Raw genomic sequence first — 144,179 nt, forward strand, 5'->3', positions numbered from 1 at the left:
TATGTGTGGTTCTAATTTCTGTTTTTTCTTTTTTTTTTTTTTTTTTTTTTTTTTTTTTTTTTTTTTTTTTTTTTTATGTTTATTTATTTTTGAGACAGAGAGAGACAGAGCATGAACAGGGGAGGGTCAGAGAGAGAGGGAGACACAGAATTTGAAACAGGCTCCAGGCTCTGAGCTGTCAGCACAGAGCCTGACGCGGGGCTCGAACTCACAGACCGTGAGATCATGACCTGAGCCGAAGTCGGACGCTTAACCGACTGAGCCACCCAGGCGCCCCTAATTTCTGTTTTTTCTAAATACTTTGTATTTTTATGGTACCATAATAGAATGTGTATTAGATGTCAGATGGTGGAGTGGTTTTTGTTTAAACTTCTATTACTTTTTTATTTGTACTGATAACAGAGAATGTGACCTATAATATTTTTGCTATCTGGAATTTATTGACATTATCTTTTTTCTTCCTACATATTTAACTATTTGTGTGTGTGTATATATACATATATATATATATATATATATATATGTATATATACACATACATGTACATGTCCACATGTGTGTGTGTATTCCATGGATACATGTAAACTAGTATTCTTAAACAAATACAATTGTTAATTCAACCTTTCTATATACATTAGTCAAATACATAATTCTTTCCTAATTCTAGATTTCTTTCTTAACTCTACAGTATCTTCCTCATTGGTATATACATACATTTAGGTCTCTACCAGCCTTAGAGACTTTTTTCAATGCTGCTACTCCTTCGAGGTAGTTCTGGCTCTCACCTGCACTGCACTGATAAGTGTTTAGAAGAGTCAGGTACTGTATCCAAAATCTATAAAGAACTTATCCAACTCAATACCCAAAAAACAAAATAAGTGAAGAAATGGGCAAAAGACATGAACAGACACTTTTCCAAAGAAGACATCCAGACGGCTAACAGGCACATGAAAAGATGCTCAACATCACTCATAATCAGGAAAATACAAATCAAAACCACAATGAGATACCACCTCACACCCATCAGAATGGCTAAAATTAACAACTCAGGCAACGACAGATGTTGGCGACGATGCAGAGAAAGGGGAACGCTTTTGTACTATTGGTGGGAATGCAAACTAGTGTAGCCACTCTGAAGAACAGTATGGAGGTTCCTCAAAAAGCTAGAAATAGAACTACCCTATGATCCAGCAATTGCACTACTAGGTATTTATCCAAAGCATATAAAGTGCTAATTTGAAGGGGCACATGCACCCCAATATTTATAGCAGCACTATCACCAATAGCCAAATAATGGATTGAGCCTAAATATACATTGACTGATGAATGGATAAAGAAGATGTGGTATACACACACACACACACACACACACACACACACACACACACAATGGAATATTACTCAACAGTCAAAAAGAATGAAATCTTGCTATTTGCAGCAACATGGATAGAAGTAGAATGTATCATGCTAAGCAAAGTAAGTCAGAGAAAGACAAATATCATATGATTTCATTCTTATGTGGAACTTAAGATACAAAATAGATGAACATAGGGAAAAGACTATAAAAATGGAGAGGGAGGCAAAATAAGAGACTCTGAAATCCAGAGAACAAACTGAGGGTTGCTGGAGGGGAGGTGAGTGGGGGATGGGCTAGATGGGTGATGGGCATTAAGGAGGGCACTTGTTGGGTTGAGCACAGGGTGTTATATGTAAGTGATGAATCACTAAATTCTACTCCTGAAACCATTATTAAGCTGTATATTGATTAACTTGGATTTAAGTAAAATAAAAATAAAATAAAACTATGTCAATAAAAAAATAAATTGAGAAGAGGTTAAATAAAGTACAGATCAGAATAACCAGATAAAATTTGAATTAAAAAAAGGAATCAAGGGGCGCCTGAGTGGCTCAGTCGGTTGGGCGTCTGACTTCAGCTCAGGTCATGATCTCACAGTCCGTGAGTTCAAGCCCCGCGTCGGGCTCTGTGCTGACAGCTCAGAGCCTGGAGCCTGCTTTGGATTCTGTGTCTCCCTCTCTCTCTGCCCCTCCCCTGCTCATGCTCTATCTCTCTCTGTCTCAAAAATAAGTAAACATTAAAAAATTTTTTTTAAAATAAAAAAATTAAAAAAGGAGTCAGGTACTCTTACCAACTCCAGTACCTCACTACTCACTCCTTTTCTTTCTTTTTTTTCTTACAATTTTTTTAAATGTTTTATTTTATTTTTGAGAGACAGAGTGAGACAGCATAAGTGGGGGAGGAGCAGAGAGAGAGGGAGACACAGAATCCAAAGCAGGTTCCAGGCTCCGAGCTGTCAGCACAGAGCCCGACGCGGGGCTCGAACCCACAAACTGTGAAATCCTGACCTGAGCCGAAGTCGGACGCGTAACCGACTGAGCCACCCAGGCGTCCCACCCCTCTTTTCTTTCTTAAAATGCAAACTGTTAAACCTTCTTGGAGGACACACCCTGAGGAAGGTGTAGAGGTGTGAGCAGATGAGATCTCTGATGTTGAAGAGCTTGTGCTGGATTTGAATTTCGAAACTCTCATCAAGATTCTCTGACTTGGCTCGGTAGAAGTCAGCGTCATCCCGAGGCTGGTTGGGAAGAGTGGAGAACAAAGGCAGAGTAATGGCTTCTCAGACCAGAGCTTCTATTACATCTTCCCTTCTTTTGCCTTTACCAGCAAAGAAAGAGTGGGAGGGGGGAACCTGGCACTTTGAGCATCTCTGGTGTTGAGCATGCCAGAGTGGAGAGCAAGATCAGTCTCCATGAAGCTGGAAGGTGGATACCACAGAAAGCTTTTTCTAGTGACCCAGAGAAGGAGAAAAAGAAGCTTGGCCGATTATTTGTAGCTGTCAGGTCCTCTATCCAAGGTGGGGGGTGCTGTGTCCTCTCCGCCTACTTATGGAGACATTGCTACCCTTTTTTATGGACTCTCAATCCCCTGCCTTGGCAGACAATTCTTATCTGTGTTACAGATAAAATTTTTCTGGGCACTACCTCACCCTTTCTCAGCCCCAGCTGACACCTTACAACCATGTGAAAGATCCAGAGCCAGAACCACCTCGCTCAGCCACTCCTGGATTCCTGATCCCCAGGAAGGGTGAGAGATAATACTTGATTTTGGGGGAAGCTTCTAAGTTTGGGGGCAATGTGTTACACAGCAATAGGTAACCGTTATAGTGCACAAGAGCTTTACAAAGATGTGCAATGAGGGTTAAAAGAAAGAGGGGTCATGTCCCCATGGGAGGATAGTAAAAGCCTCCAAAGGAGGGGCATGGCATTTGGAACTGGTCTTGTAGAGAACTGAGCATGTATGTGCATATGGAGGAGAGAGAAGAAACATTTCAGGAGAAAGGACAAGGAGATAGAAAAGTGAAGGTCATGTTCAGGGCAAGAGACAGTCTCCACGATCTGCAATCTATGGTGCAAATAAGGACTAGTGGGCGATGAGGCAGGTAAGGTGGGCTGACACAGTGAAACACCTGTGTGGATCCTTTTTCTTGCCTAAACCACTAAGGGTGATCATTTGCCCCTCGCACCTCTTCTCTTTCTTTATGGAATTCCTTGGTGATCTCATTCACACCTAAGTTTTAACCAGTTTCTACCTGGTTTGCCTTAAAATCTAGCCCAGACCTAACCTGAATGATTCAGTCTCTCACCTCCAAATGCTTGCTGATCTTTTCCACCTGGATATGCCACCAGTATCCCAAATAGTTTTGGCTCCTAAATTCATCTTCCCCTCCAGCCATCCTCCGTAACTGACCACCTTAAACCTCAAGAATGGCACTGCTACTGGTTGTTTTCCCAGAGACCACTAAGTGGGGAAAGTTGTGGGAATCCAAAGGAGAAGTCTCTTGTGGAGCATTTCCAAGGATGCAATTTAATGCCATTGAATGGAAGTCTGTGGGACAATGTAGAGGAAGCAAGGTCTGTATCGCTACCCTTAGAGTTATCCATCCCCTTGCCCCAACACGTGTGCTACACTTGCCTGTTACCGTCTGTGGATGACTATTTGAGATCCCGTCACAAGCAGCCATTTTCCATTGATTCTAACCCTGAATGCAGCTGCGTGCATCATATTCTGCACTTGGCGAGATGAGGTTCTTGGGAAGGATAGTCCCTTGGGCCGAAGACCTTGTCATGCCATTGGTATTTTTCTGCAGTTCGTCATTGGATCTCATCACCTCTGCCTCCCCTTCCCTCTCCAGAGGTTCTCAGCCTCGCTGCAGGTTAGAATCTCTGGGTAGCTTTCAGGAACTCCCTCACCTAGTCCGCACTGAAGACCGATTAAGTCAGAATATCTGGGGCTGGGGCCTAGACATCTTATTGTTTGGAAGTTTATCCTGTGCCTCTGATGTGTAGTCTGGTGGTACTGGTGGATGAGAAACAGCATTGCCTGGGGATCTGATGCTGACCTAGCCTTTAATTCCTGGGAAAATCATTCACACTTTCTGAGAATCAATTTGCAATTCTATAGAAGGTGATAATATTTGCCTAGCAGGATTATTGAAGGGGCAAATGAAATAGTGGTGTGAAAAGCCATGGTAACTGTAAAGAACTAGGTACTATTATTACGATTGTCACACTCCTGCTGCTCCCAGTCTGATTCCAGCCCTGATCACCTTCACAGGCACTAGGACTCTCTAGCTGTGTCCGTTGCCTCCAGGATCTCTGCCTCCAATTCCTCCTGCACACCAGGGTCACATCAGCTTTTCTAAATTCCGCTCGTGCTCAAAGACTATCCTACTTTCCATTTCCCATCAAACCGATACATCCTCACGTTGAAACCCAAATTACTTTTGTAACCTTATCTTCTATTTCCTAAATATGGTTCATCTGCATCCAGATGTCTAGCCAGCCAACAAATGTCTTGAGTTTCTGCCATATGACAGTACTGAGCTACAGCTCTGGGGTAATGCAAAGATGAACAGAGGTAAGTGAACCAAGAAGGTGACCATCCAGAAGCTCATATAAATGCTTCGTGTTAGTTAAATATAATTTCGGAAGAGCAGAGAATGCCTGAAATTCAATAAAAACAAAAACCAAACCACCTAATTCAAAAATGGGCGAAGGACTTGAACAGACACTTCTCCAACAAAGAAGACATACAAATGGCTAATAAGCACATGAAAAGATGTTCAACATCACTAATCATTAGAGAAATACAAATCAAAATTACAGTGAGATACTGCTTCACAACCACTGGACTGGCCACTGTAAAAAAGAGACACAGAAATATGTGTTGGCAAGGATGTGGAAAAATTGGACCCCTTGTGCACTATCGGTGGGAATGTAAAATGGTGCAACTACTGTGAAAAACACTATGGGTATTTCTCAAAAAATTAAAAAATAGGATTTCCAGATGATATAGCATTGCACTTCTAGGTATATATCAAAAGAATTGAAAGCAGGCACTTGACAGATACTTGAACACCCACATTTATAACAGCATTATTCACAATAGGAAAAAAGTGAAAACAACCCAAATGTCTATTTGATGAGTGGACAAATTAATGGTGGTATATCCATACAATGGAATATTACTGAGCCTCAAAAAGGGAGGAAACTGATACACGCTACAACGTGGATGAACCTTGAAGACATCAGACTCAGTGAAATAAGACTCAAAAGGACAAATGTTGTGTGATTCCACTTATATGAGGTACTGGAGAAATCATTTTCATAGAGACAGAAAGTAGATGGCCGTTGTCAGGGGCTGGGAGGAGGGGGGATGGGGAATTATTGTTTAATGGATACAGAGTTTCAGTTTGGGATGATGAAAAGTTCAGGAAATGGATAGTGGGGATGGTTGCACAACAGTGTGAATGTACTTAATGCCAATGTAACCATACATTTAAAAATGGCTACCATGGTAAATTTTATGTTATGTACATTTTATCACAATAAGAAAAAAATGCTGTTTCTCTCTGTTAGGCCTTTGAAACTCTGTGTGGCAGTCCATCTGACATAGTTTCTCATATAAAGACTGCTCTCCCAGCGGAAAATCAAAGCATACTTGTGGAAGTGGCATATTGGGACGATTTTGGTTATAGGTAGCAGAAAACAATGCAAAGTGTCTCCTACAATAGGAGGATTATTACCTCTTGGGATGATAAATATGGAGGGAGAACACTGCTAGGATTGCTTAGCATGCAGACAAAGTGATGTCATCAGCCTTGTCCTTTACCCTCCTCTCACCTTTAGAATGTTCTCCAGGAAGCTCCCCTTGTTACAAGACAGTTGCCCCATCCTGACATCTTATGCAGAACAGGTAACATCCAGCAGCAAAAGAAAAAAGGGAACTACTTCTCCCTCCCAGAGTGCAGAACTCTTTCCTAGAAGCCTTCCGGCCAACTTCCTCTTGTGACTCATTACCCAGGACTGTGTCACGTACTCATCCCTAAACCAATTCCTGGCAAAAGAAAGGGCACTACCATGAGTGACCACGTGACTAGGCAGGATTGCCGAAGTCATGTGGGGTAGGGTGGATGCTGGTTATGCTACATGGAAAGAGAGCAAAGCAGAGTAACAGGTCACAGGCCACCACTGAATCTTGCGAGAAGTATGATCCTGGGCAACTTACATAAATATCTCTGAATCTCACTTTCCACAACTGAGGGTAACAATACCTACCCCAGCTGGGTGGATGGGAGGAGTTAGTTAGGTGATGTTTGCAAAGTACCTAACAGAGTGATTATACACATTATTGTATTAAACATACTTCATTACTCACACAGTAAGTGCTTCATAAATGGTAGCCATCATTACGGTTCTTCTTCTCCCAAACAGGTAAATGAGCATTTGCTTGGCTATCGTTTTTATTTATTCAGTTTTTAAAGAAGTAGTTTTTTAAGTTTATTTATTTATTTTGAGAGAGAGAGAGAGAGTAGGGAGAGTAGGAGCAGGGAGGTGTAGAGAGGGAGGGGAGAGAGAGAATCCCAAGCAGGTTCTGCGCTGTAAGCACTGAGCCCGATGCGGGGCTCAAACTTATGAACTGAGAGATCATGATCTGAGTGGAAATCAAGAGTCGGATGCTTATCCGACTGAGCCATCGGGCGCCCCTGCTTGGTTATCTTTTCTAGCTTACGCAGTGTCGGTAAGTACTCAGGAAATAAATGGCACCTGGATATCCCACCATGGGTGTGGATCAATTCTACGTGAACAGGAGTCCTAAGGTACATTAGTTTGCTAGGGCTGCGGTAAGAAAGTGCCACAAACTAGGTGGATTAAACAACAGAAATTTGTCATCTCAGTTCTGGAGGCTAGAAGGCTGAGATCAAGGTCTTGACAGGGTTGGTTCCTTCGAAGAGCTGTGAAGAAGGGATCTGTTCCAGGCCTCTCTCCTTGGCTTATAGACGGCCATCTCCTGCCTGTTTTCACATCATCTTTCTTCTTACGTGTCTGTGTCCAAATTTCCCCTTCTTACACGGACACTGGTCATACTGGATTAGGGTCCACTTTAATACTTTCTTTTAACTTACGACCTCTACGAAGACCCTTCTCCAAATATAGTCATGTTCTGGGGGTACTGGAGCTTAAGACTTCATACAAACTTTTTTTAAATGTTGATTTATTTTTGAGAGAAAGAGAGAGAGCGTGTGTGTGGACGTGTACAAGCGGGGGAGAGGCAGAGACAGAAGGGGACAGAAGATCCGAAGCAGGTTCCATGCTGACAGCAGAAAGCCCGATGCGGGGCTCGAACTCATGAACAATGAGATCATGATCTGAGCCGAAGTCAGACATTTAATTGACTGAGTCACCTGGTGCCCCAAGAGTTCAACATACAGATTTTGAGAGGACACATTTCAACCCATAACATAGGGTAAGTATAGCTATTAGAAAGTCCGTATGCCTGAAGCCCAGAGTGAGAAATCTCAGGTCACGTCATAATTCTTTATCCCACCATACCCACCTCCCTCCCCAGTATGATTTGGAAATAACCCTAAATCCCACTTTGGCTGAGCTGGAGTAGCTAGGTTATAACAGATATGTGAAGAAACAACTTCGGGAAAATCCCCTGAGAGCTGATACAGGAAGCTAGGAAGCATGACTCTGGAAGGGAAAATAGAAACTCCTGATTGGTCATCAAAACGAACATTTATGAAGCACTGATCATGTGCAGGCATGAGCCCTCTATTCTGTATGATGCTGGGGTGTGTGTGTGTGTGAGCGGATGAAAGGAATAAACAAGAGTTCTAGTCTTTAAGGATATGTTGTTGTGCACATGGCAGCTTGCTATGATGTAAGGCAGAGTGCACTAAGTTCGAAATAAAAGAACAATGATACGCCACAAGAATTCACAGAAAGTAAAAATGAATCTGGTTGGAGAAATTTGAGTGAGCTTTGAAGGGACAGAAGGTGGGCACCTGGGTGGCTCATTTGCTTAGCGTCTGACTCTTGATTTCAGCTCAGGTCATGATCTCACAGTTTGTGGGTTCAAGCCCCACGTTGGGCTCCATGCTGACTCTCTCCCTCTCTCTCTGCCCCTCCGCCACTCTCAAAATAAGTAAATAAACTGAAGGGACAGAAGATCATGGTGAGAGACAAAGATGTAGACAGCCTTGTAAACTTGAAAGCACCAAACCTTTGGGGATTGACAATTATAAATGGTCACGTAGCTGCATAAGGTTCAAACAAAGGGTGAGGGTGAGGAGAGGGAAGAACAGATCCACTTGAAATCTGGGGATGATTTGGGGCCCTGAAGTGCTATGAGCCACTGTGTCAGGCTTAGAAGCCACTTGCTGACGGAGGGCTACAACAGGAGCAGCTTGGAAGAGGCTGAGATGCATTTCAGCCAAATGCAGTGGAATTGCCTGGAGACTGTGGTCCACGGCAGAAATCTTGGTGCAGATAGTCAGGGGAAGTGCTTTGGGTTTGGTAGACCTGGGTCAAGTTTGCATTCACCATTTACCGGTCCTATCTTATTGGGCAAGGTATGTCAGTGGTGTAGGCATCAGTCTCCTTGTCTGTAAAGTGGGGGTGATCATACTACTTCTACGTCATACTTGGGAGGATGAAATACTGTAGGTTATGGTCAGCAACATTATCTGGTACACAGGCCCAGTTACTGTTCACCAACAAAAAGCAAGTTATCCTTTACTGATTTTGGACTTGATGGTTCTCTCGCCCTGTAGCAGAATAATTTGGGTTCTTTAGAACAGCCAAATATGAGAACGTGCCAAACCGCTGTGGACAACGGTGAAGCAGAAAGGTTGGGAATGGAGTGGAGGGTGCTTGACTCCATCTCCCTTCCCAGTGCACTCCACCCACCGGGAGGGAGAGAATCAAGAGGAAAGACATTAAAGCAAAAAGAGTAGAAAGCATATAGAGAATAGCCTATTCAGCATTGCGCTATCCTGGCCCCTTACAGGGGTCTGACCTCTAGGTGATGCAGACCAGAGGTTGACATCTCTACTCCTGACCACTAGAGGGTGCCCTGATTTGACCCTTGGGATCCAGAAGGGCCTAAAACAGATGTTTGCTTCCTTCGTGTTGGAGAGATTGCAGCTCAGAATGACTGTGGCTCAGAGGGGAGACAGTGGGGAGAAGGGGCGGGTGAAGCCGGGTCTGGACCTGGGTCGGGTAAAGGGGTGCCAGGTCAGCATGAGTAAGATGCAGGCTAGGAATGGAGTATGGAAGGATGCATTGCCGAAGGACTGGAGCCAGCTTCGTGGACCAGTAGGGCAAAGTGGTAGATGCAGCCTTGGGTCTGAACAATGGTGGTGGAACCTCCTTGTTGTTGTTTTCCTTTTCTCCTGTCTCAGAGCTGCACCACTGTGCCATCCGGCAGCTGGATCAGCAGGTTAGCCGAGGGGAGATCAGTGGGTTCCAGGAACCTGACAGCCGATGGAAAGGAAAGATAGGGAGGACAGTGATTGATGGGCATGGGTGAACAAATGGATGAAAAGAGAATAGGACAGATGATGGACGGGAGGGACAGTGGGTAAGAAAGGAGCTGCATAGTCCAAATCTTCCCTGGCCGATCGGATGTGGTCCCTCCAGCCCATTAGGCAGTGAGAACAGTGTCTCATGTTGATGGTACAGTATAAGGAATTCAGTTTATAATGATTTCCCTCTACTGAGAGCAGACATTAGCAACTGACCGGTGGATATGAGGATCTTGCTCAACCCCAAACTGTACAAATGTGATGAGAACACAGCAGACACCTGCTGTTGAGGGGGGTGCCTAGAGGACTTTGGTATCATAGTCTAAGGCTGACATTCAGCCAGGACGCACCAAATGGCTATATTGTTTATGGTCATCGTCCAAACAAATTGGTGGATGCCTAGGCCTACAGCTGGCTAAACATGTTGACTGTTACCCCGACTATGCTCACATAACTCTAGACAGCTGCTCTATAATGTCTGCTGTACCTATCAAAGATGAGGCTAAAAAACAATGAGTTGTCTTTGTTCAATCCATCACCACTTTTAGAAAAGCGATCTAGATGTAGTTCCTTGAAGGTCCTATGGGGTTTCCAGAGTACTTCAGTATTTTGTTCCCGAGAGGTTTCATTGTCCTTAGATCCAGAGTACCTGGCTGTAAGTAGGTAAGAGATTTAACAATGTATCCAATAGAGTACCTTTCTCACTTGGTATACCTTATCAGAAGAATTAGTCTGTCGGAATTGGCTTCAGTAGGGCCCCCAAATAAAAACCAGTTTTGAAATGTGCACCCTTTTTAGCAATCGTTATCGGTAAACTTTATCTAGACTATCTATCGTTTAAGACAACTTTTTTAGACTTTTAAAAAGATTATATATGCCCCTAAAGTGGCAAATATCCCATAAGGGAAAAGTAAATTTGCAAATTGAGTGAGAAAAACTCACTCTTCTTCCCTTACTTTCACACAGACCACTGTATTTCTGAGACTTCCGGTCACCAAAGGGATGGGGTTTTTTTTCCCCCGCAAGCAATTCTCCATGACACCAGCTGGGTGTCCTACAATTCAACTCCATTCTCACACTGGAGATAGAGCCAGATCCCACAGGTCGAAGGTTCAGTCCTACAAGCCTGCTGCCCTGTCTCCCAATTGCAATTCCACGTGGTCACCTGAACACCTGACCACCGGTGGGCCATAAAGCAGGCGTTTATGGCCCATCACTTCCTCCTCAGTTTCAATTAATTTGTTAGAGTGGCTCACAGAACTCCGGGAAACAGTTTACTTACTGTTTATCAGTTTATCATAAAAGGATATGATAAAGGATACCGATGACCATCCAAATAGAAGAGATGTGAAGCAGAAGGTAGGTGGGAAGGCGCTGGGAGTTTCCATGCCTTCTCTGGGTGCTCCTCTCCCCCGCCCCCCACCCCCGACTTCTTCATACTCCCCAACCTAGGAGCTTTCCAAACTCTGCTTTGGGGACTTTCATGGACACTTCATCACATAGACCTACTCAATAGTTAAATCCATTTCCAGCTTCTCTCCCCTCCCTGGAGAAGGGGATGTGGGGCTGAAAATTCCAAGCTTCTCCTCATGGCTTGGACTTTTGGGTGACCAGCACTCAGCCAGGAGCCCACCAAAAGTCACTGCATTAGAACAAAAGACATTCCTATCACCCTGGGAATCCTCAGGGGTTTAGGAACTCAGCATCAGCAACTGGGGGCAAAGGCCAAATATTAGAACAAAAGATGCTCCTGGTGCCTTTATCACTTAGAAAATTACAAGGGTTTCAGGAGCTCTGTGCCAGGAACCGGGGGCAGAGACCAAAAATACAGTTTCTGCTATTTCACCCAAATCATTTGGTTTAATTATCCATCAGGACGGATGATAATGTGTTTGGTTAAATATGGCTCCTTCGCTCATCACTGACAGCATGTGAAAGCTGGCTGACTGCGGGGTGCTTCTTCGATGTTTCCAAACAACTCTACTGAGGTATAATATACATACCATGAAATCCACTTGGTTTAACATTTTTTTTTAATGTTTATTTATTTTTGGCAGAGAGAGACAGAGACAGAATGCGAGCAGGGGAGAGGCAGAGAGAGAGGGAGACACGGAATCTGAAGCAGGCTCCACGCTGTCAGTGCAGAGCCTGACGTGGGGCTCGAACCCGTGAGCTGTGAGATCATGACCTGAGCCAAAGTCGGACGCTTAACCAACTGAGCCACCCAGGGGCCCCTGAATCCACTTGTTTTTAAGTGTGCAACTATTACCGTGATTCGGTTTCAAGATGCAGTTTTGACATGTAAAACTCATACGTGTTAGACAACTCACCTTCACTGTTGGGCTGGATTAAGATCTTTCGGGGTTGTAAGCATCCAGCAGGGTTTGCTTGTTCCTTGTCCTGATTCCCCTCTTTCTTTCTCTTCTCCTCCCCCTGCTTCCCTCCTTCTCTTCTGTCCTCTTCATGTGTTAGGTGCTCCGGGTAGAAGGTGAAAGATAATCCCTGCCCTCAAGGAACAGTAAGACAGTCACAAAATCCATGAAAAGACATCATCACATTCTTCTGTGGAAGCATCATCCCCCATAGAAGGGGTGTCTTTGGGGTTGTGGGGTCACGTTTGTCTCAGCCCCACCCCACCTTCTCAGAGACTTAAGGGCTCAGGCCAACAAACACTTGTTGGGTACCTGTGCTCAATGCTGCGGGTATAAGGATGAATAAAAGCTCATCCCTGTCAGGATTTAAACAGCTTTAGTTCAACCTCAGGTGACTAAGCATCAGTCAGTGTTACCAGTCTGACTGACCTTGTGACCCAGTCCTGGTCTCCCGACCTTTGCCCGTGGGAAGTACAGACGCATCTCTTGGGCGCTGTCTGAGAAGGGCTCACTGCCTGCCCTGCTCCCTCACTTCCTGCAGTGAGCTCCTCGAAGGGCCCTCCCTGGCCCCTGAACTAAAATTTCAGATTTCTTCCCACGCAGAGACTTCATCACCCCCTCTCCTGCTCCTCCCTTTGCCTTTTCACCCTCCAACGTGCAATTCATTTTACTGATTTGTTAGGCTGTATATTCTCTGCTTTCTCTGTTTGAGCGTGTGTCCTGTGAGGGCAGCGATTCGGGTCTGTTTTCTTCTCTCTCCCGATCCTAGTCTGTACTCAAAGAATATCTGTCCAATGAACTCATGAATATCTGATCTTTATGTTGTTCCTCAGGACCAGCGCCCATCCTGATGGGTGTCTCCGTCTGGCATGTGAGGCCAGAAGCTTTGACCACGCTGCCCGCCAGCTTGCAGCTCCGAACCCTGCCCGGCCGTGGCCGCCTTGCTCCTGGACCGGCCTCACTGAACACTCCGCTCAGACGTGTCGCTGCCTGTTCCTCCCCTGACTCAAACGGTTGCTGCCTTCCCCGGGGGGCTGCCCCCGACTAGTCTTAGAACTGGCCTATCCCAGTCTGCCCCAGTTAATTAACCTTCTCTACGTGACAGCTTCACAAGACTGGACAGAAGGCAGAACACCCATGATGTCGTGTGAATTAAAATGCCAGCCAGCGGGAATGAATGAGTAAGAATGCAAGTGACCCCACACCACGCCGAATGCGCGAATCCTCCCAAGGGGTTGTTTTGAAAGCAGCTGAAAGAAGAGTTTAAATATTTTGGAATAATTACTGGTCCCTGAAATTAGCTTCTTAAAAGTAGGCTTTAAAAACCCTCGTGTATAATCATAATATTTATAGGCTAAACTTTCCCGGTAAAATATTTGGGTGTGATAACTTACCATCCTATTCCAAGCTCCTGGTCACCATCAGAGATTTCAACACTCTCGTTAGCATCTCATTGAAAAAAAACCTTTTTTTTTTTTTCTTCTGCCCTGAAATTGAGGCCGAAAATAAAGACTCCTAAAGTCTGCTTCAAGAATACCTGAGGCTTTTAAAGCCCCCATCTAGTTTTCACTCCTGCCAGGTGCAGCGAGGAACTTCAGGGAATGAAGGGAAAAGGGGTAGGAGCCAAGTGAACGCTTTAGTTAGGAGAGAACTGACAGCCATCGAGCTATAAACCTGTCCCTGGGTGACTGATTTCTGTATGTGCTTAGTGACAACACATTTGGAAAGACCATTAACAGGTTTTACTCGTGGAACAAGGAGGGTCGATTGAGTACACTTTGAATTTTAGTAGGTCATACAGGGCCCCCTCGTTGGTTCACAGGGTTTCCTTTCTTTGGGAGAAGCACTTCAATGAGCTTTTGGCAAAGGTTAGAATGGGAGTTCTTTCTTTGTGGACAAGACAGTAGGACAGAAAGACAGCTCCACTCCAGCAGGAGTGGAAAGGCTGCATATGCTCTGTTGATGGATTCAGTAAAGCCCTGGTGCTGAAGATCCGGGCAGGATGGTCAAGGCTCATCTTTACCAGAGTCATAGAATAGAGTTTTGGATCTTCATTCTGCATAGAAATCCTTTAAAAAGAGCACGGATACCCTCCTCTACGGGAGACTCCCCCTCCTTCATTCCCCAATTTTGCAGTCACAACAAGAGGCAAGAGACCAGGTCTTTACATTTCCTTGGAGGAAGTAGTCATTCTAAGCAGGGTTTCAAGGTGGAGAATAAGGTGGGCCTCGGTGGGTCGCACCTGCCATATAACCCTCAGGACTTGCACCTGCCTCTTTCCTACTCCCCGACCCCTCCCAGGGAGCGAGGCAGTGGGGTGTGTGTGTGGGGGGGTGGGGCGGGGTATCTGTTCCGGCGTCTCCGGACGCGTCCTCCACTCCACAAAAGCAGGACCGCTCCCTGCTTGGATTACGTGAACTTTTAGGGGCAGCCCAAAAGTATCTGAGGTGACGCGGATTCCAGTCCCTCGGTCGCCAGCCGCACATTTGTCCCCGCCAGCCTCTGCCCCCACCTCGGCTCCGCTCTGGAGCCGGCCGAACGCGGCCTCTTCACACCTGATCGTCGCCCAGGTCCCCCCCTTGCGCGAGGGGAAAGACAACGCCGAGGTCCCGGCCGAGGTTGGGCACTTGGGGCGTGGCCAAGGGAGCGCGCGAGCCAGCGTGGGCAGCTCCGCGCTCGGGGTGTCGGTGTGGCAGGCCGGACTGACAGACGCAAGTCCCCGACCCGCCGCCGCGGGGGCGTGGAGGGGGGGAGGTGTCGGAGGAGGTGGAGCCGCCGGGGAGGGGCGGTGCCGCGGGGAGCGGAGCCCGGCCTCCCGCCCCCACCCCCTTCGGTGCCTGGGTCTGGGCGGTGACACAAAAAGCTCCCGCTCGGAGCCGAGCGCCTGGCGGCGGTGTCCGACCGGGAGCGCCGAGGGCGGCGGGCAGGTGGGGCGCCTCCCGCAGGGTCGAGCCGGGGGCAGGGGCTGCGGGCGCCGACGCCGCGCCCCCCGCGCCCGCCCCTCAGCCTGCCGCTGCGCGCGTCTGGCGGAGCGGGTGGCGGGCGCGCCGGGACCACCCCGCGATGCTACCGCTACCGCTACCGCTACCGCCGCCGCCGCCTCTGTAGGGAGCGCCCGAGCCCGCTGCGGAGAGAGGTCGGTGACTTTCGGTTTGTTTCTCTGCCCTGGCCCTCCCGGGTCGGGGGCGGCGAGAGGGGCGCGAAGGGCTGGATGTCTTCGCCCCCACGGCGGCCGCGCCCGGAGCCAGGGAAGCGGGGAAGGGGAGCCGCCGCCTGGTGTGTCGGGGGGCGCCTTTTGCACAGTGGATGGGGGGAGTCGGGCCGCAGGGGTCCCGGGAAGGGGAGCGCGGGCCACAGCGGGGCGGCCCCCGGGCGCCGGGGACGGGGTCCCTGGAGTTGCGTGTCTCCGGAGCGCTGGCGGAGTTGGGCTGGCGGCTGGGGCGGGGGAGCGGCGCTGTCGGCGGCTCCTCCGAGTCCTCGGATGCCCCCTGGAGCTCCGGTCCGAAGGAGCGCGTCTCGTGCCCGCGCCGCGCGCGCCCCTGAGGGTGCACGTGCGCGCGCGCCCCAGCGGCGCCCCCACCCCGCACGCGCCCCGGGATGGTCCCCTAGCGAGCCCCTGGTCGAGCGCGTTTCCCGCCCCCCAGAAGTTGCCCTCGCGCGCCACTCCGCCGCCCCGGAGCCCCTCTCGGGAGGAGAGGGAGCAGTGGCGGGCCAGATGTTGGGGGGTCTTTTGTGCGGACCCACGTGCCTGGGGCGCCTGCTCCTGGAACGGCAGCGGCAGGACAAAGCAGGCTGGACGCGTGGGACGCTGCACGCGAGGCTGCCGTCCCCGAGCCCGCCTAGGGTGGGGGTGGGGCGGGGGGAGCGCTGCACGGTTTTGGAAAGAGTAGAGAAATCGGCTGAACAGAGTGACAGTGACTTGATGAGGTGGCGGACAGGGGCGAAAGAAAGGATGCTTGTGAATGCAGCGCCGCTGTGTGTGTGTGTGTGTGTGTGTGCGTCTGGGCGGGTGACCGGGCGCCCCGCATTCCCATATAACCTGGTTTACTAGTATATTTTGCTAGTGTGTGTTTGCCCCAAGATGTTATTCTACGCCTTCTCGTCTTTCTTTCCTTTTGAGGGGTTACGGTTGCTGGTAGAAGCTGTGCCACCGGGGAACTTAGGGGTGGGGGAGACTGCAGCGGAGTGGGGGGAGGGAGGTATTTATCCTGTAGAGACAATTAGGGAGCGTTACGCCCCCTCCGCGGCTGGCGGGCGTTCCACGCCTCCGCCGCCTTCCTCCACCTCCCGGTGCACCCACTCCACCGCCGCTGGCCGGGGAGGGTGCTCGGATTTCTTTCTCTGCTGCGCGTATCTAACCCTTACTGCATGTATTTCACTGCAGGCTGAACAAAGCTCAGGCTCAATTGTGCTTCCTGCTTGTCAGCCTCTTGCCTCCCAAACGCGTACCGTTTCCACTTGATGTCATCATGCAGAAGGGGGTGAAAGGGACTCGGTGACAGATGCAGGTAACCCCCAGTAGTCTGGGTAGCCGCCTGGGTGTCTCTGGGTCATTTGGGCCAGCAGTGTTTGCACGGGGCTGTTTGGGTGGTTTCTGCATCCATTCCTTTGCTGTCTGTGTCGAGGAGCCTGGGGGCTGCTGAAACTCCTGGGTCTGAGAAGGAAATGGCAAATGACTTGAAACCTTCCTTTTGAAAAAGTCATTGAGGGCAGGGTGCGTTTGGGGTCGAATAAATTCCACCGGGTTTCTACTGATGGGAATTTTGATAGAATCAATACATAGACAGTTGTGTCTGAATGTGGGGTTTGGATATATGCCTGCTTTCTTATCTGTAGTGATACATTTTGGCTCCAGTCTGGTAATGGATATCGCTTGTTGAAAAGGTATGGCTGGAAGGCCGGTTATAAATTTGACCAGTGCTCAATTAGGGCATTGGTCAGATGTAGTAACCTTCTTACGAAATAATGTCTCTCCTCCAAGCCTTCATTGTAATAGTGTTTGCAATATCAGGAGGGACATGCCAGCAGTAAGTTAACTGGGAGGTGGAAGGGAGGGCAGTTGGGGGAGCAGAAAGAGAACAGAGAGCCGGGAGCGTTAGTTAAGTTTCCATTTACATAGCCATGAACCATTAGGCTCTCGGTCTGCATTTTATCTTTAGGTCGTTGGTGCTTTTCCAAAAACTCTGGCCGGTACCTTTCTTTCCAAGGATAGTTCTGCTTCGATGTCGAGCTAACGAAATCTGGGGTTATCTCGATAGAGCTCCATGAAAAGGTAACCTTCAGACATACCAGGACACCTTGGCACTGGCATTGTCTCCTAGAGGGCAGAGTCCTGGCATCCTGCACGAGGAGCAGAGAATAAGAATGGTGATGGGGGTGGACTCAAGGTTTATCTTGCTGGGAGAAGCGATTGCGGAGGGCCACGGGCTCCTGGTGCTCTGTCTTCTTGCACTGCAGCCACAGCAGTGCCGTGGCTATGGCAGCCTCTCTCGTCACCATTTCCGCCCCCAAACCCACAGAAAGATAAAATTGAAAAACTTGAAACATGTGTCATTCACCTCTAGGGTAGTTGTGTTTTGAAAGGGGACTTTGAAAAAACAGGAGTGGCACTGGCATTGATCCCTATACTCAGAGCATCCAGGAATCCCTGGGAGAGGTGAGAGAGTTATCTGGTCTCAGCTAGAACAAAGGCCACCGCTTTGGGAAGATCAGATTTGTAATGGTGTTAGGATAGAGGTACTTTGACAAGTAATTTTAATGTCAGCAATAATGCAGGGTGTGTGCTGTGTTCCAGCAAGAGGAAAAGCCACGTGATGGGATAATAGGGAGTGTTAATAATGCAATAGAAACAAAGGGTGTGGTTTTTTTTTTTAATAGAAAAAATAAATACCTCACACACAAAATTCCCCATGGGAAGACCAGTTGCCTGCACATGTAAATGCACGTCCAAGAACAAAGATAGCCATAGTGCAGTGTTAGGTTTCCTGTGGTTTTAAACTGTGTGCGGTAATAAATCATAATAAAGTGTTGTATTGATGCTTATTTTGGTTTTTCTTTTTGTAGGTGGAGGCTCCCCGCCCCCAGATGTCTGCAGTAGTGTTTAGCTGTAGGCTGGGGGAGCCCTAGAAGGTTGTCAGACCAACCTTTGCGTCCAGTGCCCGAGTCCTTTCTACAATGTTCATTTAATTCATTCAGCAGATGTTTATCAAGCACCTGATAGATCATAGACTGTGAAAGATGCCAAGGGGTGGGGGCGTGGGGTGACTGGAGACATAAAAATGAACCACCTTCAGGGAGCTTCTCAGAGACCTGATTCTGATTAAATTCAAAGGAAGCTAGAGAGAGAGGAACAAAGGGTGGTATTGGACTGCTGAGGGAGGACTGTTGAGGGACTATGATCATTGAATGCCTCTTTCATTGGGGAGATCACTACTTCATAAGTGACCGGACCTGTTGTCCGAAGGTGACCTTGTCTTCAGCTCTTCAGCTAAATTCCATGTGAATGTTTAGATTTCACCATTGTTGAAAGGTCATTCTGTTTCATTCTTTATTCCCTCAGAGTTGCTTGAACCTGTCTATCCTGTCTGCACCCTCTCCTTTTCAAAGAATTACTTGGATTTTGAAACAAACCCTGCTTTTTTGTATTATCTGATTTAGCAAACAGTTGGTGGGAGCGGGGAGGCACTTTTGCAGGTTCTGTCTTTTATAAACAGAGACGTATTGGCAATGTAGGTTAGGTTATGTTGCAGTAAGAAATCACCTCCAAATCTCTGGTTAAATACAGATTTCTTTCTCTCCCATACGATGTGTCCTGCGTGGTCAGCAGGTGGGCCTTGCTCGTCATAGTCCCTCTAGGACCCAAAGTGATGGAGGTGTGACCCTGAGTGTGTGTGTGTGAGGTCCCTGCAGTGTGGGAAAGGAAACTCTGGAGGATCTTGCTGTCTGTATTCACGACACCCACGTCACCCACAAGTGACTTATGTTGCTTTGGCCACAACTAGTCCTATGATGCCATTTGAACCCCAATTCAATATTTCTCGCCCTGCAGAAGGGACAGCTGGATATAGGTGAGCCTCTCTCATGACCTCCGCAGGTGGTGTGGCCTAGATGAGGTTATGAAGTGTGTTCCCGTGGGGCTAGCTCATGCTTTGTAGACATTGGGTGTTTACGAGTGCCAGTGCGATGAATGAATAATAAATATCTTAAGGAATTTGGTCCTGCCCCACCATGGTATTTACTGATATGTTGGTGTTATATATACTAATGTGATTGTCCATTGATCATCAAATAAAAAATTACAGTGTTCTCTCTTGTTGCCTGTTTTGAGTAGTTGTTTATTCTGAAGCGATAGGCAAGGAGGTAGTTCCAGGGCTAGTTCTAGGAGGTTCTGTGTTTAGCATTATGTAATAGAGAGCTGTTACTTACAGACTTTCTCTCCCTCACCATCTGCCTCTTGTCTAAGACTTCCTGAGTTTGTCTGGAACAGCCTGGGGTAGAGAAGGAGTGGTCGTGGGCCTAATAAGGGCCACAGCTAAGATTTCGAGGGGGCAGGCATGTGTGTAGGGTGGCCTTGGGTCACCCCCTTGTTACTCTGATGTTTAGAAAAGGCACTTTGGATATGTGCTGTTTTCTGGTCACGGGACCGCCAGAACACTGGGTTGGTGTTCTGGCACATTCGTGCTTCCATCAGCCACCACGTTGACAACGTGGTCAACGAAGGTGGTCAGTTTTAAAGCCTTCCTCACCACGCTGTCCCTCAAAATGGTTGGGTGCTGAGGGGTAGGCATTGCAAAGGGCTGTGGATTAAGCAGTTGGTGGCTGGTAGAGAGAGTTTGCTGTAGGACGCGCCGGTTCCTTAAATACCTTTGTTGGTGTTGTGATAAATGCATGCATGGATTAGAATTTTTAGGATGTGATAAGTACCTGCGGCATAAGCGTGGAATTTAACAAAATAGTATTGCTTCTGGCTCAGTAATCACCTTGCTGAAGTCATTTCTATAAAGACAGCTCTCCCCAGACAGGCGATACGGTAAAATGCCTGCTGGCCCCTGAGTCACAGAGGCTAGAGGACATCAGTGTTAGCCTCAGAATGCAGAGGTTACCCTCTGCTTCCCTGGGGTGACAAACTATTGCATCCAAACGGAGGGAAAGTGGGAAATGAGTGGCGGAGAAACCAGCAGGGAGAACCAAATATAGCCCATCCGGGACCTCCAGGAGCCGAGTCAGGGTGCGTGGGGGCTGGGCTGAGGGCGAGGCGCAGACCTAGCAGGAGGGGAAATGAGGCCCTGAGAGGCTAGGCTCGAAATATATTTGGGAAGCTCCAAAACACACGTCTGTATTTTGTTTGGCCTCTTGAGCACCCGCCGCTGTAATTGCACGACGAGGGCGGCCGTCCAGGTGGAGGACACTTGCGGGGTGGAGGTGGCTCCTAGCGCTCCCGTCCCGAAGGTGTGGTGGACAAAGCAAAAGGGAGGAAGGCATTGGTCTTCCTGCTCCCCCACCCCTGGCTTGGTGAGCCACGAGGTGTTCCAAGGAGCCTGCCTTCGAGGTTGAAATCTCCTTCGGATAAAATAAGTCCTTGTTTGATGTTTAAGGATTTTTTTTTTTTTTTTTTTTTCTGGATGACCTACTGTCATCGTTAAGACGTAAGGCCAGCAGTGTGTGCGACTTGTTTCTCCTTTGGGTGGTCGTCGAGGCCTGTGGTTTTTCTGGCCCAGACCCTGTATGGCTGCTGAGGCTTGGAGTGCATTTTTTGCAGAATCGTGGGGTGGGGTCGGGGGGGTCTCCTTGTGATCTACTGGGAGCCGAGAGCATGAGTAGGACAGGATGCCTTCTTTGCCACTGGATTTATTAATTCCTGCGTACCTAACACTCACTGCAAACATCTCGCATGATAAAAGTTATTCTGACATCACACAGGCTTCCTGGGCTATCAGACCGCTTGCGGGGAAGGTATTGATCAAATGCAGACGAGCCTCTGGTGGAGGCAAAGTCAAGATGAGGTGGAATCTTGGAGGGCCGTGCTCTGTCCTGGTGTTTTCTGATTCACCTTCCATTTATAAATCCAGATAACCACACTTAATACACTCCTCCCTGAGGTTCTATCAGCATTGATGAGGTTTTGGCAAAAGCTTGGACAGATAAGTGTGAAAATAGGGAGTATTCTTATTAATATTGAAGTTCTGCTGATTAACAGATGAACTTCTGTCCCCACCGCCATATCCCAGATGGGGACCTCATTTCTCTGGACTGTAAGAGTGGGTACCCTTACCTCCTGGCTTTCCACCCCAATCCATATTACAAAATGCTGATACTCTCAGGACAGTAGGCCGTTTGAATTATTCATTCCCTTGCTTAAAGGGAATGGCTTTCAGTGGCTTCTGCTTTTTGGGGACGAAGTTCTATTTTTTTAGTCTTCCCTTTAAAGTTTTCCCCACCTAGACCCCAGACTTCATGCCCATCCCTGACTTTGGCTCTGCCTGACTTGAAAATGCCACATTAGCTGGATGGTTAACACACTATTCCCCCCCAAATGCTTTGCACAGCCTGTTTTAAAATTCTGGAATATTCCATAGCCTGCAATGTCCTCTCCCTATACTCTGTCATTGAAGGTGTGACTGGCTCTTAACTCTTCTAAAAAATTTAAGTCTGTCTCCTTAGCCCATCGCAATCCTTCACCTCTTCCAGGTTCTCTGACAAAATTGCCTACATCTCTCATTTCATTCAACATTCATTCATTCGTTCCACAAAGGGCACTTATCATAGATTGTCTTGTATTATCACCTGAGATTGAGGTGTCTTTTTCTTTCTGTTTAATTGCAAGGAACAGAAACCCACTCAAGCTACTTCACATAAAGGGAGATACACTGAAAAGATGTCCCAGGATGGGAATGGGACTTTTCCAGTCTCTGCTCAGCTGGGGGGAAGGGTGAGGGATTTGGCTTCCTCCAGGGGGACCTTCGAGCTGGTGGATGTAGGGACTGAAACCAGCAAGATCTTTCTCTTGCAGGCTCCTTAGAGATGAACACTGGATGAGGTTTGAACCTATTTTGTATTCCCTACCATGTGCGTACAGCATAAGGGCTCAATAAATACTCAGTCATTGATGAATCTTTGACAGCACAGAAATGATCTCGACCCACTGCGATAAAGGAATTATGGATGTTTTTGGTCATAGACCTACGGGAAGTTAAGAAGAAGAAAACTTCTTTTTAAGAGCTTCCCCTACTTGCATTAATAATGATTAAATATCGAATCAAATTAGAGTTGCCAGGCTGCATTATACATTTCAGTGGTTGGGAAGTGAACATTCTCACTGACGGTCATCATTCTAAGAAAATGAATTGTTATTGGTAGTCTGTTTTTCGATTTTAGTTTGTGTGCTTCTTCCAAAACAACAAAACAAACAAAAATGTCTTCTCCTTTGTGACATATAGCAAGCCGTGTTAGAACTTTACATCCCATAATCTCCAGGCCACCCCACAATCTCAAGAAATAGGCTGTGCTGTTTGGGTTGGACCTTAGTGGGTGACAGTTGTCCACAACTGGCTACCATATCTCCCTTTGTAATTAGCTTTTAGCCATAAATGCCTTCGTGATGGACCTCTGGTTTGCCTCGCCTCTTTTGATTTTGGAATACTCATTCACATGATAGAAACTTTTGTTTAACACTTGGAATGCTTGATCATTATGGATAGCGTTATTATGAAAGAGGAAATGTGTTCAGCTGCTTGAAGAAAATGGCCAGGAATACATTGACGTGAAAATAATGTTCTCCGTTTGAGGGGTAATGAATGGAGCAGAGATAAATGTCTCACAAACAAAGTGTTTGGTGTGATATTCTCTTCCAGTTGTGTTGCTCTAGGTTAGGGTTTGTAAACTGCTTCCTTGCAGGTTAAAAGGGGTTGGAGAAAAACGTGGATAGATCTCTGTACCTTGTCTAGAGAATTTGTCCCTTTGTTGCCTGAGACATAAGGATTATGGTTATTTTAAGCGAATAATAGCTAATTCAACCATACAGGTAGAGAGCCATCCTTATCTGGGGCAAGAACTTGTCCATCCAGTCCTACTTCATCAGGCTAACATGTAAGAAACCGAAGATAGGGATCCATCTATTCACCTCTGGTGATGGGTAAAATGGCATTTGAAACACTGAGAATCAGTGACTTAAATTTTTTTTTTTTAAGGTTTATTCATTTCTCAGAGACAGAGAGACAGAGCGTGAGTGGGGGAGGGGCAGAGAGAGAGAGGGAGACACAGAATCTGAAACAGGCTCTAGGCTCTGAGCTGTCAGCACAGAGCCCAATACGGGGCTCGAACTCATGGACCTCGAGTTCACGACCTGAGCTGAAGTCAGACACTTAACTGACTGAGCCACCCAGGGCACCTGGGCATGAGGATCGGTGACTAAACTCCATGTTAGATATAAAATTGTGTATATTAATTTTATTCAAATACTCAGTGCCTGCCATTTGCTGGGCACAGTTCTGTACAATTCTAAGTAAAATCCTTGCCTTTCCTTAGCTTAATGTACAAACTTGTAATTAATTTGGTTTTCTGCCTTTTATTTTTTGTAATGGTAAAGCTAACAGGGGACAGAATAAACCAAATACATCTGATACTCTTCTCTCTCAATTCTTGATCCCTTACCATCCATACCCACCTTACTTGATCCTAATTTAGTTAAGTGATTAAAAACATTGAATTTTTGAAGCAAGATGGATTTGGGTTCAAGTGTTGGCTGTGCTGTAATGACTTTGAGTAAATAAGGTCTGACTGGGCCTTGGTTTCTTCATCTGGAAAATGGAGGGACAGTCAATCTCATTGACTTATTTAAGAGTAAGTCAGATCATTTACATAAGGTGCTTAGCGTGTTGCCCTGTGCATTGTAAACACTACATAATGGCGGCTATTATTAATGTCTGTTTTATTTAGCATCTACCATCCACCAGTCTTGGTGTTCAGTTCTGGAAATCTCAGGATGAATAGTTGCGCTCTGAACTGAAGAAGCTCGTTAACCAGCCAAGAGGATAACCACATCTAAGTAACTACGGCCTTTGGCATTTTTATGAGGATTTGCTTTGTATGTCATGTCATTGGAGTCTTGTCATTGGAGAGTCTCTGTAAAGCTTTGCTTAAATGATGTGGGGTTTAAACGGATAGGCCTTCTCAGTGGAAGCTGGAGGAAGCAGGGAGGCTGTGAGACCACCTGCAGGGAACTCAGGCTTTCCGTAAAGAGCACCAGACACCCTTCCTGTGGTCTCGCTCCTCCCAGGCAAAGCAAGGGTCTGGTTTCCTAGGGTCTGGTTTCCTGGGATGTAGGATGCCACAGTGACTCAGCTTGGCCAGGACTAAGAGGATGCCCAGGTTGAGGGACTTTCTGTTTTAAGACCAGAACAGTTCCAGGAAACCTAGGATGAGTTAATCACCCTACTTAGGGGTCCTGTCCTGGTTCTGTGACTGTCTTAGCATCCTGAAGCAGGCTTTGGGGACACTTCACATGGTTACAGATGCAGCCATCCTCAGAAAGGAGGTAGGAGAGAACAGGACAGGATAAGACTGCAGAAGGCCAGCGTGGCTTTGTCAGTCGTTTTATTTATGGATCTTTTTTTGGAATGGGATCTTTATTATTATTATTGCCATCTTTATTAAAGAAGAGATCTCTTTAGCACAGGCAGGAAGGAAAACTGGACTATACAACATAAAGGTAAAGTTAATGGGATCTTTTAAAAATGCTCCACAAACCACGGTATTTGCTGTGCCTGGTAGGGTTGGTGCACAGGGCTTGGGGCACCGTTGACATTCAATAAATACTTGTTGAGGGACTGGTGGAGTTTCATCTTTGAGAGCTGGGTTCCAATTCAGGGCTGGGTTGCTGATCTTTTTTTTTTTTTTTATTTTTTTTTTTATTTATTTTTGGGACAGAGAGAGACAGAGCATGAACGGGGGAGGGGCAGAGAGAGAGGGAGACACAGAATCGGAAACAGGCTCCAGGCTCCGAGCCATCAGCCCAGAGCCTGACGCGGGGCTCGAACTCACGGACCGCGAGATCGTGACCTGGCTGAAGTCGGACGCTTAACCGACTGCGCCACCCAGGCGCCCCTGGGTTGCTGATCTTTGTAGGATTTCAGTCTGGGCCCTTTGACAGCTGATTTGAAAATGCATACACCTAGATCTGCTCTGGGTTCCTTTGTTGTGCTGATAACTCGTGTTTTTATGTATGAGCTTATGTTCTTCTTGCCTGTTTTTTTTTTTTTTTTTTTCTTCTTGGTGGAACCATGTGACGCTAGCTGATGAGTTGCCGTGTCTTTTTGTTTGCAGCTAAGGATGCTTCTGGAATGCGCACATGTTGTGAACATAACAGGAGTGTGATAGGAGTGCTTGTGTGCACAGTGCCCAGTGCTACCCTCCCAGAGTTGAGGGAGAGATTTCCCGAGGAGTCTGTTCACTCCAGCGGCGGAGGGGAGGGGAGGGGAGGGGGGATGTGGGGGAGGTTGGGGGGGTGGGGTTGGGGGGCGGGAAGGGAACTGGGCCACTCTACTGAGTGGAGATAGCTGGAGCCTGGGCTCCAATTTGCCGACATTCCCTCTTCCTGAATCTCCATTACTAACACATGGGATTGATGGCAACCGATAAGGCCCTTGGATAAGCCACAGATTGTTCTAGTCTTTAGCTGATGCCTCCAGTGATAACCCTTTGTGTTCTGTTTCTTTTTGGGAAGTGTAACTATTTATCTGGGGATGTTAGGACTTGCAGCAAATTGCCAGAAACAGTAATTAGCTTGGTAGGTCTGCAAAAACCCCATGCACATAGCACCTGAGGGCAATTGCTAGACATTGACACCTCAGATTCCTGTGTAATCACTTCGTGCACTGAGAAATCGTATTCATTTATGTTCCTGATAAGCTAGATTTCTTCCTGGGCTATTGCTTCACCTGAGAAAAAGGTAAATGGTTTGTCTATGGAAGGGGAAACTCACAGGCAAGCAGAATTCATTTTCTAAATTGCCTTTATTTCTACACACGGATGCTAAATATTAGTTGAGAGAGTTAGTGTTTCTTTGCAGAATCACCCACTTCCTTTTTTTTTTTTTTCTTCCAACAGTGGAGTCAGAGCTATCAAAAACAAATCGTTCACACATCTTGAGTTATGTCAAAATAATAATACACAAGGTATTTGAGAATTGCATCTTACCTCAGTCATTCATTCCTACAAGGAGGTCTTTGATTTGCCAGGAAAAAAAATGCCTTCACCAAGGAGTTAAAAAGAATATGTTAGATTTTACCCCCAGATTTATTACATCTTATTTGTGGAACCTGTCCGTGGAGAGCGCCAAACCCTGTCTTTAAGTTGCTCCTTAAAATAACACCCTCAGGAATCAAGGCTAGTCTGGAATGGAAATTGAAAAACGGATGCTGTCCAGACAGTTTAGAATTCCTTGTAAATTAGGAAGGCAGTGGTAATCAATTTGGAAGCGTAAATGTGATTCGGCCTCGGTTCTCTGGTTGCCTTGGCTTTCATTTTGCTCCTTGTCCTTGACTCATGGCAAAGGGCATCGCCATTAGATTCTGTTGCTACTCTTTCTAAAGGTGAATGGGCTTCACATGGATGTCCACTTAGAACAGCCTAGAAGTGGGTTGTTTTCGCTGCAGGAGGAAGCAGTTCTGCACGGGCTGATGTTCCTCTGGTTCTGGAGTTCACTTCCCTCGGTTTAACTTCTCCTTTGAGATTCTGACTTGTAGAGAAACAAATCTCTTCCTTTTATGAGGCTTTTTAGTGCTAGGTGACTGGTGTCGCTCGATATAATCTATAGTACTTAACAGCTAAATACACTTTGTTTTCCCAGAGCTGATCACAGCGAAAATGAGAAAAGGAGAGAGAGGGACAACAGTTTGAGGGAGGAAAGGCGAGTTAAAGTGAATAACGGGGTAAATAATTGTATAGGAGCGTGGTATTTTCTAAACTCAATTTTAGCTTCAAAGTCAAGAACAACTGTTGTTTACATGGTGCTATTGGCTTCGTAATTAAAAGCATCTTGCCCAAAGCAAATTGACGTTGTTATTAATAATGCATGTTCTACGAAATGACATGGACGTTTATCAGATGCTTCCCTTCCCAGACTGTGTGGGATTCCACAGTGTGTGGATTGACAACTGAAAGAAAGTTGGGGGGCGGGGGATGGAGGAGATACCTATAGAGCAGAGGTGACAGATAATGTTTATCATAGGCTCCAGGCACAGCCCTAACTGCTTTAAGCATGCTCTCTGAGAGGCGGTAGATCCTGGAAAGTTAGGTGTCTTGCCCAAGGTCACCTGGTGAGTTTATGTCAGACCCGAGTTAGGCATTTGTGTGCTCTGTGCTCTGATCCACAGCCTGGGAGCCGCATTCACAGTCGAGATTTGGGATTGAAAAAAAAAAAAAGCGTTAATGCTTTTTTAAAAAATGAGTTTGGTGTAATATAATTTAAAAAGAGATCTGACTGCTGTGCTGTTCTGTCTCTGGGAACCAAGATGGATGATTTGGGTTCACATCTGCCTCAATCAGTTTGATGTTGACTTTGAGGCCGCATGGTTTGGAGAGTCGGTGATGGGATCTGTTGGGAAATTTGCAGTGAGATTTCCGACTGTTATCTGAGCTTTGCCCTGTGCTAACAAGTTTCTATGTAGTTTGGTGGTGTGAATTGTTTCTTGAAGGGCCACTTGACTGAGAGCCAGTGCGTGTAGCTGGGAGCTTAAGACTTTCATGAATATGCTACTAAAAACATCGTTTGAACAAAAAAGCATTTCTTTTTTTTTTTAAAGGTATTTATTTATTTATTTTTAATTTATTTATTTTTGAGACAGGGAGAGACAGAGCATGAACAGGGGAGGGTCAGAGAGAGGGAGACACAGAATCTGAAACAGGCTCCAGGCTCTGAGCTGTCAGCACAGAGCCCGACGCGGGGCTCAAACTCACGGACCGAGAGATCATGACCTGAGCCGAAGTCAGCCGCTTAACCGATTGAGCCACCCAGGCGCCCCCCAAAAAAGCATTTCTTACAACCCCTTCTCCCCTGGTTACTGTTCTGCCCAACACCAAAAGGGGAATAGATCATCTCCTTTCATATCGCCATTCCTTTGTTCATATAGTTTCCTTGTCCTGGAGTGCCTTATCTGCCTGTCCCCCCACTGCCCCTTCCCACTAAACACCATGTCTGGATGGAAAGCTTTAAGTATATGCTTGCTTCAAGACTTCCTACTCATTCCGCCGCCTTACGGATTCTCCTCCAGCTATCTCAGGAAGAAGCAAGAATTAGTTTTCCTTCTATTTGTTCTTCGTTTTTATTTTGTTTTATTTTAGAGAGAGAGGGGGGAGAGAACCTTAAGCAGCCTCCCTGCCCAGCACAGAGCCCCACACGGGGCTCGATCCCATGACCCTGGGATCATGGCCTGAGCTGAAAATCAAGAGTCGGACACAACCGACTGAGCCACCCAGGCGCCCACCCCCCCGTTTGTTCTTTGTAATCCCACTTACCTCTGTGTGTGATAATTTTGTACGTGGTTACCTCCCTGCTCCACTGAGAATTCTCAGACTGCAGGGACCTTGTCTCGTTCAGGAGTCTGGATGAATGGACGAAAGGATGAACAAGTGAATGAACAAACTTGATATGTGGATATGCTGGGCTGGATTAGAGTGTATCTCCGTGAAAAATGGTGGTAGACCTGAGCATTGACATGTCATTTGATTTTGGTGACTGGTTAGAGGCTTAGCAGAATCTCGACAGTATTGATATTTGGGACTGGGTAATTATTTGTTGTGGGGAAACTGACCTGTGCACTGTGGGGTGTTTAGTGGCATCCCTGGGCCCTACCCACTAGATGCCAATTGCCTCGTTGTAACAATCAAAGATGATTCCAGACATTTGCGATCTTTCTGGTCTTCATGCCAGCTGCAGGGAGAGTGGGGGAGAACCGTGAGGCCCCAGGGTATGATGGAGCCACGAGATCGAAGAAGCCTGGGTCCTGAATGACTGAGTAGAGTAGAACCTCCCTTAGCAAGCTGCACTGGAATGCAGTGTGAAGAAGTGATGAAACCATTTATTGCATTAGGCCAGTGAGATTTGGGGGTGCTTTATTCAGGCAGGCAGTCCACCCTGCCTAACCTTCCCTGACATTTGGATGAAGAGACCTTGTTGGAGCGCCCATGCCCATATTCCAGGTAGTAAGTAAAAACAGACGTTCCAGCCATGGAAAAAGGGACAGGTATTTTTGTTTGTTCTTGTATAGCGTCAGTCTTAGTGCTCTTAAGTCTTTTAAAATTTCTGTATTTTGTCAGAAAATGAGATAATGATAAATGTGACTTTGTTATTTCCACCACTCTGGTAATTCTGACCTGTGAATGTTGAGCTATAAATAACTTTAGTAGAAAGTAATAAAACATCAAATGTCCTAGCAGGTTTCACTTCACTGTATATGTGTGTCTGGAATGCAAGCTCAAGTTGAGATATTTGTGGCAATTTATGTCTAACGCATTGTAACATTTTGGGGGGAAAAAATGACAGATGTTGATACCCTACAGCCACAGCTGTTCCCCACACCATGAATTAATAAGTCTCTGTATGACGCGATGGGCTTTGAAACGGACTCATATACGCTTAGTCCAGCCGAATGCTGTAGATTAGTGCCCAAAAGCTTGCTTATCAGACAGAATTCAGTGCATAGTTTTCTATTTCTTTTGCAGCAATTAATTGTATCTGTGGTTGTGTCTACACAGAGCCACTGACCAAAATGCGTGAGTCAAACGGTTTCGTTTGGCATCCGTCTGGAGGACAACAGCGGGGTTGTTTGTGGGAGACAACGGCTGTTTGTGGGTGAGCCCCGCGGTGGCTGAGGGCTTTGTGTTTGGTTCAGTGGTCGAGGTGCCTGCTCTGTTTGCACGGCATCCCCTCTGTGGTACAAAGAGCCACCCCTGCTGAATTTCACCCTACCTGTCAGTCGGTCAGAGAATTCCTGTCGGGAAGTAGGGTAAATGTGGATTGACGATTTTAAGATAGTAGAGGCCCCCTTTCGAGTTAGAGATCCTCTTAGGCGTCTTAACTACCAAATAGCAGACTCTTGTGTTTTTTCCCCCATAGAGAACGCCTTCCAGTAATAAGACTAACTTACATGGATGACACTGATTATATGCCAGGCTCTGAGTGTTTTGTATGAGGTGTGTGCATAATTCTCGCTGCAGTCTGAAAGGGAAGGTACTTTTAATATCTCCATTTGAATTTGTCAACAAGAAACTGAGGCTCCGTGACTTGCCCAAGGTCACAAAGTGAGTAAATGCCGGAGCGTGGATTAGGACTCAGCCGCAGATGGCTCCAGAGTTTGTGCCGTCGGCCACTGCGGTGTGCTGCCTCAGATTCTTCATTCTGTTCGGGAGACTCCCTTTCTCTGAGCTGTTCCGTATTTTCATGAATCCAGCAAACATCTGTATATGATGCTTACGAAGAGTTAGTGATATGACTGCTTTATTTTTGCATTGTTTGAGCATAATTTCCCAATTGAGCTGTCAACCGATACTCTTGGGTCTTCTATAACTCTTGGCACAATGCTTCCTTGTAAGAAGGGTACGAACGTAGCACGTTGGCTTGATTATTTTCACACAGAGATGCTCCTTTTGGAGGTCACCTCTGTCGGGGTAAGAACACATGTACACAGGGGACTCACGTGCCAGGTGGTACTGGATGAAGTGATACTGGGACTTGGAGGGGAGAGATTACTCTGGCCAAAGGATTTAACGTAGCTTCGTGCAAGGTGATGCTCTTGAAGTGCAGGTAGTAATCCAGACGTGCGGGTGGTAGAATGACATTCCAGCAGCAGCAAGGTGACAGGGGAGCGTGGATGTTGTCTCCCGGACACCAAGTAATGCTTTATGACTACAGCGTGGAGGATGTGAGCCGGATTGGTCGGAAAAGGATTGGAATAGCTGGTGGGAAGGTGGGGGGAGGGGGGACTTTGGGACTTGTTTGGTTGGAAGTCATTGATGGTTTGGGGGCTGGGGATCACGCGGGTTTGAAGCTGTGCTTTTGGAAGCTTCATCTGGCAGCGGTCAGTGTGGATTGGAAAAGAAAGCTGGGGAGACCAGCTGGGGTCCAGAAAAGACGTAGTGAACACCTGCACCCCAGGAAGAGGGCCACAGGAACAGAAAGGATGCATGAATGTGAGAGATATGTCAGAGACAAATTTAGTGGAATTTTGGAGACCGGTTCAATGAGAGGTGGGAGGTGAATGGGTTTTCAAGTCTGGGGTACTGGGTGAGTAACAGTAGCAACTGTAAAATTACATGGAAAAGACCAGATTTGGAGGAGATCAAGAGTTCTCTTTGGAAATGGCATTTGGAAGAGAGGTCAGAGTTGTACCTTTGAGAATAATCCACATCCAGATGGCCGTTGTGAGTCTGAGGTCGAACCGTGTTGCCAAGTGGGAGAGAGAGCCTCTGCGAGCTGGCTGTGAAGGATCGTAGGTCGAAAGGGAGGTGGGAACAAAGAAAACACATTTGTTTTCTGGAGCAGAGGATATTTGCATGTATTGAGAACTAAGAGTGACTTCATGTCATAGTGTAGCTTAACTTATATGTATTATTCCCGAATTGATTGTGATTTCTCCTAGACTTAAGATATTTGAGCTATTTGACGTGCATGTAAATAGCGCATGAAGAGTGGTCCACATCGGGCCCTGCCTGGAATACTGGGAATTCGGTTGATCGATGCTCGGCTCGTCTGAACCGGCTAACTCACCTGCCCCTGGGCAAGCGCAGGCTGCCTTCCTCTCGTTGCCTCCTTGAGGATGCTTGCCTTCTCTTTTTTCCTCTGTCCTTCTGTTCAAATCCTGACTCTTCCTTTGATACCCTGTTCAAATCCCATTTCTGAATCCCTGATGATCGCTACCGAAAATGACCGTCGCTGCTTCCCTACATCTTGCAGACCTAGCGTAGGTCCCGGGGGCGGCCAGCTGCTGACGATAGATGTGGGTTCTGGGAGGGCTGTGCCTACCTCGCGCATCTCTGCATCTCAGGGACCTGGCTTATTTTTTCCCACCATGTTGTCACAACATGGTGTTGTTGTCATATAAACTGTTGTCATATAAACTGTTAACCTTCTGTCTCTCACTGGCTCTTCATCTCCTTAGAGACTGCAGTGATCTAACGCTTTCTTACATCTCCCCCACTATTTTGGATATGGTATCTTAATGCTACTAGTTGCTTAAGGGCTGGATCATTGGGAAGTTTTCTTTTGTCTTTGGGGTCCTGTATCTTGGTAGTTGAGTCTTGTATTGGCAATTGGAAGTATGATATGTCGGTTACCACCCCTGGCTTAGCTTGTATTCTACTCAGAAGATACATTGACTGTCTTGATTGATTCTTCTCTCTCTGGTCAGTTAACGCGCTGTGAAACTAAACAGCAAGGGGATCGTACGGGGGTGAATGGCCCTGTAGTGTGGCCTTCGGTTTCATGGAAGAAGTTGAGGGTAGATTTTCAGGAACCAAAATATACTTGGAGCCTAAATGGGTAGGACAGTAGTAGAGGCCTGAAATTAGTTTTTCTATTTCTAAAATTAAATTAATCAGACGAAATTCATTTAGCATACATAGTGTGTGGAGTGCTCACAAATATACAGAGTAAAGCTTCGTGTTTAGATAGATGAGGAAAATCTTTTGGGGACAGGAGAGGCTTTCCTTTTCCTTTTTTTTTTTTTGTCAGACACCTAACCGACTGAGCCACCCAGGTACCCCTCTTTTGTTTTTTAATGTTTATTTTTGAGAGAGAAACAGAGAGACAGAGCACGAGCGGGGAGGGGCAGAGAGAGAGGGAGACACAGAATCCGATGCAGGCTCCATGCTCCGAGCTGTCAGCACAGAGCCTGACGCGGGGCTTGAACCATGAGATCATGATCTGAGCCAAAGTCAGCCGCTTAGCCGACTGAGCCACCTAGGGGGCGCCTCCTTTTCCTTTTGTGGAGTTTGTTTACTAGTATGATCTCTGCCCCATCAGTCTCAAAAACTCTAGTATTCAGTGCCGATTAGTTCGAATCTGCTGCCCCGCGCTCTGCTCTAGCTGGTTCCGTGGTCTCAGAAAATGAGTCTGCTTTCTTTGGGTTATGGAGAAGGAAGGAACTTTATAGACTGTGTCAGGTAGACTCATGTGCATAAGTGGTGGTTGAATAATCAGTTTAGTACATTGGCTGAAAAAGAAGCAAATGGCAGTGGCATTTGGAGATGACATACGAAGATGGCAACATTTTGGTAAAAGTTTATTTTGGTTTTTTAAATGTTTGTTTATTTTTGAGAGAGAGAGAGAGAGAGAGAGCATGCACCACGAGCGGGGGGAGGGGCAGAGAGAAAGGGAGACAGAAGACCTGAAGTGGGCTCCGAGCGGAGAGCCCAACGTAGGGCTCAAACTCAGCAACTGTGAGATCATGACCCCCGCTGAAGTCTGACGCTTAATGGACTGAGCCACCCAACTGCCCCTATTTTATTGTTTTTAAGTAGGCTCTGTGCCCAACGTGGGGCTCGAACTCTCGCCCTCAAGATCCAAGTCTCACGCTCCACCCACTGAGCCAGCCAGGTGCCCCTGGAGTGAAATTTTAAACAGTGAATATCTTTGAATTGACGTTTTAAGTTAAAGAAGTAACTGCTAACTTTGCTTGGCGGTAACTATGTCCAGAGCATTTTGCAAAGCTCTGTGTGAGTTATCCAAGCTAATTATCACGATAATTTAGGAGCAGGCTCTGTGTTTAGCCTCATTTTTTGGATGAGCAAACTGAGACACGGGGAGGTTTGGTAGCTTGGTCAAGATTACGCTGCCGAGTGGCAAAAGCAGCTTGCAAACCCTGAGTGTGATTGGTGACAGCACTGGTAACTGAGAGCGTCACAATACGGTGGTCTTTCCAGACTTTGCCTTAGTAGTTATGGAAAAGTACCAATAAAAAGAAACAGCGGCTATTACGAAGAAAATATACTAACAATAAGCGTCTTTAGAGTGATGATTTGCTGGCTACGAAGATGAACGTGATATTAAAGATGAAATACGAAAACTTTCAGGGTTTTAATTTCGGTCACTCTGTGCTGTAGTCATAATAGAGTTGTAATTAATTATCTTATTGTGGCTATTTTATTTCCACACCAGAAATTCATCTGGAAATTATAGTGCAACAAATAGCTGCTGAAATCATGATGGTAGTAATTATATCCATGACATAATTGTGGAAATATAGAATAATGAGGTTATTTTGAGGGAAGTCCGCGTCAGTAGAATAGTGAATGCTTTTCAAATGCAGAGCAAGCCAGAAAGGAAAGGGGCCTAATTATGGATTTGTAATAATATAATGGAAATAGGTGAGTTTTCAGGAATATTTTGGAGACTAAAAATTACCCTGCTCGGAGTTAATGTGGAACTTTTAACCAGATATTATCAAGGTCATTAGTAATATTTTTGGCTCTGGCAGGTTTTTTTTCTTTTTTTCAATAAGCGTTGTTAATCTCTAGACTATTGTTTTATGAAGCCTCCCGTTTCTAACATTAGAAGTAACTTATATCCCCAGGTTTGCTGTCTTCCCTGCTGCAGGATCCCTTTACGGAGTTTCCCCGTAGGAGGTTTTATCTTCCGCTGAGAACACCTCCAGATGTCAGGAACTTACAGCGTCCCAAGTAAATTGTTCCACTTTATAGTCAGGAAAAGCTGAGCCCAAATGAGGTAAGTTGGTAGCCCAAGGTCTGCCCTTCAGAGCTAGGCCTTGAGTTAGCCCTGACGGAATGTGCCACGCTGTTCAACCCTGGTCACGCTCCAGGAATCATTCTGTGTCTACCCCAGCTGCCCAGCTTTTTCTTCTGATAGTACACTATCAGCAAACCATAGGACCCTTTCAGTGGGATCTTACCCCATGGGCCTGCAGGGTGTCTTTGGTTTTACCATTAGAGATTCACTCCTTGTGGTGTGGTGAAAAGAGCTTGGGGATTGTGGTCTCTTGGTAGACTGAGGGCTGTATCCCTGCTCTGCTAGTTCATCAGCCTTGTGATCCTGAGCAAGTCCTTCGTGTCCTCATTTAAGATGAGACCGGTTAGTACTTACTTCAGAAGGTCATGGTAAAGATCATGGTTAACGATGATAAGTGATGTGCATGGAGCCCTTGCAAGGTGCCAGGTGCTGTTTTAAGTATTATATATATGTTCACTTACTTACTTCTCAGAACAGCAGTCTGAGGTAGGAATCAGAGGCAGTCCCAGAGAAAGTAAATGGTATGTCTGAGGGCTGAAGCTGGTATGAAGACAGTTCGTTATAAATTAGTTCCTTTTTCTTTTCCTTTTGGGTTTTGTGTCCATGGATCCTTTGCTAAAATGTGAGCGCCCTCGTGAAGGATGACACAGTCACCTAATCACTTGGATCAAGCGTTTGCCAGCCCCATGGGGACGCAGGTGCAGAGAGGGAGTGGGCAGGTATGATGGGGGTGGGGTAGTGGGAGGAGAGAGAGCACCAACACCAGGGCTGGATGGGCGGACACGGGGAGACCTTGAGACACTCCGTTGTACCTGGACCAATTGGCCTTGGATGAAGCTGGCCCCTTGCTTTGGCTTCACTTTTCTTTTTCTTGGATCTGAAGAGGTCAGGTCTCCAAACACGCCGGCAGGAAAATAGGACTTTGGTCCTCTTTCTTGCTTGGTTAACCTTACAAGAACTCCTCTCCTTTCCACATCCTTAAAAAAAAGGGAGGGGGGGGGGAGAGAAAGAAGAGTGACGTCCTGGAGTAAAACCTAAAGGGAGTGGGGATGGGTCGTCATTGGCTGAGACACAGGCCCCGGCCCGGACTCAGGAGCAGTGCAGATGGTGGGGCCGTGAAGTCTCTCCTGAAACGGGGGAGCAAGCCAGCGGTGCAGAGCCTACGGGCGAGGGGACAGACCCGGAAACACGGAAGGAACACTCCGCACTTTCTCTGTTGGGTAGAAGAAAATCAGAGCAGGTGAGGCCACTTAGTTGAAAAGAGCTGTGTGGGAGACAAGGAGACAGAACACATGACATGAAGTGTTTTTTTAAAATCCGTCCTTGAGTGTATTTGCGACAATAAATCCCATCCTCAGACTCTGATCAGTAAAGGCTGTTTCTCTTTGCAGTGTGTAGGCCAGTGTCAGGGCCCAAATGACATTTGGCCACCGAAGGGTTCCTGTGTGCTCTCAACTCCACCCCCCACTCTAGCCTCTTTATAATCCTGAAAGCAGGAGATTAGTGTCAAACGTGGGTCCAGTAAAACAGTATTTCCTTACTTCCAAATTATTTCTTTCCAAGAGAGAGCAAGGTTTAGGAGCAGTGGAGAGAGACCATATGACAAGATATGTGGTGAGGCCCAACTTGGGTTGATAGACTTGCCCATCTTTTTTTCCCCATGGATTAAATTCAGCTCAGTGTACAAGCCTCTATCAGAAAATACAGATGCTTGGGGCACCTGGGTGACTCAGTCGGGTAAGCGTCCGACTTCGCCTCAGCTCATGATCCCACTGTTCGTGGGTTCAAGTCCCATGTCAGGCTCTGTGCTAACAGCTCGGAGCCTGGAGCCTGCTTTGGATTCTAGGTCTTACTCTCTCTCTGCCCTCCCTCCTCCCTCGGCCCTCCCCCCCCAACTCATGCTCTGTCTCTCTCTGTCTCTCAAAGGTGAATAAATGTTAAAAAATAATAATAAAAGAAAATGTAGGTGCTTATAGTGAGTCCTGGTTACACTGTCACTGTTGTGATGGTGGCCTGTTCAAGACACATGCTTATAAGCTTTCTTATTTCGTCTTTATATCATTGTTGTGTGTATAGTTAGCAGTTGAAATTTGAGGCTAGAAATTTCCCATGTCTGTGGATTTTACACATTAGGATTTTGTGGTAATTGAAATAGTGAAGACAGGGGTTTCCTTTAGTGCATCATCCTTACAAAGAAATGGCGGGCTTAAGATGTTCACGGAACAAACAAGCTTACCTGCAAGGTGTTAGAAGATTCTAAAAATGCTTTCTAAGAATTTCAAATCTTATGAAAGACCTATATTTAAATTTTCAAAAAAGTGTCTATGTTTGAGAGAGAGAGAAACCAAGCACAAGCGAGGGAAGGGCGGAGATAGAGGGAGACACAGAATCTGAAGCAGGCTCCCCGCTGTCAGTGCAGAGCCCGACGCGGGGCTGGAACTCCTGGACCGCGAGATCATGAGCAGAGCTGAAGTTGGACAGTTAACTGACTCAGCCACCCCGGTGCCCCAAGACCTGTATTTTCATAAACAATGAATACTTTTAGTTCTTCTGTTTACTCACTAACATGGGAACTCTAAGAACCTCAAGTATAGGCAACGCTTTACCTGCTTTAAGTCATGTGTGAAGCCTCCTGTATGCCATTGACCTTCTCAGGCAGCTGCTTTTGTAATGCCTGCTCCTGACTCCCCTCTACACTTTCCTGCTCTGCCTCTTTCCTCCGTGTAAGCACAGGGCATGCTACCGATTTGCACTTTTTGTCCATTTAGTGGACAACTTTGACGTTACTTCTAAAACCTGCACTTATCCTTGCGATCCGAAATGGCTTCTGTGGAGGCTCCGGGCAGCAAGTGCCCCGCAGGGTCAGCTAACAGTGATCAGGCTGCAACCTCCCGCCATCCTGCATTCTCTGAGCTGACCCTGGGCAGGTGTGGCTGCCCTGGAGACCTTGAATAAGCTGGGAGGAAAAGGGAAACGTTGGAAACTATTTAAGAAAGATATCCTCTGATTTCACTCACATGCGGAATTTGAGAAACACAACAGATGAACATAGGGGAAGGGGAAGGAAAAATAAGATAAAAACGGAGAGGGAGGCAAAATAAGAGACTCTGAAATCCAGAGAACAAACTGAGGGTTGCTGGAGGGGAGGCGGGTGGGGGGATGGGCTAAGCTAAGTGGGTGATGGGCATTAAGGAGGGCACTTGTTGGAATGAGCACTGGGTGTCATATGTGAGAGATGAATCACTGGGCTCTACTCCTGAAACCATTATTATGCTGTATGTTAACTAACTTGGATTTAAGTTAAAAAAAAAAAATGCTTGTCCCTGGGAGAAACACCTCTGAACATAGTGTTATAAGCCTATAGTGACCCTTGAAGCTGACCTCCCTGGTCAGCAGGTTCTGAAGGGCGGTGCTGGATACAAGGAAAATGGGGGGGAGGTTGGAAAAACCCAGCTCCGTCCATTACTGTGAGTCTCCTTGGAAGGTTTCGTGAAGGAGGCTGGGGCATCCAAATCACATCCCCGTGCCCCACCCCATGGGGCTCATTAAGTTCTAAGAAGGTGAGCAAAACTGATTTAATATAGAGCCTGTTTCAGCTAGCAGAGTAGTTTTAGGTTAATTCTGCTTAGTGGCGGAGTTGTGTTTTTATGTGCGTTTTAAGTATTTTCCCAGTACCGTGGGGTTCTTCAGAGAATTTACGTGCATTGTGCATTCGTACCCGTTTTATGGGATTTAGGAGCATTATTTTATATTTTAAATTATTACCGTGAGTTATGGTTGTTACGTTTGCTTCTCACGCTGCGTTGCTGCTGGTATCGGGGTTTATTTGGTGCCGATTTCCTAGTCAGGAATGGATGCCCGCCTAGTAAGCCTGGTACCGTGGGCAGACCAGCCTGGTTTACATCCCTTCACCCTGCGGCAGGGGCCACAGAAGAGCTTCGGGGAGTGGGTGCCCTCCCTCCTTAAAAATTAAAACGGAACTTCTTCACCTGTCTCTTTGCTCCCCCTCCCGCTGCTAGGAAACAACCATAAAAAGCAGTCTGAGTTGTGGATCCGGTTGTCAAGTCCTTGCTTTGGTGATGCCTGGGTGACTCTTGAGTTCCCATTCTGAAGATTCTCTCTTGCTGATTTTAAATCCCAAGCAGGCTTGTTGCATGAAGCCTCAAGCCGGTGAGCAGACAGATAGGTGAGCTCTCCTTCATGTGGTTGCAGTGTTTGAATGCTTAATTGCTAAAGTATTCCCTGACGGAGCGTTTCACAAGTTCACATAAGTCTGCCATCCCCTCATCTTCACTTTTAAGCGACTGAACGGAGGAGTCATTTGGGGACAAGCTCCTGAGCCCCTGTTGTTTGTTTCTGGGTTTTGCTTTTTTTTTTTTTTTAAATGTCCCTGATGATTTGCCGTAACACATTCGTGAGTTCCAGAGGTTACAGACCATCTCCCCATGGCCTTGCTGAGCTGTGGGAACACAGGAGCCGGTCGTGGGAAAGCCGGAGCTGGGGCTGGAGAAGGTCACACGCTCGAAGGGCGTCCCTGGTGTCAGTAGGAAGTCGTGAACGGTCAACTGAAGGAAAGAACATGGCACTCCAGGTGCATAAAGGTGGGGAGAAGAGACCCCCACCCCCACCCCACCACCCCAGCGGGGACGTGGAGGCTGTCGTAGGAGGAGAGGTAGAGGGAGAGCATGTGGATGGAGGGAGGTGGATGGAGAAGAGTTTGTCAGATGAGGCTGGAAATGTAACTAAATCACCAAAGGACCCATGGAGCCTGGCGGCTATGTGGGCCCTCCCCCTTGGTCATCAGCAGTGAGTGGGGATTCAAAGCAGTGGCCTGATCAGACGGTTCAAAGCGTGGGAAATTAGGCAGAAAGTGTGGGTGTGAATCCCAGCTCTGCCGGTTACTTGCGCTGTGACTTGGGCAGGTGTTTTGAACATCCTTGTCACCATCTCTTGCTCTGCAACACTGGGACGATGAGGACACCTTCCCCAAGTCCTCTCAAGGATAGAGGAGTCACCATATGTAAATCCCGGGCATGGAGTGGCACCCCTGAGGGCTGGTGGGGATCTGACTTGCCACTTAGGGGCAGCACACAGGACGGTTGGAGTGCGGCAGAGCCGGGGGCTGGGGGGACCTGGTTTGCAGGGATTTTTGTGGCCATCTGGAATCAAATCCCAGATATGTGCCCTGTGGGAGCCCTGAGTTCCTTTGGAGGCGGTGTGTGTGGTCAGGAATATCTTTGCCTGCTTCTCCTCTCTAGGCTGGGTTGTGAACCCAGGCAGTGGTTACGGGAACAGACCTGAGAGAAATTTCAGGAGGCAGAGTAACCTGGGCTTGATGAAACTTCAGAAGCATTATATTATCTTGTCTTTTGGACAGCATGGTTACTCCAGTGCCCGATTGTTCTAACGGGGAGATATGTAATTGGATCTTAGCTGGCTAGGCTTCCTTGCAAACTAAAAGAAAATTGCCATTTTTAGAGTTGCATGCGGGTTTCTTTGGGGAAATGTGGACAGATATCATGGGGATATTTGCCTTTAATTTAAAATGAGTTTCCTTGGAAATCCATCGGATTATATGTCTAAACTCTAATGTCGAGAAAACTCTTTTCCGAGGCACAAAAGTATTAGTCCATTATGAACCTCTCTGAGGCAATAGAGACTCTAAGTACTAAATTCCACAACGGAATGGAGGCTGCTAGCAGGCGATTATTGAGGACTTGGGTTTAGGCAGTTTGCAAAACAATTCAGCAAAGTATATAAAGGCAACGGGGGGAAATAGTATTGCTTTTTTTGTGCTGCCAACCAGGTTTGTCACATGGATTAGTAATTTAGATAGGAACAGCCATGAATCACTGCTTAGAGTTTCGCATTTAATTTTATCCTGGAAGCGATTTCCTTTCAAATTCTCAAGCTGTAGTTATCATTAATGAATTAAACATTATGAAACCCAGAGAGCCACTAATTCATTTTGAAATAAGTAGACATTTAAATCTGAAAAAGAAACCTTAAATTTTGTTCAGTGGTGTTTAATATTTTCAAGCCGACAGCATGTGGAATGGTATCTCACGGACGTGTTTTCCCAGAGAGGCTGGTACTGGGGGTACGTGTGCCTGACATCTCGGTGCAGGTCTGGGGCATGAAAGAAGAAATCAGGTTTTCCCCATGGCCATTGACTGGGTGTTTTCCAGAGGGGAGAGATTTAAATATTTGGAAAAGGAAGCTGATTAGAGTCAGAGCTCCCCACCCAACCAAGGTCCTTATCTCCAGTGCTTTCCTGCTTAACCCTTTCAATCCTGTCCCTTCGTGGGACACCTGCCGTCTCTCTGCGTCACTGCCTTCTTCTGCCTTACCAAGTGCTGCTTTGGGATAGGGCTCGCGCAGTCATCGAGGTCGTTGGACACAGTCTGTGGGAGCTCTGGCCTCTCAAACACTCAAGACCAGCTTCGGGAAGGCACGTCCTCGTGCAGGTGACGGCTGGGCAGGGGCTGGGTGGTTACACGGCAGCGCTTGAAGATTTTAGAGCACACGATGAGATAGCACACAAAAGCCAGACTCCTTACATTTCAAGCCTGGAAAACATGGTCAGTTTCTTCCCTTCAAAGACTTTAATGTAAAGAGCTGGCCAGAGAATTGGCAGATTGTGTCTACGGTAATGTTATGCGAACGTTGTTATGTTCAAAAAAGGGTAAAGGGGCTACGTGTCAAGGCCAGCAAATTTGATTTGGACATAGAAGGTGTCTAAACTTTTGTTTAACTTGTCTTCCCCCCACCTCCCCAAACAAGATTCACCCCCATCTTACCTCTTTTGAAAGCCTTTTGCTGTGTCAGCTGAAGTTATTTTTGGAATGGTCATCTGTGGCAGCCTATGGTCTGGTCTGAGCCTCAGTTTCCTTGTCTGTAAAAGGGGATGATAATACCTGCCCTCCTCTCTATTACGCAAATGGGCATAATGGTTAAATGAGATCATAGATATGAAAACACTTGTCTAGTACCTTCTTAAGGATATGAGGCAGAGAGGTGCCACAAGGCTCAGGCTGGAGGAGGCAGGACTTCCTCCTCTATTCCCTCCCCTACTTAGGGCCTTCCCCTACTTCGTCTCCCTTCTTAGGGGAAGCAAGGTTCCTCTGAGGGACTCAGGACCTTGTCTTTCTTCCTCCAGTTCAATCAGGTGGGTGGCCCTGGTGCGAAGGATGCCCCTGAGCACAAACCTGTATTTCCTCTTTCCTATTTGGTGCTGCTTCCAAATCGAGGGGTTTTTGTGATTCCTTGGTTGTTCATTTCCACCTCATATTAATTTCCTAGGACTGCTGTGACAAAGTACAAGGAACTGAGTGGCTTAAAACAACAGTAATTTTTTGTCTGACAGCTCTGGAGGCTGGGAGTCTGAATTCAAGGTGAGAGCCGGGCAACGCTCCCCTGAAACCTATAGGGGAGGACGACGCCTTGCCTTTTCCAGCTCCTGATGTTGCTGGCAACCCTTGGCTCGTAGATGCATCTCATCTCATGCCTGTGTCATCACAGGACCCTCTTTCCTCAGGTGTCTCTTCTCCTCTTGCCGAGCACACCAGTGGTGTTGGATTCAAGGCCCTCTCATCAACATGACCTCATCTTACCGAATGACATGTGCAGCAGCCCTAATTCCCAGCAAGGCCACATTCTGAGGTACGAGGGGCTGGGGCTCGAACATACCTTCTTTTGAGACTCCCTTCAACACCCCCTACATGCGCACACACACGCACACACACACACATACACACACACACGTGGATTGCTACTCATGCACACCACAGCTTCAAGTCCCTTTCCAGAGGGTAGCACGTGCCACCCTGGACAGGAAGGCAGCTCCCCCAGCTCTTTCCAGAACCGGTAGCTGTGACATGTCTCTAGAGACTGTGTTGCAGGGCCTCTGAGAACATGGTCGGTGAGGCCTCTGCTGCACATCGGAAGAAACTCAAGAGTTTGAATTAGTACCAAACAGCCCTCTCATGCTCTGTTGCCAATTTCACTTAAGTCAACTAAGCCTGAAACCAAGAAGCTTCGATGGTACCGGTGGGAAGTACCAAAGTCCTTCCAATTTTATTGGAGACAGTTGGTTTTATCAGAAGTACTGAGTTGGGAATTTGAGCAAATGTGTGCTCTGTCCCCTTCTGTGCAGTGGAACAAGTATGCGGTGGCCTCAGAGTCCAGCAGGCAGGTGACGGGCTCGCCAGGGAGCCCCAGCGCATGTCCATAATAGGGGGCTGGCCCACCTGAGCCAGAAAGGACATCCTCTGCCCTCCTGCACTGGGTAATCAACACAACTCGGTGTGTAAGAAACCTGGTTTCCCCAGAGAGAGTTCATACTGTAAGACGAAGCCAGGAGACTCTGGGTTAGTTTTCATTTTGCCCCCATCTCGCCAACTGAACTTAGTCACGGTTCTTATTAGAATGGGATCCTAGGTTCCTCATCTCTGTGTGAAAATAGTGAAATTTGCTGCATCATGATGTCTGCAGGGCAATTAATAGGTTGCTGTATGCGAGCTGCTGGCAGACCTCAAGTAAATAGTGAGGGGCTGGTGATGAGGACAGCCTTTCACTCGCTCTGCGTCCACCGGTAAATAGGCTAAAACGGAGGCATTTAAAGAAGAACGTGGTCTGAAATGCAGAGGGCTGGTCGAAGAGCTGCCGGTCTTGTCCTTGGGGCCCAGCCAGGCCCGGAAGGAGTGCAGTGGACTTGCCCCGTGGGAGCCCTGGGAGGAAGTCCCCCTGTCAGATACGATGGAGAGGCCGCGGGAAGGTCGGGGACTCGGCGGCGGCCCTTCGGGATAATGGGTTGCAATAGGAAGCTGAAGGAGGCAGAATCGGGGAGTATTGCCAGAGGTGGCGGTATCTCAGGGACAGAGTCCCAGTCTTAAGAGTACAGGCTTGAAGGAAGGGTAGTGGATCCAGGTGCTTGGGGGAGGGAGGGGCAGCCAGGGGTCCCGTGAGCTTCAGATCTGGAAGCCTAAGAAATCAAGAACGCGAGTGGAGGTAGAGGAGCCCGGGCAGGATGTCATAGCCAAGTCGGCATTCCGGCGGGACTCGGGTGGGGTCCCAGAGGATGGCACCAGAGTTACCTAGGCGTCTCCACTAAGGTTGGGGTTGATCCTAGAAACTGGAGTAGGTGGGAGGGATTCATTCGTGACACAAGAGGCCTGGGGCAGCTTGACTCCAAGTTGAGACAGACCACATGTGGGACAGAGCCATCACCCTAGCCTGCTTCACTCGTTTCAATAGACTTTGTAGACTTAGAGATCCTAAAAATAAAGCTCAACTCACACCCACCACCTGAGCATAGACTAGGGCTGTTTTTCCTGCTGCTGTTGTTTTAGTTATCTGATGACTTAAAGTAACAGGGCAAATGCATTATTTTGGGAAATGCTATTAAAAAAAATTTTTTTTAAGTTTTTTTCCTTTTTTTTTATAAAATTTTTTTAAATGTTTATTTATTTTTGAGAGAGAGAGAGAGAGAGAGAGAGCAGGGGAAGGGCAGAGAGAGAAAGAGACACAGAATCCGAAGCAGGCTCCAGGCTCTGAGCTGTCAGCACAGAGCCCGATGTGGGGCTCCAGCCCATGAACTGTGAGATCATGACCTTAGCTGAAGTCACACGCTTAACCGACTGAGCCACCCAGGCGCCCCAAGTTTTTTTTTTTCTTTTGTGTGTGTGTGTGTGTGTGTGTGTGTGTGTGTGTGTATGTGTGTGAGAGAGAGAGAGAGAGAGAGAGAGAGAGAGAGAGCGCGTGAGCAGGAGAGGGGCAGAGAGAAGGAGAGAGAGAATTCCAAGCAGGCTACACATTGAGAGTACAGAGCCTGATGCGGGGTTTGAACTCACAAACTATGAGATCATGACCTGAGCCAAAATCAAGAGTTGGACGCTTAACCAACTGAACCACTCAGGCGCCCTGGAAAACACTGTTGAACCTAGATGTTTATACGCTTCCATGACAAATTTACCTTAAGTGACTATTGATTAACAGGGCTGGGACTGCGAGGTGTTTTGTGATAGAGTGCTGTCCAAAAATAGAATGAAGAAAGGCAAACAGCCCTGTCTTTGGCTGGCCAGGGCCTGGAAGACGTGGAAGTAATGTGGAATTATGTGCTACTTTTCTGCTTTGTACAAGCAGAACATGGCCATGAACCATGAGGCCTGGGCATTTTAAAGAAATCCATGTACCTACAGTGGAATATTAGTCATAAAAAAAAGAATGAAATCTTGCCATTGGGGACAACGTGGACGGATCTAGAAGGTATTTTAGGCTAGGTGAAACAAGTCAGACAAAGGCAAATGGCCTATGTCACATATATGTGGAATCTAAAAAACAAAACAAACAAGCAAAAACAGAAATAGACCCCTGAAAACAGAACAAACTGTGGTTGCCAGAGGGGGAGGGGGGCGGGAGAGGGGACAAAACAGGTGAAGGGAATTAAAAGATACAAACTTCCAGTTATAAAACAAGTCACGGGGATGAAAAGTCCAGCGTGGGGAATAATAACGTTGCATGGTGAGGACACCTATCGTGATGGGCAATGAGTGATGTGTAGGGTCGTCGAGTCACTATGTTATAGACCTGAAACCAGTATAACATTGTATGTCAATTACACTCCACTCATAAAAATGTAAAAAAGGTAATGGTAGGTTACGAGGAGAATTGCAGTAATAGCAACAGACAATGAGGAGCATTCTCTTGCCTGTCTCTGCTTGTAGGCAAAACCCTGTTGATGCAGGTGTTGAAAATTTACTTCATTTTTCCAGGACTCAACCCAGAGTCTTCTGAGGCCCTAAAGGTTCAAAAGCAAGGCCCAGATGGAATGTACGACAGCTTTTGATGCAAAAATTATTTTAGTGTCACCATGAAAACAAAATCACGTGGACAGTGCTTCGTGTCCTGAGGGAGGCATAGAAATAAGGAGGTGGGTGGTCGGGAGTTGGGTGCCTCGCCTTTGGATGAATCATTTAATTTCCTTAGAGTCTCAGTTTTCCCATCTGCAAAATAGGGGAAATTGTACACTTTCTCCCTTTTACGATATTGGGTCATGGACACAACACTGGAAACTGATATGTTATACAACTGGTAAGTAGGGGTTATCAGCACAAAGGTAAAAAGTCAGCTTCTCCCCCTTTTATGCCCATTCCCCTGCATCTTATTTAAATTATATTCACTCCAGAGTTTTGATTGAAAAATGCTTGTTTTCCTGTGTTTTACTACTTAATTAATCTAAAATGTTGCCCTGAGTAATGGCACTATATCTAGACGAGGGCTGTTCAAAGAGGAGAAATTGTGCAGAAGGATGTTTGTAAATAATGCTTAGGTGACACGATTGTGATAATTATGGCTTTTTGAAGATGAGTTTTATAGCAAGTCTTCAATTTTCCTGTCACTTGTTTTCTGGGCTCTCCCACTTAAGCAGGCACATTTGTTTCATGGAACTAGCTCTTCGGGGACCTGAATCCTGGGAGAACTCAGCAGCTCTGTGAATCCACTTTTCATTTTCTGTGGCTAATTTTGCAGACTTTCAAGAGGATGCAGGTTGCTTTACTGTCCCCTTTCCCCAGCCCAGGTAAGGACAGAAGGAAGAAGGTGTAGCAAATTCCTAACCACTCAGTCTCCAGCTCATAATGAATAGCCATCCCTGCCTCAGAGTGACCTTGAACGCTATCCCGGGCCCCCGGTGGCCAGAAGGGGCCCTAGTGATGATGCTCCGATGATGCTTTGGGTGGAATCCCCAGCTCAAGGTTGACCCCTCTCCCTATTCTCGCACATCCCTTCTCTGTCTCTTGGGACGTTCTGAGCCCTGGAGGCGTCCTGAAAATGAGGACCCTCCTGCAGGGTTGTTGTATGAGCACCCTCAGGAGTCTTTGAAATAAACTCTCGGGACCCCCAGGCTTTGTAGCTTTCTCAGGAGAGGGACCCAATTTTCTATTTCACCATGTTGTTCTCCAGCTTTTTGTTGTTCAGGGTCTTGACCATCAGTGTCATGTCTTTAGTTTATTTACCAACTCAGTTGGAATCTAATTCCAGATAGAAGTCAGCCAGTAAACTTTGTTAATGGCTCTTTTTGGAAGCTTCTAGAGTCACCATTGGAGGAGCCCTTGGAGGTCATCTTGTCCAGCCCTCTCACCTTAACCAGTGAGAACCCTGAGGCCCAGAGGAGTTGAGTGGCTGGTCCAGGTGAATTAATGGCGGAACCAGAACGCAAACCCAGGGCTCTTTAACCACCTGGATGTAGGGAAACATGGATGTAGGGAAACATGGAGTAAAGAATACTTAGCAGGTGTGTTCTCTTTTAGTTTAGCCAGCTTATACCTGAGTCACATGGATTAGAACATCCTCATTTTATTACAAGTTTATGGTTGACTCCTGGTAAACCAGAACTCCCATGTAAAGCTACCTTGTTGAAAAGCTTTAAAAATGCATTGGTGTACTTTTCTGAATTAGTGGCCCAAAGTGACTCCTAGTTGTCAGGGAATCTTGCTGCCCCTAGGAATCATTCCAAAATATTGGTTATAACTGTATAAAATGATAGCTTCAGAGCCTGGATTTGGCATGAATAAAAGCCACGAAATCTATTTCAGTATTCCTCCTGTCTCCCACCACATTAGCTTATTTAAAATATACTATTCTGGTTGTTTGAATTATTCCACATGATCTTTAAAGCCCTGTTTGTTGTTATGTTATAGTTTTGGGTATGGAGTCGATGAGTTATCTTAGTTCAGGTAAATCATGTGACTTGCTCGCATTATACCAGTTGCCTTCTGATGCAGTAGTGATTTTTTTTTCCTGACCTACCATTTTCACATCAGATTGAACACAGACTCAGGCAAGGTATAAGCTTGGCAGTGAGATTTGCTTGGCTTGTTTACTTTCTGCCATTGTTAAAGTGGCTATGATTCAGCACCAGGTTCTTCTCTCCCTGATGTGCTTGGGAGGAGGGGTATGTGTAACCCCAAGGCATCAGTGAAAGTGTGACCATCATATGAGAACGTCCTTTGTGTAGAAAAGCCTTACCCACTGCTTCCTGATGACTCTAGCTAAAATAATACCACCTTCCAGAAAAACCACTGAGATTCTAAATACATACCACGTCCTCAGTTAAGAAGACAGAAAGTAATTCTGAATAGCATGCAGGATATAGGGGCATCATGCTGGTTTCAAGCGTGCAGGCTATGGACATCACTTATAAATTTTTCTCGAGATGGGTGTTATATATGTATATGTCTTAGCAAGTTCAGATTGTTTTGGTTTCTTCAAACTGAGAGCTCACTTTTTCTCTGCATGTACTTTCTTGCGCAGCTAACTCTGCGATAGTTATGACATCATAGTCTGTATAATGGATTACTGCCCCAGTGGGCTTGCTGGTTCTCCCGGCCGTAGGGAAGGGGTCTGGCTTGAAGCGTGTTTACCAGTGGTAGTGCATGGAAGTTTCCACTTGGCATGTACTGGCTGAGGAACTGAGATAATGACTGAGGCTGAGTGAAAACACTTCTTGTTAGCAGTGTGGTGAGAGCTTGGAAAGGAAAGTAATATTGCAAACATCACCTTCGTGTGGGGAAGCAACACTTGCGGCAGAGGGAAAGTGGGACTTAGAAATATGAGATCAGATTTAAATTCAGCCCGGTCCCAGACATGAGACCTGGTTAAGTCATGCAGCTCTGAGTCTGAGTTTTAACTGAAAAATAAGGATGGTGGGCAGGGGCGACGGGCAGGATGGTAGTCGTGACATTTGCCTTATTCTGGGGCAGGCTGAATAATGGCCCCCCCAAGATATCCTTGTCCTGATCCCCCGAACCTGTGCATGTTCCCTTACATGGCAAAAGGGACTTTGTAGAAGTGATTAGGGATCTGGAAATGGAGAGGTTATCCTGGATTATCTGTGTGGGTCTAAAGTAATCGCAAGGGTCCTTCCTGAGAAGATGGAGGCAGCGAAGGAGCCATGCATGGGTCGAACAATGCAGGTGGCCTCTAGAGGCTGAAAAAAGCAAGGAACAGATTCTCCCCTCAGGGCCTTCAGAAGGAACCAGCCATGCCCACACCTTGACTTTGGGTTAGGGAGGCTCTTTTGAGTCTGGCCTCAGAAGAGGCCCCTCTGGCCTCCAGAACCGTAAGAATAAATTCATGTTGTCTTAAGCCACTAAGGTTGGGATAACTTGTTATAGCAGCAAGAGAAAACTAATACCTCCTAGTGCTTATAACGATTACAGGTGACTTTGTATTTCTATATCTGTAAATCTCTTTCTTATATTTGTAAGTGCTGCATGGATTTGAGTACTTTTAAAATGCATTTTTATATTCATCTGAATTTCCAGATTAAAGTGGTATGGAGATGTCAGGAAGACCAGGAGACCAATTTCAATTATGCAGCGAAAGATTGTGTCTGAAAATTTAAACTCGTGTTATCAGCTAATTACTAATTGTGAAGTTGTTCATGGTCATTACCATCTGTGAGTCACTTAGTTGAGCAGACAGGTGTGCCCCTTGCTTTCTATACCTGTGGGTCTCAACCTTGGATGTTCGGTGGAGTCACTGGGAGGGCTTTTAAAAGTCCCAGCGTCCAGACCTCACTCCAGGACAATTAAATCAGCATCTCCACAGGTGGAACTTGAGCATTGGTGTTTTTTAAATCTCTCCAAGTGATTGTAGTGTTCAGCCAAGAATGAGACCCACTGCAGAGGTATGTGCCTGCTAAGTAAGATTTTAAATCAGTTTTCTGAAGTCTGACGACCTAGATGTTCTTCTGAGTTTTGGGGAAAATGCTGTGCTGGGAACTCTGTGTTATATCTTTCAATGATATTAACATAATCGGTTTATGAGCTGTGGTATAATTCTGGCAAGAAATACAAAAGTCTAGTTAGCCAACAGCTCCTGAGATGTTCAGCAGATTGGTGTGCCTACAATTTCAATAAGCAAATACTTTTCTCCTTGTATTGCCCAAAGGCTTTTAAAAGCAAAAGTGAGGGAGAGAGAAGGATGTTGAGACCTTCTCCGTAAATGGTTGATCTCCTTGAGAATTGATAAGAATTGTATTTATTCACGTTATATGTCCTTACATTTCCAGTCTGGAGGAGAAAATAATCATTTTTGAAATTTCTTCCTTTGGAACCACTGGTGGCAGAAGCTGTGGTCTTTGAAAGTTGCCTTCCTGTGTTCCTGGGCGCTTTGAGCTGTGACGTGTCGCTGAGGGCATCTCTGGGCTGCCTGTCACTAAGATGGCCCTTGTCTTTGACAGCAGGTGATGTTACCTGCATCTCGTATGTCACAGGGAGGGTATTATAGATAAAATTGTTTTTATAAATCACAAGGTGCTATGCGAATGTTGCGATTGTATTTTCAGTGGGAATTCTGGGTTGAAGTTAGAAAGCTGATAGAAAGACTGTAACATAAACTTATATTCATGTATAAGAACAGATAGAGGTCCTTATTTTCTAGTGTTCTAAGGTAGTGACCGAGGAGATGCACTGGGTCTTGCACCTGTAGATGGCATGTGACTTTTGAAACATTTTTTTTTAAGAGAGAGAGAGAGAGCGTGAGTAGGGTAAAGGGGCAGAGAGAGAGAGAGAGAGAGAAAGAGAGAGAGAAACTGTTAAGCAGACTCCATGCTCAGTGTGGAGCCCAGCCCAGGACTTGATCCCACAACCCTGGGATCATGACCTGAGCTGAAATCAAGAGTCGGACGCTCAACCAGCTGAGCCACCCAGGTGCCCCAGCATGTGATTTTTTTTTTTTTTTTTTTTTTTTTTTTTAGTGGTCATTTAGCTAGTTGGGTTTAATTTTCTTTGCTATAAATGAAAACGTTAATGATGTTTTGGGTGTCCAGATAGTAGGGCCGTACTACAGTGTATCTGGTACTGTTTAAATCTTGGCTCTGAAAGTTACTGGCTGGGGGATGCTCAGGAAACTATTTAACTTCTCTGTACCTGAGTTTCTGCATCCTTAAAATGGGTGAGTGAGATACCCTCTCCTAGGACCGTTGTAAGGATTAAGTGAGGCCCCTAGAAAACTCGGTACCATTTCTGGATGTGTCCCATAGATCTGTTCTCTTACCTCCTCACTCAAATGTGGGACAATTCCGGAACCTAGGTAAGTGTGTTTTCCACCTTTCTTTCTTCCCTCCATCCCTCCCTTCAGTAAATGTTTATTGGATACCTGCTACTCATAGGAACTACACTGTGGCTACAATGTTAATGTGAGGTAGATGCTGTGTTCCAGAACTTTAATGGTTTAAAAGTTTGATTTAAGATATTGATACAAAGTGGTGCTGGGGCGGACCGGCTGAGCAAAGCCTGTCTGTTTCTGTGAGATCAGAAATGTAAGACTACTGTGGTTTATCTGTACCAACCAGAGTAAGATTGTAAGATGTTTTTTATAATTGTGGATATCAGTAGATGGCCTTGGGGACCAAATACAGGAAGGTCGTAGGCATGTTGCTGATGCACTGAGTGGTTGCCTGGGAAATGGACATGGTCTCTGATCTGATTTGCCAGATAATCAGTCATTTATCAAAGCAAACATTGTGACAAGGCATTTTTTGTGTGCTTGGCACTGTGCCAGCTCTCCGGGCCCGGGGAGGGGTGGGGGGGTGGGGAGGGCTGGTCCCTGCCCGGTGGAGCTTCCTGAGTATCAGAAGACTTTACAGTTGAGGGCTGGGGTACTTCATAGTGTGAATGCTGGGTAGAAGCTTCAGGAAGCTTTCACCAGATCCCTGAGCTCTAAGTGTGTGGGGTATTTTATCGTTCATGAAACTGTTTATTTTTTTAACCTGTATTTTGGGTACCATTCATTCACAAACAGATTTACTTTGTTGTCATGAATTATATTTTTTTCATATAGTCCAAAATGAAATCCTCTTGCCCCCAAATTTCCCGTAGTATACCTTTCTTGTACCCTAATCAAGTCTATATAGCTTGACCCAGCTCTTCAGTAACTTGGGTTTTATTTTCTATGAGAGCTATTAATCAAGTTTGGTGGAGATCATAATATCCATTTGTGTTATTTTCACCTCTGCTTATCAAGACTTAAAAAAAAGAGAGAGAATTATTTTAAGGTCATAGAATAATTCTGGAGAATGCTCAAAGAAATTTTGCATTTTCACCAATTCTACTTAGAACCACCTATGAAAAATGATAGGATTATAATGATGATAATGATTACATTGGCTTTCAAGTGGTTATTCTATTCCAAATAATATCCTGAGGGCTTTGCACACACATTCTCATTTTATCCCCCAGCAACTGTGTGAGCCCAGGCTTTCCTAGTGTCCACGTTTACAGATGACGCACACAAGGGCACAACAAGGTTGGATAAATTGTCCAAGTTCAAATGGTTCGCCATTGACGGTCTCCCACTTGACTCCAGATGCGTCTGACAGATGTGCTTTCTACACTACTGTGTTCTTGCTTTGGGCAAAATGCGCATGAGGTGGTTGGGGAAGCAGAGCCTGTAGAAAAGACAGGAAGGACATATTAAGTAATTCACTTCCATATATCCCTGACAGCTTTGGATGAAGGGTCATTGTATTTAAAGAGATACAGACAGCTGAGAAATTGAGTATCGCCTCAGGCCACAAAGTAAATCATTGCTAGAACTTAATCCAGAAGCCAGGTGCTTTTCAAACTCGTTCCGTGAAGGCTCAGTGGACGCGACTGCACAATCTCCATCAATTCAAATGAGTTGAAGAAGGAGGGATCCATTTTGTTACAGGTAACCTGAAGTCAGAGGTTTAAGAATTTTTAATTTGGATGAAATTCTAAAACTATGCGGGCTTTGGCACCTGTTTGGGCAGACTGGGCAGATTGGGCAATGCCAGTTTGGGCACATTACCTCAACTGAGCAGTGAATACTTCCTTTGTGTGGCTGTTGGGAGGAAGCGGGGCTCGTGGCACCTGGAACTTTGTCGGTATTCTCTATAATCGCTCACTGATTGGTCACTCGTGATGCATTTGAAATAACTTCAGGGAGAGTTGGGTTCTCAAAACTCTAATCATGGGCCTAGGGAAGTTCTTCAGGGTCAACTTGAAGGTAGCAGAAATGGAGACTTTCTAAAAAATTCTCTGGCCATACCACACAGCAATTGCATCTCGGTTTTTGCGTGTTGGGTACCGAAGACCATTTGCTTTGGAAAGGGCACTTCGTGCGTAGGTTGTGAGCTGTTAACCGCCCCCCTCCTTCCAATGTTCCACCCAGGGCATCATTTCCGTGACACAGACTTGGCTCCTAACAGCTAACAGTGAGGAGAAACAAGGAAAACTCTCGGCCCTTATCCAGGCTCCTTGTTCCATGCCCTTCCTGGATTGGTCAAGACTCCAGGACCTCCACTGGGGGTGTGCCAGACATTCTCTGTTCATCCCTCCAGATCAGTCTCCCATCTTCCCAGACCTTCTTGGGCTGTGCCAAGGGAAGCCAGCCTTCCTTGCCCTCTGGCTTCAGGTTGGGTTTGACTACTGGCAGGAGATAATAGGACAGAGAAGAGAGAAGTCGGAGCCCTCCTCTGCTTTCCCACACCCTTGCTCCCTCCCTGCCTGAGCCCCCATTCCCTCTCTCTATTAGCTCCTGCTGGAAAGAGCCCCTTTCCATGTTCCAGAACACCAAACTTTTACTTATTGTGGTGACAGTTCCGTTCTCTTGCCCTTCAGCTCTGGGGTTGATAGGGGCCTTCTAGTGTTGCTAATCCCTGGGGGCCTTGAGAGGACCCTCACCCCTGCCCGGACCTGCATATAGTCCCTTCCTTAACTCTCTTCAGATACTTCCCAGGAAGCTATAGCTGTGTCCAGCTTAAGTCATGGACAGACTGGATCGCTATGTGTTACCAGCATATGGGGTGCCTGGGTGGCTCGAGTCGGTTGAGCGTCCGACTCCAGCTCGGGTCATTATCTCACGGTTTGTGAGTTCGAGCCCCACATCAGGCTCACTGCTGTCAGTCTGTCAGCATGGAGTCTGCTTCGGATCCTCTGTCCCCCTCTCTCTGCCCCTCCCCCGCTGGTGCTCTCCCCAAAATAAATAAATATTTTTAAAAATGGTAAACATATGGGGTGCCTGGGTGGCTCAGTTGGTTAAGCACCCGACTTCGGCTCAGGTCATCATCTCACAGTCCGTGGGTTCGAGCCCGCGTCGGGCTCTGGGCTGACAGCTCAGAGCCTGGAGCCTGCTTCCGATTCTGTGTCTCCCTCTCTCTCTGCCCCTTCCCCACTCGGGTTCTGTCTCTCTCTGTCTCTCAAAACTAAATAAACATTAAAAAAATTTTTTTTAAATGGTGAACATGTGAGTGTCGCTTGTTGTTTTCTTACTGACTTCCAGTTTAATTAGAGGAAGGTGATGGTAGAGGAGGGGTATTAATTTATTTATTTTTTTAATTTTTACTATATCTGACACGTGCACTTCTCTTTTAGGATATGGAATCGTTCACACGTGTGGTATGATTTTAGTGGTCAGAAGAATTATGGGAGCCTGACATCTCTTGCAAAAATATTGAGAAACCTAGAAAACTTCGGTCATGGTGGGACAGAGAGAGAGAGGACAGAGTCAGTAAGAGCCTTCCTGGCCCCCGTGGCGCTTTACTTGGCTGGCGTGATAGCAACCCCTGATGTGATAGAGCAGTTTTTCAGTGGAGCATCCATCCAGTATGTGCTGGACACAGTTCTAGAGGCTTGGGATGCGGCACCGAATACAACACACGTAGAGCCCATGTTCTGGGGACTCAGTGGGGTGACGCCGAATAAAATAGTTGAGTGACACACGGTGTTCGAAGATGATGTGTCCAGAGAAGGATCACCGAAGGAAGAAGAGAGGGGATGTTGGGAGGCACTGCAATTTTTAAAAAGGCAGTCAAAGAAGACCTTCTTAAGGACGTCACCTTGAAGGAGGTGAGGAGGAAAACCCATCAGTCAGTATCTGAGAGCAGAGATGGCAGGCAGCAGGGAGAGCAGGCCTGGAGCAGAGGGAGCCAGGGGTCCACAAGGGGAGGCCCCGAGATGTGACAGTGATGTCACGGGGCCCTGTGGGTCATTGGAAGTACTTTGGTTTTACTTCTCACGGCACATGTGGCTATCCTAGGGCTTGAGGGAGGAGTCCCTTGCTCTGACTTTTGTCTTACTGTACCCTGGATGCAGTACCCAGAGTAGACTGTAGGGGGCAGAGGAGGGGTGCGGGGAGCCAGACCACCATCTTGCCAATGCTCCTGGCAAGCAAGAGTGCTGGTGGCCTGGACCAGGATGCAGCAGGGGAGTAGGGAAAAGTGGTCCGATCCCAGACATTTGTAGAGTGAAGCCGATGGGGTAGGTGGAATATGAGGCATGTGAACGAGAGGAGACTGGATGGGGCTGAGGGTTTTCACCTGCACTGCTACAAGGATAGAGTTGCCAGGAAGTGAGATGGGGAGGACTGTGGGGACAGCAGGTCTGGGGCTGTGTTGAGGGGAGACCAGAATTCCATGCTGGACATGCTCACTTTGGGAAGTTTATGAGGAACCCCAGTGGTGATCTCAGATGTGTGACTGTTGTCAATGTTTGAATGGTAATTTTAATTTTCAAATTATATTACCCTTGGCAGCTGGCTTTCTCTGAGGTGTGTTTTAAGAAACAGAAATGTGTAGGAGTGCCTGGGTGGCTCCGTTGGTTGTGTCCCACCTTGGCTCAGGTCATGATCTCGCTGTTTGTGAGTTCAAACCCCACATGGGGCTTTGTGCTGACAGCTCTGAGCCTGGAGCCTGCTTCAGATTCTGTGTCTGTGTCTCTCTCTGCCCCTCCCCTGCTCTCTCTCTCTCTCAAAAATAAACTTAAAAAAAATATTTTTTGAAGAAATGTTTATACCATGGCTGTAGTGATTTTGAGAGTAAGCCTCAAGGCAGACTATGCAATGCCTATATTTTCCATTGATGCAAAGCCATCTTTGCATAGTTAACAGATTCAAGGACACTTGTGGGAATTCATCCTGAGCCAAGAGACTTTTGGCACTGTTTTACCAGCTCCTACTATAACTACACCAAACCTTTTTTAGAGCACAGCTGCCTTCTATGGCATTATGCAATGAGGGTTTCTAGTCAGCCACAAAAACAGACCTCATGCAAATGGAAATAGCACATTTAGCAAGGTTCCTGTTTGCTCGTGTGTTAAAACTCTCCTGCCCTTTTAGATACATTTTTCCTTTAAAGATAATTCTGCTACCTCTTTCTTGTGCTTTTCTCTCCATTTCTTCCTTCCGATGTATTCCTGAAAGTTCTATTTTCTTGTTGGTAATGTCACATTTGCTCCCAAAGGGAAGTTAGGCGGCAAGTAGGGGAGAGGATAGCAGTGTTTATCGAGCAGCTGGCTGCTGGACTGGATGCCTTACCAATTACCCGTTTCATCCTCAAAACAATACTTTGAGCGAGGTGTGATTCTTCTTGCTTAACGGATGAGGAAACTGAAACTCAGCGAGGTTAAATGATTTGCCTAAGGCCGTGTAGCTAATTAGTGACGAGCTGAGATTCCCATTAGTGGATTTCCAAGGTCCAGGGACTCTGCTGTGCCCAAAATTCTGTCTTCGGGCACCTTAGTGCTTTTAGATGTTAGTGCATTGCCTCATCTGGACTTACCGATGCCGAAGAGGGGAGCAGCACTAGTATTTCTGTGCCCGATGCCTCTTTCATCAACGCTTCCACACGCTTCCACCATGTTCAGTGGTGGTAGGCGGGGCGGCAGGATCTCAGGGCTTACAGTTGAGCAAACAGTAAGGAAACGCACGGGTGAAAAGCAACAAGAGGAAGGAGCAGGTGCATCACAAGTGTGCCTTGGTCTGTTTGGGACCACTTCTACCTCGCCCTTCAGCCTCTAAGCTGAAGAATAGTCCAGCCGGGGAGGTGGGGAAGAAGGCTCTGGACAGCAGGCGCAGCAAGAACAAACAGAGGCAGGGCCGAGCCTGGGTAGTTGAGCTAGAGGCACAGGTGTAGTGGGGAGGGAAGAGAAGTGGTCTAGGGGAGACAGAAGTTGTCTGCTCTGTAGTACTGAACGACCGTTGTGTCTTTGACTTTTTATTTCGTGATCCCATGGCTGCTCTTCAAGTTCGTCTTTTGGGGATATTTTTTAAAGGTTAGGAAAAAGGGGCGCCTGGGTGGCTCAGCCGGTTAGGCGTCCGACTTCAGCTCGGGTCATGATCTCCTAGTTCGTGAGTTCGAGCCCCGCGTCGGGCTCTGTGCTGACAGCTCGGAGCCTGGCGCCTGCTTCGGATTCTGTGCCTCCTTCTTTCTCTGCCCCTCCCCCACTTGTGCTCTGTCTCTATCAAAAATGAATAAATGCCAAAAAAAATTTTTTTAAAGGTTAGGAAAAAGACCAGAAGAAGCGTGAGCGCGGTTGGGTGAGGGTGCACGGCTGCTTTTGAGCGGGCTTATGCTGAGGCTCATCACATGCAAGTATGACTACTGGGAGGACAGTTTTAACTGGGAGGAATGCAAGATGGGCTGCCTCTGCTTCGGGCAGCTAGTGTCCCAGAGTGAGGAGTGTGAGTGTTTTGGGGGTACTCACATAAACCTGGCGGTGTCTTAAAGGACGCATGTGCCTCCCCATGGAAGAGGAAATGATAAAAAAAAAAAACAAGACAAAACTACGTTGTAAGGGAAGAAATCTTTTTGACTATAAACTTCACCCTTCAGCACGTACATGGATGAAAGGTTGATGTTTTCTAGCACAAAGCTTCCAGATGGCTTGGTCGGCACGCGCTGTATGCCCAGCTGGCGTGGCCCCGGCATGTGGAGCTGGTGAGAGGTCTGGCACTCCAGGCCATCTTCGTTGTTTAACTAGATTCTATCTGAGATCCCTAGCATTTCTCTTCTTAGCACGGTCAAAACTGTCGCCTCTACAAGTGAATAAGAAAATCATCTTAACCCAACCTCCCTACTGTTATAGAAATCTTACAGTATCACCCGTATTTTTTTGCCCTTGGATCCACTTACGGATCCCCAGATCCCTTGGATCCACTTATGGATCCACTTCTCCCCCGGAGAAGCAGGGAGAATAAAGTGAATGAAATAGCCTGTTTGTTACGTGCCATCTACAAATTGCTCATCACCAAGGTGAGTAGGTGAGTGAATGCGCTTTTGCAAGGCCACTGTGAATATCTAAGGGTCATCAGAGCTTTTAAAAACTAAGATAAAATGCATTTTGCTCATTCCCTTAAGAAATCAAGTCTCACTGTATCTTATTACTCTCGTTGGAGATACAAGTTTAAAGTACCTGTGACCTACAGACTCATGTTATTATTACTTTCATTCTCTCATAACCTCTAGAGTTACTGTGTAGGCACAAGATGAATCACTTGTGATTGGACAATCTCTGCTAGCGATTTAGGAAAAAAAAAAAAATCTGACCTCCAGGTAAAAATGCCGCCGTGAATGCCCTACAGTCCCAAACACATTCCTCAAACATACAACAATAACCAACACACGAGAAACCCCAGAGCCACTGTGTTGGCTTATTCCACCAGATCGAGATGATGAATGTCCTTTGCCATCGTAGGAGGTGGGCGGCAAGGTATTGATTTTATGATTGCCAGTGTTCTGTTACTTATAACTCTTTTCCGATTAGTTGCGTGAGATTTGATAAAAGGCGCTTGCTCATGAATTTGACTTGTACCTCCATACAAAATGCTAAGCATCATTTGTGCTTTGTAGAGTTTGCCCTTTGTGCTGTTTAGACACCTAGATGCTGTAGGTTTTTAAACAATAGCTGGCAATCCTAAAGAAGTTAATGTCTAATTTGGTGAGGCTCACCTTGGGAAACCGGTGCAAATGGCTAGAAACACATCGTGGGCTTAAGTCATTTCTAGCTAGAGCTGGCTCTTTCTCTTAGGGTGTGCAATAGCTGAAAAGTTTTCTCAGTCACTCCAAAACGGTCGTTGAGGGGTTGCCTGGGTGGCTAAGTCGATTGAACGTCCAACTCTTGATTTGGGCCCAGGTCATGATCTCATGGTTCGTGGGATTGAGCCCTGTGTTGGGTTCTGTGCTGGTGTGCAGAGCCTGCCTGGAATTCTCTTTCTCCCTCTCTCTGCCTCTCCCCCATTCATGCTTTCACTTTCTCTCTCTTTCAAAAAAAAAAAAAAAAAGTGGTTGTTGAGGTATCGCTGATATACACCCAACATAGGTCATGCTAAAATCCCTCCGACAGAGCAGGTCGGCAGCTGGCTGGCCAGGTGTGAACTCCAGAATGCAGTACACTTGGGAGGAAAACCCGTCGAAACCACTTCCATTCTGTGGAGTCAGGTGGTTGTGGTTGAAGGGGCTTGCCTGAAACAGTCAGGAAACAGGAAGCGACCCGGGCATCTCACCCAGGAAGGCGCTCGGTAGTCAAGCGTTTGCTCTTTTGCCATGAAGGACGGGATAGGCCGGGCAAGAGGCTTGTGTGGGTCCTAATTTTTGCAAAAACAAGTCTCTGTGGAGACAAAGCCCTTGTGACTGTTGGCCTGAGTCTGACAGCTGCCAGGCTTGTTAAAATGACAGCAGGATTCAGAAGAGAAACGGGCCTCTTGGAACACGGGAGAATGTGTTCTGCTTTTATGTCTGGCGTGCGGTCAGCTGTCAATTAATAGAACTGCTCTGTGAGTTAGAAAAGCAGGCCACAAAGGGTCTTTCAGGAAATGTTTATAATGTGGAGTTATTCTGACCCTTGCTGTGTTGGCTGCAAAATGGAACAAAGGCTTCTTCCTAACAAATTGTCCAGTAGGAAAAAGTGTAGTGATGGGAATTGTCGGTTACGTTGATAACAAACCGAATGTGGTAAATTCGCAGTAAAAAGAAATGTGAGTCTTAAAAACATCAGAGCTGAGTTCAGTTTTCTAATTTGCTGTTACAGTCCTTGTGCTGGGCTTCAAAGTAATGCCTTCTAGCATATTCCTCGGGTCAAATCCAGCCTGCCCCGTTTCCGCAAATCAAAGTTTTGTTGGAACCCAGCGCATCCATTTGTTTGGGAATTAGCGTGTGGCTGCTTTCTCCTACAGTGGCAGGGTTGAGTAGCTGTGGCAGTTACGGTGTGGCCCGCGAAGCCTGAAATATTTACTATCTGTCCCTGTAGAGGAAAAGTGTGTTGACCTCTGTTCTAGAAGTTTGCCACTCAAAGCAGCATTGGCGATTCGTTGGCACATTGACGTTTGGGAAGCGCTGGCCGGGAGCAGGGGTCCCTTACCTGGAGCTTCAGTGATCGAACTCCCTGAAGTTATGGGCGCACTTCTGCTGGGGCACATGCATATTATTCTGCACCTCTGACCTCTCAGACACAGAGGAATCTGCACCCGTGGTCACTTTCTCAGAATGGTTTGTAGCCCTGAAAGTGAAGAATCATTAGTCTTGAAGAGGGAGACCTTGACTCAGAACTCCTGGATTCATGTTTGAAATGATGGTTACAAAGATCTCACTACTTTACAACAAGAGAAGTCAGACCAACTTATGCTTATTTATTTATCTGTTCTTAAATAAAGGATGTAAGATTTGCAGCCCAGTATACAGCAGTGAGATATGACATTTCCTAACTATTATTAATGGACAAGGGACTGTTTCATGGATATTGGTTCCTTGAGCCTTAATAGCTAGTGTCATATCACATTGTGGTTCTGGAGATATTTATTACGTGCCTCTCCCATTTGGAAAAATGAAAGCTCTGAGGTCCAAAATTATAGGCCTTGGTGGTGACTTTTTATGGGTATCCACTAGAAATGACTGCTAGTTAGCTTGACAACGTTATTAAACATCCATCATGTGTGGAACCCTGTAGGAATTTCCAAGAAGCAGAAGATCGACTGTATAATGGGCTGGGACTGACTTCTGATCACCTTTCCCATGAACGGCTGTTTCATGTACTCTGTGAGCCTTTCTCACCCCAGGTTAGGCACCTGTAGTAGGTAGTAGGAACCAGAAGATTTATATATCATCTTCAGGGTACATATATGGACACGTTTCTGGGGATGGAAGCTGAGCAGATCAGTAGAGGAAGGAATAACAATGGTGCTTTTAGCAAAAACTGTGGTGGGACGCTGGGGTGGCTCAGTCAGTTAAGCGTCTGACTCTTGATTTCAGCGCAGGTCATGATCTCACGGGTTCGTGGGTTCAAGCCCCGTGTTGGGCTCTGCACTGACAATGCAGAACCTGCTTGGGATTCTGTCTCCTTCTCTCTGTGCCTCTCCCCTCCCCTGCCCTGTCTCTCTCTCTCTCTCTCAAAATAAATAAACATTAAAAAAAAAAAAAACAACAACAAACTGTGGTGTCAGAGGTAAGAGAAAGTGAAGAAGCTCAGAAATGCAAGCCTAGCTGAGGAGCCCTGACTTTGGAACCAAAATATCACCCCCACAAGCCTAAAAAGGTACATATCACTTTGCTACACCACTTTAAACTTTTTGTTTTTAATCCATTAGAAATTAATATAGAGAAAGATGGACTGTTACCAGGAGGAACATAAATATTTTTTTGGTGCTGTTTTTCAGTGGGAGACTTCTTCTCTGGGACAAACAGGTTCCTGGGATCCTGGGTTCTGGGAGTTGGGATGGATTGTTCACAGCTTTTGGGCTGCCTGGGACCCATGGACTCTGAAAGTCCACCTGGGAAGCCAAGAAGTTAGAAGCGAACACACAGATTAGTGTGATAAGGAGAAAGACCAAGGATGACACAGTCAGATAGAACTAGAAACTCCCAGGCCAGAGCATGAGGCTTTGGAAGAGGAGAGGGAGCCGTGGGAGACAGGACAGGACCTCTGCTTTGTAGGCATAGCTTCTTGGAATGTGGGCTACGAAGAAAGGACACACCAGTCCAAGTTGCAGGATCCTAGGCGATTTAACTGGTGTTGTCCACTACATGGAGGCAAGACTTTGGACATCTCCAGTGGAGCTCAGCTCCTAGCAGTATCCACTGACAGGGCCTGGGAGCAGTGATAGCTGATGACTGTGAGCACCCCAATGGTTAATAAGATCTTGGTTTCTTTCTTTTAAGGATTAAAACCAAAAATTTTTAAGTACTCTCTACACCCAGCATGGGGCTGAAACTCACAACTCCGAGATCAAGAGTTGCATACTCTATGACTAAGCCAGCCGGGCGCCCCACTTAGATCTTGGTTTCTAAATGCCATTCTGCAACTGAGAGGAATGAGCTCTTGGGAGGAGTGGCCGATTCTGGGCCTGGGACAGGAAAAGTATAAGATGAGCCTAAAGCATCTTTTTATGTCACAAAGTAAGGAAATGCTCAAAGAGCGATGGGGACATAGGAACCAGCCTGAAAGGAGCCCCCAGGAGCCACATAAATTTACAGCATGAAGATAAATATGGCAATAATGAGTCCTAACTCATTGAATAATATAAAATCAATGAACCCATACTAGTATGAATAAAATAAATATGGAAAAGAGGACATTCGATCAGAATGTCAACTAATAAATGTAGAAGAAAGGGTAGAATTAAAAATCACCATCTGGCAACCATCGTGTTATAGTTAATTCAGGCAAGAAATTTTAAAGCATGCTAAGGTGAGTGGATGAAAGTTTGATAAAGAATAAGCTTTATAAAGCTTCAACATATCTCTCTACCAAACGCTTGTTAAATACAAAAGAGGGGTGGGGCGCCTGGGTGGCTCAGTGGGTTAAGCGGCCAACTTCGGCTCAGGTCATGATCTCACGGTCCGTGAGTTCGAGCCCTGCATCAGGCTCTGTGCTGACAGCTCAGAGCCTGGAGCCTGTTTCAGATTCTGTGTCTCCCTCTCTCTGACCTTCCCCCGTTCATGCTCTGTCTCTCTCTGTCTCAAAAATAAATAAACATTAAAAAAAATTAAAAAAAAAATACAAAAGGGGGGGGATTAAAGATTGACTTTGCAGTGGAGAAACTTGGGAGACACAAGTGATCAAATTAATATAACATAACCACCTACTAGAATTACTTCTGTAATTCTTCTCTCTTCTGCCCACCAAATAAAATGTATAAACTGAATTTGTTCATGAGAAAACGTCAGGCACACTCAATTGAGGGATATTCTACAAAGTAACTCTTGGTAATTTTCAAACTGTGAAGGTTATAGAAAGTCAAGAGAACACTGAGGAATGAAGAATTGTGACCTGTAAATACAACCTGTGACCCTGGATTCTCTCCCTTTGTATTATTAGGACATTTGGTGAGATTTTCTGAATTTAATAGTTGTACTGCTGTTACGTAGGAAATACTTTGAGCATATGAGAGTAAGAGACTTCAGGTCTGCAACTTACCATCAAATGTTACAGGGGAGGGGGAAGTTATTTGTTTTTTTGCAAGGAGGTGGGGGTCCTATGAGTAATCATTGTATTGAAGTTGTGGCAGCTGATGGCAAAAGCTCAGCTCGGATTGCTGACGGGTGAGGAAGGTTGAGAACAAATTGGCAGCCCGTGTTGTCGTTAGCGGAGAAGCAGGTACCAGTAGGGACAAGAAGGACAGAGGACCAGATGGGGAGCAGTCAGTTTAGGATAAAGAAGCTCAACGTGCAAAAAGGTGAAAGTCCTCCAGGAGGGATTAAGTGGGTGGCAAGGAGGTAAGTCCTGAGAAGAGGATAGGGAAGACTCTGATAGATCTGGGTGGGGAGGGGAAAGCAAGGACCTTGAATGGGGCTTTGAACAGCAGACACGCATCAGCTTATGTGCTAGTTCTTTGCTGGAGCCTCCCAAGTGCCTGCCTAATCAATGGCGGCTCTTCTGTCTCTTTGCAGTCATTGTTAGCACTGTCTGAGGATGCTCTGTGACTGTTTGTAGATGCCTTGGGGCCAAGCTGGGTGGGAGGGGTGGCAGGAGAGATGGTTTGCCAGGGACTAAAGAAGGATTACAGCAGTTAATTCTAGAAAGAGAGGCTGGTTTAAGTTCACACTGAGGTACATTTCATAGGATCTTGGTTCTCTGAGATTCATTTCTGCTAATACTAATGAAAATCAGGCTGGCTTCAAGTACAGGCTGAAATGTGAGCATTTAAGTATTACTCCTGCACCTTTGGTTATAGGGCTGAACTTTGGAGTCCTTCTTGTAATTGGATTTCTCATCTCTTGAACATGAAGAGTTAGAAGAGCCCCAAATCGGGGCGCCAGGGTGGCTCAGTTGGTTAAGCCTCTGACTCTTGATCTCGGCTCAGGTCATGATCTCACAATTCATGAGTTGGAGCCCATGTCGGGCTCTGCGCTAACAGCACGGAGCCTGCTTGGGATTCTCTCTCTCCCTCTCTTTCTCAAAATACATAAATAAACATAAAAAAAAAAGAGCCCCAAATCGAATAAATAGGATTGTTCGTATTTCATATTAATTTAATTCACCAAAGTTGTGAATGCCTAGCATGTGCTTAAAAGCTGTGGTTTATAAAGACAAAGAACACCCATTTCCTGCTCTAGAGGAACCAGATGGGGAGGGGAGAACTGAATGAACAAGTAGTTACAATGCAGCATGGGAAGGGGATTCATAGAGGCTGTACAGGGCTGAGGAACTGGGGAGGAGGGAGCCTCCAACTTTTTTTTTTTTTTTAATGTTTATTTATTTTTGAGAGAGAGAGACAGAGCATGAGTAGGGGAAGGGCAGAGAGAGAGGGGAGACATAGAACCCAAAGCAGGCTGCAGGCTCTGATGTGGGGCTCAAACCCACAAACCATGAAATCATGACCTGAGCCAAAGTCGGAGGGTTAACTGACGGAGCCACCCAGGCTCCCCTCCTCCAACTTTATAGGGGTTGTAAAGGGAAACTTTCGAGTCGGGAGGAACAGTGTGTATGTTTCTTCAAAGAAAGGCACAGAGGCAAAGAACCAGGAGTTGGAGGGTGTCCTGGAGCCTAGGGGAAGGTGTGGGGGTGGGAGACGGAGCCTGTGTGATTAATGGGGACGAGGTCTAAGGACCCTGAGTACCACTCTAGTGGAGTCTAAAGGAAAGAATGCATTTGGGTGCCAGGAACCCTGCTAGACCCTTGGCCTGGTAAAATAGAAAATTAAGATAAGCATAAGGGGCACCTGGCTGGCCCAGTTGGTGGTGCATGCAACTCTTGATCTTGGAGTTGTGGGTTCGAGTCCCACGTTAGGTGTAGAGATTACTTAAAAAAAAAAGTCTTAAACAAAAAGAAAGTAAAGAACAGCACAAAGCCAGTATATTCATTTGCTTAGGCTGCCATTACAACCTAGCACAGGCTGGGTGGCATTGACAACAGAAATGTATATTCTCGCAGTTCTGGAGACTAGAAGTCTCAGATCTAGGTATCAGCAGGGTTGATTTCTTCTGAGGCCTGTGTCCTCGGCTTATAGATGGCCACCTTCTCCGTGAGTCTTCACGTGGTCTTCGAAATACCTGTCTGTGCCCTCATTTCCCCTCTTGACAAGGACATAGTCATATTGAATTAGGGCCACCCTCGTGACCTCATTTTATTTAACTCAATCACCTCTTTAAAGGCCCCATCTCTAAACGTGGTCACATTCTGAGGTGAGAACTGGGGTTAGTACTTCAACGTGTGAATTATGGGGGGGACACAATTCAGCCCATAATAGGAAGTTTTATTTTTGTAGATCCTCCCAAGTTTATGAAGTATGACTGGCAGCTTTTTGAGACGCGTACGAGGCTGGCTTTAGCTGTATTTAGCTTTCTCTCACCTATAATCTTTAGAAATAGAAGGACTAACTGAACAGGTGGAATGGAGATGAATTTTACACATTTGCAGGCATCATGACACTTCACTCCCAGAATACATCTCCTGAGAACAAGGACATTCTCCTACAAAATCACCGCATGACACCCAAGAAATTCACCGTCAGTTCAATAATATCATCTAATATAAAGTCCACATTAGAATATGTCCTTTATCACTGTAGAGTCACTCCCCCCCTCACCGCCCCCCCCGGCCGCTGCCAACTCGTGGATCCCAACATGGTTCGTGCATCTTCTTAGTCTCTTATAATCTAGAACAGTCTCCTTGCTTTTGTTTCCCTTTCCACAATGTTGCCAGTGTTGAGGAGCTCATAAAAGTCCTACGTGTCTTGTTCCTTGTGATTAAATTCAAGATGAACATTTTGGCATGGTACCTCACAAGCAATATTGTGTTCTTCCATGCACCGCTGTAGAAGGCACATGACATCAGTCTGTGCCATTATTGGGAGGTGCTAAGTTAGATCTTTGGTTAAGGTGATACGTGCCAGATCCCTCCAGTGTAGAGATGACTTTTCTCTTCACCATTTAATAAGCAATCTGTGAGCTGATCTTTGAGGCAAGTAAATATGCTATGCTGTCTTCCAGCAACTTTTCAACCCAGTGATTTTTAGCATTTATGGATGATCATTGCCCAAGTCAGTCACTACATTGGGAGTAGCAAAATGGTGGTTGTAAAAATTAATTTGTCATTTTTCATATCTAAGCCAGGATTCATAATTAGAGAGAACTCCCTCCCCCTTCCTCTCTTTCTTCTTCTCTTTCTACATTTTCCCCCTTTGGTTATGTTGGCTCTGTTGTGATGGTTATGTTGTCTATCTGAGTTCAGCTCAGTTGTTTAATTTTATATATTTTTTAATATATTTAATTAATTATATATATTACATATTTTTATATATTATAAAATATATATTATATAAATTATATATATAATTTAATCTATTTAATTTTAGGGTTTGATTTTCATCCTTTTTTGATTTAATTAATTTTTTGAATACGTAAAATGTCTACATGACTCAAAAGTCATGGCTGTACAAAAGAGATACTGAGAGAGGCCTCACTCCCAAGCCCTTCCTCTCCATTCCCACCCACCCCCTTATATGTGGCCATTTACATTAATTGGTTTGTTCTCTGTTTATTTCCATAAAAATAAGCAAATATATCTTCTTATTCGCCTTCTTTCTTTCACCTTGCTTTGTTTTTTTCCTTCCACATAGTATAACCAGGTTGTCATTCCAAAGTCATTCATAGCATCTTCCACAGTCTTCTGTATGACCACATACCATGCTACTCCAACTGAGTGGATAGAAACCAATTAGCTTCTGTGAATGGGAATTTAACTTTCTCCCCCCCCCCCGCCCCCAGCATAAGGCTGTTACAAATAATGGTGAAATGAATTACCTTGTGAATGTTTTATTTTGTAGTAATGGAGGTGTATTTTCAGAGTGAGCACTTAGCTCACTAAGCTAGGTCAACAGGTAAATGTAATTACCTAGGAATTACTAGGTCAACAGGTAAATGTAAATCACACAGAGCTTTGTCAGATAACGGCACCCGCCCCTCCTGCTGATGTGTTCTCCCAAGAGCAGTGTGTGAGTGTGCCTGGTGTGGGATGGATTGTTAAGAGCCCTTTTTAGTTAGAGGAATCATCAGTGGCTCTCAAACCTTAGTTGACATCACAATCAGTCCTGGAGTTTTTGCATTGGTACCACACTCCCAAGCACTGATTTATTCAGGGGTCAGTGGACATTACGAGGCATGGGAAATGATTTTATAGAAGTATTAGTTTAACATCTAAGTTTGGTAACCAACACAGTAATCCCTTCCTTTAGCTTACCATTCTAGGAAGAAGTAAATGAAAGCATACTGTTAATGCATGAATCTTAACCATGTTCATGATTTCTGAATTCCCTACAAATACTGGTGACTGTATGTCCTTAATTTTTCAAAAGTGGCCTGATTTCAGTTAGTTTTCATTTAGTCCGTAAGCATTTATTGAGCTCTTACTGGATGGCAGTCATTGCCTTTGTACTAAGGAAAGGATACAGGACAGGCCAGATCCCTGTTCTCAGGTATTCATTCTGCTTTGGGGAGATGCAGGTAAACAGGAGTCCTTTGAACCCCTCAGTTGGTCAAACACAGGATGTAACTAGGTTCCTGCCCTGAAGGAACTCTTTCCAACGGGGGAGACACAAGTAAACAGAATATGAGAACGTAGGAGTGGCGCCTAACCCAGCTAGAGGGGTAAGAGATGCTATCTTGGAATGAGTGGTGGACATCTGGGCTGGATTTTTCCAGGCCAGAGAAGGGGATGGCATTCTAAGCTAAGAGAATGATGTGTGTACGGGGCCTTGGAGGCAAGAGAGGCACGTTGCTTTTACAGAAGTGCAAGTGGCTCAGAGTGGCTGGAGGGTGGATTTCAAGCCAGAGCGTGACAAGGACTTGGTTAAGCAATCAAGGGCCGCATCAGTTGCTCCAGAGCCTGGTGGTGGTAGGTGCTCAGTAATTCCCTGGATGGCTGATTGCACGAATGACGACTTGCTGATTTGTGGAATAAAGCAGTTTTGCATTAGTCTTTTGCTAACCGCACCCATAATAAAAGGACTTGGTGTTCCCAGTGTATATGATATTTCATCTTGTGGATGAATTTTTTTTCAATGCAAATGGCAATCAGGTTATATTGGGAAGGGTGGCCTGGATGATGTATTGATTGCCCCATTCTGGATTGATGGGCAGAAAGAAAAATCTGTGCAAATTGTTGTCATGACGTTTCTGTCTCTTTATCTGCTTATTGTAATCCAGCTTCAGGGATGGATGGCATTTAAAAAATGCATAGTCCCTTTGGCCTTGAGAGCCTTAGAATGTTTCCCATCAGCTAAAGGAAAACAAACAGATGAGACTAACAGCCTGGGCCTCGAGTTCAGTGATGTTAGCTCTAGAATCACTTCCTCAGGAACATGTATTTGTGTGTGAGTCTGTGGTTCTGTGGTTTCATTGATATTCCATTGACGGGAAGACACAGGGATTGCGACAGTTAAAGTGAAGGACGGGAGTTCCTGTGGGCACTGGGACTGGATTGCAGCTGCCAGGGTGGGGGTAGAGGGGCAGTGGGAGAGGTAGGAGGAGGGGGGAGGGGGGTGGGAAGGGTGTGCTGTGCATCACCTTAGATTGGAATTTCTTTGAGGCTTTGCTACCTCTTGCCCCTTTCAATGTAGGTTAGGTTCAACCTCGTTTTATTTTAAGTTACTCAGTAATTTGAGAGCATTAGAGAATTATTTTCTGAAATAGACTGGCTGTCTCAATAAACTGATATAATCTGATTCCCATGACCTACATCAGCTAATGGTTTGTGAGACATCTATTTTCATTGAAATTTGTATTTGTTGTTTTTACTCCTATTGTTGCTATCTCGCTGTGTTTTAAATTCAAAAGTGGACTTTGGTTAATAGAAAAAAAAATCAACATTGCTTTTAGATCTATTTTGTGACTATTCTGAGAAAGGTAAGTATGAGAATTTTTTTCCACAAGGGATATGAAAACTGAAACTCAGGAAGTTAATTGGTAGATTAAACAGGCTTAATTTAATAGGGTAGTACATGGCTACTTGGGAAATATTTTTGTCTTCGTGAACTAGGATAGCACTTTTCCCTAAATAAGACATTGATTACTGTAACTGAACTACTAGCTTAGGACAAATATTGTGTACTGTAAGGCTCGATCAATTGATATTTTTATGCTTTAAGTAGTTTTATAGGTAATATGTACATACATGTATACTTAAAACAAAAATTAAATATCCATGTTGTGAGTAACAGTGAAGACTTTACTACAGAATGATTTTATCCCAACCAAAAAGTATCCTTTTGCATTAGTTAAAAATTATTTTGCTGATCATTACTGATGAATTCAGATGTTTAAGTGACTGTCAATAGTTTAAAAATGTGACAATATTTTACTTCCCCTAAAATTGAATATATTTGATTTTATTATTGTAATAATTATTACAACAATTTGATTTTAATTATTGTAATAATTACAATAACTCTGTAATAAGACTAGTTTAAGAATTAGGAATTGTGTCTTTGAGTTTCAAAAAAAATGAATCGGATTTTTATGTAGCCTATACATAAATATTCTTATAGATCATGGCACATATATATCCTTACAAGTACATACTATATTTAGAATATGTATTCACATTCTGAAAAGGTTACATAATTAAGAAAATGTTTTGGAACTAAATTTCCTATTTGATCTTTAAGCTTTAACATTTAACAAGAAAATATTTTTTTATAGAAGTCATTTACATGTAAAGTTTTTTGATAACATGAATCACCGCCTTCTAACAAACTCAGAAATTGTATTTTTACAGTGTCTTTTTGCTTCAAGGGTACTTGGTGAGAGCAGGGTAAGCATGATTGCTTGATTTTTTTTTTCCCCCTTGAAGCTTAAATACTTTGTGTGTGGTCTTGGCTGTAAAAATTTGGATAATCCATAACCTCACATTTTAGTTTGGGGCTGCTTGAATATCCTTTTTTTTTTTTTTTAAGTTTATTTATTTATTTTGAAAGAGAGAGAAAAAGAGTACACGCAGGGGAGGGGCAGAGAGAGAGGGGGACAGAATCCCAAGCAGGTTCCGCACTGTCAGTGCAAAGCCCCATTCGGGGCTCAAACCCACGAACCGTTTGATCATGACCTGAGCTGAAATCAAGAGTCAGATGCTTAACCAACTGAGCTGCCCAGCTCCCTGGGGAAGTTGAATAGTCTTCTTATCGAGATAATAAGAGAGTGAGGGGCAGGTGTGCTCTTTTATCTGGGTGTTATTTCTTTTTTTATTTAAATTTTTTTTAACGTTTATTTATTTTTCAGACAGAGAGAGACACAGCATGAACGGGGGAGGGGCAGAGAGAGAGGGAAACACAGAATCGGAAGCAGGCTCCAGGCTCTGAGCCATCAGCCCAGAGCCCGACGCAGGGCTCGAACCCGCGGACCACGAGATCGTGACCTGAGCCGAAGTCGGACGCTTAACCGACTGAGCCACCCAGGCGCCCCATTATCTGGGTGTTATTTCATAAACGAGTGCCCGCTGTATACCGTCTACTGGGCTTGGCAAGCTTTAGTAATCTGTAAAGGTGTGTCTGTTTGAAGAGGAGGGGGGAACTCAAAACTGAATAAGCAAGAGAGAGATGGTGAATCTGAGCATTTCCTTGCACGGAGTTGGTAATCAAGCCAGGGTTTAGAGAGAAAGGAATTTACAAGGCAAAAAATGGCTTGGAGCCTGGTGACAGTTGTTATTGGACAATGTGGTAACCTAATAAACCACTCTAGCCCGGCACCATAGAACCTCATACAAGTATTTTACTGTGCCTTTTCAGAGAGAAGAATTTGAATACTGCTAAGTTTTAATCTTTGTGAAGTTAGACATTTGTGGTTCAGTCTCTTCTCCCCTGTTTTTTCTAGAAGACCCACTAATGAAAATACCCATTTCTTCATTGTCTAATAATTGACTTGTGAAATATAACTTCATATAAATAAAATTATGCAGTAATGCTGATTTCCCAGTGGTTGTCTAAATTTCACATAGAAGTCATGACTTGAGCAGTTAAAAATTTTCAAAATTCACAATGTATTGGCTATTTCTGTAACCCTCAGACCCTGTGCCACATTTCAAGAAGCAGCCCTCCTCAGAAGTCTGACCTCTATCCAGTAGGCTGAACCAGAAACCTGGGGATCTTTCCCTCCCCCACTCTGTGTTACCAAATGGTCTTATCATAGTCATTAACTCGGAAACGTATGCATGAGCCCTGGTGCTGCTGTGGTCAGCCGCTCATCCTGGGGAACTCAAGGGGGCCAGACAGATCAAAAGCGTAGCTCCTGGCTGGGTTGGCCAACACTGTTGCCAAGCAAATTTGGATAAACTTGTTGCGAGAGAAGCCAATAACTCACGAGATGAGGGTTTGGAAAAGAGAAAGGGAGAAATGTATTTCAGGTGCTATCAGCCTGGGGAGGCAGCAGGCTCAAGCCATAACAATTGACCTCTAGGCCGGCAAGATGTCCATTGGGACTTTACAGGAGAAGTTCAGGAAGATATGCGCAAGAGAGCAGACAGGGAGCTATGATCACAGGTGGGGGTTGGTATGTATTCAGCACGTGATCACAGGCAGGGAAGGAGGCATGTGGGGTGTGGTCTTCTAGACATTACCTTGCTATCTGGGCTTTTCTGGCCTGGCGATTAGAATGTTACAGTCATTGTGAGACAGCTTGGTCGGTGCCTCAAGAAAATGCGGTAAGAAATGAATACAGTGGATTTCAGCTAGAGCATGAGTTCAGCTGTCTTGTCTATTTCTGGTTTTAACTGTTGGGGTCTACAGTTGAGCGGGAGGGCTGCCTGACACTCCCTCTCCTCTCTGTCTAATTCTAAGCAGCCTCAAGTCCTCTTCAATTGCTCTTCCCCCTTCCCTCCCTCCCCCCTGCCTGCCTTCCAGCCATGACCACCCCCTTCACTTGAACCCCTCCCAATTCATTCCCCAAACTGCTGCCCAAGGAGCTGTACCAACTAATGCACGACGGAATATTACTCAGCCATTAAAAGGAATGAAGCTCTGAGAACGTGCCACAACATGGGTGAACCTTGAAAACATGCCTAGTGACATAGGCCAGACACAAATGGACAGCGATACGATTCCACTTGTATGAAGCACCTCGAATAGGCAAATTCATTGAGAAACAAGCAGCACAGAGGTTACCAGGGGCTGTGGGGAAGGGGAAGTGGGGAGTTACTGTTCTAGAGTACAGAGTGTCAGGGAGGAAGAAATTCCTATTAGACCTAGAAGAAAGACCATTAGTGGGGATGTAGAGGAGATGTTTGCAACACAAAGGTTGCTCTGATAAGGAGATAAGTTTCTTAGGTAAAGAGGACTCTGTTAACAGCTCTCTTCTTGGTACAAGCAGGCAATTGACAGGGAGGTGAAGAGCATTTCCTGAATCTGTTGGGTTTGGATTGTTTGGTTTTGTTTTTAAGTGTACTTATTTATTTTGAGAGAGAGAGAGAGAGAAAGTGAGCAGGGGAGAGGCAGAGAGAGAGATGGAGAGAAAGAATCCAAGCAGACTTCGCTCTCTCAGTGTGGAGCCCAACATGGGACTCGATCCCGTGAACCAGTGGGATCATGACCTGAGCTGAAACCAAGAGTCAGACGACTCTTGAGTCAACTGACCGAGCCACTCAGGCGCCCCTGGATTGCTTTTAACTCATAATAATCTTCTTCATGTCAAAGTGGCCCATCTTGGGGTGGCCAACCCTTGGCCCCTACAAGAGTTTCTGTTTGGGATGATGAGAAAGTTCTGGAAACAGTGATGATGGTTACCCACCATTATGACTGCACTGAATGCCACTGAGTTATATACTTTAAAATGGTTAAAAAGAAAAAAAGGCAATGCAGTTATGATTGTGATATTCCTCTGCAGTGAAGTCTTCACCAGCCCTGTCACTCACGGGATAAAATGCAAACTCTGAGTAACAGGAAGGGGAGCAGCCATGTTTCCATTCCTTGGAATGGAATCGAATTCCATTAGAATAAGATGTGCGCCTCCTGCCTGCCACTGGGCCTTTCTCGGCACCCCTTGCTGAGGATTTGGAAGGAGGAGGGGAAGGGCCCCCGCTGTGGTTTGCTTTCTTTCCTTCCCCATTCCCTTCCTCTTCCCCTCCCTCTCTCGCTGACTTATTTGCCCTCTTTGGGGGCATGTTTTGGTCTCTGTTCCTACTGCCACCTAGTGACCTGGCCCTTCCCAGCCTGCAGGGACAGCTGCTGTGTTCCGGGACCAGAATGCAAAGAAACAGGAAGTGCCATTTTGGCTTTGGGGCCCAGCCCGCTTCCTCCAGTCTCGCTTGAGTGCCAAGGCTGTATTTTCAGTCCCACCTGTTTCTTTATCTGCCTTTCTGTTGGGCTCGGAGCATGGAGGAGGGAAGGGCTGTGCTTAAGTGACCGATTGGTCAACATACTGCTCAGACCACACCGCCTCCCCGTCTTTCGGGCTCTGTTTAGGCCTCCTCTTGTCATCCTCATCAGATAGTCGTCATGCCAGGAGGGGCCACCAGGGTGTCAGGCGCTGTTCTAAGTGTTTTACACTCGTTAATCTGAGTAACCTCTGAGGTAGGTGCTGTCATTATCACCTTTTACAGACATAATTTGGGTACCGCTGGAGGCCACAGGTTCTGATCACTGCTCCTAACTGCTGGTACTGCCTCGTCTAGGACTCGGTGCTGTCGCGTATGCTGTGTCCTCATCCTTGAAGTTAAAATGCCACCTTTTCCTGAAAAAGCTTCCCGGGCGTCCCCAGACAGACACAGGTGCTGCTGCTTCCCTTGCCATCCGATCCCCTACCATAAGCCCAGACCACACTGCGCTGCGGTTATTCGCATGGTCATCGTTGCGGGAAGGGACCCATCTTTTTCTCTTTGGGTCCCCCAAACCCAGAAGAGTGCCTTGTACTGCCTTGTACTCAGCGTGTGCCTTCAGAGTACTGTTTGCTACTCTATGGTTGTCTCTGGGGAATAGGAAGCTGATTCAACACCTTCTTCCCCAAAGCACGGTCCTTGGTCATCTGAAAGTACACTCAGAATATTACCACTCCCCCTAAACCTACACCTACAGATCAGCTTTTAAATTTGGAAACAAAGTCAAAGATGGAGCAGGGATGGGGGCGGGGGGATGGACTGAGGCACAAAGGGACCGTCTGGGGTGACGGAAAGAGCTTGACTGGCATAGTGGTCACGCAGCTGTGTACAGTTGTCAAAACTCCTTGAACTGCACGCTTGAAATACGTGCACTTTATTGTCAAATATTACTTCAGTGTTGACGTAGAAATAAATCTAAGAAAGCAAAGGAGAAATCTTTTGGATTTCTTGTTTGGTTGGGAAGGATGGGTTAATGATCGGTGGCATTTGGTTGCACTACCATTCAATATTCAGTTTGGGGGAGGGGTGTACTTTTTTCTTCCTACCTTGCTTAAGTGGAAAATCAAGTCTCATTGAATTGCTGCAGCTGAATGTCAGAAAAAGCAGAAGTGTAGCACGCAGGCTGACAGCTGACTCCCCCCGTCCCCCCCCATGCTGCTTCCTGGGTTTCGTTTAGTGCCGATGCCTTTAGGAATCCTTAGCAACTTCGGTTTGAGACTTAACTTATGCCATGAATCATCGAAATTGACGGCAGGGTAGAGAGACCGCAGCCATAAACGCACTCTGCTCAAAGAGAATAATCTTATGAATGGCTTCTGAATAGATTTATTTAAAGAGATAGCCATAAACCACCAGGTTTTTCATGTGCTGAACCTTCCAAATGTTTAATATAGAATGCTTTCTGGGTAATCTGAAGAAATTTAAGAAATATATATTTTTTAAATATGTAAAAGTAGATGAGTCCCAATAGTTAGATTTTTTTACTTTTTTTTTTTTGGTTGAGCCAAGACTTTCCTGTCCTGCACCCTTTCTAGCCTTAGGGCACCTCAGATGAGTGGAGCTGTCATCATCATACATGTTCCGTGGCACCTGGAAGGAATTCTTTGTGTGTCTGGGAAATTTACCCAATGTTCCTTCTTGATAAAGGTGAACAACCATAAGATGCTACAGCGTAAAGCTGAGATTCACCCAGCCAGATCTAAATTTGTTAAGGGGTGCCTAGGTGGCTCAGTCGGTTGAATATCCGACTTCGGCTCAGGTCCTGATCTCACCGTTCGTGGGTTCAGACCCTGCATCGGGCTCTGTGCTGCTGACAGCTCGGAGCCTGGAGCCTGCTTAGGATTCTGTGTCTCCCTCTCTCTCTGCCCGTCCCCCCGCTCACACTCTGTCTCTCTCTCAAAAGTAAATAAACATAAAAAATTTTTATAAAAAATAAAAATAAAAAATCAATTTGTCCAGCTATTTCTTGGCCTGCCATACCTGTGGAGACGAACGGAGGATTGTGTCCACAGTTAGACAGTCAAGTGGCATTACCATCATGTCTCTGGAGTTCCATCCAGTTAGGGGTCATCTTTAATCTGGAGCGGTCACGATGAATTCTAGAGTTCTTGCCCATTTTGTTGAAGTACTAGATCTGTATTTCTAAGTGTGAAGGAAGTCTGGAACCCTACCTTTATGCTCTCATGAGTGGTCTTAGTACTTGTTGGGACGGGTGACTGATGGAAATTGTCTGTATTCTTTGCTCACCTCTCTTTCTTCCTGTTTTTGCGAACAGTCATTTGAAAAGGCATTGCTTCTATAAAGCTGATGTTTTCTTATTGTCTCCCCTGAATAACTATGAAAATATTTTGCCTTCTGTAGCTTGACAGGAACGAGGTGAGACAACGAATGTTAGAGCAGGAAGCTGACGCGAGGATGGGTGTCTGTGGAGTAATATACTGAGTTTAGGGGATGAAGGGCAGGGCTGAGGAGGAATGATGGAGATCTGGGGTCAGCAAACCATGGCCTGTTGGCCAAATCCAGCTTCAGCCTGTTTTTATAAAGGCACTGTTCCTTGTCTGTTGTCTCTGACTGCTTCCACAACCTTGACTGCAGAGTTCAGGATTTGTGAATGAGCCTGTATGACCCACAAAGCCTAAAAGCCTTAGATACCTACCTACCTCTTTTTTTTTTTTTAATGTTTATTCATTTTTTGAGAGACAGAGACAGAGCGTGAGCAGCGGAGGGGCAGAGAGAGAGGGAGACACAGAATCCGAAGCAGGCTCCAGGCTCCGAGCTGTCAGTGCAGAGCCTAAGGCAGGACTTGAACCCACGAACTGTGAGATCATGACCTGAGCCGAAGTAAACGCTTAACCAACTGAGCCACCCAGGCACCCCACCTATCTACCTCCTTATAGAAGAAGGTTGTGGGTCCCTGATATACATAAAATGTATTGGGAACACTTTGAAAAACAAATTGCCTGAAGGCTTCAGTTTGTGCTGGCATTGGTGGTTGGGCAAGAAAAGAAGCATGCAATGATGCAATGCACATGTGTGACTCACATTTTGGAGATGGAAATATATACATAGGAAGTCTGTCTGGGGCCTTCAGGGGTCCCCTGTACCCCGCATGAGAAGAGCAGGGGCCGTGGGGACCCACAGCAGAGAGGGGCCTTGGCTCTCCAAGGAGCTTGCCTACTTAGAGCCTCTTGGTCCTTAATGCACAACTCTAAGCGCTCAGACCCTCCTCCCCCAGTGATGACCTAATAGGCTGTCTCTAAACTGCCTTGAGGTGCCACCTCAAATCCCTGCTTCTCTTGAGGCTTGGAGGCTCGGAGCCCACACTGCTGTCTGGGGTGATGCCCACATGAATCTGATGTGATGCTTAATCCTAAAAGGAAATGTTGGTGTCCTTCCCTCTGACTCTTCTGTTCTCCAGTGTCATTGGAGTAGAAAGAACAGAGGGCCAGCTGGTAGCCTCCTTCTTCAGTTCCAGCAGCCTCTCTGGCTCTAACAATATCTAACACTATCGCTATCTATCTATCTATCTATCTATCACTATCTATCTATCTATCTATCACTATCTATCTAACACTATCACTAACAGGTAGTGATAGTTCTTTGTTTGGTAGTTCTGTCTAAGCCCTGTGCATGATCCGTTGAACACTACGATCACTTGATAAGCAGCTCCTTTCAGTGCTCTGTCTGCCCTCCCCCCCCACCCCTGTGGATCTCTCTCCGTAGCTCTTCCCTCAGGTGCACATCCAGGCTCCTTGAGGGCAAAGGTTCTAGTTTGCCATAGTGTCCCAGTGCCTTGGGTAATGCTTGGTACACGCTGGGTTCCCAATAAATATTTGCTGAAATGTTTTGCCTTAGTAGATGACCAGCCATTGAGAAGGCTTCAGATTTTTGTTTGTTTTTCATTTCTTTGGCTTTACTTGTATGCCTGACTTGTCGGTTCCTTCAGCTGTACTCAGAATTCTAGGAGTTGGGGTAATTGATCATTTTCCCTTTGTTCTGCCTGCCTGTCTGTCTGATGGCATCTTTTATTATCCCTTCTCTCCAGGGAGCCTGGGGAATCCCATGACAGGTCTTTATATCTCTTCTCTGTGTTTATGAGTGTCTGCAACTTTTCCTTGACCATTACTTGGTGATCAGAACAAGCAAAGGTGAGGCAGAGTGTCTGATTTATGCCAGCGTTAGCCTCTGTGTGAGGGGGACAGCTGTGCAGAATTCTTTTCAAGGGAAAGCTGGGGCCCACCTTCACCCAATAGCAAGCTTGGGTAATAGCGGTATCTTACTTATCTAAGAAGGTTATTGATGAGACATAAGATGGTTATTCTTTGGATTGTTGCTACAAATTGAAGTTGTGGTTGTTTCTGTTAGCGTGTTAGCTCTAGTTAGACTCATTCGTTAAAGCAGAGGCACAAAAGAAGAAATTTCTAACATAAGTTGCCTCCCAGTTATTGAGATGGCCGCTCTCTCACTTAGATGTGCATTCTTACAAGATCATTAACATGATATTTACAAATTATCTGTCAGGTATTATAAGCACAGAATAAACAGCCTGATAACTCTGTCAGGCCATTGGAAACCCAGCAGTGTGAGTGTGTTCAGGTGGTAGAACTAGGTTTGCTAGAAGGTACTTTGGGGATCATCTAGTCTAGTGCCCTCTTAGGTGAAAACACTGCAGCTCGTGGAGAGCTGACTTGCTTAAGGTAACCCATCTGATTAGGGTAGAATTAGAGCTAAAATCCTCACCTCCTGACCCCTAAGAGCAATCAATGAGTGTTTGATAGCAATGGGAAGAAACAAAAACCGATGGTTATTATCACTCATGGCCATTCTGAAATTTGGCTTTAATTCCTAAAATGTTTTGATTCCAATATACTTTGATTTTAAATACGCATTGCCGGATGATGGATGGGTCAGATTCGTTCATCTTTCTTCTAACTTCTGCGTAAATGAGATGTGCCAGGGTGAACAACATCTCTGCAGACTGTGGTTCCATCTCAGCTGCTTGGTTGTGTGCATTTTCAGAGGACAGAACTGGCATCTGTCCCGTGGCCTGGTCCATGTGGACTGCAGCAGTCCAGGGGCTGACCCCGGCATTCTGGCTAACCTGCTGCCCTCTGCCTGCCTAGCCACGGTACCTCTGGCCCACCCTGCCTACCTCTGCCACCCAGACCAGTCTGGCTCCAGATCATTCCCTGCTGCATCCTTCTGGTCACCCAAGACTCATAAGTGACAGTGTTCACTTTCTAGATTCCTTACATCGTTAAATACAGCAGACCAAGGATGGTCAGAGGAGGAAGCAATGAAGATATTTGAGTTTGGGTTGATGGAGTTCTCATCTAAAATTTGTCAGAGTCCCAGAATCCACTGCCTTCTCCATTAAATCAGAGATAGTTACACCAGTGGGAGTCTGCATGTATTGGGCAACTGTGTCCTGAAAGGATTGCTCTCGGCTGTCAGAGGACGAAAAGTCAGTGACACATCTGTCACCACCAGGCCATTCCCATTCTTGCCCCTGATGAGAGTGTTTGTGAAGATCCAATGTAACTAAGTGGTCTTGCCAGCTGAAATACCAAATTAAATGGAATTGTATTTATTTTATTTAATCCCATTTCAAATACTTACATTTTCTCAAAGAATGAAGTGAATTATCTGCATCAGAAAGACATGCTCTTTCAAAAGAGTAAGCGAAGCAGGACAGTGTCTAGTTTAATCTTTGACTTTGACTTTTTTTCAGCATAACCATTGAATTTAAGGTCCTCATGGAGTTCATCAGATGGGACAGCTCAAGGTCAGCCAGATGTAATCACTGTCAGTTCATGCCACAGTTCTGAGGGAGGCTTCCCAATTAATGTCACGGCCACAAACCTGAACATTTTTTTTCATGTTTATTTATCTTTTTGAGAGAGAGAGAGAGACAGAATGCGAGTGGGGGAGGGGCAGAGAGAGAGGGAGACGTAGAATCCAAAGCAGGCTCCAGGCTCTGAGCCATTAGCACAGAGCCGGATGCAGAGCTGGAACTCACAAAGTCCAAGACCATGACCTAAGCTGAAGTCTGACGCTTAACTGACTGAACCCCCCAGGCGTCCCATGTCACAGCCACAAATCTAAATCAGAATGAATGAAGAGTCTTAAGAGTGCAAGCAGAATAAAACTATCTGCATTACTTACTTCATCGGCTTATTTATCCTTATATACCTGAACTTCTAACAGCAACTGGGACTATAAAAATTCAGTATTGGAGACCTTTGCTGTTTTACCACCCACTAAATTCATGGTAGGGCTTTATCATACCCACACCTTTTATAAAGGTGCTTAAAATTATACAGCTGTTTTTAAAAATGAGGAAATTTTATTTTGTGAAAATGGATGGATCAATGTTGTAAAGCATCAGCTATCCACTGCCCCCAGACGACAGCAACATACACAACCCTTTAGTTTTGGGCATCCCCACCCCCACCCCAAATTGCACCTCCCTCTATTTACACAAATCTCAATTCATTTTTAAAAGTATTTTAAACCAGGGCATGAGCTAGTATTGCATTCGATGACTATTCAAGGCCTTTGATCTGTATATTGTACTGCTGACATCATTTATGAAACTAAGTACTGTTTTATGAAAATATGTTTGAAAATAAGTTCTATCTTATAAGTCATAATTTTCTTGAGAATGTTCACCTTTAGCTGCTATTCCTCTTTTTGTGATCTGATTTTTGATCTTTAGAGTCTTTCAAAATAAATGGTAGTGACGTTTAAAAATTGTTCTAGTTGGGGCGCCTGGGTGGCTCTGTCGGTTGAGCGTCCACCTTCGGCTCAGGTCATGATCTCACGGCTCGTGGGTTCGAGCCCCGCATCAGGCTCTGTGCTGACAGCTCAGAGCCTGGAGCCTGCTTCGGATTCTGTGTCTCCCTCTCTCTGTGTCCTTCCCCCACTCCTGCTTTCTCTCTCTCTCTCTCTCTCTCTCTCTCTCTCTCAAAAATAAAATAAAAACATTTAAAAAAAATTAAAAAAAGGAAAAGTTAAAAAAAATTCTTCCAGGATATTTCCATATACACCTGTTTGAACGCATTCCACTAAAGTGCACTTTCCTTTTAAGTGTAATGAGTGTCTTATTTGAGTGTGTATCTTGCTCTTTTAAGGAAATAAACATCAAACTCCAGTTTCTAAAGCTTCCGCCAGTGTGTGCTTTGTGTGTGATGCATTTGGCCAGGAACTCTGAATTTATTTTCCAGCTTATGTGGGCCTCGTTTCCATTCCCTTTCTTCTGTAGTCGACTCACACCTTTCCAGTTTCTGAAGAAAGGGAAATGGGATGATTCGCCATTAGCTTCGGTCCATAGCCTCATAAATTTTCTCCTCTTTACCTAACTAATCATCATTATTACTAATTATGCTGCAGAAAATACACTGGAATGCAGACAGGCTGGCCTACCATAGGGCAAATCCATGTATAAATCAGAGATGCGGCCTTCAAAATGGCTTGAGTTGCTGGGCATGTAAATTGGAACTGTTTCCCCATTCTGTTCTTGTGCTCAGCCTACATTGTAGGGCCTAGCCTTCCTTGGATAGTGTTGGAAATCCAGTGGTATAATCTAATTTTAAGGGAGCTCAACACCAATTAGGTGAACATTACTTGGAACATAAATTCATGAATAAAATTGCATGTTGGTTTTGTTGAAAAATGATGGTGTGGCAGGTCTTGGGGCACTACCAACACGAACACTGGCATGCCTCCTCCCAAGCTGTTCAAAATGGCAGCTCTCTGAGAGTCAGGAAGTGCTCTCTGGGCAGATGGCACGCAGCACTGGAAGGCGTCTGGGGTCAGGGGGCAGAGAGAGAGCACCAGCACCCTTCACTACGGCACAGTACTCGAGCTCTTTCAACTCACTTGATCTTCAGCTACACCTCCGTCTTAACTCATTAGTCAGTGAAGAAGCAGGCTTCCAGAGGTTAAATGACCTGCTCTCGTGTCACAGCTGATAGTGATAGGGCAAGGATTTGACCCAGGATTCCTTGAGGCCAAAGCCCCTGTCCTTCCTCCTCTGCTAAGCTGCTTCCCACGTTTTTATATGGAAGTAAGGTAAATAATTTGGCAAGAAGGAAGGTTAATAAATTGGTGGTCACTGTTTTCATTTTGGTGTCAAGAAAACCTTTTTGTTCCAGCTCCATGTATATTGAAGGTGGTTGTCCTAAAGGCCATGGTTAAGCAAAGCTGTCTCCAAATTCACAAAATTGCAGGAGTCTGTGCTTTTCCTCATACCCCTCCCCGATGTTGTCATTTCTGTCACCATAGCTCAAAGCCGTCAGTCCTTTGCATGCGCACACATTCACATCTCCCTATGGTCTGTAATACTGTGACCTTAGCTCTGTCCATGGGCTTTAACGGTAAGAAGAGATAAGAGCATTTGCCAAGGTTCACCAGCAAACCCTGTGTCTTGTTTTTGTTCTTTAAGAAAAAAAATAAATGCACGGGACGCCTGGGTGGCCCTGTCTGTTAAGCATCTGGCTCTTGGTTTCGGCTCAGGTCACGATCTCACGGTTCGTAAGTTCGAGCCCCTCATCCCGTTCTGCGCTGACAGCGTGGAGCCTGCTTGGGGTTCTCTCCCTCCCTCTCTGCCCCTCCCCTGCTCACGTGTGCACGCAAAGAAAAAACAAATTCAGTACCTTGTGTATGAGATTAGCAGATTCTACCCTAACTGCTAACATGGTGGGGATTTGCCTCCCTCACCCCCCACTGCAGCAGCCCGTGGACGTGCCCCTTGGTGACGCCACACACTACCTTCACCTGCACCTGTGGCTGGTGCTCCCTGTGTTGGACAGCACAGCACAGACCGCCCGGCTTGGAGTCCTCCTGCCTCCTGTGCTCTCTGTTCTCAAAGCAAAGTGTCTCTTGATTCCTCTCCCTCCAAGCTACTAGCTTGCCCCCTCACTTCACACCGTCGTCTCATAAGGGACTCTAGTACTCACACACTAGCACCCTGCAGAGTCCAGTATGCCCCTGATACTGCCCTGAAAACGCTCTCAAAAGTACTGATGCCTTTGCGGTCGCCAACGCCTAAGGTCCCCTCTCCATAACCTTGTGCTGCTCAGACCTCTTTTTCGCCGGCAATATGTGCTGGGATATGTTGATGGGTTTCCTTCTACTTCTGTCCCAATTCTTCCTTTTGATCAGACTTAGCTATGTGTTCCCCAAGGGTATCTCTCTGTTCCGTTCTGTTCTGTTGTCTCTGGATGACAGCTCTTCTCTGTGGCCATCAGCTGGGCCTCTGAGGTCTAAGCCTGACCCTTCTCTACAATATCAGCCCCACATTTTCAGCCTTTAAAAAAAGATTTGATTATGATTATGGTTTTTTATTTTAGAGCACGCAAAAGGAGGAGAAGGGCAGAGAGAATCTTAAGCAGGCCCCACGTTCCACACGGAGCCCACCCCAGGGCTCGATCCCACGGTCCTGGGATCAGGACCTGAGCCAAAATCAAGAGTTGGCTGCTCAACTGACTGAGCCACCCACCCAGGCACGCCTCAGCTTTACTTATTTATTTATTTTTGACTCTTTCATATCTTCCTGAAAAATTTATTTCGTATATCTTCCCCGCACTCAAGTGGAATAGGGCCCAAACAGAACTCATGGTCATTCTCTCGGATCCCTGTTTTTCTTAAGGATGCCACCCTCCTCTCAAACTTCACTTGTGACTTCTCCCACCACAGCCCTGCATTGCCATACGCGGCCAGCTCCCCACAGGCTTCTCTAGAACCACTCGGCACTTCTCATCTCTTCATCCTAATTGCCACTGTTTCCTTCAACTACTCATTACCTCTTGTCTAATGTTATAATAGCTTCCCAGCAGGTCTTTCCAATCTATCCTGAATATGACTACCTAATGAATCACTCTCAGACTCATAACCCTCTGGTGTTTTCCCACTGCCCGCTACAAAGTCCCACATCCTTGGTCTGGTGCTCCAGGCTGTCCACGGTCTGTGGTCTGTGGTCTGTGGTTTGCGCGTGGCTGTGCTCACGCTCCCCTCTCCTCTCCCTGCGGGACTGTGCTCCCCAGCTGGGCCAGTGGGAGGGTGCTTGCAGGTTCTGTGTGCATTCTGTTTCTTTCAAAGGCATCTATATCTGAGACCTAAACATAACAGCTAAAACTATAAAACTCTTAGAGTGGGCTTTTTAAAAAAAATTTAGAGAGCGCCAGTGGAGGAGGGGCAGAGAGAAAGGGAGATAGAATCCCAAGCAGGCTCCACACTGTCAGTGCAGACCCTGACATGGGGCTCAAACCCACCAACTGGGAGATCAAGACCTGAGTCGAAGTTGGACATTTAACAGACCCAGGCACCCCAGGGTGGGGATTTTTTTTTAAGTAGTTAATTAATTAAAAAATATTTTTTAACATTTACTTATTATTGAGAGACAGAGAGAGACAGAACATTAGCATGGGAGGGGCAGACAGAGGGAGAGACACAGAATCCAAAGCAGGCTCCAGGCTCTGAGCTGGCAGCACAGAGCCTGATGTGGAGCTCGAACTCACAGACCGCGAGATCATGACCTGAGCTGAAGTCAGACACTCAAACCAACTGAGCCACCCAGGTGCCCCTAATTAATTTTTTAATTTGCATCCAAGGTAGTTAGCATCTGGTGCAACAATGATTTCAGGAGTAGATTCCTTAATGCCTCTTACCGATTTAGCCCTTCCCCCCCCCCCCACAACCCCTCCAGCAAGCCTCTGTTTGTTCTCTATATTTAAGAGTCTCTTGTTTTGTCCTGCTCCCTGTTTTTATATTATTTTTGCTTCCCTTCCTTTGTGTTCATCTGTTTTGTATTTTAAATTCCTCATATGAGTGAAGTCATATGATATTTGTCTTTCTCTGACTAATTTCGCTTAGCATAATACCCTCTGGTTCCAACCACGTAGTTGCAAATGGCAAGATTTTGTTCTTTTTGATTGCCGACTAATCAGAGTGGGCATTTTTAAGTTACTGTAGTATTAGGAAAAAAGTCCTCTAGCCAGTTGCTGCAGGTTGAGAAATAACTCTGTAATTGCACACACTCTTTCCTTTGCTCACACTGAAAATAAACTGTCCCCTGATTTTCCATGCCTAAATATCCTCTCTATAATCCAGATTTTTCACTGAGCCATTCCTGATTCCTCCAGCTCCCCTAGGGCGTGCATCACTTTGTATTTATATTACGACTGTTTACATACATAAATGGTTATCTCTAGGCTGGGAATCTCTTATGGGCAGTGATAAGGTCTTAGTTACAAGGGACAAAGACAAATACCATAATGCTTCACATGTGTTAGATGTTCAATAATGATTTGAATGAATAAATGAGTGGGAGAGGAAATCTATTCATGTTTTTATTCATACGTAACCTTAAATTGCTTAAGAGTAGGATTTGGATCTGATTTATCCTTATATCCTACAGTAGCTACTAGCATTGTGCTTTGTGCATGATAGATGCTCTATAGATATTTATTTTTTTACTTTTACTTTTTTCAGCTTTATTGAGGTATGATTGACAAAACTGTAAGATATTTAAGGTGTGCATGGTGGTGATTTGCTACACATACACATTGTGAAAAGACCCCCATCTAACTGATTAACCTGTCAATCACCTAATATATATCTTTTTTCCGGTGACAACACTTAAGGCCTACCCTTAGCAAATTTCCATTATTCAGTAAACATTTCTTGAATCAGTGGATAAAGACGCAGTTGATTATGATACGAACTTCCTGAATGCCGTTACTCTATCTGACTTTCAATAATTGCATTTAGGCACTCTCACTACAGCTAAAATGTTTTACGATGCGTCGCTCTTTTTGACTGTCGCTGTGAATTTTTGCCAGTGATTATTTACTTTCAGCTTTTTCTGCATTTTTAGTTTTGATTTTTAACCAATCATGTTGTTGGCAAGGAGTACCCTCTTAATTTCACAAAGGAAGTTAGAAAAAGGTTTGCTTTTTAAGAAGCACGTGCAGGAGCTTTTCCGTGTCATTAGCTCGTGGCTCTGGGGGCAGATGGGGTTCTTGGACTAGCAGTTATTTCTGCAATAGTGGTTGGGTCGTTCCTTCCAGAGTCACCGTGACTCCATCCAGAGACGCGTAATTTGGATGCTTTCAACAGGAAACAGGGTTGGGCAGCCTTCATTGAAACACTGGCACGCTAGCGGGTTCTTCAAACCCGGGTTAAGTTGCTCTGCCTCCTTTTGAGACCAGGAGGCTAACCCTGTTTTTGCTGTTACTGTTTTATGGTGGGGGGCTGCCTACCATCTTCTCTGACAGCCTTTCACTACTTAATACTTGGTTACGACTGGCAAGTTAATAGTATTTGCTTGGGGTCCCGTTGCCGGATGCAAGCCTAAACAGTAATGAAATTAGAATTGACTGAAAGATACAAGTGGTCTTTATGTGCGTTTGTGATGCCGCTGCCTGAAGGTGCGATGCTACTGCTGGTTTTTGTTGCCGTGGGTTTGGGGTTTTGTTCTGTTTTTGTCTCCTTTAAAACCAGATGACAAGAATTACTTTGTTTCAATGATTTGGTGGGAAAAAAATAACAGATGCCTGTGTGTGCTGCTTTGGAGGCATCGTTTTAATTTCCTATGAGAGAGGAATAGTTCTAGCCTGTATAAAATGAGCGAGCTAGTTACATGGAGTCCCTAGGTTTGGGAAGTTGCCTGAATCTAGCAATGAATACTTACAGTAGGGTAAGTAGTGTCAGGAAAAGAAGACCAGAGGGTCTAAGGAAAGACCTTGACTTTTAGGAAATGCTAGAAACTTGCCGAAAACAGGAGAATGTCTCCAGTGTATTTTAAATTTTTTTTTTTTTTCAACATTTTTTATTTATTTTTGGGACAGAGAGAGACAGAGCATGAACGGGGGAGGGGCAGAGAGAGAGGGAGACACAGAATCGGAAACAGGCTCCAGGCTCCGAGCCATCAGCCCAGAGCCCGACGCGGGGCTCGAACTCACGGACCGCGAGATCGTGACCTGGCTGAAGTCGGACGCTTAACCGACTGCGCCACCCAGGCGCCCCTCCAGTGTATTTTAGAAGAACCACCCAGGGTCCACAGAAATACACAGAACAGGATCAAGACTCCCCCTTTATCAAACACATGGGGCAGCATCCACGGCCACGAAGGTGTTCCCTTTAGAAATGAGCCAAGGATTTACCGTAAGAAGCCACCCAGACAACTCATTTACCTTCCATGGGACGTTACAAGCGGGAATCCCGTAGCCTCACGAGTGGGAAATTTTTACACTTTTGACCCAGCGTCAAAACGTCTGAACGGTGGTGCACAAGTCCATCGATGTGCTGACCATCTCGGCTTGTTTGAAGTCATTAACTTTTGTGCATTTTGTTTGTTTGTTTCCTCCAGAAATGAACACGCCTGAGCATGCCCTGTGCCTGTGAGCTACCTGATCTCACGACTTTGGCAAGACGACAAGGAAGGCGTGGGGGTTCTGGACTCTGAGAACACGCTCCTTCCCCTTGGCCTTGGCCTTCCCGCGCCCAGCCCACCATGGAGACGCTCTCCCAAGATTCCTTGCTGGAATGTCAGATCTGTTTCAATTACTACAGCCCCCGGCGAAGGCCCAAGTTGCTGGATTGCAAACACACCTGCTGCTCGGTGTGCCTCCAGCAGATGAGGACGAGCCAGAAGGACGTGAGGTGCCCCTGGTGCCGGGGCATCACCAAGCTGCCCCCGGGCTTCTCCGTGTCGCAGCTGCCCGACGACCCCGAGGTCCTCGCGGTCATCGCCATCCCGCACGCGTCCGAGCACACCCCGGTCTTCATCAAACTTCCCAGCAATGGGTGCTACATGCTGCCCCTGCCCATCGCCAAGGAGCGAGCGCTGCTGCCCGGAGACATGGGCTGCCGCCTGCTGCCCGGGAGCCAGCAGAAGTCCGTCACCGTGGTGACCATCCCGGCAGAACAGCAGCCCCTGCAAGGCGGGGCTCCCCAGGAGGCGGCGGAGGAGGAGCCGGACCGGCGGGGCGTGGTGAAAAGCTCCACCTGGTCCGGGGTGTGCACTGTGATCCTGGTGGCCTGCGTCCTCGTCTTCCTTCTGGGCATCGTGCTGCACAACATGTCTTGCATTTCTAAGCGCTTCACTGTGATATCCTGTGGCTGAACGGGGCTGCAAGGGAAGGAAGTCTCTCGTGGGTGCCAACTGGGGGTTGAGCAGGTGTTGGTGATGGGGTCGCAGTGAGGAGATGGGGGGACGACGCTGATCGTTTGGTGCCGAGCGCTGGCCTCTGGGCCTGCCGCTTGATGAACCGCAGACAGACACGAAGGGTAGATGCGAGGTCTCAACGACACGCCAGGCAAATCATTCTGAGCATTGGCGGCAACAGCTTCGAAGACGATTGCATGCATCCTCATAATCGTTTATTAAATGGACTGTAATTTATGATTTTTCAAAATCATGTTACAAGATAGACAGACGTATTCTACTTAGACGTTAAACCGTGCAAGTGCATACAATGTGATCTTCTCTAAATGTGGTAGATTAAAACCAAGATGCTATGTATACAGTAGAATTAAACCTGAGAATCCATGTAAAAATCCAGCGGCAACATGCAGCGCCGGTTTCTTTCCCCTTTTTAACAGAAACCCAGCCTTCCTTCAGTTGCTAAGGCTTTTTATACTTTTGGAACGGCACCCACATTAAAATAAGTGAAGTGGACAGTCGTTTTTCGAAGAAAATGTCTGAACAAGTGTTGCCAGCGTGTTGTGTTTTGTTACGTACCTTCAGTTTCCTTCCCTTGTAATTAGAGCTCGCTATGTGTTTATTAAACGGAAAGCCCAACAGGGGAGCAATAAACTGAGTAATCATGAGAAATGCCTAATCCCACAGGAACCCTGTATGCCAATTTTTCTCAAGCCATCTCACGAAATAAGGATTTTAAATGTAAATATTGCGTATTTGTGTGTGTGCGTGTGTGTGTCGTTTGATTTACCTCAGGTTTTGAATCCTTTCAGAAGAATCCCGGGAGTAAGACTTTGTGGGCCTGAGTCCAGGGTCTGAAACGGTGGCCCCCTCTTGAGCACCGGGACCCACACAGTGAAGTGTTACTCGCATGTCACTTCCAACGTTTGATCCTCTTCTATGCATTCAAGTCCTGTATCCTGTGAGGCACGAATGGCGAGTAACAGAAGGGATTCTGTCTCTTCTCCTGATTTGGAGGTATTGTAATAGATACGAGTGTTGTCCATCGATGCCAAACCTAGACTGGCATTTTAACAGACGGTCCATGATTACTTTTTGAAAGATACTATTCCATGAGAGCTAAACCATTTAGAATTCCGGTGTCCTCTTGCTGGTGTCAGTGAGAAAATCTCTTGTATTTCAACATATGTTGTTATTGAGAAAAGTGACAAGGTCAACTAACAACTCACATTCCCAATTTCAGTGGACCAGTTCCATCAGAAGTTCTCAAATATTTTTCAGTGTGTAGTGGTCTATAGATGCTCATGAAGAAAGATCTACTGGCATCAAAGGGTAAATTCCTGTACCTGGATGTGTGTGCGTTCAGAAATAGCTATGAGTTTGACAATTCTCTTCTAATTTCTTTTATGGAATTCATAAAGCAAGTGTATTTGAAAGCTCAAAGTAGAAATTAGGTTAAAATGCCATTTTATTGTGTAAGCTATTGGGCATTATACAACAAATAATCTAGGATTTATTTGGTATTAATAATTTAGGTATCATATTAGCTAAATACTGTCCTCTATTACGTAACATAATATACTGTTGGGTTAGTGTCAATTTCTCAAACTCTTCCAGGCTGCCATAATGCATGTCTGACCTAATTTCTATTCCTCTTGGAGAAAAAAAAAAAAAAAGAAAGAAAGAAAAAACACACCAAAATGTCGCATTAAGAATGCTACATTTCAAATGGGCTTTTACCCTTGCAATTTTCAGCCAGGCCATATTTAAGTTAATTTTTTGAATGATAATCTACATCTGTTTATGTACAGTAGGAAGTGACTGGCCCTGTAGTGTAGCGTGTCCTAGAGTTCTACGTGTTAAGTAGGTTATATATAGACACTAATGTGTGTGATGATACAGCGCCCTGTGTTTCTTAGTGCAAAGCTGTAGAATAAAAATGTCCACGTAACTTAAAAAACAATCTCATGCTAGAGCTGCCGTGAAGCAGTGCAAAATTAATCGGCTCTGTGATAGATTCTTGACTTTACAGTTTAAGGTAGCAAGAACACCTAAACGAGAATTTTTTGTGTGAGTCTTACTGACATGAGAAATCCTGTTTAAATGGATTCTGCCTGCAGTTATTCATGCACCGCTCGTTAAGGTGTGCATTTGTGCACACGTGTGTGTGTGTGTGTGTGTGTGTGTGTGTGTGTGTGATATCTCAGCCTGCAGATAAAGTTTTCCTAGACTTGATGTTTTCATGATGGTTGACATCCCACTGCTCTGGCCTCTTCCGACATTTACCCACGACACTAACAACTCATCTGCCCCCTGTGACAAAAGTCCAGTGACACAATCAACCAGAAGTCACAGTTGCACATCAATGAAAAAGTCACAACCGAAAGCACAGAAAGTTGGAGCTGAAAGCAGCCTCTGCTGGCTTCATTTTGTACATGAGTCCGTTGAGGCCCACAGAGGCACATGGCAGCTTGGAATTCTGCAGCAAAGGGGAGTCGAGAACTTTGCACTGTAGTTCTCTCTTGCTCCTGCCTAGGCCAGTTGACATCTCTGTTGGGCTATGATCTTTTTGAGGGTGGACGAATACACTTTACTAACTCAGCTATTGCTTTAGGGTTTTTTTTTTTTTTAATATATATATTCATTTTAGTTAGCATCTACCTCTCTGGGAAATGACAGGAGGGTTGATTGAAGGAAGAGTATAGACATTTAATAAAAACAATGCGATTTGAAGTTTTGAAATTGCAAACCATTGGTTCCCCTCCCCCTTCTTATATAAAGGACAATGAGTGTTGTGTAAATAGTAAACCTTAAGAAGCATGAATTTTCATCTTTATTAATGATCTTGACATAAGCAAGAGAATGCTTAATATGTTAAATAGAGCCAAGTATGCTATCAAAACAGCATTGTCTTTGGAAAATTTTTGTGTAGTGACCTGGGGCATAAGTTGTGATGAAAAGGCAAATTAGTTCTCAGTTCCGGTCATAGTTTATGATTAGAAAGCTAAAAGGTATTTTCTTTAAGAATATAATTAAGTTTAATCTTGCGCATGACTTAAGAGTAGGTCCCTTGAAGGTTAAACCGTATGCTGGTGCAGCCTTTGAGATCTAGTCTGTTCAATAGAACTTTCTCTGATGATGGAAATGGTTTATAACCTCTGCTGTCCAAGATAGTAGCCACTAGCCACATTGGCTAGTGGGCAGTTGGAATGGGGGAGTACAACTGAGGAGCTGGCTTTTGTATTTTATTTAATTTTAAGTTATTTAAACATAGTCACTCACATATGGCTGGTGGCTACCATAGTGGACAGTGCAGTTCTGGAGGGGTGTGCACTGGGATCTAGCATCAGAGTGTTAATAGAGTAACAGAGTAAGGCCAAGAAGACATTTTGTGGTTTAGTAACATGCAGTTGGTTGAAAAATTCCTTTCTGGGCTTAAAAAGTATATGATCTCAAGTATGACAATAAAAATGTACTGATCGCCCTTAGGGGTTGTTACTTACGTACGTTGGGCCAAAGAATGATCGGCGAAGCTTAAAGAGTGCTTTATGAAGCCCCTTTTCTGGGATCATTAGCTGCATGTGACTCTATCGTCCCCAAATAGTAGTTAGACAGTAGCTGTAAAATGTTTGACTTGCAAGCTATGCATGACCTGTACTGTGAAACTGTGTTTAGGGTCTTATGTCCAAAAAGTAAATGTTACAGATAAAAAAAAAAAAAAAAAGTCAAATGAAATTCCTCTTCACTTCTATCATCTAACTCAAACTTCTCACTGCATTAGTAAGGTGTGAAATGTAAGAGCAAGCACGTTTTGCAGTGTTCATAGAGGGTTTTCGTTTGCCCTTGAAGTCTGCCAGCTTGTCATTGTATTTGGTGTGGGCATGTGTGGGCATCCTTTTTCAGGTGCCAGACTAAAACACATAGGTACGATTTTAGAATGAGATTTGACACTGTTTTATAGTCTCTTTGGTTCTTCCTTTCAGTTATCACTGGACAAATTAAAAATTTGCAGCCTTGCTCAAAGACTTTTATTTTTGACATTAAAAAACATTGCCCATGGAATTTAAAGACTTGAGGGTTATTAAAATGACTAAAATTGCTTTTTAAGTGAGTAGAGGAAAGCAGAAAATTCCATTAGAAATACGTTTTCATAGAAAGATGAGATTCTTCCTGATAGTATGGAATTTATTCCAGTCTAGATTTCATAAACATCGCATTTGTTTCGACTGAGCAGAATCGGTGAATTTTTTTTTTCCCTAGAACTCATCCGTGGGCATGACTGTTCTTTTTAGCTTGGTTTTTTTGCCAAAATGGTAGTTTTTCTTTAGGCTTAAGAGGAACTTAGAGGTCTAAAGGCTATTGGTATGAGGAGTGATATCGAAAAGGTTTGAATTTCTATCTTATCTGAGAAGAATGCTGCTGCCGGCCAGTCAGTGTTTTCTTTCCACACAAGAAGTCACCAGTCAGTTGATCTGTTGTCCTGGACCTGGAAGGAAAGACCGTTCCTTGCCATTTCCATCGTTACCAGTAAAACATCACTTACAAGGTAACCCTTATCAAAACAGAAGCTCCAAAGAATTAAGTGATCAAGATCATTCAGTAACTATTGAAAATAGTAGTCTATTTCAAAAGCAATGAAGATCAGTTAAATTTTATTAAGCATGAAATACTTCTAAAAAAAATAAGTGGCAATTCAAGCCATTGATTTTTTTTTCTGACCTGATTCACTGTATAGAGATATATATATCTATATCTGCACATGTAGGTATAGACATATATGTAGATACACACACAATGTAGCTGTAATAAGAGTTAAAAAATCAAGTAAAAATGTTATTAGTCATGTCTTCCCACTTGTGGGTTATATGATGTCGAATTTAGATGTTAATTTCTTAGCACATGCTATAGGCTGCATACATTATATCAAACCAACTACCTTTGGCAATGTCTATAGAAATAAACCCATGAGACTTTTCAAATATACAAAGAGGTGGGTTCTACTGTATACATTTTATTGGAAAGCCATTGATGACTGAAGAACATAAACAGGTGGGGCATTTAATTTCTGTCTTCCAAATGGCTTGTTTTTTGGCTCTGCTCAAGCATCATGCGGGGAGTACCATTATTCCTGAACTCTTGCAACGTAGCTCCGATTTCTCTGCACAAGTTTCCTTGCACAGTTGGGCCAATGGGTTTTTCTTTTTTTTTCCTTTTTTTTTTTTTTTTTTTTTTTTTTTTCAGGATTCACTGCCTGGGGTATCCCACTATGTATCTCTCACTTGTGATGTAGTGGTGCTTGAAAACACTCATCTCGTTAGCTGGACTTTATTATTCTAGTCTAAGATTTTTGATACTATTCAGATTATGATCTTTTTAGGGACAATCAGTAATATTTGGGGCAAAGTACAGAGGAGTCTCTCAAAGTCTGTGATAGCATGTATTTGTTTTTCTGGGGGTGCTCTCATAGCTGTCCCTGTTCTTCTAGAACACTGCTCTAAATTCATCACCACAGGATGTAGGGCTAATAGCTCATGTGGAAGTTTTCTGTGTTCTTCCTGTGAGTTACTGGGTGATTCTAACAAGAGTTTTCCAAAGGGACATTCGATTTTTGATTTGACATTTGCTTTTTGAGAATCCAGAAGTAAGACAGTTGAATGTGTTGGTGGTAAAGGAGCATGGGCTACAAGAAGGAGGAAATAGATGAGGCAAATGCCCCCATGAGGGAAACAAGTGTCAACCTCAATCTGTGTCATCTCTATTTAAACAGTGGGAGAACAGGGTAGCTGCTGTCTTACACTGTGCTTCAGAAAAGTCCTGGTCTGATGTTTCTGGCTGAGAGACAACCCACCCACTGTGTGGGAGCAGTGGGGACGTGATCTTGGATCTATAGCAATAGATGGGCAGATCTGCCCAAGACGGTGAGAAAATACTTGCATAAAAGGAGGGAAGTCTATAATGGGATTATGGGTCCAAAACCAAATATAAAGGAGCTGAAGGTCCATCATGGCAGAAACCAGCTGAAGAAAAAAACACAAGGACAACTAGGAATAACTTAGCCAAGCACAATTTGTCATTCTAGAATGGCCTACCGAATTCAGTTCAGGGTGTTGAAGTTGAAGACATCTAGGGAATGGGCTCAGCTGATGAGCGGATCCAAGGAGGACCCCTGGGTTGTCCACACACCGGTCAATTTGAGAGCTTCCTCTTAGAGGTGGTTGCTGAATCATTACAAACTCTCACAATGGCCTCTTCACAGTGGAATGCCATGCCTGTGCCTGTGGATGTATCCTGACTTGAGTAGGTTGATACTATTGGGAAGACTCGTTCGAGACTATTTTGGTTTTTCTCCTGGTTGTTGTCATTTATTATATATATAGTTTCTATACCACCACGTGTTCCTGTTTGCCTCACTTGACGGTTGCAGGTGGGGAGGCTGGTTTCAGCGTGGGGCAGAGGAACTCCCCGACGTAAGCCATGCAGCTGCTGCACGGGGTTCCTGCCCTTCTTCCAGCTCCACTGGTGGGTTCCCTGGCCCTCTGGATAACTAATACTCCAGTCAAATGGCTAGATTAATGCTGCTCAGAGGCTAACTCAAGTCCTTGACGTGTTTCATTTACAATTATGTGGATTATTTATTTTGGGAGCTTTTCTTTTAAAGGGCCAAATAGCCCTGCAGATAAATGAGCTGCTGGGCTGCGTAGAAAATATTGTTCAAATGTTGCCAAATAATTGACTTTGGAAGGGGGATATCAAGCTGCTGTTTATAAATCTGAATGTCTTAAAAGCACTCTTGCTTGCTCTCTCTGTTGTAGATGGTGTCTTAGCAAGTCCTGAGGTTTTCCAATGAACCCCATTTTAATATATGGTATTTTTGTATGCCAAACTGGTGTCTTGTCCTTTGTATATGTGGTAATGTTGATTTTATGACTACTGTTAAAACACATTTGCTATGATTAAAATTCATAAAACGATTTCAAATAGACTCACGCGTTTGTTTCTTTTTTCTTCCCACTCCACGGAGAAAAAAAAAAATTGGCTAGAATTTTGATCATCAGCTAGTCTAAGAATTTTAATAGACTCAGGTGATAAAGCAACAAGGAGCTCCCGAGCCAAGAATTTTAAGTGGAGGTGACCTTCAAGTGGCTCCTCTGAGAAGCCAAAGAACGCATTTGTAATGAGTAAGCCCAAACGTGGTTTTGCAACTTGGGTTTTCGTGGCTTCTGGTGGCCCTACCTTTCTCTTCTACTGTTTAGAAATGGCATTGTGTGTGTCCGACCCCAGGTGGACCATCTTATTGTACTATGTGTAGAACAACTTCACACAGGCTCCTGTGTAGTGAGAGGTCTGTCTGGAGAGGTATCTTTCAGTATATGTTTTCATCAGTGGGACAGAGTGTTTTGGAGAGCCTTTAAAAAATATGTATTTATTTCTTTTGAGGGGGAAGGGCAGAGAGAGAGGGAGCGAGAGAACCCCAAGCAGGCCTGCAGTGTCAGTGCAGAACCCTACACGGGGCTCAATCTCATGAACCTGGAGATCATGACCTGAGCTGAGTTGGACGCTTAACCAACTGAGCCACCCAGGTGTCCCTGGAGAGCCTTTTTTGATAAAAGCATCCTTTCAGTAACTCTGGGTCACATGAATGAATTTCAATTTAGTTTAGCAAGTGGCCTAATCCTGCTTGAGGGGTCATCGATGATCTGATACGCATCCATGCTAGAATAAGCATGACCAGGTTCTCTCTGGACAATTCAAACATAATCCCCATAGTTTTAAAAGTGTGAGATTACTGTGATTCAGTACCATTTCTTGTATCAAAAAGCAAGCTTTGTATTAGGGAGTCCAGATTTTTGAAAATGAGAAATTTATTTAGCATATTTTAGAATTCCTGGTATGGATTTCCCTGGTCTTAGAGCGTGTGCATGTGTGTGTGTGGGGGGGGGGGGGGGGTGTTGGGAGGGGAGGGATTCCCTTATTGTTAGGGCTGCTTTCTCATGCTTGAATTTTTCTTTCAGCTGGAGAAGGAGTCGACTGGGAGGGGGCAGAAAGGCATGTAAGGCATTTATTAAATAACTTACGCGCCTCCATTCCAGAACTGGATTGCGCCTAGAGCCTTATCTGGAGACTTCTCTGTAGACTTCGTGGGAACTGGGTAAATGAGAGGGGATCACAGGCGAGCCCCACGTACATGTCTTGTCTGAGAATGGCCGCGTTGGCAGTCTCTTCAGATGCGACTCTGTTCGGAAAGCACAGGTTTTCTGCCTCTGGGTGTAGGGTTGGACGAAGGTCGGGGTGGCGGGCGGGGGGGGGGGGGGGGGGGGATCCTGTATCCACTCCAAGGTCTTTGCCACTCTGGCCCCTCCCAACAACAGGGCACTGCGCATGAGCAGCGATGGGTCGGGAGTGGACGGTAGAGGACGCCAGGAAGTGATGGGAGCCAGGCCTCGTGTCCACTGCATATGCCACCCTCACCTTCAGTCCTTCCATACGTGTCGCCTCCAAATATCCGGCCAGATTTCCTGAAACGAAAGCCTGTCTGTCTGCCAGTGCCTTGTTTTTCTCAATGCTTTTGTTTCCAATGATGACTCTTGAAGAAAAAGCCATGTTCCGTGTACAAAGTATAGCACCAAGCTGGGTAGATGGGAGCTGGGGGCAAAGGAACTGAGATCCTGGGAGCGGACTGAGCCTCTGGTTTTCTTTTTATACGTTTGAAAACTTTTGCACCATGCTTGACCCAGAAAACGCTGTAGCTGCAACTGGATTCAGTCTGTCTCATTCCTCTTCCTGCTCCCTGCATTCCCCACCTCTTCACACTATTTTGCCTCGATAAATGAATGTTTCTATTATCATTTGCAAGGGCAGGTGAATGTGGAGGTGCGCGTGTGTGTGCACACATGCATGTGTATGTGTATGGTGCGTGCATGCATGCATAGGAACACTCGATGTTCATATGAAATGCATGTGAACATTTCGCAGACTCTTGGCACAGAGGTTTTTAAAGGTTGAAAAAGTGACGATCTTTAGAGATAGATCAGAGTAGAGGAGAGTACACCAGTTGGGCTGTAAAGAAAGGATAATTTATATATAATCACTTGGGAAAATAGGGAGGAGGAAGCTCCCCTTGGGCCGTTCATTCCTCCACATGGCATTTCCGATGCTTGCCAGGCACTGATGCTGCCAAGATGAACGAGATGGAAATGGCCCCATCCTCTTGGACCTCACAGCCCTGTAGGGAAGACAGGCATTAATAAATAAATACTGTTGGGGCGCCAGGGTAGCTCAGGCGGTCAGGCGTCCAACTTCGGCTCAGGTCATGATCTTGCAATTCATGGGTTCCAGTCTTATGTCGGGCTCTGTGCTGACAGCTCTGAGGCCGGAGCCTGCTTTGGATTCTGTGTCTCCCTCTCTCTCTGCCCCTAACCCACCTGCATTCGATCTCTGTCTCTCTCAAAAATAAATAAACATTTTAAAAATACATACATACATACATACAATTTATGGCCATTGCAGAGGTATGTGGTGTTTAAATGCACATAATAGGGAAGAGGTCAGGCTGATCTGGTGGGTTCAGGGTAAGACATTAGTCAGAAAAGGCTTTCTGGAGGAAATGGCTTCTAGAACGAGATCTGAAGGATAAATTGGGGTCAGCGAGAACCATTTGTGAAAACACATTCAAGAAGGGACAATAAGAGACAGAGGAGGCATGATGCCTTTTATGGAGGCAGAGTTGGCTTTTCTTGCCAGGCTCCCTGCCATCTGTGCATTGCCTTATGCCGTGTTGCATGGCGATTGATGATATTTCAGTATGACTCTCCAATCCCCAGAAATAGCCACAAAAGAACGTTTTACAAAAGCACAGCCATGGGGTCTGTTTCACGGGTAGTTATTTTCATCAGACATCACTGTATGTGAAACCCGCTCCACAATGAACATTTCACCTCGCTGTGCTCACAGAACACGTGGTTGTTATCCGCCTGTGCCATGTGCAGAAGAAAAGGACACGTCGAGTCTTTTGTTCCAATAGTTATGCTATTAGTTTCTGAGCCAAATAGGTGTCGAGTCTGATCTTGCTGACATAGGCTATGGGTCAACCGCTAGCTAAGATCATGTCTTGAGAAAAGCATTTCCCAAGCTGTATTTTGAGATAGTTGTAGGTATTATGTGAAAAATGTTTTGTGGTTAAATAAACTGGGATAATACTGGGTTAAACAGTTTTTTTTCTTAATTGCAGAACTTTTCAGAGACTTTAACATACTTAGCATGTTCTCTAGAGAAACAGAACCAATAGGGTATGTGTATGTGTGTGTATACTTTCTCTCTATATATATGTGTGTGTGTGTGTGTGTGTGTGTATTTATATACATATATCTATATAAATTTATCATACTGTATACGTATCTATCTATAAGAGTTATTTAAAGGAATTAGCTCATGAAATCACAGAAGCTGGCATCTTCAGAGTAAACTAGTAGGCTGCAGACCTAGAGAAGGGTTAATGTTATAGCTTGAGTCCAAAGAAGTCTGCTGGCAGAATTCCCTCTTCCTCAGAGGTCAGTATTTTTTTCTCTCAAGATCTTTGATTGAATGGACCCACCCACACTATGGAGAACAATGGGCTTTACTCAAAGCCCATTTAACTGTTAATCTCATCTAAAAAATACCTTCACAGTAACATCCAGACCAGTGTTTGACCAAATATCTGGGCATCATGGCCTATCCCAGTTGACACATACAATTAATCATCACAATATGCTAAAGGGCCTTGCAAATCTGGAAAAAGGAAACATAATACATATCACTTTCTCCCAATTGAGGTGAGTAAAGAATCCATTATTTGCAGAACACCTATTAACATCTGGTAAAACACAGTTTGGAGACTACTGACCTTGAATAATGATTCACAATTTGACCTATTCTAGAGAGTTAAAATATGGTTACACACACACACACACACACTGCTTAATTTTTATGTAATAAGATTAAACCATTAGCCTGTATGTTTGCTGTTTAAAACAATAACATGTAAATGTAAAATAACCCAATACTTCTATTTGGTTTACTTTCATGTAATATTGTAATTTGCATGCTAAAACTCTGTGTTCTGCACACATGACTGATGAAATGTTCCCATATTAGTAAATTATGAGGGGAACTATGTATACATCTGCTTTAGTAATAACAGAATGGATGATTCATACTTGAACACAGAGCATACATACCAGAGTAATTTTGGAAAATTATAGCCTCAAAATTCATAAATATTCAGTACTACATACTATGGGGTTAAAAACAACCCACAACAAACTAAATTGGTAATGAGGAACAAAACTAACAATAATTTGCTGTGAAGAAGCAAGAAGCGTGGCAATTAAAAACTGATTATTCAAGGCAGTCCTGATAATTAATATGTATCCTTCCCCCAAATTGTAGGAATCCAACCATTTGCATTTGCACACATGTAATTGGAGCCTTGCGATATTAGTAAAATACTGGATTAGAGCCATGCCTAAATTCTCTAAAATCTAAAAAGCACTAATTTTAGTTTAAAAATACTAAATGTGGCAGAACATATGTAGGCAGTTATTAATGAGTTGATTTCATGCAGTCACTTAAGAAAAAGTTTTGAGATTGGCAAGGGCAACCCGTTAGGAAGATTTGTTGGCCCTGCCGTGGGCAGAGGCTCACACTTTGAAAACCGCTGCATAGAGGACTAGACAAACAAAGGAGTTTACGAAGATATGCACGACACATAAATTAAAAATAAATTGTTTTCTCATTTCATAGGAAATCATTTTAACAGAAATATAAATTTCATGGAATGAAATCAATAGTTGTAATAGCTACTTTCAATATACTCAATATATAAGCAATATAAGGACTATCTATGCTTCCATAAATTTCTATCAGTTTATATATACTTTACTTTTTTAAGTTTATTTATTTATTTTAAGAGAGAGAGTGGGGAGGAGCAGAGAGAGGGAGGGAGAGAGAGAGAATTGAGCAGGCTCCACATTGCCAGCGCAGAGCCCGATGCAGGGCTCGAACCCACAAACTGGAAGCTCATGATCTGAGCCAAAACCAAGAGCTGGACACTTAACCAACTGAGCCACCCAGGCACCCCAGTTTATATATACTTTAAACACAATTGGCCCCACTGCACAGTTAAGTTCCCCGTTAAATTACATCCCCCACCCCATTTAGGACAAATCACATCTCGTTTCTAGCTGTACGTCAGGCAACCAAGAAATGGTCCCTAGTTTACCCATGCTAGTCTGCCTCATTCCCCAGCCATCGTAAAGGTAACATTCATTCCAAAGTAGAAGGTTTGCACTTCCTCAAATTTCAGCCGAGCCCCTCCAGCCTTTTCCAAAGAGATTTGGTGACTTATTTTTATACAAACCATTATTCATTTCAGAATGACTTCAGTTTATACAGTTCTGAAAAACGGGGTTTTGCTTTAAAAAAAAAAAAGAAGATGGGGCTCTGGGTGGCTCAGTTGGTTGGGCATCTGGCTCTTGATTTCGGCTCAGGACATGATCCTAGGGTCATGGGATTGAACCCCACATTGGGCTCTGTGCTGAGTGTGGAGCCTGCTTGAGATTCTCTCTCTCCCCCTCCCTCTGCCCCTCTCCCCTGCTTGGGTGCTCTCTCTCTCTCTATCTCTCTCAAAATAAAATAAAATAAAATAAAATAGAGGAGAGACTGAATATGTAAATTTTGGAGAAGCAGAATTAGTGGATTTGGGGTTACATGGGGAAAGACTTCCTATAAGAGAATTTGAACACAGTACTACTGACAGAGGGGTTCATGTTAATGCTGCCTGGATTTACCCCTGATGGACCGGGACCTATCTGTGCTTTGCACTCACCACTGCACCCCCAGCACCCAGAGGAGTGATCGAGGCTCAGTGAGTATTTGCTGAATGAATGAGGATATGAGTCAGCCTGTCTGCTGGGATAACTCGGCGCCAGCAGGCTTCAGATGCGCTGGCAGTTTTGGAATACCCGGGTGGTTGGGATTCTCTTCTTTGCCGATCTCATCACTTTCCACACTTAGGCTCTTGCCACTGCTGAGGGGAAGAGTTTGCTTTCTCTTTCCTGCCCATCAAACACGTTTTAATGATCTGTTCCTGTTCAGCTGTCTTCCTGCAATAAAGTCATTTCCTCTTCCTTAAACTGTTCGTGCCCAAGGCTGAATGCCTTGGTGACTTCACTTGTTCATCAGAACTCACTGATGTCAGGTCTATACCAGCCCTCTCACTCGGCCGCCTACAGATGTTGCGTTTCCCCATGGCCTACCTGGGGTACACGACCGCGCTCTGTTTTGTTGTACTGAACGACGGTGTGTGGTGTGTGTCTTAGGAGGGAGGGGGAGGGTCCGGATGAGGGAGTGACGGGCACGAGAGGCAGCTGGCTTGGAACATCGGAGCAGGTGCTCACTCCCAGAGGCCTCCCTCACCTCATCCCGGGCCCAGCTCTGGGAGGAGAGGGGGCAGTTGTGTGTGAGGGTGACTGTGTGCGTGTGAGTGTGAGTATGTGAGTGTGAAAACGAGTGTGCGCCAGTGTGTGAGAGCCTGGGTGTGAGTATGACTGTGCGTGTGGGTAAGTGTGTGAGTGTGAGCACGAGTGTGCATCAGTGAGAGTGTGAGTATGAGTGTGGGTGTGAGTTTGAGTGTGAATGCGGGTAAGTATCTGAGCAGGAGCACAGCTGTGTGAACGTGAGCACGAGTGTGCATCAGTGTGTGAGAGCCTGGGTGTGACTATGACTGTGCGCGTACATACGGGAGCCTGAGCATGTGGGAGCACGAGTGTGCATCGGTGAGTGTGTGTGAGAGTAGCGAGTACGGGATGGAACAGTGGGATCGAAGGTGAGAGCCAGACGCACGTCGGTTCCGCTAACACTCGCGGGGCGGGTCTCCACACACCGCATGTGCTCAGGTGGAAAACAATCTGAATTATAAGGTGATACCTTATCTTTCCGGTGGGAAGAGCTAAAAAAAAAATATGCAAGTTAGGCCAACTTGAATATATAAACTTTTATAGGCGTAGATGCCAAATGTCTGCTTTAAACATAATTTACCTTAATTGTACAAGAGGTCTTAAATCTTGGGTGACGTTTCGCTCTTTGCCTTTAAAAACAATTCTATCAGGTGACCTCCGCAAGAATTTAAAACTAGCAGTTTCTTCGTATTGCAATGGAAATGATAATAACGGTGTATGATTTGTAGGGTCGTTGTGAGGGTTAAAACATTTGATGCAAAGCAAGGGCTTAGGGCAGTGCCTGCCTGGTACGTTGGGAGGGCTCCACCAAGAGCTGAGGCACGAATGCGCGTGTGGGCGAGCGAGTTGCTAGCCCGGGTCTCATCCAGGCTGAGTTTTGTTCTTCAAAGTACACAAACCTCATACTAGGCAAGACAATAGGGATGTGAAAATTTGGGCTACTTTCTCCTTTCCTTTAGGAGCGGTAAGTTTTGAGGTAAACAATCTTGCCTTCTCTTTGGGCAGATCTAGTAACTGTCAGGTAACTGTCACCGACTCCACATTTGAAAAGACCTGCACTGGGGCACTTGGGTGGCTCAGTCGGTTCAGCGTCCGACTTCGGCTCTGGGCATGATCTCACAGTTTGTGGGTTCGAGCCCCGCGTCGGGCTCTGTGCTGACAGCTCAGAGCCTGGAGCCTGCTTCGGATTCTGTGTCTCCCTCGCTCTGTGCCCCTCCCCAGCTTGTGCACTCTCTCTCTCTCTTTCTTTCAAAAATAAATAAATAAACATTAAACATTAAAATTAAAAAGACCTGCATTCAAATTTCAGTGGAAGGGTCTAGAAATGTAAGGCGAATTGAGGCTATGGAAAAAGGCACTTGAGAGACAAAGCGTCTAGAAAATAACAATAACTAACTGTGCAAATAAGACTGCTTTGTTTTTTAAATTTTTTCACGCCTTTGAGCGCAGTTTTTTCCCTGTTCTCACTTTTTCCCAAACCAGAAGCCTGTTTCATTACGGTCTTCACTTTGCTCTTCAAGACTGAGTGACTTTAGGTGCGTTTAATTCAACTGGATTTATTCGAGAAGCTCAAGAACTAATTTATTTATTCTATTTATTTTTACAGCATGCCCATTACCCAGGGATTCTGGGCACATATAAATGATATGCTTGGGATTGGCAAACAGGAACTGGTGATAAATGGACAGGGAGCAGACCGTCTGAAAGCATTAGTCAGAAGGACTCTTCCCTTCCAGAAATGCTTGGTTAAGCAGGTTGGTCTTGCAGTTTTCTTGGATCTTGACATTTTATGTGCACGTTGCTTGCCCGTTTTTTGACATACACAACAAGCACAGCGAGGTCCCTGGGTGGAGGCGGGGCAGACAGAGAGGAGCCCCCAGCAGGGCAATGAGTGGGACCCAGAGGCAGGGGGTGGGCCTCCCCCCGACCTCCGCAACCATTGTGCAAAGGCCCGGGCTCTGTCCCCTGGAGGTCTGTTTTGCAACTCACGAAAGGGACGATTCTGGGGCAGAGGATTCCGCATGTTCTCAAAAGGTCATGTAGTTTCAACCCAGGTTCAAGCAGAAAAAATCAAAGATACCGGTCCTCACTTGAGGGGAGGTCAGGAGCACACAGAAGAGGAACCCAAACTGAAGATCTCTTAAGTCCTGCTCAGGAGAAAAGCACGAACAGCGACATGATCAAAGAGGGAACCAAAATGTTGTTTTGGCTGTTTTGGTTAATTCTCTCCTCAGCTGAGGAGACCCATTGGACACCACACTGTCCCTGTCATTTGCTGTCAGCCTTTGAGCAGGTCACCTCGTCTTTCCAGGCTTCTGTTTCCTTATCTAAAAAAGGAGGAAGCTGGTCTGCAGTAGAGGTTTTCAGAGAATGTTTCCTGGGAGGCCTGGGGGACGCCAGTGGAGGGCAAGGAGAGGACTGGGAAGGTGCCAACCATATTTCTATTTGGTAAAAGGAATTCTATCGGAAGAAATAAACTTGAAAGTCACTTTTCTTGGGGTGCCTGGGTGGCTCAGTCGGTTAAGCGTCCGACTTTGGCTCCGGTCATGATCTCACAGCTCATGGGTTCGAGCCCCATATTGGGCTCTGTGCTGACAACTCAGAGCCTGGAGCCTGCTTCGGATTCTGTGTCTCCCTCTCCCTGCCCGCCCCCCAGCCCTGCTCTCTCTCAAAAATAAACGTTTTTTTAAAAAAAGAAAATCACTTTCCTTGACAAATTCTAAAGAGATTTCTGCCTTTTCTCCAGCCAATCTTTTCCCACTAATTTGTTTGACCCTAATTTGGGTCTAAACTTGAGGTGTGGGCAACCTCTCCCACGGGGGTTCAGGAAAAGATTGCCAACATAGTCTTCTTTAAGGCTGTTCTCCTGGGGCACCTGGGTGGCTCAGTTGGTTAAGTGTCTGACCCTTGACTTTGGCTCAGGTCATGAGCCACCCTCGCAGCTTGTGGGTTCGAGCCCTGCATCAGACTCTGCGCTGACTGTTCAGAGCCTGCTTGGGATTCTCCCTCTCCCTATCTCTCTGCCCCTCCCCGGATCTCTCTCTGTCTCAAAATAATAAATAAACTCAAAAAAAAAAAAAAAAAAAAAAAGCTGTTCTCCCTACCAGGTGATTGTGGGGGTTGTGCCCAGAGGCTATTTGTCATTTTTACAGAGTTTGATGAGAGAAAGTGGCTGATTTTAAAGAAGCAGCTTCAAAACCTTGTGGTTTTGAATGTGCCACTCAGCCCAAAGTGCTCTCTAAATGGAAAAAATTATTACAGCAGGACTAATCTCTTTTTACAGCAATAAAACGCAGACCCAGTCATATAAATACAGCGGTGGAACCAGCCAGATTTAACTCTGAATGGAAAATGTTTTCAACAGATAGGTCTGGGAGCCTCAAATAAATGACAGACTTAGCAAGAGGTAGAAGATGTGACTTTGCCCTTTTGAAGGCACTCACTCATGTTTGGGACGCAGGCGTATGGAGACGCCAAACAGAATCAGAGTGTGTTAATGAGCTAAACAAGGCTCACCTCCCAGCATCCACAGATGGTAGAGAAGCCTGAAAGCAAATTAAGCCTAAATGGGTCACCAAATGCTTTTCGGTTCTTCTTAGTGATCAAGACGGATCTTCTCGGCCCCATCGGCCTTTCTATCTAACGCAGAGATTTTACAGGTTTTACCCCGGCAGCGGGAAGGAGGCGAAGGCACCCTGTGAGGTGCCCCACAGATCCTTGGGATTCACTGTGCCAGCGCTGTGTGTATGGGTAAGTGGACTCACCACTTCTTTAAAAAACAAACCAGAAACAGCCCTGCGTTCCTTCCCCTTTGCTGGGCCGTTTGTATCTAGATCAATGACTCCAAGAAGTTTACAGTTCACTAAAAGTTTTGGCTTTCTTTGACATTTTCCATTCCCCTGACCAAAAACCCATTGTCAAACTGACTTTCATTTTGGGGGGATGCATAAATAGGGCATTTGTTTTGAGCTGTTGACGTCATGGGGTGCGGGCAGGGGGGACACCTGGTCCAGGGTAAGGTTTGGGTGTAAGCTCAGGCTTCACAGCTAGTTCTCTGTGTAGCCTTGGGAAAAATGAATTCACCTCTCTGGACCTCAGTCTCTGCATTTGTAAAACGAGGACGGTAAAACTTAGCACCTTGCACAGATACTCTAGGGCTCACACTTGTGAAGATGCTTCAAAAATATGAAAAATATAACATGTATTAATGAAATGCTTCAGTTAACAGTAAATGCTCATTAAATACCTGTTAAAGCAGTGGCTATAGACTAAAAACATAGGAGAACCTGGCTGGCTCAGTCGGTAGAACAGGTGACTCTTGATCTCAGGGTCATGAGTTCAAGTCCCACATTGGGTGTAGAGATTACTTAGAAAAATAAAATCTTAAAAAATAGACTAAAAAAAAATGAAGCATAGAATTTGTTTATTTTTCTTTGACATTCTTATGGCCACTGCCCTGGTTTTAAAGCTCATCAGGAGATTCCAGTAGATTCTTGGCTAATGTCCCTGCCTTCTCTGCTTTATCTCTACTACCCACTTGAATAGTTTGTTTAAGTTTATTTATTTATTTTGAGAGAGAGAGAGAAAGAGAGAGAGAGAGAGAGAGAGCACACATGAGCAGGGAAGAGGCAGAGAGAGAGAATCCCAAGTAGGCTCCCCACGGTCAGCACAGAGCCTGAACCAAGGCTCGATCTCATGAACCATGAGATCAGGACTTGGGCCAAGATCAAGCTTCAGACGCTTATCTGACTGAGCCAGCCAGGCACCCCCTACTACCCACTTCGTATACTCTTCACCAATGCTAGTGTGAGCTTTCAAAAACCACAGATCTCTGAGCACACCCCTCTCCTGATTAAACCCTTTACTGGCTTGGTCCCATCAATAAGACCAGGGTCCCCAAACCTTAGCATCACACGCAGGGGTCCTCACTCCTCCCCGCACCTACCTCTCCAACTCCAGCAGCGTTTAAGGATTTTAAATGTTCCCTGAATGCAATTGTCCGCACACTGTCTCTTTTTCCCTTCCCGGTGTGACTGGGAGCTTCTCAATATTCTAGCCTTGATGTCATATAGGCCAGGAAGCTTTTCTGACCCTCCGAGAGAGGGTTCATCCGTCCCTCCTCTGTGATACCTGGTATCTTACGTACCTTTCTTCTTGTGAAAGGCACTATCATGGAACTCGTTGGCTTACATACCTCTGTCTCCTACTGGACTGTGACCTGCCTGTGGGGAGGGGCCTAACTTAGTTCCTGTGTATAAAGGGTCTGTAGAGAGCCTTCTCACTTGTATCTTTTCTCGCACCTGTACTTCTCGAACAGTGCTTGGCTATCGAAAAAGTTGACGCTCTTGAGGCTCGTGAGTGGCATGTCAGAATTTCTGCCCCTACACTGAATGGCCTTGTTCAGTGGCTTAGATCCCTCCTTTCCATGTACGCCTGCCCTGTTCCTTCTTCTCTCTTTTCCTTCTTTCCTTTCAGATATTTCTGTCAACTTCCCTGCTGAGAGTTGTCTCTGTGATCCTGTCATGTCAGGTGTCCTCTAGCCCCAAACTTCACTATGACCGCTGTGAACGGGACCCGAACAGGGAGCCGTGCAAGGGCTCTGTGGCAGCTTTATCTTCTGATAGTCCCGGGTCCCTGAGCAGCCCCCGGTTAACCAGTAGGCCACAAGAACTTATTAAAAGACATTATTTAGAATACGTACGCACAGATATAAAATCAGCCCCAAGTTAAGTGTCCAAAACGTTTAAATGACTAAAACTGCTCCGAATGAATGGCTCCTACTGTGTTGTACATCACATGGGATATTAGCATACATACGAATTATTATTCTCCAGGCTTTTTGTGTGAGAACTCTAGGGCACGGAAAGGTTAAGCAGCATTGCTAGAATCATACAATAGTTGATGGTGTTGTCAAAATTCAAATCAAGGCAGTCTGAAAACCATAGATTTGGATAATCAGGATCCTTTCTTTTCGAGAGAGAATTAAAGCTTTGAATGGTGCACACGTAGGTGGTTTTTGTGCTAAAAATATTATACACTTGGTATATATTTACCACTCAAATGGGGGAAAGTGGTGAAGGAAACAGGGGGAGCGGAACAAAATAAAAAGGACATGAGATATTTGCTACAGCATGGCTGGACCTTGAAACGTTATGCTTCGTGAAATAGGCCGGACCCGGAAGGACAACTATTGCATGATTTTGCTTACGTGAAGTGTGCAGAGACGGAAAGCGTGATAGAGGTTCCTGGGGGCTGGTGGGGAGGGAGGGAGGGAGAGGCATTGTTTAGTGAGTAAACAGTTTCTGTTGGGAATGACGAAAACGCTCTGGAAATGGACGGCAGTGGTGGTTACACAACATTGCAAACGTACCTAACGTCACGCAGCCGCACGCTTCAAAACGGTAAGAAGGGTACATGTTATGTACATACGATCGCAAGAAAAAATAAAATACGAAGCAAGGTAGCAGTTGTATAATCCTGGACAACAGCTTCCTCTTGAGGCAGCCAAAGAGGCCTGACGTGTGATTGAGGGCTCTGCCATTTGCTCTCAGCAAATAGAATTTAATTACTCACGGCCACCCCCCCCTCTTCCGCAGCCCTTCAGTGTGGCAGCGGCTCAGGACCATTACTGTTGACAGAGCAAAATTAAGTATCTGGGGGGGGGGGGGGGGAGGGAGTATACATTTCCTCTTCAAAATTAAGGAATTATGCAAAGTAGATGTGCTCTACCTAACGTCAATTTAATCAGAGCTAACTATATCCTGCACCCAGGAAAAGTGGAGTCTCCTGAAATGCAAAGGGTCGTCTCGAGCCTCCCGCCTGGCTGACCTAGGTCAACAGGTGCCACGCTGCAGCCCAGTCCAGCCAGAAAGTGTTCTATCTGACCTGCCAGAGTGTTTGCCTGAGTGGCCAGCAGGTTAAAATCTGGCCATTTCTTACAAATGCGGGCTTCTAGCGTTTTCCTTGAAAAATCGGAAGGTCGGGCAGCGCGGCCCCGTGCTGGTACGCAGAGGGGGTCGAGGCTGTCCCGTCCAGGCTGGGCACCTTGAGTACCTCCATCCGCTCACTCGCTCACGTTTTCTGCTCAGCCCCCTGCACGTGTGGGTTCCTACCTCAGATGCGAGACTTACCTACCCTTCATCTCATCTCCTCCATAAAACTGCCCAGTCCTCCAATCCCGCCCCTTGGCAGCTCTTGATTCCTGTAGCACTCGCTGTGCCTACGCTACTCTTGGCCCTTATCGCGTATTATCGCGACATGACAGAAAGTTCCAGACTCTCTGAAACGGCAAACGTAATTATTTTGCACTACTCTCTATTTCTGCCTTAGAAGACACAGTCACTCATGACCCAAACTAGATCGTAAGACCCTTCAGTGCAGAGGCTACGCCTTAAATCATCGGATTTTTTTTTTTAGCACCCGCATGGGTTGCTTTGGTGTCAGTAACGAATCAGTAGGTTTGGGAACCTCTTTAAGAATGCAGATGACTCGTCAGTTGAGCGATTTAGAGCATTGTGCTAAGGCGGCCAACAGCAGGGACTTCATCCCTTGGAGAGTCAATCCATTTGTCCCATCCTGTGGACACGAACCGTATCTCATCCTCTGGACAATACCCGTTCTTGCTCAACGGGCAGAAAGAGTGGCAGACACATGCAGATCCATCGCCTAGTCCTGGGGAAGAATTCATGGGCTGGCCTTGTTTTTTCTGTACAAGGAGGCTGTCCTTTAGACAGTAAGGCATCTTTACAAAAGAAGATGGCAGCTATTTGTTTTTAAGCTCATGCTGCAAAGTTTTGAGTGAATCAATGATGAATTAATGATTATAAGCCAATAACCGATATTAGTTAGATGCTAGGAAGAACGGTGGTTTCGATATGAAGAAACAAGACCAGGACAATCCGCAATGTGAAGATAGAGTGTGTGGAGTTCGTTGTTATTGAGAAGTCACGTTAATTTATAGGCAAAACATTTTTTTTTAATTTTTTTTTTTAACCTTTATTTATTTTTGAGACAGGGAGAGACAGAGCATGAACGGGGGAGGGTCAGAGAGAGAGGGAGACACAGAATCTGAAACAGGCTCCAGGCTCTGAGCTGTCAGCACAGAGCCCGACGCGGGGCTCGAACTCACAGAGTGCGAGATCGTGACCTGAGCTGAAGTCGGCCGCTTAACCGACTGAGCCACCCAGGCGCCCCTAGGCAAAACATTTTTGGTCTGTAAAGAAAGAACTAAAACCAAAGAAAACTGTTGGGTAATTGAGTGTCAAAGACTTGTCCCTTTGTAGTTCGGTACTTTTTGGTAAAGTCAAATTTGGGCAGTCCTTGCTTTGCACAATAGAGCATTAACTGAATCACATGCATGTTAGAATCAGGACCATTCAGTTCTGAGATGCACAGGTTTCAGTAAATATGGTAGCATGCAAAGCAAGGACTCCAGTGAAGTCCAGTAAAGATTAGTTCTATCTACAAAGAATGAGGGACAATTAAGGAAGATGAGAGAATATTTCCATGATCACTGAAATAAACTAAAGAGCATACGTTTTGAGTTATTTAATATTTCAGGTGAAACACAATTTTGCATTGATAGATTTGTTGGTAAATGCCAAGACTCTCCTTCTGACTTGTCAATCAATCCACCCAATACACTTTATATTAGTCAGCATAGTTAGGTTATGCATAGTAACAAACAACCCCTAAGTCTCAAGGCTGAGCACCACCAAGCTTATTTCTCACTCTTACAACGCTGTTTGTGGGTCTAGGTGTCTCAGTCTAGGACAGATGCCCTCTGGGCAACATCTCAGGATCCAGACTGAACAGAGAGCCCACCATTCCATAGCTCTACCTCCTGGAACACGTGACCTCCTCAGTTGACAGGGCAGACGAAGAGGGTCTCACACTGGTCATTAAATGCTTTGGCCCGGAAGTGACACGCTTCACTTCTGCTCCAGAACATGGTCCTGCCTAACTGGGAGGGAAGCAGAGAGATGTTATGCTCTCACACACCCCAAAGGAGAGGCAGAGAAGAAACGGGTGAGCAGTAGACATCTCTACTGCCCCTTTCCAATCACCTGACACTTATATACCAAACTTATCTGGTTAATATTCTAATTTGTTCTCTATAAACCTAGCTAGCTTTGAGGAACTGGCAATAAACATCATCACTTTGTTTAGAGATACAACAAAAAGAAAGAAAGAAAGAAAGAAAGAAAGAAAGAGAGAGAAAGAAAGAAAAGGAGATCCTCATGCTTTCACGTGTTCAGCAAACATTTGTTGAATGCCCGCTATGCACACTGGTCCAGGGGCTGGGATTCAGCAATAGTCAAAACACATAAAAGTCCCGTGTTTTTGAAAGTGTATTCTTGTGGGGGAGATAGACAATAAAATATACACATGACAAATATACATATGACAAAAACAGTTGGCATATACTGTGACTTCGGATGAGAATTAGTGTCACGTCGTGATGAGGCCCAGTGGAGAGAGAGGTAGCACGTGACTGGGGTGGAGTGGAGCCATTTTGGACAGGGTACCCAGGGAAGGCCCCCGTGAGCCTGATTTTGTATAACTTTTTTTTTTGAGTATTAATACATGACAGGCACTGTGAGGGAGAGGAACTGGATGGGTTTGTGATACAGATTCTACCCCCAGAGGGTTTCACAATGGAGGAATGAAATGGGGAATATATAGACTATAATAAAGGTTAAATGAGAGTTTTTAAAAACAAGAGTTAATATTTACTATCAACTCCCTGCCAGGCACATTCCATGATTTAATGTATTTAACTTTCACAACCACTGGCCACCTCGTTTTTCAAAAAGACAAACATAAGCTGTGACTCCCAGAAGGTAAGCAACTTGTTCAAGGTAACATATATAAGGAGCGGCCGAGCTGGGCCTCAAACCCAGTTCTCTGCCTCCAAAGTTGTGCACCTGACTACTGCGCCCTACTGACTTCCTAAATGGCATCAATATCACGGCAGAGGTGTAACTGAAAGGTGAGAATCTATTTTTATTTGAGAGAAGGGAAATCAAGGAAGACTTCTTGGAGGAATTGGTGTATCTGGGCCTAGGTGAATTCCGGGGATTCAAGGAGAGGGCATTTGAGGAAGTGCAAACATAAACAGAGGTATGGAGTCACGAGGGCTCAGGGCATGTTTGGTGAGGAAAAGAAGCTTGTGTTTGGCTAGAATGACTGCATAGAAATATGGAAATGAGCTTGCGAAGAAAATTTGAGGTCATATCACAGAAGGTCTTAAATGCCAGGCAAAGGAGTTTGAACTTTGTTGAAAAACACCAAAGCAATAATAGCTATTGAAACTTTTGAGCAGAGAAATAGAATGAGGAAAGGCCGTGTCCTGAAAGAAATTAGCTGGCCAGTGCCGTAAAGAATAGATTAGACCGTTTGGTCGGGGAGATCAATCAGGAGCGCTGGAAAGGGCAGCGTCAGTGGAATGGAAAAGCATGACGTGAGCCGTCATTTCAGAAGTAGAATGGAGAGCATTTGTAAGGAACGTGGGAAGGGAGGGTCAGGGAATAGGGAAGGAAGAGTAAAAGATAACTCAGCCTGGTGAAAAGTCTAGATAATTCTTTATTTTCTTACAATTTACACTTTGTTTCTGCTTCTATCACTTATCTTTGATCCCCAGACAGGAGTCAAAAAAAGCATTTTACTGCCGTCTTTTTGGGAAATCCAGTGAATGCAAATGGAACAAAGCTACTTGAATTATGAGCTGTACAGCCCCACATCTCTTCTCCCAAAGAAAATCTCATTAGCCTGCCATTTGAAAACTAGCGCATTCAAATTTGACTTTGTTTGGCTTGTGCAGTTGGATCCCTTTAAAGCGATAGTTTTTCAGGAGTGTGGCAGGAGGCCTGAAATTTCAATTAGAGAAGCCAGAGGTTTACCTGTTGGAGGAAAGAAGGTATTATCTTCGTGTTGCTAGGTGATGGGTCTCTAAAGCAATAGTTCGGTCTTAAAGGATCAGAGCTCTTTTTAAATTCCGTTTCTTTTGAAAGCAAACATCAATTTAAAACTAACCCCAGATGCCCCACTCTGGTTCTATAAGGAATAAAACCACTTACCTGCCTTAAATCCAGCAAACCTTCTGCTCACCCCTTCCCCAGACTAGATGGCCCTAATTTACATGGACGACCAGCCTTTACTCTTTCCGTACCGTATGGGTAAGAACGACAACCAAGAGTAACGCCAAGGAGCCATTCTCACTGCTTTTCATGCTCCGTTGCACTACCATTCTATGACACATATACTATTTTTTCCCCTTTAATAGATAGTGTGATAGTTAATTATACCCGTCAACTTGGCTGGGCTATGGTGCCAGCTGTTTGGCCAAACACTCATCTAGATATTGCTGAGAAGGTATTTTGTAGATATGATTAACGTTTAAATGAGTACCCCTTGAGGAAGACAGATGATGCTCCGTAACTTGGGTGGGCCTCATCCAATCAGTGGAAGGCATCAAGAGCAAAGACTGAGGCCTCCCGGAGTGGAAAGTGTCCTCAGGAGTGCCACGTAGAAACCCCGCCTGAGTTTCCAGCCTGCTGCTCTGTGGAGCTCTGACTCTACGCGGCAACGTCAGTTCTCAGAATTTCCTGCCTGCCAGGCTGTCCTGCATCTTTCAGACTTGCCAGCCACTTCCTTAAAATCGATCTTGATCTCCATCCGTAGCCATTGCTTCTGTTGCCCTGGAGAACCCTGACCACTACAGAGTGAGAAAGGGAGGCTTCCATAGGCCAACTCGTTCAAGGTCACCCAGGTAGCGAGTGGTGGAAGCAGGACTCGAGGGAAGTCCGCTCTCATAACCACTAGACTAGACCGCCTCCTGTGCCAGGACAGGGAGTTCTACTCATGCCGATGCTATTCAAACTCGAAACAAAAAAAAAATTTTTTTAAATATTTATTTATTTTGGGGGGAGTGCAAGTGGGAGAGGGCTAGAGAGAGGGGGACAGAGGATCCGAAGAGGGCTCTGTGCTGACAGGCTGATAATACTGAGCCGGACCTGGGGCTCGAACTCATGAACTGTGAGATCATGACCTGAGCCAAAGTCAGACGCTCAACTGACTGAGCCACCCGGATGCCTCTGAAACAAATTTTTGATGAATTTTTGTCAAATCCCGGAGAAGGAGGGGCAGAAGCCAGAAAACGACACTCTTCTGGCTTTCCTCTCTTTACTGCACTTCCTCTCATCTCTGAGGGGCAGTCCGATCTGAATCCCCCCGGGAGGTGTATTCTTCTCTTTCTTGAGCCTCTTTCTTGACCCGGTCCCCGTGAATGCTGGGTCTTCAATCCCCTTCACGTGGTTCTAACAATGATTCACTGCTAGTTTCCTAGCTTAAGGAAGAGGAAGATAGTTTGGGTTTGAGTCCTAGGAGAGAGAGATTCCCAGCAGTATCGCAAACATCTTTCTCCTCTCTTAAAGATGCAGGGGTGTGGTCCGTGTGGAAGTTAGGGATGTATATGAAGACACATTAAGGTAGGAAAGCATGGGCCCCAGAGGGGGAGCCTCATATGGTCCGGGGGATGAAGTGTGCACCTCCAGATCCCAGACCTCATGAGGGGGCGCAGTACTCATTGGGAACAATTAGAGCTGAGTGTATGTGGGGCCCATGATCAAAGGCGGAACGTCTCATAAAATAGCAATTTCTGGGAGATTCTCACCTAAAAATCTATACCTAGCAAAGGAATATTGGAGTGGATTGTTTGTCCAAATGCCCCTTTAATTTCCTTCTCTGCCCTTGAGTAGTGCCCTCCCATACTGACTCTGGGCTTGGCCGTGTAAGTTGCTTTTGTCAAGAGGGCAATAGCAAATGTGACACAATCACAGACTTGAAAAGTAGTTGAGCATCGGGACTTGCTCTCTCTGTGTTTTGAAACCCTGAGGTCACCATGTGAAGGAGGCCAGGAGACTGGAGGATGAGATGCCACATGGAGAAGAGATGAGCCATCCCAGCTGGAAGGCCTTAGACCAGCCTGTCTGCAAACCACCAGTCATGAGCAAGGCCATCTCATCAGTTGGCCATGGCACATGAGAGGGCCCAACAGAGATCGGCTGAGCCAATCCAGAAAAAACTCCCAGCTGACTCACAGAATTGTGAGCTGAATAAAAGCTAAATTGTGTTGTTTTAAGCTGCTTCGTTTCAGGGACGTTTGCTTATGCATCATAAGCTAAGTGATAGATGCTAGCGCCCTTCAATAAAGATCCCATTTCCTCCTAACAAAATTCTAAAACATATCTACCAACTGAAATAGACCCAACATACCCATAAGCTGTTCGCCTTACGAAAGGAACTCAAATTCACTTCTTTTCTATATTTTGCATGTGATTTATGACTTACACCTCAACCATCCGATTGTTGTATCACTCCAGTATCAAAGCACATTAACTTTCTCTCAAATCAGAATTTAGTAATGAGGTGTATTTCATAGTGAATTTTAGAGTTTCCTTTTATCTCGATGTCAGTCTAATGAAAACCATAGTGATGTCAATATCATTCAAGTTTACAGTTTACCTAACATTTCACATTTCCAGAAGGATTCAACTGTTGTTAGATAATTCCAACAACGTTTTGGGTAAGTGGGAGAGTACATATTCTAATATGCCACTAGAGCGTAAATTCTATAAGGGCAGCACTATTTCCTGTTTGGATTACTGCTTATCCACAGCACCTAGAACCTGAAGCATAGTAAATGCTGGATAAATACTTGTTTAATGAATGAATGATTAGGGACCCAAGAGACTTGGGTAAGTAAGTATGTTACTCCCTTATGGGTGCTATGAAAAAACACATTTTTTTCCCAAATTTTCTATTCTCAATTAAATGGATTATTCCCTTTGTCCTACTAATGACCTTTCCAGCAAGACCATTAATGTCAAAAATATCCACATAACTACTTTCTAGAAGTACTATGTGAATTTTCCTTAAGTTCCGTGAATTGTCAACCATTCCAGAGAGTTCCAGGTTGCCACAACTTGTATTGTCTCTATATATGTTCCCTTTAACCTAAGAAGGAAGAGGACCCCCCAAGACTTCCAATAATCGGTAAGGCCATTCATTATGTCCAAGGCATAAACCACGGTGGTGAACAGAGCCATTTTCATTTGAATGAATGCCTGCTACTTTAGGGACAAGTGTTGAGAAAACCCGGAAGAGTTTAGGCTGTGGTTTAATCAGAAACTATTTTTGCAAAAAGCTGTTGAAGTCCAGTTGTGTGGATTTAGTTGCACTAAAACTGAATTCTCAGCTCTGCTTGCACCTTTGAATGACTCAGGTCACTTATATATATAATTTATTTATATATATTCTATATGGTATATGTGAATGGGTACATGGGGACTCTTTGGACTAGGATCAATTTTTCCATAAACTCAAAACTGGTCTAAAAAGATAAATTCTATTAATTAAAAGAAAGAGGAGAAAAAGAAAGATGCCAGCACGCACACACACACACACACACACACACACACACACATGCATGCTGATGCCTAGTCCCCAGACCAAATGAATCAGAATTTCTAAAGCTGGGATCTGGGCATCCAGATGTTTTTTAAAGCTCCCCAGAGGCTTTACAAGCCTGCAACCAGGTTTATGAGGATTTGCCTTAAGGATACCACCACTTTTCTGGCTGATAGAAGTAGCCCCTTGATGGCAAATGGGTAAAGAAGCTTGATTTTGCTTCGTAATGCCTATTGGATGCCGAGTGGAAATGATGTATGGAGGTGTTACAGGACCAGAGTTGAGCTCATGTCTGGAAATAGGGAAGCACTATTAAGCAATGCATTAATCACGTGCTTACCCGAGACTCATCTAAGAAAGAGCCCCATTGCGATCAGTGACTATTTTATTAGAACCTCAGGTGCCTGTCTGTGCAAGATAATGGGCTTGAATTTAGCAACTGTGTGCACAAAGGGTTCAAGGAGAGAGTTCCCCTCCCCCATATGTTTACAGTGAGATAGTCTTGGGTTGGCTCAGGGTCCTAATTACGGTAATAACCGAGCATCCTTCACAATAAACTGCACGCAGGATCCTAATTAATGCGCTCAATTCATCTGAAGTAAAGAGTCCACCTACTGCGCAAGAGGGACGCATATCAATCAAGCCCGAGTGAGACACGGGGCCTGCAGGATGTGTTCTATTAATGCCATTTAGCGTCTTTTATCAGAGGCTTTCAGAGCACTTTATAAACATTAACTCTCACTGCACTCTTGGGAAAGTTACTGATAATGTGCTAGCTGTGAGCAAGCAAGCTTAGCCTTGGCTCTCCCGGGGGTTCTGGCTTGTCAGCAGCTGGTGGGGCCCGGGGATACTCTGGGCTCTGCTCACAGCCCCCACTGGAGAAGGGCCCAGGAAGGGACAAGCAGCAATTGGTGGAGGGAGAGAAAGAGTAGGAAATGTAGAAAGTGGCATTTCCGGTCCAATTCTGACTCACATTGGTCCTTGAGGCAAATCTCAGATTTCAGCGTCTCTACCGAGAAATGATGATACCTTGTCCCAGTTTCCAAGGACTGTCTCAAGACGGGCACTCAATCTCTTTTAGGAGCTCTGCCTGCTCTTTCAAGCCCTGAACTGTGGTTCACCACCCCCTTCCCCAGGCAATACAGTAACACAGGAAAACGTGGTCAGTTAGGCAGGCCTGAGTTCAAACGCCAGCTGTGTGACCTCAGGCTAATTACTCAGCGTCCCTGGGCTGCGGTCTCCCTATGCCTCAAAAATGAGGTTTATGGTACAACTTATCACAGAACTATTGCGAAGATTTAGTTAAAGGAGGATTAGGATCCCCATTAGAATTCGGCCTGCACTTTTCCACAGCATGCCCACTGATTTTGACAGTGTTCGTAACACGGTTTTCGATAAATGTGACCACGATTGCTGTTAGGTTTGCCCTATCCCTGGGTGGAAGTCTGGAGTAGAGACACCAGTTAGGAGACCATCAGGGAATCCTGGCAACAGGGCATGGGGTCCTTGTTCCGAGAGGTGGGCAGATCTGAAAGCTATCTAAGATAGAATGTATTGGTTGGCTGCCGTTTAAATCTGTGGTGCATATCTTGGAGGCCTCCCTTCTGGCTCCTGTTCCTGTCCTATCCAGGATTCCCCATTGTGTTCATCTTCTAGGGCTGCTGTGGCAAGGAACTGCAAACTGGGTGGCTTGGATGAACAGAAATTTATTTTTTCAGAGTTCTAGAGGCTAGAAGTCCCAAATCAAGACTCCCTCTGAGTTGCCATGTTTCCCTCCTAGCTTCTGGTAGCTCACAGCAACCCTCGGCATTCGTTGACTTATAGACATATCACTCCAGTTTCTGCCTCTGTTTTCACGTGGCATTCTTCCCTGTGTCTCTCTGTGCCCAAATGACTCGCTTCTTATAAGGAAGCCAGTCGTTGGATTAGGACCTAATCCAATGGCCTCATCTGAATTCGATGACTTCTGCAAAGACCATTTCTAGATGAGGTCACTTTTACAGGTACCAAGGATTAGGAATTGAACATATTTGGTGGTCGGGGTGGGGGGCGGGGAGACACAGTCCATCTATGAGACCCTTTATGAGTAAAGACCATTCAGTAGCCAACAGTGTTGCTTCATTTTTATGACTGTTACTGCCATCACCCTATAGATGCCTTTCTCCCTCTAAGTAGTGTGGGAAGGAGGGTCTTGGCAGGTAGGGTGATGCAACTTCGCACATCGAGTGAGTGAGCCAATGTCTGAGCTTTGAAGGGGCTCTGAAAGTTGGGATCAACCTCCAACAGCTTTGGAGGAGGCGATAGGGACTCCCTCACCCAACCCTCCCAGGCAAACTCCAGCTGACTGCCTACTGGCTACTTAAAAGGCTTTGAGGCACTAAAACTGATACCTTATCATCTAACAACATATGTCGTTCCAGGTTCTCCTGGAAGTAACTTATCATATTTGCTGATATTAAATACTTTTACAACAAATGCAATTCAAATGCCTCAAAAGCAGACTTTAAAGGGCATATTCAACACCAGGGTTACAACATCATCCCAAAACATTTACTACCAATGGAAGTCTACTCATTTGAATATTCAAACCCTTTTTCCTAACACCCAGATCAAATTACCATTAAAATATTTCTTTTTGGCCCTATTGAGCTCTCCGATGGTCCCTCAGGCAAGGCTCTATAAGTCTCTTCTCAGGTCACTGGCCTGGCTTACCTGGGGATTTTCCAATTTCCCGGAATCAACATAATCGACAGGATTATAACCGATGAGAAATGGACAGAGAGAGAGAAGTAAAAGATGATGCGAACTTTTTGGTTTGGGCACTTAATGGTAATTCTGCCATGTCAACAAGTGGCATATTAGAGAGAAGTCGGTATGTGTGCGATGGGGAGGGGCCAAAAGTGAGTTCAAGTTTGGACATGTTGAGTTTGAAATGTACGTGGGACATCCAAGTAGTGGTGTCCAGAGGGCTGGTGCCTATGAGTTTAAAGTACTGGAGAGAGATCCCTACCGTCAATGTCGACTTAGGCATCGTCAACATAGGATGGTACCTGAGGCCAAAGAGTAGATAGGATCTACTTGGAAGGTGGGCATGAAGTATGTGAGAATAAAAGAGCACCGAAGATGGAACGGGGGGCCCTAGCACTGTGCCCAAGGGCAGAGCGACCATGAAGAAACCTGAAGGGGAGGTTGGGAGCGATTCCAAAGGTAGTAGACACATCGGGAGTTTGGTGGGACAAGAGAAGGGCAGGAACAATTTGAAGGAGGAAAAGGTCAACCGGATAAACTCCTGCTTGGTGGTCTAGCCAGGTAAGAACTAAAAAGCACATGTTGAATTTTAGAAGAGGGTTGTTGATCGATTAGAGAGGTTGCATATCTGAAGGTAGTGGCGAAAGAGCCAAAAAATGGATTCTACGAAGCCCAAAAAATTACTTGAAGACTATTGGCCAGAAAGAGGTGAGAGAGAGAGGAAGGGAGGGCTTGAAGGTTCTAGGAGAGAGAGAAAAGACAGGATGGTGAACAGAATGAAGTCCCTGAGAAAGCTGGGGATGATATGATCCAGAGCCTTGGACTAAGGGAGATCGCTTCTTCTTTCATTTTTGAAAAACTGTGGTAAAATACATTTAACATAAAAGTTACCATCTTAGCCATTTATTTATTTATTTTGAGACAGAGAGTGCATTTGAGCAGGGAGAGGCAGAGAGAGAGAGGGAGAGAGAGAGACAGAGAGAGAGAGAGAGAGAGAGAGGGAATCCCAGTCAGGCTCCGCGCTGTCAGTGCAAAGCCTGATGCGGGGGCTTGATCCCATGAATCGTGAGATCATGACCTGAGCTGAAATCAAGAGTCGGACACTTAACCAACTGAGCCCCCCAGGTGTCCCCATCTTAACCATTTTTAAATGTACAGCTCAATGGCAGTAAGTACATTCACATTGTTGTGCAAACATCCCCATCGTCCATCTCCAGAGTTTTTCTCATCTTGCAAGATTGAAACTGTACCCGTTCAACAAGAACTGCCCCCCTCCTGTTTCCTCAGCCCCAAGAAACCACTGTAGTACTTCCTGTCTCTATGAATCAGACTACTGCAGGTACTTCCATATAAATGTCATCATACACTGTCCTTCTGGAACTGGCTTATTTCACTTAGAATAATGTCTTCTACATTCATTCTTATTGTAGCATGTGTCAGAATTTCCTTCCTTTTTAAGGCTGAATAATGTTCCATTGTATGTGGGCGCCACATTTTATTTATCCATTCATTCCCTGTATGGACACTGGAATTGCCTTCAACCTTTGGCTATTGTGAATAACGCTGCTGTGACCACGGGGTACAAATATGTCTTCTGTCCCTGTCAATGACTTTGGGGACATACAGAGAGTCACATTTTTTTATGAGGTGTCTCCCATATCCAGACGTCAGCCTGACAGGTCTCCTGGACTCTAGCCTCCCTTCCTGAACCACCTAAGTATCTGCAGAGAGGCTCTTCTCCCCTCTCCTGTCCCTCCTCCTCCTCTCTCCTGCTTCTGATCCTATTTTATCTTATTTTCCCTCTGCCCGTCTATTTGTAACTCAGTTTGCAAAGTCACATCTGTCTAGCCTTCCCAGAACAGAACATCACCACACCTCACATCCACTATAGACTGAATGTTTGTGTTCCCCCCAAATTTGTAGGTTGAAACCTAATTCCCTGTATGATGCTATTAGAAGGAGGAGCCCTTGGGAGGTCATTAGGTCATGAGGGCGGACCTCTCATGAATGACATTAGTGCCCTTATACAAGAGATGCCAGAGCGCTCCCTCATCCTTGCCCACCATGTGAGGACACAGTGAGAAGTCAGCCATCTATGAACCAGGAAGCATGTCTCACCAGACATCGAATCTGCTGATGGCTTAATCATGGACTTCCAGGCTTCAGAATGGTGAGAAATAAATTTCTGTTGTTTAAGCCCCCCTGATCTGTGCAAATCTTTTACAGCAGCCCAAATGGACCAAACACCCACTTACTCAAGAATTCCCAATCCCCTCCTGGTTCTCACATCACGTATGAACTCTTTGAGTTACTTTGCAATGTCCTCATAATCAGGTTCGTCATTACCTTTCCGGTCAGTCTTATATCCCATGGCTCACTATTCTCTCCATTCAGGCAAATCACCATTTCACCAAATCACCATGCTTGTTCTTACCTTGCTAACTCCATTCATGCTGTTCACCCAGTTTAAAATAACCTGCCTTGTGCCCTCAGCCTGAACAACCTCTGTCCGTCCAAGAATGTCTAGCCCAGGTGTCGTCCAAGTCCCATTCCTTCTGTGCTTTGACAAAGGCATCTCCCACCATTGTACCACATTCTCCTCTCTGAGCAGTTATTGTACCTGACATTGTGCAGGTTCGTTCTTCCTTCCCTGCGGGTGAGAACCGTCTGACCTATGGGTTGGATTATAAAGTCCTTGAAGGCAGGTCCCATGTCTCTTAATACCTGCCCTGCACTGTCTGCTGTACCTGGAACAGCTGAGAGAGGTGGTGAGGCTTAATGTGGACAAACGTCTCCTTGAGAAATGGAAAGAAGTTGGTTTAGTCTAAACAGACAAGTAGTAGGCAAAAAGTCGAGGCTGGAGAGGGTTAGTGAGTCCTACGTCAGCCCAGAAAGGCGAAGAAACTTGCTTAAGAGCATCACTTATTTAGTAGCAGACCCGTGACTTGAATTCAGAACGCCTGGCACATAGACCATTGCTTTTCTCTTTACACCACACAGGTGAAGTTTTTGCTGGTGACATCAGCAATTTGAATTTGCTTCAGCTTGAAGTGGCAATCACAACTCTGATTGCTCTTTGGGTCCTCTACTCTCCAGCCATCTGAACATCCCCCGGTGTCTCTTGCCATGTACATGTTCCATCAGAGAATGGGGAGCACAGTCTTGAAAGTGACCCTGGAAATCTTCCAGCCCCCTTTTTGAAGACCCTCCTCACTGAGTAGCTCACAATCCCCGTGAAGCAGCTAAAGCTACGTGGCCGCCTTGTTGATAATGTGAAGGTAGCTATCAACTAGGTTGAAATGAAGAAGTCTCAGAGGACTTTTTTAGGACGGTGGTGAGTGGTGATCATCAGATTAAGGAATACTTAGGTGGTCAGAGTGGGTTCGCACCATTCATGTTGCAATAATGACCAGCTGCCAGTGTTACCAGATTAAAGTTATCACTGTTTGAGGCCAAGCTGCTTCTTAAGGACCATAGCTCATCCATAACCATCTGTTCCTGGACATGATGCATGCGAAGGACTTTGTAGCTGACTAAGCAAAGGTGGATTACCATGACAAGTCACTATGTTTGATAAGTGATTTGTGAACATTAAATGGTAACGGAAGTCTTTGCTAGCATTGCAGGTACAACAAAAGATACAAAATCAAATATAAACCTCTGGAAGTATTTAATGCTAAGTCGACATTTGACCTAATTCCTCTGAACAAATTATGATTCTCCTTATTTTCATATTGCCTCCTTTTCCGTGATAATGTATGTTTTACATTTTCCAACATCCTAAAGCTCTAAGGTACCGTCTCTACTTTAGAACAAATCCACATCTGAGTCATTGTTCCTTTTCTGAAGTAGTCTTGTAAATCATATAAGTAAGCAAAATGTTCCAGTCCCCCCATGAAAAAAATATTACCGATATTGCTATTCCCTGGGAGAAAGACAGCCGGCTATAAAATAACAAATTCAGCATTTTTTATTAGTGGGATGGGAACATTTTATGTCACATTAATTAATAATGTATAATCTTCCCTTTTTTTTAACACTTATTTTTGAGAGACAGAACATGAGCAAGACAAGGGCAGAGAGAAAAGGAATCCGAAGCAGGCTCCAGGCTCCGAGCTGTCAGCACAGAGCCCAGTGCGGGGCTTGAACCCACAAAGTGCGAGATCGTGACCTGAGCCAAAGTAGGATGTTTAGCCAACTGAGCCACCCAGACGCTCCGTTAATGTATAATCTTTCTTTACATGTTCTATTTTCAATTCCCTCTCCTCTACAAGTTATCAAAAATTCGTAATGTGGGAGTAACGTTGGTTTTCCATGGAATATTGTCAAGATTCTTCTGCTACTGACACTGCCCCTCAGATTTAAGCGCACAGGTCACATGTTCTAATTCAATTACTCATAAATTTGATGCTACAGATTATTTATAGACCATAATTCATTTCTAGAAATTGTCATAAAGCGACTGTCGTAAAGCAAGCTATATTCTCCCCTGGGAACCATGTTACAATTAGGGGTTGCATTTCTGATCCAAATGCAATATCAAATAAGTAATGGATATGCAAAATATGTGCCATAAAATCAAATATACAAAACTATTAACCTTTTCAATTAATTACAACAGTAATGCTATAAATTGGGCATAAATGTGCTGTGTACATTATACAACAGGCTTCCAATGAGCTATAAAGTGCACAAATAGCACATAAAAATTATGAAGTGACCAAAGCAAAGATGTGACCTATTAGAAACTGAAATCCATGTAAAACCTTAAATTAACAATACTTCTGCACGTCCTATTAGGCTATGCAAAGGAGTTTCTTGCAGGGTGGGGAGATGTTTGTACTACGAACCCCCTAAGATTGTTTCAAAGAGAAAGTTGGGTTTTGTGAACAGTGCTATTCACAGGGGCTATGAGGAAAGTGAGGTTTTGAGGAAAGAGATCAGGACTGGGGTTCAGGCCACCTGAATGAAACTCAGCTGCTTACTATGAGCTACGCAATGTACAAGTTACAGGTTTAGCCCCAGCTGAGATCTTGGGACCTCAGCTTCCTTAGCTATTGAAAAAGATGTTGGAGTCATGACCTCCGGCTCTAAACCTCCATGATTCCACACTTAAAAGGGCCTTCTGAGGATGATTTGGATAGCTAGGTTTCTTTAAAAGCCGTCTAAAGATGTTTAGATTAGTATCTTTTACGGTTTCCTACATAAACTCACTTAGAAACAGACGGATTCAAAGTCATTCCTTCCATGTTAGGGATGTCTAAAAATATTTTAATAGCCCTTGTGTGTGGGGAGGGACTCAGGATGAAGTTGAGGAATAGGACTGGTATCTTGCTGAAAAAATTTACTTAAGATGGCCAGAAACACAACGGGCCTCCTTTTGACCTTTCACATCTTGACTCAAAGTTGTACATGCAGCTGCTTGAGATCAAATTATAAGGTTCCCTGGAAAACGATAAGCCTGCTATCGATGGAGTGGTTATGTTCTCCCCAAACTCATAGTGGAACCCTAATCTCCAATATGATGGTGTTAGGGGTTGGGGTCTTTGGGAAGTGATTAACTCATGAGGATAGAGCCTCATGAATGTGGTTAGCACCTTTATGAGAAGAGACTTGAGAGAGATGATTGTTCTCTGCTTTCCAGCATGAGAGGACACAGTAGGAAGACAGGCGTCTGCAAACCAGGAAGCGGGCTCTCACCAGTCATTGGATCTGCTTGAGTTTTGATCTCGGACTTGCCAGCCTCTGGAACTGAGAAAGAAATTATGTTGTTTAAGCCACCAAGTCTATGGTATTCTGTTACAGCAGGCTAAAATGACTAAGGCAACGTGTTTTGAATTATTTTACTAGACGCATGGTTGAACATTGTTAAATTAATTCACACTTCATTAGAAACCTGCAAAAATTAAAAGGAACCTTTCCATTTCTGGCAGCACGCTGGACTCGGTAACTCTGCCTCTGAACTATTTAAAAATCATTTTCAAATGCATCGCCGAGCCAGCAAGAAGGTAGCAGATGCCAAAAGCTAGGTAGAAGCTTTAACCTACAGAAGTAGGTAGAACACTAAATCAACCTCTTGCCTTGAGTGTCCTTACTGAAACCCAGTGAACTTGAGCTTGGCTTTCAAAGCCTTGTGGGGACAGTGACATTTGACAAAAGCCAAGACTGTCCATAGAGTGTCTAATTATAGGTCTCTTGCATAAAGCTGAGATTTAAAAGACTATTTCCTGAGGGTAATAATGAGTTGGAAATAAATCTGCACCTAGGTTAAAGGAGGGGGAGAGGCTGTGATGCCTCTCCTAAATCTTGGGAGTCGAAGAAAACGAATCTTTCCTGAGATTTCAAAATTGTAAGCCTCCCAGGTGCCTGGGTAGCTCAGTCGGTTCAGCGTCCTACTCCTGATTTCAGCTCAGGTCATGATCCCACAGTCTGTGAGTTCAAGCCCCACATCAGGCTCCGTGCTGACAGTGCGGAGCCTGCTTAGAATTCCCTCTCTCTCTCTGCCCCTCCCCTGCTATCTCTCTGTCTCTCTCTCTCAAATTGAATGGATGAACTTAAAAAACAAAACAACAACAAAAACCCCAAATTATAAGCCTCCCTTCATGCATATTTGTTGCCAAAATTTACAATACCCGGTGATTCCTAAAACCTTAAGGCAAAGACAGGTTGAAGTAGTTCAGGATCGATTGGTGCCTCAGGCATGTGACAAAAGAAACAGAAATCCTCTTTGGAGGAAATAGTTTTCAACGCAGGCCCCAAGAATTCCCAAAGCTAAAGGTCTAAGGAGTATGAGTACACATTGAAAAAATTACAAAATAATAAGGAAACAAAACACAGCAAATAACAGCTAGCAGGAACAACAGATCGCAGAGGCAGGTATAAAGCTCCTTCAGTTGTTAGAACGACCAGACACAGAAGATAAAGTTTGCTGGACATTTAAAGAAATAAAAGAATGGATTAGAAGCATTAAGAAATTTAAAAAATGGATTACAAGCATGCACAAAGGGTAAGAAGTTAAAAATCAAAAAGAACCAGTAGAACCTTAGAAATGAAAGTCCTCCTAAATGACAAACACTATACGTTTCACAGCAGAGAACACACAACTGAAGAGGTTGACAGAGAGTCAAAGAGATGATCTGGAATGCGGCACAGGAAACCAAGGGATTGAAAATATCTAAAGTTAAGACGCATGGAAGCTAAGGGAAGGAGTTCTAGTTACATCTCATTTGAGTTCCAGAAAGGGAAGTGGAAGAAAAGGGGAGAGAGGCAATGCCTGAAAAGATAATGCCTGAGAATTTTCCATGGTGACTTGCTTTCAAAAGAGAAGAAGAATCTTTCATGGCAGCCCAAGATGGAAGCCGATCTTTTGGTAACCTAGTTGCCGAAGTGCTATCCTACCAGTGTTGCAGTATCAGGAGCAAATCGTTAAGTTCGGTCCATTACACAATTACGCAAGTGTGTGAATGCCAGGAGGTGAGGAATGTTAAAGGCCATCTTAGAGGCTGCCTATGTGAGTCATCAATGAAATGCAAAGTGAAACCAAGTGAGATATTGCTACACATCTACTAGAATGGCTAAAATTTTCAAAAAGTCCGTATCGATGTTGACAAAGACGGGGCAACTGGAGTTGGTGGTGCGAATGTAAAATGGTGCACACGTTTTGGGAAAACCGTTTGGCAGTTCTTAAATAGTGAAATATACACCTACCGTATGTCATTCCACTCTTAAGTATTTCTCCAAAAGAAACGAAAACATATGTTTGCACCAAGACTTGTACGTGAACGGTCATAGCATATCTATCGCGGTCAAAAAACTAGGCACAACCGAATGTCCATCGTAAGCGAGGTGATGAACCAATTGTGGCGTTTGTATACAATCGAATACCACCCAGTGATAAAATGGAACTGTTGAGAAGTGCAAGAAATGAATCAGTCTCAAAGTAATTATGCCGAGTGAAAGAAGCCAGATCTAAATAACTATTTACTGAGTTATTTCACTTGTATAAAATTCTAGAAAAAAGGAAACTAATTTGCAGTAAACAAATTGGCTGCCTGGAAACAGGGAGGGCAGGAAGGATGGAGTGCCACGGGCCTGAAGAAATCTTGGGGTGATGGGAGTGCTCTGTATCTTGATTGCGGTGCTGGTTCCACAAGTTGTTGTTTTTTTTTTTTTTTGCAGCTGTTAGACTCATCAAATTGTACATTCTAAATACGTGCAATTTACTGTACTGAAATCATTCCCCAGCAGAGTAGTAAACAGAAAGAAAAAAGAACAAGGCCAAACAAAGCACTTTAAGACCAAACCCAAACCAAATACAGCTGAGTTTGCCACAACAATCCTTGACTAAAGAAAGTTCAAAGAGATTGACTTCGCCTAGGAGGAAAGTAGTCTTCTATGAAAGGTCTGAGGTGCACGAAGGAATAATTGGCAAGTGGTGGATACCTGGGTAGATTAAACGGTCATTCATTACAGAAAGAAAGCAATTACGATGTTTCGTTTGGGGGGTGAAATTATAGACTCACAACAGTAGCACATGATTTGGGAGGGAGGTGACAGGTCGATGGTTGTCTCAAGTTCCTTATCACAGGGAAGCCTGGAAAGGAAAGACAAAGACAAAACGTGGGCAAGACAGAGGGCAAAATAAGGTGGTCCACTGGTGTTTTCTGGCCGCCGTGACATAGTACCACAAGTTTAGTGGCTTCAGACACAAATGTATTATCTTTACAGTTCTGGAGTCAGGAGTCCAACATGGGCTAAAATCAAGACACGGGCAAGGCCATGTTCCCTCTGGAGGCGCTAGGAGAGAATCTATTCCATAGCCTTTTGTAGGTGCTAGAGGCTGCTCATGTTCCTTGGGTCATAGCCTCATTCTGCCATTTCAGAACATTTATGGCCCATGGCAGGTGACTGAGGGCGGTTGCCACAATATGGGGACACTGTGTGCCTGCTGTTCCTCAGTCTTACCATCACAAGGGTGAGAAAAGCTTTGGGTGAGCGGTGAACGGAGAGCTTAGGGAGCCACAGTCAGCCCGACGAGGAGTCTGAGAACAGCAGGGGTTAGCATGGGTGCCCTCGTGAGAAGTTGGATTGGGGCCACAGAGAAGGGGCCCCGGGGTCCGCTGGGATGTTGAAGTTGAGCACAGAGATATGCACCAAGGAAGTAGGGGTTCTTTCTCAAGTACTTTAATTGCCAGGCACCCTAGGAACCGGGGTGTGTCAGCAGCCCATCCGAATGTCTCTTATCATACCGCTGGATAAAAAAGAGAAACGGCCCAGGTAGAATATGAGAAATATGAAGGGGACATAACTATAGGTGCTTCAAGGATTTAAAATCTAAGAAAATATATTGTTCTACTGTATTCGAAAACTTGAACAAAATAGACATGCTCCTTACACAGAAATAGAACCAGCCAAGAGGCCTAGAAGGCGCTTATGTGAACACACGTACTTTCTTCCTAGGTGACAAGCCAGCCTTCTTGCGTGTAGGGCGCTAGACAGTCATAAGCAGTGGAATCATTAACGAAAAGCACCACAATGTAAAAACCGTGACACTAAACAGCCTGTGGAAAAGACACGCGTTTCCAGCATGAGAGCTGAGGCAACAAGGCAGAGACTTGCTCGCCCTCAGCTGGGAGGCTGCAGGGAGAGGGACTCAAAGTTTTCACTGCTCTGCACCTGAGAAAGGCTGCAAATGGCGGCGAAAGCACTGGATTGACTCTGGTGTTACAGGTAAGTCTTCGCAAGTAGGCGAATTCGCAGATGTGGAATCCGTGAATAATGAAGTTTGACTGTAATCCCTTTAATGTTTTTTTTTAATGTTTATTTAATTTTGAGAGAGAGAGGAGAGACAGACAGAGCACGAGCGGGAGAGAGGCAGGAGACACAGAATCCGAAGCAGGCTCCAGGCTCCGAGCTGTCAACACAGAGCCCGATGCGGGGCTCAAACTCACGAACCGCAAGATCATGAGCTGAGCTGAAGTCGGATGCTTACACGACTGAGCCACCAAGGCACCCCTGACTGTAATTCCTTTAAAAGCAGAAGGAAGACAAAGGTGGAGGTCCTGGTCAGACAAGTAAGATTTGGAAAAGAAAAGGCACAATTTGTTTTTTTTTTTAATGCAGATGATATGATTATGTACCTAGAAATCCCAACAAAGATCTATGATAACTATTATAGTTAACTAGACTTTAGGAAGATTGCCTAATACAAAATTAATATATAAACACTAATCTGTTTATATATTTCAGCTATAAACATTTAGAAAATAAAATTTAACAAAAGATACCAATTATGATGGCATTGAAAATATATAAAATGCCCAGGAAGAAAACAGTTGAAAAAAAAAGAAAGAACAAGATCTTAATGTACAAAATTATTAAATTTTATTGAAACACATTTATGAAGATGCCAGTAAATGAAGAATATACTGTGTCAATGGGTGGAGAAAAAAAAAACAATTTAGCAAAGAAGTCAAATCTTCCCAAATTTATCTACATACCATGAAATTCCACACAAAACACCAACACGTTTTGAGTTGTTTTAATTTGTTTGAACTTGATGAACTGATAGGAAATTTTAAATCAGAGAACGAAGGATCAAAAATAACAAAGACGTCCAGAAGAACAAGCTGGGTGTCTTGCTTTACCAGAAACGTATCAAGAATTATTATTTGGAAAATAACTTAAAAAAAAAAACTATTATTTGGATATACTTTGGAAAGACAAATTGACCCATGCAACTGGATCAAGTGCTCAGAGACAAACCCACATATATAAACAGAAACTTTAGGCACTGCTGGTTCGTGGGTGAAGGACTGATTATTTAAAATGGTGCCGGTGTGGGGCACCTGAGTGGCTCAGTCAGTTAAGCATCCAACTTCGGCTCAGGTCATGATCTCATGTTTCATGGGTTCGAGCCCTGCGTTGGGCTCCATGCTGACAGTGCAGAGCCTACTTGGGATTCTCTCTGCCCGTCTCTGACTTGTGCTTTCTCTCTCCAAATAAATAAAATAGCCTTTAAAAAAAATAATAAAACGCTGCTGGTCAGTGGGTAAAGGATCGATTACTTAAAATTACTATTTTAAATTGATCATTTAAAAATCAGTTGGCAATTCACCCCAGAAAGAATGAAACTGTCTCATACAACATGACAGCCCGTTCCAGGTGGATCACACATTTATACGTGAAAGGCAGAACCAGGAAACTTTTAGGCAACAAAGTAGGAGAATGTTTTTGTGACCTTGTTATGGGAAGAATTTCTTCAACCAGATAAAGGTCAAGTTTTGATGAGTATGTAGAACAACTCAAGCACTTACACGGCACTTGTGACCGTGTAAATTCTTAGAGCTGCACTAGAAAGTAATTGGCATTATTTAGTCAATTTGAAAATGCGTGTCTAACATAGCGTAGCCGTCCCACTCCTGGGGATTTCCCCTAGAGAAACCTTTGCATGTATGTCATGGGAACTCCTGTAACACTGTTCCTAGCAGCCCTGCGATAGGAAAACAACCAGCATTTCCGTTGACAGTGAGAACGCTTACATAAATTGTGGTATATCTGTATAATTGAATGCCAAAAAAGGAGTGAGAGGGAATGAATTCCAGTTATGCACGATAATAGGGGTGACACCTAATATGGAATGAGAAAAGCAAATCTCAGAAGCATATCCACAGTATGATTACATTTATGTAAAACTTCAAAATGCTAGTTTAGGCATATTGTCTAGGGATACAAATATATTCCAGAAAAGCAGAATGAACCTTGAGTTAAAAATAACGGGGGGCGGGGGGGGCACCTGGGTGTGTCAGTGGGTTGAGCCTCTGACTTCAGCTCAGGTCATGATCCTGTGGTTCATGAGTTTGAGCCCCGTCTCGGGCTCTGTGCTGACGGCTCGGAGCCTGGAGCCTGCTTCGGATTCTGTGTCTCCCTCTCTCTCTGCCCCTCCTCCGCTCACACTGTGTCTCTGTCTCTCAAAATAATAAATAAACATTAAAAAAAATTGTTTTAAATAGTAATTGGAGGGTAAGACGAATGAGATGGAGGGAGAGGCAGTGTTTCTAGGCAGTGGTTGTGATCTTTTCCTTAAACTGGCTCATGGATCATTGTATTGTTACTCTTTATATTTTACACATATGCATATTCTTTGGTAAATATAATGCTTTTACTTAATCAATTAAAAAATGAAGCAAGGCACAACACCAAAAACACAAATAAAACCCTTCAAAGAATTGCCAGGGCAGGCAGTGTATTGACAGGCCTTGGCTGATAAGGAACTTAACTTTCCATTTATGTGTTAAGCTGCTGTGGGCATCTGACATGCATCATTTTATTAAACTCGTGCAGTGATCCTTTCAGACGTGTCTTATTACCCTACTTTATAGAAGAGGAACACTGAATCTTAGGTTAAGTAGCTTGATCAAAGTAAGTAGTAAATGAGGGACTGGGGATTCGAATCTAACTCTGTCTCATTCCAAACCTGTGTTCCAAAATCTTGTTAAAGACTAAATCAGGTGGAGGGCACCTGGGTGGTCGCTTAAGCATCCGACTCTTAATTTCGGCTCAGGTCGTGATCTCATGGTTTGTGGGTTTGAGCCCCGTGTCAGGCTCCGTGCTGATGGCATAGAGCCTGCTTGGAATTGTCTGTCTCCCAGTCTCTCTCTCCCTCCCCCACTTGTGCTTGCATACTCTCTCTCTCAAAAATAAATAAACATTTTTTAAAAAGACTAAATCAGGTGGAGAAAATGGACACAGGGCTTTCCTTTAGGCACTCTAAATATTTATTTATTTATTTATTTATTTATTCATTTAAGAGCGAGAGTCCCACACTGTCAGTGCAGAGCCTGATGTGAGACTTGAACCCATGAACCCCGAGACCATGACCTGAGCCAAAACCAAGAGTCAGATGCTCACTCGACTGAGCCGCCCAGGTGCCTCTCCTTTAGGCATTCTGGAATCACAGACTTCTTCTTAATAGGAGAGAGGCCAGGCATGGACACTGTTACTGCTGTTACCCTAATGGGCAAATTCCCACGGGAGAGAGAAAACCGACTTAAGGAAAATGGAAGCCATTTTCAGTCCAGATGGGTATGGGCAGCACCCCAAAGGGAGAGTCTGTAATCAAAACAAAGAGAATATATCATGATCGGTGAACGGGGAAGTGGAAAATACAAAAAAGGGTCATGCGGGTCTTCCAAGGTGAGTAATGTCAACGCCTCATAGCGTTATGAGGGGGTGGGCCATCCGAGCAAAGCCAACCGGTGCTGGACAGACTACAATAATCCTGGCTGCTGTCCCAAGGCTGCTCTCCACAGACAAGGCTATGCAGCTGCCGACGTGCCCCTCACCTTCAGATGAGGCCAGTCAACACTCCTCATTTAGAAGAAAGCCTCTTCTCAGGACTGAGCCCTTCAGCAGTGAGTTGGGGCAAAAAACAGTTCAGCAGACGTGATTTGGGGCATAAGAATCTGGCAAGAAGCAGAGATCTTTCTTTCTTCTTTCTTTCTTTGTTTATTTTTGAGAGAGAGAGAGAGTGCCGGGAAGGGGTAGAGAGAGAATCCTGAGCGGGATCCATGCCGCCAGTGCAGAGCCCAATGCAGGGCTTGAACTCATGAACTGTGAGATCATGACCTGAGCCCCAGTCGGACGCTTAACCAACTGAGCCAACCAGGTGGCCCAAGAAGCAGAGGTTTCTGATGTGGTGTGTTTACTTGAGACTCTGCCGATGCTTCCTCCTTTGGGCAGGCCCTTACTCTGTGTGGAATGCCGTCCGAAGTCTGCACTTTTTACGTTCTCTTCCCCCTGTAGCCCATCTTCATGGCCTCTTCTAAACTCGCTTTGTGCTGAGAAGCAGAGGTGTGACATTTCACAAAACCATGGCCTTAACAGGCTTATGTTTGGAAATGAGATTGTGAAATATTCAGTGTCCATTAAGTACTCCAAGCAGCCAGGAGCCTGCATTATCCAGATGGCAAAACCAAAGGTTCTCTGGTGAGTCACGTTCCTGGGGTCTCATGTCTATGGTCTCCTGGAGTTTCCTTCAAAACAAAACAGCCTCTTCACCCCCTAGATTCGAGGTCGCCGCTAAGCGGCCATCTCAGTTTTCCTTCGAGCCACTCCCTAAGATCTGCTTACTTCCCCAAATCTGTTTAAACCTTGGTTCCCTCACCATCATCCCCCCCACAGAGCACACGGCCTCACTTTACTTCATATTATAGGATGGAAATTTCTGGATGGGAAGTTGCACTTCAGACTTTAGCCATGGTTTTCATAGTCAATAAATGAATAAATTAGGGGCGCCTGGGTGGCGCAGTCGGTTAAGCGTCCGACTTCAGCCAGGTCACGATCTCGCGGTCCGTGAGTTCGAGCCCCGCGTCAGGCTCTGGGCTGATGGCTCGGAGCCTGGAGCCTGTTTCCGATTCTGTGTCTCCCTCTCTCTCTGCCCCTCCCCCATTCATGCTCTGTCTCTCTCTGTCCCAAAAATAAATAAAAAACGTTGAAAAAAAAAAATAAATGAATAAATTAAAGAGCTCCCTGACAGCTGTGGTTTGTGAGGATAAGAATGACATTGGCTCAGTCATCTGACTCCATTTCCCACCTTCCTCTTTTATGGTTGAGGTGAACTGGGGAGTGGATCCACTTTCCTTCTTTTCCTGGTAGAAGCTGGGAATTAAACGTTATCATTAATCAACTGAAAATAATGTCATTATAGTAGCAATTTCCATACTTAAGAGACCTTAGTTAGAACCCAACAGAACCATGGGAGTTTCTCATGCCCAGACCCTCATTTTTCTATTGTGGTAAAATATGTATAACATAAAATTTACCATTTCAACCATTTTTACCGTACAAATCTGTGGCATTAAGTACATTTCCAGTGTTTTGCAACCATCATCACTATCTATTTCCAGACCTTTTTCATCATCCCAAACAAAAAACTCGGTGCCCTTAAGCTCACTTCTCATTCTCCCTCCCATCAGCCACTGGTAACCACCATTCTGCTTTCTGTGTCTACGAACTTGACTATCTAAGGTACCTCATATATGTGGAATCATGTAATCTTTGCCTTCTGTGTCTGGTTTCTTTCACTTAGCATAACATTTTCAAGGTTCATCCATGTTATAGCAGAATTTTATTATATCTCAGAAGTTTAATTCTTTTTATGAATGAATAACGTTCCATTGTATATATATATATATATATATATATATATATATATATACCACATTTTGTTTATCCATTCATCTGTTGATGGACATTTGAGTTATTTCCCCTTTTTGATTCTTGTGAACATTGGTGTACAAGTATCTGAGCCTTAAATTTGAATTATTTGGGGTGTATACTTAGGAGTGACATTGCTGGATCAGGTGGGATTCTATGTTTTGAGGAGCCAGCCCCTCATTTTTAAAAGTAAGGAAGCTAAGGACCAATTGTTTTTGTTTTTGTTTTTTTAAGATCATACTTACTAAGAATATTTGATTGCCGTAATTCTTTTAAACATGTGCTTCTTCCTGCTTTAAAGTGTATCTTAAGACCTTCTAGAGGGCAGGGAGCTTAATTCATGTTTGGTTTCCCAGTGACTAGCAGTGCCTGGTGTGTGATCAATATTCAAGCCATGTAATAGATGTTTGTACATCAACTTGTTAAAATGGTGCTCTATCAAAGACCCAGAGCAAAATAATAGATGGTAAGTACCCTCATATTCCAAAGTTGGGTGTTAGACTACCTATGCAGGACTTGCATATGAGGTATCTTCTTTCTTTTTCTTTCTTTCTCTTTCTTTCTTTCTTTCTTTCTTTCTTTCTTTCTTTCTTTCTTCTTTCTTCTTTCTTTTTCTTCTTTCTTTCAGGAGAGAGAGAGAGAGAGAGAGAGAGAGAGAGATTGCACATTCATGAGCTGGGGAAGGGCAGAGGGAGGGAGAGAGAGAATCTTAAGCAGGCTCCATGCTCCGTGTGGAACCCCACGTGGGGCTCATTGCGGGGACTTGATCTCATGGCCATGAGATCATGACCTGAGCTGAAATCAAGCATTGGATGCTTAACCGACTGAGCCACCCAGGCACTCTGCACATGAGGTATTCTATAAGCCTATCTTGTGACCTTAAGTATAGGAAAGGATTTAAGTTGAACACCTCAGGAGAACTGCTTTAAACAAGGTTGTTGAAGTATGATGACATTTTCCCTTCACACAGGGGGCACATTTGGGAGAATGCTGGGCTTCCCCTGAGGCCAATGCAGAGGCATTTTGTAGACTAAACAAAGGCCACTCAGAGGGATGCTCACCCAAGATGGAGTCCTGCCAGGAAAAGATGGAGGGGCACTTTTGGATTCAGAAGCTAATAGAAATGTCATGAGAAGACAGCTGGAAGTGAGCCCTTGCCTTTTCAGTCAATAGAGCTGCAGATGGATGTTTCTAGTAGGTGCCCCGTGAGAGAAAGTCAGCAAGAGAATCACCCATATTTCTAGAAAACTTGAACAGATATTGACAGTAGCAGCCAAGTAAGATCTTTCTGGTGCTTCTCTTCCTCTCCAGCAGCTTGTCCCCCAGTCTCACCTTCAAGCTTTGATCCTGAAGCATTCGGATATCTAGGCTGCCTAGCAAGGGGAGACGAAGGGAAATCAGAGAAGCCAGAAAGAAGTCATCCATCCCCTCCCCCCCGCAGGCTCCCAGCCAGAAGCAAAGTTCATCCACGGAGGCAGGAACTTTCAATGAAGTTCCTAGTTTTCTTTGTGACACTGAAGAGGAAATTTACTGAAGGGAGGTAATTCTAAAAGTGACTAGAGAACTTTGCCTTATCAAAGGGTGCCTGACAAAGATATGGGAGCTAGCCAAGAGTTCATTCAAGAGGGGGTGGGGCAGAAAGAGCTCAAACAGACAGTGAGGAGAAAGAATAGAGTTGTTTTCTGCTTATACCCTACTGAGTTTTTCTTTCTCACGGCTAAATTTAAAGTGCATTAAAATAGATTTTTGTTTCCAGAGCATTATCCGTCATAAGCTTATTCAGGCTAACAAAAGTGTTAAATTTATTTGCTCCTGATTATAACTTAATTGACTGAATGTGGTGACAGTGCCTACTTTATTAAAGTAAGTGTACTTTGGGCTCTCTAGAATCCACCACCAATTTTAGTAATGGCACTTCAGTTTCTTGTGGAAAATGATTTCTCCTCAATTCCATATGGTCTGGTAAGACTATTACTCAAGATGTCCTATCTTCCCCTAGCCAAGGGACGGGATAGAGGGCCAAGCCTTTAAATTTCGAGCAGAATGAGAAAAAGACTAAGATCACCCGGCACCCATGCTTAACAGGCACACTTTGATAAGGTTTTAAGTGGCAATGTAAACTCTCTGACCTCCCCCTCTAGATCCACGCTTCTAGACTTGGGTCTCCATAATCTGAGCTAGTAGATATCTTGCCAATAGATTGTCACAGTAGTTTCTATTGCTTATAACCAAAGGAACCTAATTTGTGCTGACTGGAGGTTGGTATATACATTTATTTATGTCATTAGTACAAAAAACAAGTTTTTATTTAATATATGCAGTTTGCTAGGGAGATGCTTTCAAAATGGAAGATGAGTGGGCACGAGTGCTATAAATAGTCAGAAGCACTATGGCAGGCACTGAAGAAACAATGATTAGTAAGACAGATATGTCCCTGGTCATATGAGATTTACAGTGTAATGAGGTATGAACAATCATAAATAGCGCCTGTTTTGTTGAACACATTGAATATTAATTGACTACGGTGGGGAAACAAACAGGTGCTATGAGAACATGTGGGAAGCAGGGAGGGCTTTCTGGAGCCAAAAGGATTTGTAGGATAAGAAGTAGGAGACATTCAGCAAAGTAGAGATGGGGTGATGCTAGGGCTTAGGATAGGAATGATGTAGTTTTCCAGGTAGAGAGAAAGAATTTCAAAGTTCGGTAGACCAAAAATTGCCTGGTGCTTTCAGAGATCTGATGGAAGATCTCTGTTCATGGTTGTGCCAACTCATAAGCCAAGAGACTGTTGATGTTGACTGAAGGCACTACCTTCATCTTCAGTGTGGGGGATTTTAGAAGCCTAGGTAAGCTCGCGAGAGTGAGGAAATATTCCCATGTGAGTTAGGTTGAAGGGAACACTTCAAAGACCTGTAGTCACTGCCTTTTTAACCTACACTTAAAAATGCTTCTGCCAAACTAAGTCCAACCAGAAATAGAAATGGCAGTCACCTCTGGAAGAGTAGATCCAACCATTTTGTTTTAATTCAGTAAGTTTGTACATAAGAACAAAATGATATTCTAGGTGTGAGGAGATGATGCATATGTACTGATGATGCATCAGTTCCACAGATAGAAAATGGCAGATCTGATCTCCCACGACACTATCTGGTAATTCTCCTCAGTGCCCTGCCCAACAGTGGGGAGAAAAGAATACATAAAAGGAACAAATGATAGCATGCTCTTCAAATTTCTTGCTTCTGTAGATCCCTTCAGAAACCCAAGAGTTGAAAAACTCAAGACGAGAACCACTGAACAAGGCATGTCTTACAAATATCGAGATTCCCCATGATTCATTTGGGGGATGCCATGTAGAATTAGTAAAATGGAATTTCTGAATGTTTTGAGACAAACTGACCAGTTTCCACAACACTTATGGAGCCATACTGTATGACCAGCCCTGTGTTTGACACTCTGGGGGATGTAAAGATGAGTAAGACATTTTCCTTGTCCTCTAGTACCTTATCTTCTAGAAAGGCAGTTAAGACCATTGCTAGATCTTTTTCATTCTCTTGAACAGATATCTACTGTATAATGGTGTACATTGTCTGCAAGTAAGAATTGTCAGTCTATATTTAATGAGTGGAATAAACTAATCATTGGTGATATGACATAGACCTGACAGACGGTAATAAGAGGAATTCAAAGGGAGGAAAAAAGAAATGTTTATGGCCAAGGGCTTAATGGGCCTCATTTCATTTAATTCTCCCTGCAACCTTGCAAAGTATACATTAATGGCCTCACGTCACAGAGATGGAAACTGAGGCAAAGTTAAGGAACTTGCCTAGGGACACATGACCAGTAAGAGGAGGGCTGGATTAGGAACCTACATCTCCGGTCACCAGGGCCCGTGCATTTCTCACTGTACCAGGCTGTGGCTTATTGCTTCTGACCGAATTCTCCCAGGATCTAATCAGATCGTTGCCATGCTTCCCCAGTGCTTCTAGGGAGACCACTGAAATCATTTAAATAAGTGATGAGCGTATAGATTAGAGAGGCTTCTTTTGCATATTTCTTCTATTTGCCTCTCCTAGATGAAACCCGCCAGATTTTGTCTGAATTATCTCAGGAGAGACAGGGCTTTTGTGTGACTATGAGTCTTTTGCTCTGTGGAATCACCACTCTGTGACCCTAAAAAGTCATAGTTGACAATAATCACTTATTGTAATTGAAGAAGGAAAACACGAACACTTGCTGAGTGAAAACTACGGTGCTATATGGGTATGCCCTTCCTCCACTCACCGCTCTCCTGCAATGATCCCTATTTTTTAACACTTCTGGGCCACACTTCTTCCCGCTCATCCCAAGTATGTTACTAAATCTGACAGCTGTCAGCTCTGTAGAGTAAGAGGTTGCAAAAATATAGCACGTATCCAATAGTTGTGGGGTTTTTTTTGTTTTTTTTTTTTTAATGAGAGACTGAGTGCCAAAAACTGTGACAGTGACTTTCTTGGACACTTAAGCTTCACAGAATCCCCACATAGTTATTATGACCCTTGTTTTCAGGTGAAGAAATGAAGTTCAAGGAAATGAAACTTTCCCGCATCCCTACAGTTAGCAAATGACAAATCTGGGATTCCCTGGCCCTCTCCAGGGATTCCACTCACTGCTCTGCCTACCAGAGGGTGAAAGGAAACACTGAGGTCTAGAAAGCCCAAGGGGATTGGTTATTAATGGGGGGTGTGAAAAGATGGCTGTTATGGACTGTTTGTGTCCCCCCAACAAATTTGTATGTTGTAACCCCAGTGTGATGGGATTAGGAGGTGGGGACTTTGGGAAGTGATTAGGTGGATTAATGGAGTCCTCATGAATGGGATTACTGCCCTCATAAAAGAAACTCCAGAGAGTCTCCCACTCTTTCTGCCATGTGAGAACCCAGTGAGCAGAGAGCCATCTATGAACCAGGAAGTAGGATCTCACCAGATACCCAATGTGCTGGCACCTTGATCTTGGATTTTTCAGCCTCCAGAACTGTGTGAAATACATGTTCATTTCTTAAGCCACCCAATATATGGTATTTTTTAACTTGGCAGCCCAAGTGGACTAGGACAACAGTAAAGTGATAAATATTAAACATAAATATAATTTTCCATCATGTATTGCCCTTCCTGAGCAGACCTCTGATCGTCTTTTCCAAAGGGGATGGTCACCTTTAATAATGCACCCCACCATTGCTTCCCTCTGCCCCTCCTAGAAATCCTTCTCCCATTTATCAGATGACCCTTTGTATCCTCAGAAGAGATACTCCTATGGAGATTTCCAGGATCTTCTCCACCATGACCCTTAAGTCATCACTGAAATTTTTCTTTCATTCTCCCTGCATCTACTAGATATTAGGCCTCAAGGGGCTCATGGTCAAGTGGAAGTCGTAGGCAACTAGACAATTCATTGTAATGTGCCTTGAAAAGTTATACTCAGTCACAGATTTAGCGTATTATTAGGAACAATTGAACATTGGCGAAATCTCTCATAAGACAACCCCAAAAGAATTATTTTTAGCATCCTTGATTGCATCCTGGCTGGTAAGGAAAAATTAATCTTCTTCTGCAATTCCTTTATCATAGGTTGCTTACTACTTTCTGTTTCCAACAATGCTTCATCTCTATATGACATTTCATGCACCTAAGTAGTCTCTGGGGAGAGTGGGACTGGATTGTCCTTTCCTGGTGCCATGAGGGACTTGGTGGTGCTGTCCTCCTTGGTGTCTTAGCAAGAAGATGCAGAAGGAATAATGCCACGTATAAATAGACTCGGGTTTTATTTATAGTTCTGCTTAACGCTTAAGTGTAACGCCCAGTGCTTTAAGCAATGTAAAAGCATCTTCGGATTCCTGGAAGTTTTCACCAATAGCACTTAAGAAATTCATCTGGCCATGGAGCGCCTGAGTGGCTCAGTCAGTTGAGCCTCTCGACTTTGGCTCAGGTTATGATCTCGAAGTTCGAGAGTTCAAGCCCTGCATGAGGCTCTCTGCTGTCGGCCCGGAGCCTGCTTTGGCTCCTCTCTCTCCCTCTCCTTCTGCCCTTCCTCTGCTCACTCTCTCTGTCTCTCTGAAAATAAACAAATGGAAAAAAAAAAAAAAAAGAAATTCATCTGGGGGCACCTGGGTGGTTCAGTCAGTTAAGCAGCCCACTTTGGCCTGGGTCATGATCTCATGGTTCATGGGTCTGAGCCCTGCATCAGGCTCTGTGCTGACAGCTCAGAGCTTGGAGCCTGCTTTGGATTCTGTGTCTCCCTCTCTCTCTGCCCCTCCTCTGCTCACACTCTGTCTCTCTGTCTCTGTCTCTCTCTCTCTCTCTCTCTCTCAAAAATAAATATTAAAAAATACTAATGAAGAATAATAATAACAGAAATTCATGTGGCCGGTAATGGGTTTGTGAGTGGTGGTGAAATAGAGTGAGGGAAAGTCAGGAACAAACACATTTTTTCACTTTCCCTGTAGGTTTCTAAAAGCAGAGTGCTGAGGCCTTGTTTGTTTGTTTTTAAAGTTTATTTATTTACTTTGAGAGAGAGAGCGTGCGTGAGCTGGGGAGGAGCAGAGAGGGGGAGAGAGAGAGAGAGAGAGAGAGAGAGAGAGAGAGAGAATCCCAAGCAGGCTCCACACTGTCAGCATGGAGCTAGATGTGGGGCTGGAACCATGAGACCCTGACCTGAACCGAAATGTAGAGTCAGATGCTTAACTGACTGAGCCACCCAGGTGCCCTGGGGCCATGGATGTTAATAAGAGAATTAAGTGGTTATTGGTCAAATGGTCTCCATGACCTATTTTATCTAAATAGTGAGTCTGTTTTACAGAAAAGCCAGAACCTGTGACTGTATTTGCTGAGCAAATTTTACCGCCAGGCTATACATACCATGAATCAGTGGAGAGCATCAATTTCTTTTCTTGTTTCTGGAAGAGGTAAGAAGAAACAAGAATATGGCTTGCCAGTAGAAATGCAATTAGATTACCTGTAGCCCAAAGACAGGCTTTTGCCATTCTTTATCGCTGATTTCTGGAAGCCAGAAATCTCTGAGTGCCAGGAAGCCCAAGGCCCAGTGTAGCTGATCAGGGAAAGCATGCTGTACCTCAGTTTCTTCAGCTGTTATACAGCTGCTGTAGCTGGCACACTTTTTTGTTTTTTCTTGCACTCTTTCTTACCAGAAGGATCCACGATTAATGATATAACTCCTGGAAAGTTCATAAAGATTCTCAGGAGAAGGTTCACATTTAAATGAAGTACAACACTATCTAAGGACTTTCGTGGTTCAGATTCTTTGAATGCTTGGATTGCTTCTCCCTTGACATGGGCTCCTTTAAGAGCTACATAAACTGTTTCATTGCACAAAGGAGCTGTCAAGACATTTCAGTAAATCATGGAATTCATTCATTCATTTATTCATTCAGTTAGTCAGTTAACAAATATTTCTTGAACACTCGTTACATGCTAGGCATTATGTTTGCCACTGGGGTTATCCAAGAATTCTAAAATGGTTCCTCATCGTTGTGGAGTGTTTTGGCATAAAATGTTGCATTTATCTGGACAATAACAGGAGGAAATAGATATCATTATTAACTTTATTTTACTGATAAGGAAACCGAGACTCAGGGAGGTCAAAAGCTGTGTCCAAGGACTTATATAAAAAAACCTACTTTCTAAATTTCATTTTATTTCCAATACAGCATGCTATGTTCTTAATTTTATGAACTTTAGTTACTAGATTTTAATCAAGATAGATGAACCAAAGTCAATAACAGACTAGACCCTTGGCGTTTGCAGATTTAACGTTCTTGGCCTTGACCGTTTGCTAGACTATTCTTGGGAACCATTAGCAAATGACCTGGAAGAGCCATGACTTAGGAGTTTGAATTGGGGAGACATGAGCCAATAGATCCTATGGTAGGCCTTAAAACTAGCCCTGAATCTCTCACCCTAGGGAACTGGAGTGTGGGGCCAGTCCCTCCCGTTCTGAGTGGTTTACCGAACATCTGTATCTCAATGTGGCTCTCTTTCTATACATTTTCCTTGATGTATTTTATGGGGAAAATACTACCGCGGCCTGCCAATTAGCAATAGCACTTAAGAATATCAGAACCTCAAGAGAAAGGCTTCAGGAATTGCCCGTACCGTGAATATCAGTGCGTTGATGATGGCTAACATGGGAATTAACAACTTCAGTTTTGGAAGATGGAATTTCAATTTGGAGATGGAATTCGGTCTAGTGGTTCACATCTCTTTGGCCATCGACTCACCAGAGCCTCTTTGGCTGTTTTCTCACTCTCCTCAGTTTAGGAATGGGGCGTAGGGCTTGGGTATGGGTCACTTTTGATGGGAACTTGATTAGTCATATCCTGTTGTGCAAAACCTTCAAGGGGATTCCTCAGGGCCCCACGGGCTCCCACAGCACTCAACAGTTACTTCTTCCTAACTCAGGATGGTTAGATGGGATAGTGTCAGTCTATTTGGGCCACTATAACAAAAGGCCACAGATTGAATAACTTATGAGCGACAGAAATGCATTTCTTTCCGTTCTGGAGGCTAGGAGTTCAAAATTGAGGCACTGGCATGCCTGCATTCCGGTGATTGTGTTCTGGTGAGAGCCCTCTTCCTGGTTCAGAATTGATGCCTTCTCTCTGTGCTCTCATCTGGTGGCAGGGACTAGGAAGCTCTCTGGAGCCTCTTTCATAAGGCGCGGACTCTGTTCATGAAGGCTCTGCCCTTGATCCCCGACAAGCACCTCCCCAAAGCCCTACCACCTAATTCCATCATCTTTGGAGGTTAGGATTTCAATAAATGAATTTTAGGGGATGCAAATATTCAGACCATAGCAGGTGGATATTGTAGGGAATATAGTTTTATGCAGCCTTGGAGATCTGCGATGTTTTTGTGATTATCTACCTACCATGAGATTAACAACCAGACTTTTCTCAGAACTGCTACATTGGCATCCACTCTGTGTTCCTTATTGCTGATAGGAATCTAACCCAGTAGTCCTTCCCCTGGAGGCTTCATTAAGCACTTCATTTCCATAAAATGCCCCATTTGAAAGAATTTTGATGGGAATGAAGCACTCCAAATAATGGATTTCAAAAATCTTTTTTTTTAAATTTGGAATAGATATTAATGAAATAAAACTCTCTATACCAGTTAAAGGCTATTTTAAAGAGCAGAAAAAGAGGAAATGGGATTTGCAGCATCCCAGCCCCAGAATCACAAGACAGAGCATAAAAGAGTCGATTTGGAGTAGAGAAGCAATAGCTTAATAACACCACTGCTATTTCCAAAAACTGTTCCAGTGAGTGGAACTCAGTTCCCTTATGATACGACAGTACCATATGCCCTGCCACAAGGAGAGTTTTGGGGGGAAAATCCCACTTTTCGCCATTAGTCACCGGTGACTTTACGGATCAAGTCAAGATTCTTTGAAAATATCCTTACTGACCACAGGCTAATTTTCTTGTAACTGTGGAGTTTTATTTAACCAAATGTATACACATGACCCTTGGTTGCAAGATGACACTTTGACTTATTTATCTTAAAACCACCTCACACAGAGGAATTTAGAAATGTTTTCCAGAGGTCAAGAGCAAATCCATGTTATATCCTGGAACGAATCACAAGCTGAGTAACTTCTGTTCAGCTCCTTCTTCGTCCAAAGGAAGGAAAACCAGACAGAGCTGGGCCTGGCCAAGATAAAATCCAGGAGAAACAGAAGCAAACACAACTTAGTTTTGCATGGCGCTGGCCTCGTCCTCAGCACATTATAGAGTTTCAGCGCTGGGTGTGAGCGTTATCAAACATTCTTTAAGAGCAAGGAAAAATGCTGCTTCTGCAAATGTGATAGCCTAAATACTAATCAAAGCTTTGCTGCAATCTTGCGGCATTAATGAGATTTCCCAGCTGTCAATCATTGTAATTCTGACAGCTGCAATGAGATTCTGGCTTAACGTGTACTTCTCAACCACTTGGGGCCTGGAGCAGGTGCTGTCCTCTTTAAAAGGCAACTTGAAGACCGCTGTCTGAGTCCTTCCCATCTGGAAGGGAGAAGGTGAGTCCTGCCTGGTCCAGGATGCGTGGGGCCGCAGAGAGTCGGGGCTGTTAAGGTACTGAGTTCTCCCTTTCCTACCTCCACTCGCTGTTCAAAGGACTGATGACTTCCAACTACAACTCGTCTTAAACAGGGACAATTTAGTACCCGACTGTCTAATCAGGAAAGGCCAAGTGTTTGAACTTGGGAGTTTTACTCTAATTCCAATAGAGAGATCTCTAGTAATAGAGATTTGTTAAGTACCTGTTCTTGGTAACAGGACGCATTCACTGCCACCTCTTTTGAGATAATGAAATGCCATTTACATTACCCTCTCTCCCTGGTAAATCTGAGCAGAAAGCAAACTCCCTAAGTTTCCTATCACTTTGCAGAGCCTGAAACCATACGAGTAGCCACTTCAGATCTCACTAGGGAAGAGCAGGTAGGA

The 144,179-nt window shown here is 44.9% G+C and overlaps 1 protein-coding gene across 3 annotated transcripts; it reads left to right on the forward strand.

Annotated features, from left to right (window-relative positions):
- The first annotated feature begins 15,339 nt into the window (after positions 1–15,339).
- RNF152 (ring finger protein 152) lies at positions 15,340–94,602 on the forward strand. 3 transcript variants are annotated; one of them, XM_049619777.1, is made up of 3 exons: positions 36,946–39,601; positions 42,303–42,662; positions 86,964–94,602. In XM_049619777.1, the coding sequence occupies exon 3, from the start codon at positions 87,108–87,110 to the stop codon at positions 87,717–87,719; it is 612 nt and encodes a 203-aa protein (XP_049475734.1). In that variant the 5' UTR covers positions 36,946–39,601; positions 42,303–42,662; positions 86,964–87,107; the 3' UTR covers positions 87,720–94,602. The 3 variants fall into 3 exon arrangements, 2 of the variants coding, with proteins under 2 accessions (XP_049475735.1, XP_049475734.1); XR_007455321.1 differs by lacking the exons at positions 36,946–39,601; positions 42,303–42,662; positions 86,964–94,602 and adding exons at positions 15,340–15,398; positions 16,647–18,041; XM_049619778.1 differs by lacking the exons at positions 36,946–39,601; positions 42,303–42,662 and adding an exon at positions 15,340–15,398.
- The last annotated feature ends 49,577 nt before the right edge of the window (positions 94,603–144,179 follow it).

The sequence above is a fragment of the Panthera uncia genome (assembly GCF_023721935.1).
Source record: "Panthera uncia isolate 11264 chromosome D3 unlocalized genomic scaffold, Puncia_PCG_1.0 HiC_scaffold_8, whole genome shotgun sequence".
NCBI lineage: Eukaryota > Metazoa > Chordata > Mammalia > Carnivora > Felidae > Panthera > Panthera uncia.

Bases quoted from the DNA above. Each gene is read 5' to 3' on its own strand.
- RNF152 (XM_049619778.1), top strand. From the start codon at position 87,108: ATGGAGACGCTCTCCCAAGATTCCTTGCTGGAATGTCAGATCTGTTTC.